General features: G+C 38.9%; 3 protein-coding genes across 3 annotated transcripts; 2 read left to right on the top strand and 1 right to left on the bottom strand.

Moving 5' to 3' along the window:
- Nucleotides 1–7565: 7565 nt before the first annotated feature.
- LOC121944238 (thrombospondin type-1 domain-containing protein 4-like) lies at nucleotides 7566–14765 on the top strand. The gene is made up of 6 exons (XM_042487971.1): nucleotides 7566–7700; nucleotides 8044–8366; nucleotides 9833–10268; nucleotides 12084–12186; nucleotides 14479–14615; nucleotides 14739–14765. The coding sequence occupies exons 1-6, from the start codon at nucleotides 7566–7568 to the stop codon at nucleotides 14763–14765; spliced, it is 1161 nt and encodes a 386-aa protein (XP_042343905.1).
- A 13864-nt stretch (nucleotides 14766–28629) lies between these two features.
- LOC121943332 (thrombospondin type-1 domain-containing protein 4-like) lies at nucleotides 28630–56940 on the top strand. The gene is made up of 12 exons (XM_042486856.1): nucleotides 28630–28779; nucleotides 44409–44613; nucleotides 48209–48384; nucleotides 48606–48702; nucleotides 49093–49287; nucleotides 49416–49545; nucleotides 49970–50174; nucleotides 52339–52512; nucleotides 52776–52949; nucleotides 53106–53285; nucleotides 54843–54987; nucleotides 55309–56940. Exons 1-12 carry the CDS (start codon nucleotides 28708–28710, stop codon nucleotides 55449–55451), a joined length of 1896 nt encoding a protein of 631 aa, XP_042342790.1. The 5' UTR covers nucleotides 28630–28707; the 3' UTR covers nucleotides 55452–56940.
- A 12271-nt stretch (nucleotides 56941–69211) lies between these two features.
- Nucleotides 69212–86296, bottom strand: pepd (peptidase D). Its single transcript, XM_042483676.1, has 15 exons — nucleotides 86260–86296; nucleotides 84073–84256; nucleotides 83406–83533; nucleotides 81973–82036; nucleotides 79170–79217; nucleotides 78553–78614; nucleotides 77501–77545; nucleotides 76566–76641; nucleotides 75489–75535; nucleotides 73927–73995; nucleotides 72768–72845; nucleotides 72266–72414; nucleotides 71595–71776; nucleotides 70516–70707; nucleotides 69212–69785 (listed from the first exon to the last, which is right to left on the bottom strand). The coding sequence occupies exons 1-15, from the start codon at nucleotides 86274–86276 to the stop codon at nucleotides 69642–69644; spliced, it is 1485 nt and encodes a 494-aa protein (XP_042339610.1). The 5' UTR covers nucleotides 86277–86296; the 3' UTR covers nucleotides 69212–69641.
- Nucleotides 86297–114012: the final 27716 nt, after the last annotated feature.

Here is a 114012-nt window from a genome sequence, read left to right as displayed (position 1 = left end):
ATGGCCTTAAACTTGAAGGACAGCATTAAGAGCACCTCATGGACCATCAGCCTCCTGTCAGGCAGACACTCTCAGTGTGTTTTTGTCTGTATGTGTGTGTATGTGTGTGATAGCAGGTCCAGTACCCATGAAGGTTCCTCTGGGTAGTGTGAACTTAGACTGGAATGTCCCTGAAGGCGAGAGGCTGCACCAGTTTCTCACCACCTGTTCCTGCTCCCCTCACTCAAACCATCCCACAAAGAATTTTTAACCCTTATTTAATCAGGTATGTCGGCAAGTATACCCCACCGACCTGGAGGAGCAACTGCAGGGGTATGGAGTGTCAAACAACATCACACACACCGTGGGGCTGCTGTCTAATGTCATCCACTCCACTGGACATCAGTGCGTTGCTTACGGCTGTTTGACTTGAAGAAGACAAGAACATCAGGTTGTATGTTGCGTGAGTTTTTCTCTTCTCGGTGCTAAGTTGTTTCCTGGTTTTCAATGGCTCTTAAAGATGTTTTCTTTTTCTATCTGGGAATGTTCATAGGAATCATTCAGGTGGTACACTGTCTCAAGAAAGCTGAATCCACACGTGACTGTCAGGCGAGTGTGTAAAAGGCTTCTTTAGTTGAGTACCCTCAGAAATTTACAGTAAGCACATATACCTTTTCATTTTTTGCTCCTGCTGAATAACAGTTTTTGACACGTTGTGATTGCATAACCACAATGACTGCGGGATGTGTTGTTTTTTAAGTTACCTGTCCCATTAAGTTCTCATATGAACATGAAAAATAAATGCAACATTTTATTTTTTCTTCTATGACATGCGGTGCAAATGTCAGCTATCAAAAAGCTACAGCAAGTTTATTTTGAGCAACTTTGATAAACCACATTGCTTTGTGCTGACACATTGTATCATTTTATGGGCCTAAGACTGTCGACACTGTGAGTAGTCTTGTCCCAAAGGACTGACTGAACTCCATGACTTGTGACAACATACAGATGCACAGATAGAGAGAGAGAACGATGTCTCATCGCTGGAAAGCACTTAAGAAATTCAGACAGTGTAGTAACTCCTGAGGCCCACACAGTTCAGAAGCCCCCAACGCATGAAGCATCTATATCTTGGTAAGTAATAACCCAACAGTTGTTGCTCATATTACAAGTAATATTTGTTCTTAACAGACCCTTACATTAGCATTCATGTCAAACATTGATTATTCGATACCCATGCTGGGGGGAAAATACTTAGGATGTGAATGAACAGAAGGTCTCACTCATTTGACTGTAAATTGGCAGTGTATTTTTTGTTCTTTCAACTTTTTGTGGGTTGTTATGAACATTTAAGCTTCTAGTAGCTGAAATACAGTGATACTGTGTACCCAATAAGGTGTCCTAATACTATGGTGGACTCATTATGATTGAATGACAGTTAGATTATAAAATACAATGGACTAATATGTGCACCAACGGATGTCAACTTTACTTTTGACAATTTTTCTTTATTTATTTATGAATTTATTTATACATTTTTTACGAGTTTCAGATTCTGGTTTTCTCTGCTGTTGTAAACTAAGTAGCTCATAACTTTTTTACATCCCTTGCATTAAATGTCAGTCCCTACTACTTTCTAAAATCAAGCCATTTTAGTATGGATGCTGGCATACACCTATAGAATATACTTATAGCAGATATATGGCAACTCTTTTGATAATTCTCTCAATTTTTCACAGTTTTAAGTTAAAGATCTTAAGACTTAAGACTTTTTTATGCACTCAATAGATATATAGCACTCAGATTGATTTGGTCACAAATTTATTGAAATCCATGTTGGTTAGCACTTCTTTTCCAAGATAGTTCATCCACATAACAGCTGTGGCATATCAAGATGCTGTTTAAACAGCGTCATTACTACACAGGTATGCCTTAGGATGGTCACAACAAGATGCCACAGATGAACCAAGTTTGGAGGGAACGTGCCATTGGCATGCTGACTACATGAATGTCCCACAGAGCTGTTGCCTGTGAACTGTATATTCATTTACTACCATAAAATGTCCACAATGTCATTTTCATGAAGTTGGCAGCACATCCAGCTGGCCTCACAACCACACAAGTCTCCTGCGATGACAAACCACTGTCAGGTCAAGACCCTGATGAGAACGACAAACATGCAGATGAGCTTTCCTGAAATGGTTGTACAACAATTGTTGCATCAGCTGTCTGGGTGAGGATCTTGCAGGTGAAAATGCTGGATGTGGAGGTCTTGAGCTGGTGTGGTTAAACATGGTCTGCGGTTGTGAAGCTGGTTGGACTGACTGCCAAATTCTCAGAAATGGCACTGGAGATGTTATATGGTATAAAATAAACATTCAGTTCAAGGGTAGCAGCTCAGTATATATTTATATATGCAATATGCTACACAACTGGGACACAGGAGGGACATAATATGAACACTTAGAGAAACTGACATTTAGTGAGGAGGCAGGTATGAATGTCTTCTGGCTGTTGCAGTAATTGAACTGGCAACGTCTGGTTACAACATCCCAGCTGTGATATATTTTAATAGTATTTTTCCTTGTGAATTTTGTGGGTAAAGGTGATGGTTCAGTCAGTCGATCAATTTTATTTGCTGATTATTTAATATTGTTTAATATTAATTTAGCATTTGTAAAGTTAATAAGTGAACCCCTTGGCCACAGATGAAAGCGACTTGGCTCTGTTCATATTGGAGATTAGCCAAGAAGGGCACAGGTATTATTATAAGTAATATACTCTATATGTAATTTCATATTTGTTGGATCCACCGTCTATCAGCCTGACTGGCGTACCTCTATTTTAGTCAAATTTCCCAGAATACCTTTTGATAACCCCTAGAGAACACGCCTTAACTTGTTTCATTTAACCATAAGGTTTATAGTTGTACCTTTTATGTTATGTAATCATTTTGTACACATAGAGGAGATTAGAGTAATAGCAAAAGACAAAAAAAAAGTGGAGTGACAGCAGCATTATTGCACCATTAATGACTTACCAAAAGACTACAGTCATGCAATATTATTTTCACAATTTGTGTTTGGGTGAATGAGGAGCAATAAACCTAAGCACTGGTTTGGAGGCTGCAGTGTTGATGTGCTCAACTCTCTGATAGACTTTTGTCTAGTCTGGAGACACGGCTGCCAATTCGTTCCACCTCACAGGACCAACTATTAGTTTCTCCTGGAATGAACCAAGTACATTGTTTATTGTTAGTCATGCACTGCAAAAAAGAACCATCTGAAAGTGTAATTTCAATTTGTTTGGAGGTTTTACGTCACCTTTTTACTTGGGGCAACATAAAATCCTCTAAATTAGAAGAGCAGCATATTTTGCTCATGTCTAAATTTAATAATATTGTCAATCAGATTATATTATTTTCATAACCAGGGCAGTTATCTGGCTGGCAGTTATATTGTTCAAATATTTAAAAATATATATTTTTTTAAATAAATAAACCATCAAGTCAAACAAGTTAAGTAGTATTAACCAATTCATTTATTTTTGCAAATCCTAAAACCTTGAACAAAATATTAAATTTGTTCAATGGATTCTTTTTTTCAGTGTAGCATGGCAAGTCAATGCATATTTTGTCCAGTGTCAGACAACAGTGACTCCCTTCTCAAAATCTTGTCTGGAGAGGCCTTCAATGGGTCATCCGGAACGGTAGTTCATTAGCAATGCTTTAATTGGCGGCTTGTTTTCTTGTCAGGGGTTTGGAAACATTGGGGTTAAAGGCAAAATTCCTGAGCAGCATCGACATCTACACACTAGTGGGGCACCAACGGGACCAGCTCCCCTGCAGATACCTACACAGCCATATGCTTACATACGGTGCAGGAGCACAGGGGTGAGTGGATGAATTTGTAAGTACAGACTTACATTTGTAGACATTACAGACAATGGCTGCAATAAGATGCATATTGTACAGTATGTCATCCAGTGTGGTGTCAACCACTGAACCATGAAGAACTCTGTTTTGTTCCGTCAAATGAAACAACAACTTTTCAGGTTGTGAAGGTAAAGTGTTTCATCAGTGATTTTGTCATATATTTATTTGGAGACAGTTTATGTAGATAGTCCCCCTACATTTTGTATTTTTTATACTTCTGTGTTGGCCAGAGGCATTATGTTTTTGGGTTGTCCGTCCGGCTGTCCAATTTGTGTGAATCTGATATCTCAAGAACGCCTGGAGGGAATTTCTTCAAATTTGGCACAAATGTTAACTTGGACTCAAAGATGAACAGATCAGATTTTGGTGGTCAATGATCAAGGTGACTGTGACCTCGTCTGTCTCATTCCTGTGTGTCTCATTCTCTTGAACACTTTGATGGAATTTCTTCAAATTTGACATGTTATGTTTTTGGGTTGTCTGTCCGGCTGTCCAATTTGTGTGATTCTGATATCTCAAGAACGCCTGGAGGGAATTTCTTCAAATTTGACACAAACGTCCACTTGTACTTGAATTAATTAGAATTTTATGGTCAAAGGTCAAGGTTACTGTGACCTCACAAAATATGTTGTTGGCCCTAACTCAAGAATTCATACACTAATTATGACAAAATTTCATGTTTGAAGATGTATGCAGATTATATAGTGTATGTAACAATTCTTGAACATACATAGATATTCTCTGAATAATTTAGCTTGACTTTAACTATTCACTCAATTTATGCAGCGTAGGTTGAGTGAATGGCTGGAATTGAATCTCAGCTAATAAGCTGTTGATTTATTAAAAATCTCTTTAAACTATCTGTAGGTGGACTATCATAATAAAGTGTTATCATTTAGTTGTGACCATTTAATCCTTCTGTATTTTAACTGTGTGTAATGCACCATACAGTTTTTTGTGTGACAGCTGAAATTCTACTTCTTGCTAACAACGTTAACAGCGTTGTAGAGCTTACTCATTAACTTTCACATTTACATGGCATTACCTTGTAAATATGAAAGTTAGGGCTTAACATAAGGGAAATAAATTCCTTGGCCTAATTTCTCTGGTGTTCAATAATCACAGAACAGCCAGATTGATAAACATGGTCACACTGAAGACGGTTGACTATTTTGGGGTTGAAAAAGTCACCAAAAGAGGAAGCAGGTTTAGCTTTGAGCTTTGGCTTTTCTTCAGTTGATAAACGAGATGACTGACTCCACTAGTGGCACCAATAGTCTTCGGATATTTCAGCGTCAGAGACGCGCTGTGTGGAGGAATAATGTGTGTGGAAGAATTACGCGCTGCCTTTCTCGCACACACAAACACATCCGAGCGCGCCACTCAAGGAGAGGGAAAAGGAGGAGGCATACACACTTTCATACTTACATGACACACACATACACACACACGGTGGTTGCTGCGGCAGAGGGCGCAGCAGAGGTTGTTTTCTGTCTGCCGTGACGGTTTCCAGCTTTCTGTCTGTCATTCTGTCTTTGTGCGTAAAAACAGAACCACCGGAATCACCATGATGACCGAGGTCCGGAGTTTCTGCCGCGCCGGGATTTGATTCACAACTCTGGATACGGATTTGCTGATTTAAATGGCTTAGCACAAAGTCCCTGGAGGGAAACCCTGAATTTCCACCTGGATTAATGTTCCGAACATGAGGATTACCTGCGCTTTGAAATGAATCTGTGAACGCTGCTGTATAAGGTTAGAAAGTACAGTGAAGTAGTAAATACTTCACCATACCATCAGTAACCTACAGGTACGTCAACGTGATGATATTTGGACTGTTAATATTTACCTATAATTATTGTATCAATAATTTGAACCTCCTGAGGAGTTTCCTCACTTTCTAAATCATTGCATATGTGTATTCTGTGTTTTTTCCCTCTGGTTTGGAGGCTTATAAAGTGTGCAGAACTTTTCTTTTACTATCTTGTCCATTTCAATGAACTTTATTTAGACAAGGTGCTTAACAGGGCTGAGTTATATGGTCTGGGGTGAGGGGTGAAAGTCCTTCCCTAACTGGACCTCAGACCTTCTGTCTAATGGGGTGGCAGCCTTTCAGCAGGGGGTGCTCCCTCATTAGGAGCCAAAGGGTCAGAGGGGTCAACTAACATGGTCAAGTGGGTAGAAGTCGTTTATTTTTTCCCTGAGTCAGTTTCTTGAGGGGGCTGTCAGGCACAGTGATGCAGTGGCAGATGAGAAAAAGAAGTGGTGAGATGTTGACATTCGTGCCAAGAACAGCTATCAGTTAAGACATGTAATTTATATTTAAATACTCGTCACAGATTGTTGCTCCAGGAATTAACAGATTAAAAAGATGATATTCAGTAGGTGGAAAGTGATTAAGCAGAATTCCTTTGGGTTTTGACCCTCCAGTGCTGCTGCACTGCAGCCGCACAGGCAGCACTTGTGTTGTAAATGTCAGTACCACTCAGGTGTGTGTTAATGTAAACCTCTCTATTTTCACTTAAGGGCCAACTTAAAGAATCAAGGAGCTATGCAGACAGCCTGTGTCTGGATTGCCAGGTAATGTCAGTTTGATTGTTTCAAAGTTTTTGTATTCATTTGTATTTATCTGCAGAGGAATGTCTGCGTTTCTGTTTTTATTTCTCATTCTGTGATTATCATTTATATCTCAATTTAGCGTTATGTTATTAGCATCACAATGCTATTTATATTATTGATTTTAATCCAAGTAATGTAAGTAAAACTACCAGTTAACCCCAGCAATAACTTTTGTTTTCTGTAGAGCTTCTGTCCTCCAGCTGTTGCTTTGGTCAGACCTCCTGCACTGCCAACACACAACAGACCACAGGAAGGTGAGCAGCAGTTACAAGGGTTGCTACGGGAATGACATTAATTTAGCATATATAATCTCTTCAATACCCTCATGCACATGATGGCAGACCTCCCATGAATATTTCCAGGAATTTTTCTTTCCGTTGTTTTATCTATCATTCTAATCGCATGGCTGGCACAAGCTAGTAGAGCGCTCTGCTCGTGTAAGATGGCATGCATGATCGTGTCTTGTTGGCATAGCGAAATGCCACCCAAAGTTACAGACTTTCATTTGTGCTTCTTCTGTCCCACCATGTGTTAAGAATGAGAGTGTTCCCAAGGGGAACCTGACCGGGGTGCTAATCTGTTAACTTGTAATGAGAGCAGAGTGAAAAGTTCTGTTGATTGCGGTGAAACAGAGAGGGCTTATGTCAGCTGTCAGCAGACCACCTCTTGAACTCCCAAGCCACAGGAACCACATAGAGTTGGATGCACCTTGTAGATGAAGCTGACTGACAGATCAACTATCAGGTCAGATCAGAGGGGGTCAGTTCCAGCCGGCTCCATGTGTTTTCACCGGGAGTCCAGCTGCGTGACCTATGGCCGACTCGGGAGATGACAGTGGCGTTGAGTTACAAAGGCTGAAGCAGGGTGAAGGAGGTGGGGGATGGGGGGGGGGGTGGTGGTGGTGGTGGTGGTGAGGTCTCTCTGAATAGCTGCACAGGCTGATTGACAGGAGAGGAACTTCCTGCCAACTCTCTCCGGTGCTTCTGTATTCTCTTTCCATTCGCCAAAAGTCAAAGGCAGCTGAGCTTTTACTATGGCCATGTGTTTGCCCAGAGAGGTTGCTGTGAATGGAGACAAAGTGCTCCTTAAAGAGCAGGATTTCCACGCGGCTCCACGGATAAAGCCGACTTGGCAAAGGGCTTCTCCTGGCAGGCTACTCAAACAGAGAGTGCAGTGATCACTGCTAATACATCGCTGGCAAAGTTGCACAGAGGGATAGAGTCAACAGTGAGAAATGCAGGTAGCCAATAGGGGATAGGCCACTAACAGACACCCACTAATCATCCAAATCAGGGCTTTATAACCGTGAACAGAGGTCTTTTTCATGGACAGTGGTGGGAGGCAGAGGGGCAGGATAGTCATGTTGATGAGATGAGGTCACTGACTTGAGCATTTATACAAGGCCATGATCTGGGGAGATTAAAGTCTCGTTGATAGAGGCTCAATCCTTGGCATTCAGCTTTTTTGCGCTCTCTGGTGTCGCTAATCTTAGTTGTTTCATCTCCATACAGGTTACTGAGAGGGCAGAGCCCCAACAGGAGTTCAGGGCAGAGCATGGAGAAATTACGGGCTCCTGGGGTGCCTGGGGGCCTTGGTCAGCCTGTTCCCGGACTTGTGGAAAAGGGGTACAAGAGCAAAGCAGACCCTGTTTGCCTGCTTACACTCCATCCCAATACCCCTCCAGAAGAGCTGGTGTTCATCCCCAGCAACCAGGCCACGTCATTTCAGCCCTGCGACCAACAGTTCCACTGCACCGCAATGCAGGAAGGTTGTCCAACAGCAGCAGTCGTGGATATCTGAGGGAAGAGAAGGAGGCCCGGCCTGGTGCACGGAGGTACTGTATCATCCTGCACAAGGAGATGAAATTGATTTTGAGCTACAAAACAAGTTGAAGTGTTAAGATCACTGTGCTTACAACTGGAATTGTCCAATGCTGTGTTTTTAAGGTATTTAGAGGAAGTAGTAGATATAGAAGTAAACATTCACTAAAATGAATAAAGAAAGAGAATGATTGCAGATACTTCTATACAGCATGCAAGGGGTCAAAACATGGTTTCATGAGTATAAAAATAAGGTTCATGATTCTCTTTATCCTCACTTGATCCAAAACTAGTTGACCCCCAATAGGAGATTTGGAGCTGTGTTTTGACAACACGCTCCACCACCATCATCAATAAATGAGGGAAAATCGTTAAGAAGCATGGTGTTTATCCTTCCAGCTGAGTTCATTCAGAAATATATGACTTGGATGGTAGCTCAATACCATAGACTGTCTAAATAATGGACCCAGCCACAGTGACTTTACCTATTGGTTTGTGGACTGCTGTTTTGAAACCTCTAGTTTTGCATTTTGGCCATCGCCATCTTGATATTTTGGAGTATTTCGCACTTCTGCATTCTGCTTCATTTTCCAGCCTCGGAGGTTGCTGCTTTTTTAATAGTCACTTTATGTTGGTTCTTCTTTTCATTGTCACTTATCGTTAGCTGTTAACACAAGCTGCTCTGCAAATAGGCCCAAAAGAGTTAATTATTATCTATTACTTTATATATTTGATTGTAATTCATATTACTTTATTTAACCTGAGCTCTAAAGAAGTACGGTGAAAAAAACTTCTCAAACATGTCAACATCTATTTGAAGTATTTTTACTATCATGACGGTCAATTAAAAACATTTTTCAGTTATGCGGCTCTTGTCTTTGTTGAGATCTGCCAGTCCTCAGACAGCCCATACGGCTGTGGTGCATGCTGAGCAGCCTGGTCTGAAAGTGACTCTTTGGAGCCATCACTGTGGGTCATCTGACTGTCCTTCAGTGGGAAGTTACTCTTTTATGGATGTAGTCAAAGGCTCGGCTTGTGCTTGGCAGCTTTGTGACCTCCTTCCTGTTGTGCTTGCCTTTAAACAAATAGCACTGACAGCTGAGTAATGGGGGGTTGTTTGAGTTGGAATCTAAATAGCCAAATAACGACAAAAGCTCCCAGAATTCTGCTACTGGGATCTGGACACCTCTCAAAGGTCCTGGTTTGGATGAAGAACCATGACAGTTTCCAAAGAAATTTAGCTAAAAGATCAGATAAAAGAAAGTGTGGATCCAAATATGTTGGATACCCTCTGTTGTACATTATTTAATTGGTTTTAGGAGCGTGAGTAGATTATATTTTCTGTAGTTTGAGAGGCGATAGGAAACTTGATTTAATTCTGAGCTTGTCAGTAGGGATGTACGTAGGTCTAGAGATGGTGGTGACAAGCAGTACACAGTCATCAGCTCAGTTGTTGATCCACTCATTTTTGTGTCTTCAGGAGGGGCAGTCACATCATCCCTGGGAGGTATGGCTACGGTAGAGCTCCGTATGTTACCCCATTGCAGACGGACACAGGCCAGGCCTCTAGGACAGCCCGACCACACAGACAGAGACGCTCTCCTGCAGCTGATGCCCGCCACTATACAACAAGAGGCCATGGTGGCCACAGGTCAAACAACTTGGACCCCTCTAGCAACCTCCATCCCTACAGCAGACCCTACGTGCAGCCCAGGCTACAGCAGCCCAGAAATAACCAGGTCTGGGCCCCCCTCTATCAGCCTGGCTCAACCACCAATCAGGCTCAGGTCCAGCAGGAGCCACAGTCAAGCAGCCAGACGTCTGGACCCCAGCACCACCAAGAACGACCCTACAACCCCCTGCCTAGTTCCTTCTGCACAGGAGAGCATGCTCACTACAGGATCTGCAACAGTAATGTACGCAAATCTTCACCTTCTTAATTCTTAGCATGTTGGCTACTGTAGGCATGGAAATTTAATGGGTAAAACACATTATGATTTTGCTTATTCTGATCTTTCATTAATTTCTTTACTATTTTATGTCAGCAATAGCAATGGCCAGAGCAATTATGTTTTAAGGTTAGCCATCTGTCTGTAGGTGCATCCGTCTGTCCATCCCATTCTTGTGAATGCAATATCTTAAGAATACGTTGAGGGAGTTTCTTCAAATGTGGCACAAACATCCACTTGGACTCAAGGATGAACTGATTAGATTTTGGTGGTCAAAGGTCAAGATCACCTTGCGTCCGTCTCATTCTTGGGAAAACAATATCTCAAGAACATCAAGAGGATTTTTTTTTTCATATTTGGCACAAACATCCACTTTGACTCAAAAATGAATTGGTTCGATTTTGGTGGTCATAGATCAAAGGTCAAGGCCACGGTGACTTTGCATCCGTATCATTTTTGTGAATGCGATATCTCAAAAACACCATGAGGAATTTTTAAAAAATTTCACACAAACATCCACTTGGACTCAGGATGAACTGATTGAATATTGTTGATGAAATGTCAAGGTCACTGGGACCTTGCATGCATCTCATTCTCATGAATGTGATATCTCAAGAATAGCTAGAGGGAATTTCTTCAAATTTGGCTCAAGCGTCCACTTGGACTCACTGATGAACTGAGTAGATTTTGGTAGTCAAAGGTGCAACAGTGAATAGGCCAGGTGAAGCTTACAGTAAAGACCCCCTGCAAGTGGCATGACAGCGCTTTGTAAGGCATTGTGGGGTCCCAGGTGATGCAGAACTGACTAGCAATCCAAAAAAAGGGATGGGACAAAGTTTCAAAATTTTCCTCTTTGTGCTGATTAGTGTGAAAGCAGTATTTTGCAGAAAAACTGACAGCAAAAAGCAGTGTTGGTTCAGGAAATGAATGTTACTTGTTGTAAAGACATGGCTGTCGGGGGAGAAGATCACTATTGTACTCTCTGGGATCCCCTTTGTCCCCAGAAACAATACAAAAATAAAAGTACTGCTTTGCACATTATGTATATTATGGAAGAATATGCAGGTTGTGTATTTACACATTGCCAATGAGCAAGCCAGTTGCCAGCTTGCAAGTGTTCACACGCCCACCATGACAAGCAGGGAGGTGGCAAAGGTGACTTTTTAGCCTCCAGTCGATCTTCGCTATTATTACTTTGCAGCATAGAACTCAATTTTTGTCCAAAACAAAACATTTGTTTATATTTAATGCTATTCAATGCTTACACAACACATTTTCTAGGGGTATACAAATATTGGTAAAGTTACTGGCTTAGCAAACCTTATCAGTTAAACCCTGGCTGTAAAGTGAGTGGATGGGCTTTGCTTATTTGATCCGAGGTTATGGAATTCATCCTGTGCATTAAAATAAATTCAGTGTCAGGATCTGTATATTGTCTCTGGTGTGCGATGACACAGATATTCAAGCAAAGTGAAGCAGACCAGGAGCTTTGTTTAAACAAAGGAGATATGGGGGGATGTCAGTGAGGTTGAGTTACACTGGCAAGTCTTTATAAATACTGGAATCTAAACTAGCCTACTTCTGGTAAGAAAGACCGGCACAGGGTTAAACTGTTAAAACAGAGGTCATCTTAGCAGTCAATCAATGGATACCAAGCGTGACAATGAGAAATATGAGCTTGCTGAAGTTACAAAAGAATTTACCTGTTGGCTCTGAGTCTTTGTTGAAAATAAATCTGTGTGTGTGTGTGTTAATGTGTGTGTATGTCTGGTCCATCCACAGGCCTGTCCTCAATCCAGCAGACACATCAGGGCTGTTCAGTGTTCTTCATACAACAACCAACCTTTCATGGGCAGATTGTACGAGTGGGAACCTTTCAATGAAGGTAAATTGTATGCATATATCTATGTTTGTACAGTATGTGCATGTGTATATTTTTGTTACATTATTTTGGCTTTTGTTCCCAACCCAAGTCCCATAATTACATACTATTGCTTTAGTAGTTCTTTTTCTTTGTAGGAGTTTCAGATAATAGGAATTCAAACGATTTAAGGTGTTTATGACAGTGTTTAACAGTGTTTAAGATTGAGGGGGATTCAGTGGCATCTACTGGTGAGAATTGCAGATTACAACCAGCTGAAACTTCTGCTGGTTAGAATTCCTTCAATGTTAGTTGTCTGGGAGGTTTTTACCAAGAGCAGACTTATCTGAAGAGGTCTCCTCCTCTCCAAAGCAAACCGACCACATGATTAAAACAATGAAAAAATAATAATGTGTGCTCACCAGTTTTCTCTGAGGAATGTAAAATCCAGGAGATTTTTACTGAAAGCTGAATTTTTACAGAATTCCCAGTCTCTCAAGAACAAATGGATGACGTGATTTAAACTGGTATAAACGTTACATAAAGTAGTTGCATGAGACCACGAAAACAGCGCGAGAGTGAGTGCTCGAAGGTCAGACATGGAAGCGAAGACAATCTGGAAAAGAGTGAGCGGCTTGATTGGAGATGAAGAGCAGCTGGGAGCACCAGGTGGAGGTGATGAGGCTGATGAGGGGGAATGGCCAGGTGGAGAGAGAGGTAGAGGTGGAGTAAGTGGAAAAAATCCCACAGCAGCAGGAGAGAGGCAAAGCAGGCTGTGACAGCAAAAAGTAGGGCTGGGTATCATGCTGGTGTTCTAACCCCGGACCATCACATCTCCCCGCTGTATTCAGATGACTTTTATTTCAGTCATCTCCAGAGCCCCTATACTCCTGGGAAAAAAGTCTGTTTAACGTCTGCTCGGTAGGCATGAGCTACACAGCTCATCCAACACCATGCTGTTAAACGGTCCTAACAAACTCACATCAAAAAACAAAATATAGTCTGTCTATGAAAATTTGCAGCGACATGACTCCTACTTAGTTCTCTGAGATTTTCCAGCCCTCTCTTAAAAGGCAACATACTCTTGAGGTCACACACATTTTACAATTAATCACGCTTTGCCTGTCAGTTACATCTTCAGCTGCCTGACCTGTGACCTATATGAGCTAAGGTGTGTTGTGATGTAAGCACTGCAGTATGTCACCTGTCTGTAGGCTCACTGATGAATGTTCACCCATTCAAACTCTCTAACCTTACTCACCTGAAGTATCCAGGCAACAGTCAAAACACGTCCTGAAATGTAATTTCTCTGACAACACTAATGGAAACAACAGGCTCCAGATTAATATCCTGTCAAATATGTGTATTTTGTGATCTTGTCTTTGTGCTGCAGCCTTGACTGGCAGCTAATGCAGATGTAAAGATTAAATAACCTCAGGTAAATGTATGAGGTTGAATCTGGATTATTTGACACCCATCTTGAACAGTGCTTAAACAAACTCTTGTCCATCTGTTTAACAAATCCCTTGCTTGTAGGCTTATAGGATATCTGATTGAGAAAGCACCTGAAAATGCAAAGAAGAGGGATCAGGATCCTTTGTAGTCACTCACTGCTGTTTTTGTATCATCAAATGAAACAGAATCAATCAATGATATCTGCTGATTTCAAATAGTTTTGAGCATTTTAGAAATACATTTTTTGTTCTATTTAACTTTAATGACAGAGTTTGACGCTCAGTCAAATAGAATATTATAAATTAGAACTTTAAAGTAATTCAGACACTTTCCTATCTGCTACTTTAGAATACATAAACACATTATTTATAAACTCTTGTTATGTTCACTGCAGTTTTAAGCAGTAAAATGTTGTTCATTTTGGACTAAAATGTTGTTTTAGTGCTTTGAGTGAATAATATGAATGTTAATTAAAGCCCCATTATAAGGTAGCAGACCTGTGTATTGGTTATATTAGTAACATGTTGACATAATGTTGCTCTATGCCCTGCATTGTGTGATTTTTCACTGACCTCGAATCTGATTCAGAATAAAATATTTTAGAGTCTGGGAGTCTTTCCTTTAACTTTGCTCTTCAAATCCATATTTTCTTATTATTTAATTTAATGTTCATGCATGAAGTTGTATTTATTGAGACACATGAAGAAAGTATTCTGTTTACACACAAGATGTAACTGTGTAGATCAATCTGTATTATGTGCTGTTTATTATGTGTTTCAGTTGTCCTTTATCCACTTTTATCTTAAATATTATGATATCAAAATTTATGGATTTGTCACAATCTCCTAAATCTCCTTTCAGTTCCTGGAGATCAGCATTGTGAACTCAACTGCCGGGCCATAGGCTTCAGGTTTTATGTGCGACAGTCAGAGAGGGTGATTGATGGGACACCATGTGGACAGAACGATTCATCTCTCTGCGTGGCTGGAAAATGTGCGGTAGGCCGTTTCTTCTTTTATTTTTAGTTAAAAAAATATATTTGGCTGAGAAATAAGTAACCTTTTAGTTATAAGCCAGGGTCTTTGCTTCCTTTATCCCACAACTGTGCCTTCTTCTATCAGATTCATGGTGTTTGTGAAGATGCATGATGGGAAATAACAGTCATGTGTTTTGCAGAAAACACAAACATGAGCTTCCTCAAGCTTGGTTATCCCAACATTCTTTATGTTTTAACATCTGCCAATCTTGAAAGGAATCTTGAAAAGGCAAAAAAAAGGCAGAATGTTTGAGTTTGAGTCATGGCAGCAACAGAAAAAATTACTGATCTGGCAGAGATTGGGAATAAAGTTTGTGCTGGCTTTGGATGCTGGTTGTTGCGGCTGCTGACTGGGAGTCAGTCTCAAGAGTTATTGCCCACTCGCTAGTGTTAGCTACATGTGAACATGAAGCTGTAGCTGTGAGCCTTCGCCCAGTTACCAGGAGGCTAGACTATCAGCAACATTTTCTGTCCATCTCCGGAATGCTGAGCTGATATTGATATATTAAATGTGTTTTGTTTATCAGACTCACTTTTAAAACTCTTTTTGATAAGTTCATCTTGATTATTTGGGTCACTTTGCAGTGCAGGAGGTTGTTGCTAATGCTAGAATTGCAACTTTCTCTGCAGGATTCTCTCCCATTGAATTGGGCTTTCAGCAAAGGGACATGCACAGGCATCTTAATTTGTAGAACAGCCATTAGGAATGCCCTCTCTCTGGGGCTAGATATTCCCAGCTTTACCACAGCTTTAATAAGAGGATATGAAGGATTAATGAAAAAAAAACCTCTGCTTTACTTACCAGCCAAGGTTATATTGGATGGACATAACTAAAATGTCAAAAGTCATAGTGGATCATTTACAGTATATCACCCAAATTGGCATATGAATAAGCAGCTGGTACAAATATTAGGTCAATACTTTATTTGGATATTCCGTTCTGCAATCTTGGAATTTTGTTTATGTTTGACAATAAGTAATTTGTCTGCAAGATAAGATATATATTTGTTGACTACTAGCATGCCATGACCATACCCCAACAATAAACCAACTTAATCCTAACTCAACCATTGCAAGTAAACTCAGAACACATTCAAGTAACAAGTTATTGTCACTTCATGATAAAAGTTGTAGAAGAACTGGACAATTAATCTGTAGGATGATGAAAATGTGTGACACAGCAGGCAGTAGTTTTGTAGTATTGGCTGTGACCAGCAGAGGACAGCATGGCATCATCTTGATGAGGAGGAGTGAAGCGGAGGCCAAAGGGAGGTTTCTACCCCCTTGGGCCAAAGCGGGAGACCTGGGATCTCAGTGTTGGACATATTTGTACCTCTGACCCTGCACTTAATACACACCATGCAAACATACCTGTGAGCACAGAGTTGGAGAGACATAAGTTGCTTTGTGGGCCTGCTTATAGCGGGCTATGTATTCAGTGTGCTGGACTTACTTTATTGGTTTGTAGATCACAGTTTAACTACAAGAAATATGTTGGAGAAAGAGCTCATTTCCAGTTGGTTATGCTGACCCAGCTCTGTTAACCCTGCGAATTTCCCATGCATGGTAATCCAGTGACAATCTTTGCAACATTAAGATTTAATCAAGATAGAAAGCCCTTTGATCTCTCATTTTGGCCTTGATCACATTTCCACTGTTAACACACACGATATGGTGAACCTTGCGTGGGAAAGGTTGTGGAATTGTTATTAACGGAAACAAAATTGTGATTATCAGTGTAAATCAAGTAATTGCACAAAAAGTATTGATCTGCAAGGGTTAATCATCTAATTTCCTGCCTCAGACTGACGGCTGATTATTTATGGGCAGAGATTTTTTTTCCTCACTTTGCTTACTGGGGTTTTCTCAGCTGCTAAAGCCGTTTAAACAGGAGCTCCCCCTCAGCTACAAGCCAAGGGATAATGTAATAACATCTAGATAATTTAATTTAAATCAGAACTGCTCTCATCATTGAAATTACATATTATATTGGGAGTTGATAAAGTTTTGTAGTTGCCGCTACAAGCTATGCTCCCCCCTACAGGGTTAAGACCACCCAACACATACGTATCATGCCATGTGGAATGTGCACAGTACATGAAGCTCATAGTAAGAGATGTCATTGCCAGCTATATTGACTGAAAAACACCTTAAGCTGCACATCTATTCATCAGCAACAGCAGCATGAAGCAGGAAAGAACCACGGGGAAGAAAGAGGAGTTGGCCACTCGAGCAGATTGTTTGAAGTGTCAGTCTTCATTGGTGCTTGTTTGGATCAGCTGACGGTCAGCTGGTTTGGTGCACTCTGGTTGACCTAACATGATACCCCACAACTTGTCAAAATACCGTATTAGGTGCTACATCAAAATGTAACAAATCCTTTATATGTAATAAACTCTAAATAAATGTCAGTAACATGGGAATTTTCACATTACAGCTACATAAGAAGTGTCACAGATTTTTAGCCATGCTAAAATCATGGCTCTTTGGACGGCGTTATCTGTCAGTCCACCACTTAAGCTCCAACTGAAATACCTTAGCGACTATAGGGATTGCTGTGCAGATATTCTTTATGCCCAGAGGATGAATCCTACTAACATCTGTGATCCCGAGTTTACCTCTAGCATCAATACGAAGTTGATCTTTGTGTTTAAAGAGAGATATGTCTTGACACCTTTTCGATTGAATGTTATAAAATTTGCTTAAGATATTTAAGGTCCCTGGACGATGAATTCTGAAACTTAAATTTTCCCCTCACACCACCAATAGGTCAAAATACCAAGTTCTCAAATTCTTTGGTTTATGACCAGATATCTGTGAGATGAGCCATTCCCATCAGCCTCAGCTGTATGTGGTGGCTGAGTGGGTTGTCCTCTAATCAGAAGGTTGGTGGTTTGATCCTCTGCTCCTTAAGTCAAAATATCGAAGTATCCTCAGGCAAGACACTAAACCCAAAATTGCTCCTGATGGCATTTCCATCAGTGTGTGTGAATGTCCAAAAAAACTGAGTAGCAGGTTGCACCTTGTACTGTAGCCTCAGCCACCAGTGTATGAATGTGTGTGTGAATGGGTGAGTGTTTATGTAAATGTGTCTGGTAGTGTGATGAGGCTGGCGGACAGCAGTCCTGTATGTGTGTTAGCTGCTTGATGGTGTTTTGTGATAAAATAGCCGGAATATCATGTCAGCAGTATTTTGAAATGTGTATTTAATGCAGCACATTTGCTGAATTATCTGGCTTTGTCAAGCTGCATGGGTGAATTTTAAAAGTGGGCCACTTTGCAAATGAAAGGTTGCATTTACGAAAATGTTTCACACATTCACATCCTAAGACTGTTGTTTTCAGTTGTTTCTCTATTCTAAGCCCAGTTGTAGTGGAAACTAGACTATTTAATGCTTTTCTGACCTGAGGAGCATCAAAGACAGGCCAAGATGGATATTATATTTAAGTTCATATGGGAAAGCGGTCATGGAAATGTCATAAAGTTTGATTCCTGTTTGTCTGGTTGTTATGGCAATACCCCCCCTGTACAGCTCTGGTTTTTAGTAGTCCAGTTTTCACTGGTCTCATGCTACAAAAACTGTATGTGTTCTTTTGCTTTAAACTACTTTTATTGGCTGTCATCCAAACCAGTAACAGCTACAAGGTTAAAACTACAGTGGTGTTAAACTAAAGTGCAACCATCACTTGTCTATTTAAGTCCAAACTAACCAAATTAAAACATTTCTACACTATATAGTTCAGCAGGTATCTCACACACACCTATAGTACAAGCTGGTGCACTGTCCCCAAGGCACTGAGTTGTGCCTCTGATTCAGATCAGAGCCAAGCCATATAATCATTTCTGTTTAATTATTCAAACCAAGAGGATCCAGCAGGTCGGAGCCTGTCCTTGCATAGCATAGTGATACTGAATTACATATTTCATTACAATATCAAGAAACAGCCGTCCGACTGTAAGCATTTTCTTGGAAGAAAAAAATCATTATGTTGAAAGTTTGACATTTGTACAAACAGGTAGGAGACTGCATACATTTTATTCAAATCAATTTTGGAAAGGAGCCAGTTCTCTTCTTGGGAGCTGTTGAACAAACTCCTCAGGATGCTGCATGATGTGGCAGTCCCATCATTGTGATATCATGTCTGCGGTGGAGCAAAAACGGGGGGAAAATAACGTCTTATTGTTATTACCCTTAATGTAGACAGGATCTAGTGTACCTAAAAAGATACTGACATTAAGTTTTACATTTCAATTGCCACATAGTTTCACATGTTGTATATTTTAGGTCCTCAATTTGTGGAATATTACAGTGCAGAAGAGAGATTAGATGATTACTTGAACATGGTGTGACAGTGTTCCTGCACTTTTATACAGATGCATGCATGCTCACGCATTATATCTGCAACTTCTTTTTATTGGTGACTGTTGGAAAATTAGAGAAAGAAAGATGTCAAATAGTGCCATGAGCAGAGGTTGAAGCTATACAGCAACTCACTGTTTCCTTTGTTAGTTTTGTTACTTTGCAGGAGTGTCTGGAGGTAATTTCAGTTTTGGCTTTCATATTGGTCCCATTGCGGTTTGCTGCTGCAGATTGTGGCAATGAACTGGTTTTTAGATACTTAATCATGATAATGAAAAATTAATTCAAAACATTTGGACTGTACTCTTGTTGTAGAGGGAAATGTAGCACTATTATGTTGTTATTTTAACTTTCCATACAAACCAAACCACAGGGGTTGTGTGCTTGTTGTGGTGACGCACTGCTGCTGATTACAGAGAAAACACTCTCCTACCACACAGCACACAGTTTGTGTGGTCCCTGATTTTTCTCCCTGACACCTCTCATGCTGCATGAATAACAACCAGGCTCTGTCCATTTGACCTTTGGCTCCTGGTTCCACTGCAGGTGTCCATCTCAGATTTCTGAATCTGACACAGTGGCACCCTCAAATTGGCCTCTTAGCGAGACTCATGTCTCTCTCACTAATAAGGCAAGTCTTCAGTGTTCGTTCTCTGGTTTTGGACCATAGCACTGCTACAGCTTTTGTTCAATAGACTGATGGTATTTCAGCTTCGTCTCACTGCCTGGGTTGTTGCCCAGCCTAAATTGTTCACTGTATTGGCCCCTCAATACTAGCTCTGTATTGCCTGAAGTCGAAAAGACTGTTTGATGACGTGGTTGCTAGCAGTTTGACCAGCCTATGACAAAGGTTTCAGTGCTCTTTCCCATAAAAAGTTCTGAAAAGTTCAGCAAAAAGCAGATACAAGGTTTTTCTGTCAGCGCACAGAATGCACACACAGTTTTCAATGACCTTCCAAGGGTTTTCACTCATTTTAGTGCCTGTGCTTACTCACAGACAGTCTACATCCTGAATGTAGACAAGCCAAACAGTTGCTCACTGTTAAGGACACTCAGCTCTTTTTGTGTGTGCTGCCGGGGCCTTCATGATTTGTCCTGCATCAGATGGCTCCAAGGAGCTCCTTCAAAACTGCTGAGTAGCAATGCACTCTTGATTAGATGGCTCAGTCAGCACACAGCTGATAGAATAAATGGGTTTGGACAGTCTGTACACTGCCTTTACCTCAAAAGTTGAAGTTCGAAAAAAAAAAAAACTTAAAAAGTATCTGATGTGCAGCCAGGATTAACAGAAAACACAAAAACGCTTAACTCTGATAAACAACAACAAACAAAAGGACATATTTTACAGAGTTGTTCAGGTGAGGTTCAAAGCTGATTGAGGTCAAAGTACAAATGAACAAGCCAAGAAATCTGTGCAAATGAACATTCTGCAGACAGCAGTTAAATATTATTAACCGTTTAATATGTTAATGGCAGCAGGTTTACTTTGCCTCCTTGAGTGACATTGTGCACACAACCAGCATTAGCGATATGTGCATACTAATGACCGTTATCTCTAATGAATAGCCAGAATAATATCAGTAACTTTGCACAGGGACCATTATGAGATTTTGCAAACTTAGCATACCATATGGGACTCACTATTGTCATGCATGTGTCCAGTGGCTGTTAAGGTGGGGTGTAAGGTCCAATAAGGTCAAAGAAGGAGTGAGAGATACCAATTTAAGTGAGTCCCATCACTATACATGTACAACTCGTATAAAAAAAAACAGAAGCGCTCCCCAGTGCTTAAAAAAAATTTGACGTCATCACCCATTTCCTAATAACCAACAGTCCCTTAGGCATAATATTGCTTAAATCTAAACACTGAAATGCTCACAATGATATTGCTAACATGCTGAAGTTATGCCAGTATAATGTTAGCTATATTAAGCATCTTAGTTTAGCACATTAGCATGCAAACATTTGCTTATTATCACAACACACAAAGTGGAGGGTGATAGGTCATGAAGCATTGGTTAGGTATAAGACAATTGAAATTTTACACCAAAGTGATGACATATCATCCTGATAGGGATATTAATATTATGTTATGCCAATGCCTAACTATAATATGACATATCAGTGAACTGTAAATATTATTATAATGTTATTATGTATTTGTATGTGCAATATCCTGTGACGTACAATGTTGACTATGTGCAATTCATTATGTTTGTTTTATCACACTGTGGAGGCATGTTGTGCGCAGCATACAAGTCCAAAACAAATTTCCCCATGGGGACAATAAAGTATATCGTATCGTATCGTATATATAATATGATTTGCAATGTTATTTTTTGCTAAACTGTATTATGTGTTACATATGAACTAAGAAGGAAAACGCTACATCATTATAGAGAAACCATGACTTTTGAGAGTTTTATTGAGTATATTATGTTGATATCTGCATATCCTTTGATCAACTTCTGTAGGATCACTGTTTGTCTTTTAAAGGTGAAAACACTGACACTGATTCACCCCCCTGAATGTGGTAACTCATTTCAGATGAACACTAAAAGAAAGATCCCTTTATGGTGGGAATGCCATTAAGCTCAGACTTGTCTCTCTTTATTCCAAGGAAGGGCATTTGAGAAGGGTGTGTGTATTTTTAAAGGCCAATTACCGACCACACTTCTCTGCTGGCGATGGTGGGCTCAGCTGAGGGTTGAAATCCAAGTAGCTTGCAATAGACTCCAGTAGTGGGTTTGCACCACTTTTTTTCTGCTCCTCACTGTTAGGTAATGATGAAAGAGCAGAAAAAACAGTAATGATAGGATACGTTATGATACAATATGATGTGATGCGATAGGATGCGATGCAATACAATACGACACGATACGACACGATACGACACGATACGATGCAATACGATGCAATACGATGCAATACGATGCAATACGATGCAATACGATGCAATACGATGCAATACAATGCAATCAGATACAATATGTTACATATGATGCGAAACAATACAATATGATAAGATAAGATATGATACGATATGCTTTAATGTCTCCTTTATTACTTAGTATTGTTATACTTTATTATGAAAGGTGAAGTGGAATTCTGGTTGATACATGTGGATGATAAAGCATGAGCCCAAATGTTTTAATTCAAGTTTTGTTCGTATCTGTGCTTACTGGTAAGCAGTGCAACATTTAACAGACAGATATTTGCATTGACTTTGACGTGTTGTTCTTAATAAAGATGACAGATAAAATCAAGTCCACGTCTGACCCAGTGCAGTGTCGAGGTCTCAGCCACAGTCCTCCTCTCTGACTGGCATGTTTCCCAGCACCCAGAGCACGGCTCAGGCCCAAACTCATCAAACAACATCCTAGGCCACTCCTCACTTCTCTGCTCTGACAGCTCCATCTGTTTTATGCATTCCCACTGTGGTGGATGGACATCTTATTCTTGTGAGCACAATATCTCAATAACACCTTAAAGGAATTACTTGAAATTTGGCACAGACAACGGCTTAAAATCAAGGATAAACATATTAGATTTTGGTGATCAAAGGTCACTGTGGCCTCACTGTGCATGTTTTTTTGGCTATAACACAGGAATTCACAACATTTTACACAAATGCCTAAAAGGATAAGATAATGAACTGATGACATTTTATATCCAAAAATATAGCCATCAATGATAGATGGTAAGAAAACAAGACATAAAATGAACAAAATATAGATTTGTGATGCATATTTAATCCCTCAAGCAGAGATACTGTTTGTTCTAGCTCCACTCCACAGGGAGTCAAAGTTAAGGTTCAGCTACAGGGCAGCAGCCCTGGAGCTAGTAGTTGAGACACAGTATCCTGCTTAAGAATACTTGTTATAGCACTTGTCGCTGTCAAGAGGGCTTGAATATGAGAATTCCAGTTGGTTGACAGATACGACAAATGGTGTTTGAGAAGTTAAGATATGACAGAGATGACAGATTGATGTCTTACTTTGGCTTAAACTTCCTGGATCTTCATGGGCCCTGCTGTCCCCCCCATTGGCTCTCACTGGCCCATGTCGGCCCTCGCCAGCTCTGCGTGACCTGTGGAACTCCAGTAGGCTTGAGCGCTCTGGGTTCGGGGGTCAGACACTTGTTCTGCACCGACACACCTCTGCTGGGCTCTGCTACAGCTCATAAAGTCTTTCTCCAGGAGACAGGGGAGTGTTTAACCTTGTGAGTGGGGCCTCTTTTCAAGCTGTGAAAAAGCAAAGTGTCTGCATTGGATGGGATCTCAATTTGATGTGTTTCCAACACACAGGTGGCTCCACTGTTTATATCCTGTCGTTTGCATTTGGTCCGATAATTTCCTCTGAGTCCTTTTCTTCTCAGTCCTGCCTTAATTCACTCTAAGCCCTGTTGGCCAATACACAAAAAAATAAACTAGTTTAAGTGAATTTTTGTATGAGGGTATATCATCACTTTCAGTTTTTTTCGGTACATTTGCTGGATTATATTTTCATGGTATCACATGGGACTGTGTGGGACTACAGGAAGAGTAAAAGACAGCCAGTTCTCTTAGCTCTGTGTTGAACTTCCATTTCCTGGTTGCATTCTGACAGTTCAGCACAACAACAGCTGGCCTTCAAATATTGGTGTCAGCAGAAATAAAGAAAGTATCATCAGAAACACACACTTCTCCTATTGTTCTTAGTCTAAATGACCATTAAAATACCTTTACTAAATTATTTGCAGATGTAAAAAGTTAAGTTGGCGCAAAAAATGGAAACATTGCAAAGTGGTTTCAGTGTTGAGGATAAAATAGAGACAATAAGATGTATGGGTGATTTGGAGACAGTTCATGTATTGTGAGCTACCTACGTTACTAACACTCAACAGGTTGAAGTCTGGAGTGTTTTTCAAGGGCAGAGAGCAGCAAGTCCCAGTGTCTGCTCTCTGAGACAGATTTATGGGGGTATACTATACGACACAAGGTTGTATTTTTAGCACTCAGTGGTCAAACAGGTCTTCCTCAGACAGACGGCTGTTGACAGTGATTGGCTGCTATCTGGGTGGCTGTCAATTGGGGGGACAGTTTAGCAGGTTGTATGCCTCATCGGTTTGTTTGGAATGTCAGAGATCTGGAGCGCTCAATGTGTGGTCAGCGCATGGGATTTAGGGTCGTTTGAGAGTAAGATAAGAAACATAGGTGAGAGTTTGTGTCAGCGGATGTGTCATTTATAGCACAAGTGTGTTTGAGAATATTTTTGGACGCTCTATCTGTGTTTGTCTGCACAGTCTGAAATTAATCACAAATGCCTATTTATAAATGCATGTATTTGTGTGCTTGTGGATGTGTAAATCTGTTACTGAGAGAGTGTTCCTGTGCTGTAGGTTCTTTGCTGCCCAGGGTCAAACCCCATTGTAAATAAATCTCTTATCTAATGGTGTCTGACGGCTTTATTAACAAAAGGCGCTCCAGCAGGTGTATAAAGACATAAAACACTGGAACAATTGAGTTAACTCTGAACTTATCTGGTCTATTTGTTCATTGTCTGGTCAGTCATTCAAGAGTTTTGTGCTTTGCCATAGCATGTTGTTAAAGGGCAAGATTTTAACTATTTTAACAAAAAGGAAAAAACTAAGCTGTCACTGAATTTTCAAGCATTTATTCCATTATGATGAAAGCATAATAAAGTCTGTTTGGGAAGTACTGTTGTTAAAAGTAATTGCTTTTAACCTCATTTCATCAAAAAAAAATTCCATGTTTGTATTCTTTGTTCACTCGTTGCATGTAAGAAAAAATATTTTCTTAATCTCTTAATCTCATTCATCATAAAACGGGTGAGGTGTTGATTGAATCTTCAGACTGACCAACATGATCAACAGATTGCCTTAACTTCCAGTCACTTACCATAAAGCTACAGCGTAAGACTTTGTCAGAGATCTGTAAATGGTCCACAAGTTTGCCATTGGCTTTGAGTAGCAATTTATGATCTTACATCACACATATTTATGACTTTGTGTTGTAATTCATAAAATGACCTGGCAAGTGCAAAATTAACAAGTGGTTCACCTCTGCTGGAAAGTTCCAGGAACTATTTCATATCTCCTGAAGACTGTGACATTCACTGTTGGATGTTTTTTTTTTTTTTTTTCTGATAGAAGCAGGAGAGAAATAGAAACAGCGGCTTCCCTCAACCACACCTTGCCCTTCCCAGCCCAAATCCCCTCTCAACCTGCTTTATTCATTAACCCGCCTCCCTTCACTGTGCTCCTGCCTTTTTCAGTCAAATATCACTCAAAGGAAACAATCATGGGACCTACATGCCTGGCTTTGCTGACTAATTTGTATCCCAGATCCACAAAATTCATGTGTTTTCTCTTCCTGCTTTCTGCCTTTTCTTAACTTTTACTGTCAACTGTTTAGAAGAAGTGGATAAAAAGATAGGAGATTATGAAATATTATTGAAAAGCTATAGATTTTTTTCTGAATATAGCTTTTGGCAAGCGAGGGTATGTTTGAATTTCTGTGAACAACTCACAGGCTTTGCATCCTCTTTTTTCATCCTCAGGGTAACCATTTATGAAGCATGATATAAGCTAGATTAATGACAGAGGCTTTATAGCTGCCAGGTAAAGGGTTTCCCTCTGAGGCCACACCTGCTAAAAATGTTTGCAGTCCTGGTTCTACTAATGAGCTTTGGATTGAATCATCCTCCGAAAAGCTAATGCCAGGAAAACCTGGAAACGTGACAAACAATAAGAACAGGAGCTGAGTAAAGCTATTGTATGAGCGCATGTCTGCCGTACACTGACAGTGTACTGTGATGTTGAGCCCACCTGCTGTAGAGCATGACTCTGACGTGTGTGTGTTGGAGACTGGAGGAATCAGGCGCCTGGAGCCAAGGTTGCTTCAGGGCTGACCCTCTTGTTGAAGGAAACAAAGACCCCAGGGTGTACTGGGGAGTCAGTCTGGCCCCGCCCGACCTCTGGGCGCTATGCCGCCATAATGAGATCTGTCCAGATCAGAGGCAGATGAGGGGAGCAGGAGACGATGTTTGTTGGGTCATCCTGACGGAAGGGCTGCTGAAAAGAGCCGTTCCACTTCTACATGTCTGCAGCTGCGTTGTTTTGACAGCTTAGTGCATACTGTACATACTGCTACATGGTGTGTGTGTGTGTGTGTGTGAGAGAGACAGAGAGAGAGAGGTGATGGGGCTGAAAGGATATAACTATGAAAACAAATCTGATTTAGTGAGCCCCTCGCAATGTCAGTGTAGCACTGTATTGTTTTGAGAAAGACATGCTACTGGCAGGATAAACTCAGCCAGAGAAGACGGTGTGTGTGTGTGTGTGTGTGTGTGTGTGTGTGTGTTTTAGTGCGTTTCTCAGTTGAGACTGTGGAGATTTTTATTTCTTGCTATGCTGTCTTTCACTCAGTGCCTCTGCTTGCACTGTGAAACAGCTTAACAGAATATTAAGAAAGATGAGAGGGTGTGATTTATTAAGCATAGTGCCAACATGACTATCATAACCAAGCAAATATTTGGTAATCTTTTCAGCTGACTTGATACACATGTGAGTGCACACATACATCTATAAGGCTACATAGAAGCTGTTCATTATAATGGGGGCAGATTACTGTAAGCTAAACACTACACATTTGGGGGCTCCTGGTGGCTCAGTGGATAGAGCAGCACCACATGTGCAGAGACAGTGTCCTCACCGCAGCGGCCGTGGGTTTGAGTCCAGCCTTCGTCCTTTGCTGCATGTCTCCCCCTCTCTCTCTACCCCTTTCACGCTCACATTGTCCTGTCATTTAAAGGCAAATAAAACGCCCCAAAAAATAATCTTAAAAGAAAACACTACACATTTGCATCCTCGCCCTGCGATGGTCTGGCGAACTGTCCAGGGTGTACCCTGCCTTCCGCCCAATGACAGCTGGGATTGGCTCCATGCTTTTGCATATTTGAATAAGAATATTTATTTTACTAGCATATGCACATATGCACTAGTATGACTAGAATTATGCATAAAATGAAGATACGTTTTTTTTTTTTGCTAATTTTTTATGCACAGTTACTACACAGTTAATTGCAATTTATACTGTATGTGAATGAAAGATACCTTACAGGACTTGGACAAAAAGCAACTGCATTACTGTATGTAATGTTGAAACAGGGTACATTTGTGATTATGCTACGATAACAACATCTTTCTCAACCAAGTAAGCCACAAACACATTCATTGAGATTAATTTCAAATAATCCCAATCAATATTGTGATATTAGATAGAAAATGTCAAAATATTCAGCCCTGTTAACATCCTTGTTGAAAACTTGGTATGTCAGTAACTCATAAAATCTTATTTATAATCCACTGGATATCAAATGCATTCCACTGTTTACAGTTGCAATAACTGCATCAGTTTTGCCAAAGTGTCAGATGATGTACAGATGAGTAAAGAAATTATCTTCCAAACCTGAAGAGATTTGATATCAATGTGTACATTTAAATGTGCTCTGGTAGAGTAACATCCATTTTAAGAAAAGAAAATAGCCATCATCTTGTCAGTCCATCAGTCTTTTCTCTCCTCTCCTTGTACTCCCACCATGTGCGCCCTGATGCTCGGCCATCTGATGCACAGCCTTTCAGAGCATACAATAGACTCTGCAGCAGCCTGTTGTGGTTTCCGTGTGCCACTTCAAAACAGGAACATTTTCAATTATCTCATTCCAGAAGTCTTTTTGTGTAGAAACAGGTCCAGCCACAAGATCCCTGATGTGCTCGGTTTGCCCAAATGATTTATAAAAAGAAAAAGACTAGAAAAACTAGAGAGATAGAAGGATGAAGTACCCCTTACCTCAATATGTCCTGGTCAATTAGGGTTTAATGTCGTGGAAACAATGGTGCCGCAATAGGAAAACCATATGATGAGTCGGGTCTTTTGGGCCGGGAGCAGTTGTGCTTCCAGCGTTGCAACGTGGCTTGTAATTAAGTATTTGTTGGGGGTGTCACTCAAAGAGGACAAAAGGATGTTGTCGTTTTGTTGTTTCTGTGTCTTGACAGTGAGCAGAGACCACGAAAATATGTTTTTTATTTGGTGTTATTTCCCTCTTAGGATGTTTATAGGACCTTGGAACTTTATTATTATTTTTCCCATTGTTCTGTTTTAGTAGTTGTAGTATTAAAAATGAGCATGAATTCGATGTCTTACTTAAATGTGTTCTTCTGTAATTCCTATTTGTTGGCATCCCTTGTAGATGGCATGCTGACCTGCCAATTATTTCCACACAATTTCAACCACAGTGGTTTTGCTTACACATTAAATTCAGCCCCGCAAGAATTTCCTTCCTCTCTTACTTTTCTGTCACTTTGAAAATATTCCCAAAAGCTTCCTCTCTGGGTTCCAATTTACTGTCAGCAGGAGCTGCCACACTCTCCTCTCTGCCTCCTTTCTCTCCCGCCTCTCTCGCTCCCTCCTATTCATTTTCTACCTCCTCTAAAAAGCCCCTGCCTCCCCCAGCTGCACCTCCCCCAGCTCAGTTTACAAGGGGAGCTCGGAGAGATCAGCCCTGTAGTGAGAGGGTTTTTTTGGCATTCTCTGAGCTACAGAGGCGAGGAAGAGGCTGACGGGAGCAGCAGCCACTGGATTCGTGTGGAAGCCTGTGTGACTGGTCGGACGTGTCTGTGGCCACATGACAGAATGCTGTCAGGACTGGCTCTTCTGCTGCTTGTCTGCCTCCACATGCGTGTGCAGGGGAAGCCGCAGTCACAGGTAGGACCCGCTTCACCTATGTTGGGTCCTGGAGAAACCTGGGGATTGAGGAGTGGGGATTCCCATTGATGCTAACACTGGTTATAAGAGTTGCATTGCACAATAAATTGCACAGTGAGTTTCTTTTGGACTTTTTTCAGATTCAGTTTTGGAAGCAGTTGATATGCTGCTGCATGCATGTCATAGAGAGAAAATCTGTGAAATTACTGGATTTAGCGATTAAATTGTTAACCACTTTTTCATACTTGTAAGCAGCGCTGGACAGTGTCACTCCATAACTTGGACAGTCAGTGCGGCCCCATGATCCTGTGGTCCATCTACTGACTCGAAGTATTTACAGTATGGCTGTTTTCACTGTGGCTCTGCTTGCTCTCTGAGCGATTTATTTTTCCACAGCACATTCACAGGCTACTTGTGGGATTAGATTTCCCTCCTAGTGGAAGACTTGGTGAGTCAGGCCTGTCTTGGGACTATAAAGATGTACTTGGAACTCTATTAGGGATAGACAGCAAGCCTGAATTAGCCTGTCGCTGCCTGTGGCTCAGCTCAGCTGGTTTTAGCTCACTTGTGTTTGCTGATGATTAATGAGGCTGGTGTGAGGTGCCTGAGGTCTTTAATGCAACCTTGTGTGAAGTGCCAAGGTCTTGATGATGATGTCTGTGCCAGCTTTGTATGACCCTAAACTATATAGCTATCAGTTTCGGTGTTGGAATCTGCCAGTGCGTAAAATGTGTGTTGAGTTAATCTTGTGGTATTTTATGTGAACTTGGATGTTAGAAAAAAATGCAGATTAAATAAGAATGGTTGGAGATATTAAGTTGACAGAAGTCAGACTGAAAGTTTGATTGATTGTCCAAGTTAATGTTAGCATCAGAGGTCACATTCACCCTCTGCTAAGAACAACATAATAATGTAATGTCTCTCATCTTACCCGTGTCTTATCTCACCATCAGTCTCAACAACTACAGACTAAAGACAGCAGATGTCACCTTGTGTTACATCATATTTTATGTCATTTATGAAGATGTTGGACCTGTCCTTCTTTAGAGATCAAGCAGGTGTTGTTGTTTTGATATTGGCAGTATCTTCATTAAATGAGGTTACACAGACCCTACTGCTGTATAAGGAGAAATGATAACAATGCTTTCAAAATCAATTTACCTTAAATATATAGTCTTTTGTTATCTTATAAAATCCCAGTATGGAGACTGGTACTGAAGTGAAAACCCTTTCCTCGCTACAATGGGTTTGCAGATTTGATGCCGATGACAAAATGCAGAAATCAGCAAAAACTATTTTTACCCTGCATAAGGACATATATTATGTTTTTTTTAATCTTATGCATGAAGACATACTGTACGTTCATTTTATTTGCCAGAGTCTTTAAAAGACTTCTGTTTGGGGCCAATTAGACCTCACTGTTCAACCTGTTTTAAGCAAGCTGCTATAAAACTCCAAAAACAGACATTAGGGCCGGGCAATATATTGATATTATATCAATTTCGCTAAATGAGATGAAATATCATCTTAGATTAAGTAAATTTTGGTTTTCACTGGTTTTAAAGGCTACATTACAGTAAAGTGATGTCATTTTTTGAACTTACAAGACAGTTCTAGCTTTTCTTTTATTCACCTTTACCCACTCTGACATTATAGTCACATTACTGATCTAACAAATATCTCATTGTGTAAATATTTTGTGATGGCACCAGCAGTCAACCCAGTGTTGTTGCAATATCAATGTCGAGGTGTTTTGTCAAAAATATTGTGATATTTGATTGTCTTGGTATTATAAGGTATCATCAACACCAGTCACAGATATCGAGCATGTAAAAATCCACGCAGCTGTTTTACAGCTTGGGTCTAACAAACCCTATATAGAAGTAATTACTCATTTGCTGTAGTGGACATGTCACCAGCTCATGTTTGTAAGCAAATTCATATTAAAGTAGAAAAACTCGATACTTGATACAATCAGCCTAAATTCAATGTGATTTTTGATCTCTTTAATAATGGCCTGAGATAACTCATGTGAGAACATTGCATAACATTGTATCACTTGCACATTCAAAAATATACAAAAATTCTGTCAGGACCACAATTAGCGCTTGTGAAAAAAAAATCATAGGTATAATTTGACACTTATATAAATTACATATGGTGAAAGTCCTGCTTTCACCATTTCATCAGTCTGTGTCTTGTTGAGGATGTTCCCAGCAGGGATCAAGCTAATTACCCAGCAGCGTTAATTCCCAGCAGAGACCATTCAGTCTTTCTGTTCCTAAAACAGTGCATCCATATCAGAGGAGTGATGTCAGGAGAAACCCCATGTGTTTTTATGGCCATAGATTCAACATGCCCAATGCTATTTCTGAGTGTTTTACAAGCATGGGTGCCTTTAACGAAGGCGCTCTCCCCTTCTCCCCATGCTGTGAAAGGCAGTTTGCGATGTGGATGAGGCCTCTTTTTACTGTTGGGATCAAAGGTCTTGCCACTCATGCCTACATCTCTTTTCACCACTTGGTGACAAATGCTCATGCCTGCAGTTTGTAGTACAACCTGCAGATATGATTACCTGATAGGAATTTTAAGACGTTTAGTGCTAAAAAATGATTTGTGTTGCTTGAACTTGGCCTATTCACATGTTTTTTCTAAACAGCTATAATGCAATTTGTTAATTTGTTGGAACAACAACCCTCACTTGTTTTGTCCCCAGCCCATCTTGTCCTCTGTCACAGTAAATTGTCCTAGCTTGTCTGTGTTCCCATTTTGGTTTGACACATGTTGCTCTTGGTTTCATAAAATGCTACGTTGTGGAGAGTGAAAAGCTGAGTGATTACTATCCAAAACACCAGAACTTGTGTTTCTATTTGCGGTTACAAACCACAGTTAGTCTTCTAGTTAGTGTTCCCATTATAGCAGAGCCAGAAGTAAAATCTGAGGGAGAGGATCAAATTAAATAAATCTGCAGGATTTTAGCTATCGATGAAGTCACATCTTCCATGTGGTACATGCATAACCCGGCTAGAGTCTGAGCTTGATTCCTCCCGTTTTCAGCTCATTTGTTTGTTGTGAAGGGGCTTTGATGCACTTGATGGATACATACATGATATTGTGGTAGAAGACTGCAACCAGATGCTGCATGTTGCAGGCAAAAATCTGCATCCTCACCAGTTCATAAAGAACCAGCAGTGTTCTTGTATAGCAGCATAGAGCTATGGTGTTCATAGTATTGTTATATAAAAGATCAGACTGTTTGCCTAATTGTCTTTAGCTCAGGTAATGTGGCTGGGGTTAAATCTTCCAGCAGCTTCCGCACAGAGGGGACATACTCAAGAGTGTGTGTGGTAGTCATGAGTGGGCTTTTTTTAACGTAACCTGTAGCCCCATAAATGAATGCAGTAAATGAGGTGCTCCTCGAGGGTGGAGCCTGATGCACTAAACATTTGGGGCTCAGTCCAAACCTAAAATGGTCTGGGGACATACTCCACAGAGGAGATTTTCTTTCCCATTTACAGCAGCTTTATGTACAATATTCAAACTATTTGAAATACAAATTGCCCCTTGGGGAGGAATAAAGTGTTTTTAAATTGAATTGGATAATATAATGCTTAAAAAATAGTTTAATGTAATTGTTCTCCAGTTGTCTTCATCATTCTGAAACCAACAAATGTTTACTCTTATCCTTAAACCTTTTTTAATTTTTTTTTTTTTTATGCCTCACCTCCAGAGGCTGGAAGCATAATATTTTCACATTGTCCATCTTTCCCATTCTCCTGAAAACAGTATCTTAAGTACGCCTTGAAGGAAGAACGCCTTGAGGAATTTTCTTCAAATTTGGCACAAACATCCACTCAATAATAAACTTATGAGATTTTGTTGGTCATAGGTCAAAGGTCGCCGTGACCTGGTCCATTTCATTCTCATGAACCTAACATCCCAAGAGCACCTTATAGGAATGTCTTTAGACTCTAGATTTAGCACAAATGAAGGATGAACCAATTAGAATTTGGTGGTCAGAGGTCAAGGTTGCTGTGACTTAATTCGTATGAGAACAATATCTCAAGAAGGCCTTAAAGAAAATTTCCTAGAATTTGGCACAAACCTGAACGAACTGATGAGAATATAGTGGTCAGAGGTCAAGGTCACTGTGACGTCACAAAATGTTTTTTTCTGCCATAACTCTTACACTAATAACAACAGCTTTTCACATAAATGTCTGATAGGATAGAATGAAGTGATGACATTTTCTATCCAAAAGATCAAAGGCCATGCCATAATAATCTTGGTGGCTCTAAAATTGGTCTTTAATTCTTTGAAATGAAAACAAGGCCCACAGAATAACATTTTCTCCCTTATATTATTTCTTTAGGGAATAGTATAGACTCAGAGCTTTTGAGAAAACATTTGGCTTCTTGAGCCCCAGAAATAACCCCTGCCTGCCATGCCCAGATGCTCCTTGCCATTTGAATTAACGCTCGGTTATTACTGAAGGTAGTAAGCTAACAATTGCTGCTTGCAGCAAAGCAGATAAACTCTTTAACCCATTCCTTACATGTTTGCTTGTGTAAATTTTTTTTTCGAATGACTAAAAAATACAACTGCCCAGTCTTTTTTAAAGCTTAGTGTCTCTCTTACTGCAGCCCCATGCTTACTACTTTGGCATGTGGAAAAATCCAAGCTTGAAAGATCTTAGCAACCATTACAGTTGCTAAGCTGTGGCAGACAGAGACTTTGTGGGAGGGGTTTAGCGAATTGACAGTCACAAATCATAATAACCATGATACCCATAGTAATCATTACCCTAACCCAAATCAAACCCCAAACCCCAAATTTAAATTGTATTACAGCTAGGAAATCCCCGCAAATTTTTTGGGTCATATGATACATTTTTTTCTTTAATATTGGCATTCTACATTTTAAAAAATCAGTACAATGGATGTGCTCTAAATAACATCCATTGTAATCCTGTAATATTTTGTACTAAACGGTGTACTGTATATCTCACACAGGATGTATCAGTAAATCAGGTAAGATGTTCAGTCAGTTTATTAGTGAGAATGTCACATGTGAACCTGATGACAGTGTGGCTTCCACAGATACAGATGTGTTTGAAGTGCTGACTGAAGTAAAAGCAGTGTTGCCTTCACCCGCTCGTTAAAACCAGTTAAAGATCCACAGCATCCCAGCATGTGGGAGGCAGATGTCAGTAGCCGTGGCAACCACAATGTGCACTTCATATGAAAGAGAGGCGGTGTATTATCATACCATAACCTTATTTCATCCCACCCTAAACTTAATTTTAAAACCATATTTCAGTCTAATCTTATTTTGATTTTGATGTTTATAAGATGTGTGTTAGATCTCAGTAATGTCATTTCCAGACTCAGCATTGAGTCTTGAGGTCACTTCCACTATAAATTCTTTGTCGTTCGTTGGGATGATGTTGCGTCTGTATTCTCAACCTGGAAGCCAAGTTAAGGCTGTATTGCATTTCCAGATGAACTTGTGTGTCACAGCTGACCAAGTCATGATAACTTTATTGGCCGTTTGCCAAAGAAAATTATGACTGTCCTACGTGTGAAGAGCTGCAGAAATCCCCAACATGTTTGCCAAACAGCCTATGCTCATAAATATGTTTTAAGGTACTGCACTGCCTGCATCGTGGGATGCATTTTTACAGTAGGAGTACAGATTATAGCATGCCTTTATTCCCCGAGGTTTACCACGAGGAGCTGAGCAAATATCCCACTACCTTTGCCAGGCAGGAAGTACACTGTCTGTTGACATGAATTTGATAAAATACTTCATACTTGTAATGGAACGCAATTCATTTTCTTTACAGATGTGCAATTGGTATGGTACATTTCAAGGTAGTGAAAATATTAGTGAAAATTATTATATGATTTCAAGTTTGATGTGATTATATGCTATTAATTGCCATTTTTCTCCGTAAGACTGAAGCTTGCTATAATAGATTTTAAAAATTAAAATCATGGAATGAATGTAGAATCAACACAAAGGCAGTATTTTGAAATTCAAATTATTTTGTTTAATAGCATCTCATTCGGTTTGTAGTGGCTAGAATCAGAGTCAGTACCTCCAAATCTGATACCATGGTTCTCTGCCATAAAAAATGATGGATTTGGTATGGAGAGAGTTACTGCCCCAAGCAAATAAGTCCAAGTATCTCTGAGTATAATTCATGAGTGAGGGTAAGATGGAGCATGAGATGGTCAGATGGCTTGGTGTAATGTCATCAAAGATGTGGGTGTTGTGCTGGACTGTTGTAATTGGTAAAGAGGGAGCTGTGCGGCAAGGAAAAGCTCTGATTTACCGGTCCATATGTTCCAAACCTCACCTATGGTCATAAGCTTTGGGTATTGACCAAAAGAATAAAACTGCAGATTACATCCTTTTTCAGTGAAGTGTGCTGTGATGTGATGCTCAAGAAGCTGGCATTTCTTTACAGAAGTCAAATGATCATTTGTGAGACTGCTGTCCTTTGCTTGCTCAAGCATGTTCATCCTTTGCTCCCTCAAACAAAGTCTGTATTCTTGACAAAATGGTTCTTCTCGAGGGTAGATTATAAGAGGTGCAATTCAAGGTATTTTTATCAGTTCATCATCTCTTTACTGTATTGATTGGATGGCAGTTTTTAGCTATCCATACAGACAAAGTGTTACTGACCTTTTCACTTATTGGTTTCAATTTTCGCCTCATGAGTGCCTCATTGCTGTATTGTAGATTGGTGAAATCTTGTAGTTTCTGTAGGGAATTTTACTTTGTGGTGATATGTCAAAGACGAATAACTGTTGTAAATAATTTGGATTTGCAAACTGAGTACATTACTTGTGTTTTTTCCAAGGATCCATTAAGCAACATTTCAAAGAGAAACTTTATGCCTAAAACTTTGTTTTAGTCATCTTTCACCAGAATGTTTAAGTTTTGCAGCACACATCATAACAAAGGTGAGATGGCTGTGGCTCAGAGAAGAAGTGGGTCTCTTTATCGGAAGATCACTGGTTTGATCCCTTACTGTAGACCGCATGTTGAAGTATCCTTGGGCAAGATACTGAACCCCAAATTGATCTGCCATTGGTGCATGAATGTGTATAATGTTTAACTGAGTAGCAGGTGACACCTTGTGTGGTAGGCTCACCCATCATTGTGTGAATGGGTGAATGTGGTGAAAGTGCTTTGAGTGGTTTGGTTAGAGGTGCTATACAAGAAAGAAAGTTGCTACACAAGTACCATTTACCATTTAGGTCAGTTGCCACAAGTAGTAAACAAATGCAGCTGCACTATGATGTTATCTTTTTAAAAGAAGACAGCAGTTGATGCCTCACAGTATTGTTTTTTCTGCTTTCTGTTTTGCTTTTTGTGGTCAGTAAGAGAGCTGAGAGGGAAACTGCTAAGGCACAGGTCAGAGGGTTCTGGTGGGATCTGAGCCTCAGCCAACATGGATTTATGTGCATTCATACTTGGGGGGAGCTTAACCACTGCACCATCTCCTGACTAAGAAAACATCCTTTTATTCATAACCTCCTCTGTTTCATTGCCTTTTTGCACAGTTGTTCTGGGCAACTCTGTCAGGCCTGAGAATCATCTTTTTTGTAACTGAAACTACTAAAGGGGAAATATCCAAGTAATGTTTCAGTGCTTGAGACTCCTTACATGTGTGTGATGTTAAAATCCTTTAATGCCCAGTGTGTCCCTGGTAATCTACAGTAACCTATTGTGAAAGGACAGAGTAAAGCCTCACACACTGACATGGGAAAGAGGCAGCAAGTTACATAAACTTTGTATTTGCGCTGAGCTGTCTTTCAGAGCCCCTATAAACAACCTGACATTGTATGTTGACTTACTGCCTCACTCATGCTGATTTACCATGAATTACTGTCTTGGGACTATTACTACTAAACCAGAAATAATTTAGTGTTTTATATTTTGAGACTGAAAAAATCAAATGTTTGAAATGTTTGTTTTGCATATTTATCACATAGTCAATTTAAGTTATGTTGAGCCTTAACACACAGACATTTTTAAGGTAGAGGACAAAGGTGACAGAGATATACATGTTTAGCCTTGTCAGTGTTTCCCCTAGTTTTTTTCAGGCCCAGTGGTACACACCGAAAAAAGCCTTAACATATGTGAAGCCTGGGATGACTTATTGGCATGGTTGGCTTCAGTCTGATGGCAGAGGGGATCAGTAATTTTATTATTTGCATTCAAATTTTTGTTCGCTCTGTATATTGAAAACTTAAAACAAAGTGATCATAACAAGGAGAGGGTGTCTGATCAAGCTGTATATATTTACAAAATAGTAGTTCATCATTAGCAAAGTATGCATAATTCACTGCTGCACTTCATCTTTCTTGACACTGAGAAAAATTTCACCACAGCATAATTCTCCTTTCCCATTTGTTCCTTGGCTCAGTTGAGAAAAAAGGTGATTGCATTAAGTTGCATGTTACACTTTCTTTTTCTTGTGGATGGTGGTACTATGGTCATTTAGCTAACCTATGACCTTGTTTGCCTTTTCCCCGCTGGAATAATTGAAACCTGCAATCCCTTACTCTTGCAGCAAGAATTAAAATCAACAACACTGTCGATATGCGCACACGTCCATACATAATAGCTCGCCGTAGTTGATTTAGTAAAGCAAAATGATGTGCATGGAATGTTTTATTTTGAAAATTTACAGGATTCACTGCAGTTGTGTTTTTGACTTCCTTCATGACTTGCTTTGCAGTTACAGCCTCTCTCCCTGCACCTTCAGTCAATGATTACTGAAACAAAAAACGGTGTACCAGGCCATGACATTGTAGGGGAAACACTGGTTAAATGCAGAGTAGGAAATTTTGTCAAATATCTATGAGCATAGACTACTACCTGTATGAATGTAGTTAAATGAAAAGCAGGTAATTTTATCAGGTTAATATATCTATCAGAGTGGACTACTACCTGTGTAAATATGGTTAAATGTTGAGTAGTTCATTTTGTCAGGTACAAATGGACTAACACCTTTTTAAATGAGGAAATATTGACCACAATGGACTACTACCTGTAAAAATGTAAAGTAGGTCATTCTTTCAGGTACAAATATCTATCAGAATGCACTACTACCTGTTTGAATGTAGTTTAATGTGGAGTATGTCTTTTTGACAGGTACAGATATCTATCAAAATGGACTACTACCTTTATGAATGTAGAATAGGTAATTCTGTCAGGGACAAATAACTATCAGAATGGAATACTGTCTGTATAAACTTAGTTTAATGTGGAGTAAGTCATTCTTTCAGGTACACATATTAGAATCTATTGCTGCCTGTATTAAATCATAGACTGTAGATAAAGATGGACGATGTGTCCCCACTAACCCCTAAGATACATAAGTGAAGGTAAAATATCCTTGATACAGCTGCTGCCGTCTTGCGTTGTTGATATCATTCAGAAGGGGAGTCTGCATTGCAGCGATCTCTGCAATCACGAGCAGCTCTATTGAATACGAGGGCACAGATTGGCTGAAACGACTTTCAGTCATGGCGGACAATCACCTTTTTGTAGGACAGAATAACTTCTTAAAACCAAACTTATTATAAACACAATCACTTGAACAAACATAAGCGTGAACTACCTACAATGACTGAAACCATCTTTTCAGTTTGGCCCATGCCTCAATTACTAATATGGAGGGGGGGGCTTTTTGCCCTATGCTGCAGCCAGACACGAGGGAGACGGAAAAGTTACACTTTAGGGGAACGTTGTCCATCTTTATATACAGTCCATGGTATAAATGCTCACTGTAGATGATTTAGTATAGCATTAGTAATGCTCCGTATACTATGATGCATTCACTCTTATCGCCTGCTTGCACGCTTTAGTTCAACCACTTCCGCCACTTTTGTAGCACAATCTAACCAATGAAGGCACAAAGTACTAGCCAATCCGAAGCAGAATAGGGCGGGTCTTGACTTCTACCTCCTAAGGGGAAAAAGTACAGTATATTTCACTGTCCTACGCAAACCTTGCAAACACCAGGCCTGTAATATTACGGGGGCAACACTGAGCCTTGTGATCATTTAATGTTCATTGGTTCTTGTGGCTGTAGTTTCTGTGTATGGCCCAAAACAACTGCCAACATTTGGATGCTGCTGAAGCAATGGATGTAGTGCAACTCTGTGGTCCGGTGTGAGTATCTGCTGGTGTCAGTCTGTCAGCCTTTGACTTGAAGTGTCTGTCAGTCACAGATTATTCTGTCTGAGCAACCTAAACACTGGCTGACAACCCTCACCTGTTAGACACAGAAACTGGTGCCTTCACTTTCCAAACTCTACTCCATGCTTTGTCATTTTAAAATATATTTTTCATCAAATCCTGTAACTCAGTTCTCAGATACAGTCTCCTCAGCAGCCGTGTTTTAGGAATATGTAAGCCCACTGCTGTTTAATTTTAGTCTGTTACCAAAGAGCCCTAATGCAACTTGAGCAGACAAAATCATGTTAATAAGGCTGTAAGAATAACTTGTATCATTTTGGTCACAGTTTATACTTAGTCAAATATCTTGACTGACACTTCAGGCCAGTGAGACAAAACTGTGATGATATCGCACCTTAGCCGGTTAAGAGACAAATAACTTCCTAAATAGTCGCTAAATAGTTTTAAAAGAAAACTAAAAACGTGTCTTTTAATTTAGCCTTTAACTAGCTCTAACTTAGCTGCTTTGCACTCTTCTTTGCACTTGCGGACTGCTGCACATCTTTAAGATGTTATATTTTCCTTAATTGTATGCATTTTATATACTCTATTTTTATGCTTATTTTTGTTAATAATATCTGTGGGTTTTATTTTTTTTATTTTCCATCGTATGTTATGCATTCTGTGCATTCAGTTTTAATCCTTATTTTATCTTACTTTTACTAGTATTATCAAGTGGGTTTTATCCATTTAAAGTTGCATTCTATGTATTCTATTCTGATCTTATTTTATTTTTACAAGCAGGTTTTATTTGGCCTTTTGTCCTCTATGTGTTTTAATGTGAAGCACTTGGTGCATGTAATTTCTTTCTTGTAAAGCACATTGGACTGCATTTCTTGTATAAAAGATGTTATACAAATAAAGTTTTTTATTATTATTATTATTATTAAATAACTTTGTCAGAGAAAACCTCACAAAATATTTGACCTGATGCAAAATCAGCAGAATTAATCTAAGGTACACAAACAATCTCTTCTGCTTGACATTCCAGCACCAAGCCTGTTATCCTCCACATCTCAAACTTAATTTACCATGGCAGAGAGGAGTCAGAAGCCTGCATGTTGTGTCTACCACTGCTGTTAATTTAAACATGATATCATTCTAAGCATTAGTGCTTTATTCAGATTTGCACTCCTAGTTTAGAGCCACAAACCAGGCCTCCTACATGGATAAAAGCACTAGTATTGCAAGGCAACTGTAACATTATGCCAGAGCTGTCAGGAAGAGATTTAGTGACTGTTCCAGCGTATTTCTTGACTTTGTGCATGTTTAGTGTTGAGGAATGATACAAATGTCTGATATTTGCCCCAACTCTCTGATAGTGGTTGAAACAGTTATTCTCTGCCTCTAAATCCTGATTTCGGAAAAGACACTCCTCTGCACTCATGCAAGTGAAACAGCAAATTTTGAATCATTTTTACAATTATGATCTAACAGACAGATTAATGGGCCTGTGGAACTCAATACTGTGGCCTATACAAGAAACTAATTGCTAGAAATAAATAAATAAAGATTTTTTTAAATGCTTAAACGCAACACATTTATTGTGCTTGTCAGTTTACCCCCTTAAAAGCTGCACCAATCAATATTTTTAGGCCTTGATGCCGATGACAGTAATGGCCAAAGACATTATGTTTTCTGGTTGTCTCTGTTTGTCTATCTGTCTATCCAACCATCTGTCCATCCCATTCTCATGAAAATTATATCTTAGGAACACCTTGAACCCATTATGCAATGTCATAGATCTTCTGTGTTGCTTGGGTTAAGATGTATGTGAAGCACCCATGTATTCCCCTCAGGAGTAGATGGAGACAAAAACAGAGCTAAAAGAAGAGCAAGCATTGCATTTATATTCCGTACTCCAAATGAATCCTGATGTTGCTCAGTATCTACTGAATATGAGAATAGGCAACTGTTTGCAGGTGTTGATATTGTGTTTATAGTTTGTTTCCTAAGTGGCTTAAAACTATTTGATATGTTTTAAAATACTATCTTTATTTTATCATGAGTAGCCTAACCTGGCCTGAAAATTCCCAGAGACATGTAGTAGCTAAGCCATAAGCCTTAAAATACAGGAAGTGAAAGAGAGCCTTGAGTTTAAGAGGTTAAATGAAACATAAGTGAAAGCCTCATCCTTCTATTTTAAAGGTCCCCAAATTCACATGACCCCATAAATTAGTTGAAATCTCGTTTTATTAATTTCAGGACTCAGCACACTTAAAGCATGTGTTAATATTTATCCTACAGCTCACAGTTCACTTTTTGGCTAATATCCATACTGCTGACCACTGTAAGCCCACAGTTTAGAGTCCCTGCCCTAGTTTATGTCCAGTATTCAAACATTAAAGCTGCAAAGTGAGTGGAGATGCTGCTATAACTGACGTATAGGCCCGTGAGGGTTAACTTTTAGTTCAGTTAGAAAGAGACTAAAACTCACCTCTCAAGGCGTGTGTTTCCAATTGTGAAAAATGGTGTTTTTTGTTTTCTGGGAGAAGAAGAAATCTCTGTTGACATGTGCCCTTGGCTGTGTGTGAGCTCACTTTGTTATAAAAACTCTGCAGTGTGATGAGTTTAACCCAGCTGCATCTTGTGGGACAATACCATCAGGATTTACTTTAACATGTTGTTTTCAGAGTTGTGAGTTGACTGGGAGTCAACTCTCCCAACCTGACACATGTAACCATTTCCAGATGAAGGTGGGCTTAAGCGACGTTTAAAAATCCTTTAATAATTCCACTGAAAAACATGGCAATTTCCCTCAGCAGCAGATGGCACAAGCCACCCACAGAGAGAAGGTGAGAGAAGCATTAATGTGGTCCGTGAGTGAAGAAACTAGACCGAGCCTCTAAAGCTGCCTCCTCGTTCATCAACCGCAACGAGAATTCTGTTTCAGTTCTTCTAGGAAGAGTTGGCGAGGCTTTGTGCCGAGCCGTGACTGCGTTCATTTGTCCTGACAACCACCGACACCTCATTTTGATGGGTTCACTGTCAAGGTTACATTTATCATAGGCAGCCTGCAGGGCAGATGTTACAATTTGTGGGATTATTTAGGGACAGATTAGGATGTTAGTGTTGTGTGCACAGTTTGTCTTGACAGTTTATTGATTTTCATGGTGCAACTATCCAAATCACTAAATATCAAATAGTCTGTTTACTCTCTCACGTGTTGTCGGCTCTTCTCTTAAAAAACGTAAACTCTGTGTATGATATGTATGTGTATGATATTACATTGACAAATAAGATTTGGGGTCAATAAAATTCACTGCTTATCCTCCACTCCTACGTTACTATGTTTTAATTCAGACATGTTCTCATCCAAATGGCCACAGATAACCTCTCACCATGTCAGCGTCTTTTTTTATGAGAGGAACATTTTTCCCTTTCTCAGGCAAAGGCTGCCTAGCTGCTATAATTGTGTTGTTGTAGTTTGAAGGGATTTATGGTGAAAATCGAGACGCGGAGGAGATATTCATTGGTAGTCATGTCACTAACAGTCCTCCTTGTCTGCATTTTTATTTGTTTTTCCACGATGGACTTATTGTAGCTTGTCAAAATGTCCCAAAATGTGTTTTACCGTGCATAATGCACTCTTTTATTGCTGTTCTGTAGTATTCTTAGTTGCTTTATATTCACTGATCTGTAAAGTGAGATTATGAAAACGCAGCACTTTTTCTCTGGATGTTAACATGTTATGTTTAGTGATTTTTATCCCGGCTTTATTCAGCCCCATGCTGCACTGCAACATCATTCCACACTGACCACAGAGGCGCTTGGCAGTTTTATTTCATTTTTTTCCTCCCTGTGAGCTCTCTCTCTTAGTTTGCTGTTCTTTTCTCTCATCACTTATTTCCTGTGTGGAAGGAGGCACTTCATGTTTGTTTTGGCCCAGGTGGTGTTTTGGCCCAGGACACAGTAAGCTGCTACGGGTGGGAGAGTGCCAGACTCTCAACTTGAGTTCACCTCAACTGCCACAGTCCACCTCCATCCCTCCTGTTCTACCTCTCTTTACCCCGATCCATCTCTTTACTCCATCCTTTTACGTTAACTTTTTCTGCCTCTTTACCCTCTCCTTGCTCTCTGTCCTTCCTTCTGCAGACTTGTAATACGACTGCTCTTGTGCAGCTAAACCCGCAAGGAGATGACCGCAATTTTTATGACTTATTTTATATTTCCTGTAAATTTGTTCATGTCATTCATCTTAAGTTACCTCATCGTCACTGGATGTATAGCTCAGCAGCTCTGCGATGGTCTTCTTGCTGAGAAAATGCCATATTTAAAATGTTTTAAAACATTGAAAGCTCTGAGGAAAATATGTTGCATGACAAAACAGAGCAAGAAGAATATGTCAGCTTCAATCAGGGAATACACATGGAAGCCATACGAGAGATGCAAAATGACTCGAAGGCCCCCGGAATTGGGTGCTGTCCAATCCCAGAAAGTCTTTGTGTGATTACGCTACAATGGCCACTCCGTTGGTTTCCGTACTGGCAACTATGGTCTGTTTGGGACTTGCCGTAGCCCCAGCCGAGTGTTTTTAAGTATATGGTAGCTTACAGGGGCCAGTTTTGGCTGCTCCACCACCTGTTTGCACAGCATAGTTGCTTTTACTGCTGGTTTGAGCGAATTTATGGACTGCTGATGTTAAGCAGTCTATTTTTACTATGCCCAGGTTTCCTTTTTTTTTTTTCTTGCTACCACCAATGTGGCATAGTGAACTCACACCACAGAGATTTAGGAAGAGAATTCTGGAATCAGTTCAAAGACAGTCACGCCAAAATGATGCCTTCTGGGAAGTAACAAGATCCCTAATAAGTTTGTCTGTTATTGGTGTGAGTTTATGGTGTTCATTTTGCAGGTGCAGCTTTGTAAATGTAATCTTTTATCCCTAATTAGCTCTTTTTATTTGACCAAGAATATCTCATGTATGTGACCACATCCCGTTAAGGGCAACACCACCTAGCTGAAAAAGCTAGAAACCACAGAAGTAAGTCTCAAACTTGTGATGTCATCAGGTAAAGTCTGGAGCTGCCCCATAGACGATGAATGGGGGTCATTCTTCACTTCATTCATCTAGAACATCTTTCCCAATTCAATGTCTATGGAGCAGCTCCAGACCCAATACTCTATGACATCACAAATTTGAGTTTTAGCACTCTAGTTTTTGGATTTGGGAGAGAGTTGTTAATGTTTACTGATAATTTTGGACTGTCTTAGACCATAGGAATAACATGTATGAATTTTGGAAATGGGCATTGTTCCCTTTTAAACAGCTGTTTAATGAAACACTTTAATGCATCAGCTGTTCCACTCAATAATGCTCGTCACTCAACATTTCTTCATTTAAACTGCTTTTCCTCTTTGTCTCACAGAGTCTAGGCTGTGATGATTATCTCGGATCAGGAAAGGTGATGGACAAGTGTGGCGTGTGTGGAGGCGACAACACAACCTGCAGGCTTGTCTCTGGAGTGTTTAAACACAGTTTATCCAAGATTGGCTACCACAAGATAGTAGAGATCCCAGAGGGAGCCACCAAGATCAATGTCACAGAAATGGTGAAGAGCAGAAACTACCTAGGTAGGAAAAAAAACACTTGTAACATTGATACTGCAACATGTATCTAACACAACTGTTACTCATTTTGATAGATTTGAGATGTCATTGCTTAACTTACTCTTCCACATCACTCACCTGAAATGCTATGTCAGCTCCATTCATGTAGTATTTCAAAAGCCCCACCTCCACCCCAGCGCCCACCTTAAGACTAGCAATCACCCCCCACTCTTGACTGTGCCAACATAATAATAATAATAATAATAATGATAATATAATAATGACCAATTATACGTGATTTGATTGAGTGAAATTCATTTGGGCAGAAAACCAACAGAGATAGATTCTTAGCAGCATTTCAGGGAGTTAAAATCAGCCTATAACAATACTGTTTTGGCATGTAATATTTTGTCTGAAAACAATGTTTTTAGGCCTCTGATGTGAAATGGTCTGAGCAGTAAGTTGTGCATCAGAATGGAAGGAGAGTCGTAATCATTGAAGTGTTAGTATTGACTTATATCCGACTTCTGTTTTCTGCTCTGAACTGATAAATCATAAAATATTTTTATACCAGCAACAGCTGTGGCCAGAGGTATTATGTTTTTTCAGGAAGGCCGTCCATTCATAACATTATTGTTAACACGACATTTCAAGAAAGCCTTATGGAAATTCTTCAAATTTGGCAGAAACATCTACATATACTCAACAAAGAACTGATTAGATTTTAGTCTTCAGAGGTCAAGGTTACTGTGACCTTTCTATCACTCTTGTGAACATGTTATCTCAAGAAACGCTGAAGGGAGTTTTTTCAAACTTGGCATGACATCCACTTGAACGCAAGGATGAACCAATTAGAATCTGGTGAGCAAAGGTCAAGGTCACTCGGCCATCACCCAAGAACTCATATCCTAATTATGACAACATTTCATGAATAAAATGTCTTAGAGGATATGATGATGAAGTTCTGAAAATTTATATCCAAAAGGTCAAAGGTCAAATTCACTGTGACATCATTATGTTCTGCAGAAACACTTTTCTGGTCATCACTCAGTGTCGTAGCTAAAGAACAGAAAGGGAGACATTTGGTCAGATACTGAATAGGTGAAACTTACTTTAGGTGCCCACCTTGAAAATGCACTGATTGTACAGATCATCTGTGCTACCAGAGGAAAGAAATGTGTGAAGAATTAATGTTTTCACAGAAATGGATGTAAAGTATAACTGTAATTTGACTGAGTCGCAGAGGCATATGACCGCAAGGCTGTAATGCTACTTTAAATATGAGGCCTTGCAGTGTTTTCTGCAGTGCTTGTGCTCTGTCGCAGCTGCCTCTCTGCAAATAGAGTTCCAGTTGCCCATTCAGATTTACAGTTTTATCAGTTGCAGAGCTCTGTCCTAATTCCACCTTAAAACACATGTAAAAGGAATGGAAATCATCCACCCACCACATGAAGTATTATGTTTATGATCATCATTATGGCGCCATTGAATAAACAGTCAACGGAAGGCCATGGTAGAAATACTCAGATAATAAATATATGTGAGAAATTGACATTTTGAGAATTCTATTAGTTCCAGCTGTGAAAGCAGCAGCAGGCAGTGGCAGCAGCTTGTAAAATTAATTACACTTGTCTGATTAAAAGGCAGATCAAACAGGGGGCGGTGTCACTTTTTCGGGATATCTCCAGCATGCTGCAGCCTACCACCTACGACTGTGGTATAAGCCTTTTACTGGAGCCCCTGAGTGAAACACACTACGCAGATAATTGCCGTCTTTATAGAGGTGCGACAGTGGGACATGCTAGAAGTGAGTTATTTTCAGAAGTGACTGTTGGAATGTCAGACATTGTTTAATGAGAGCCATGCCCCAACTCAGCAGGAGGTTTGCAGGAAGCGGGGAATGGCCCCTCCAAGGCCACTTCGCTCAAGGAAAATGCATAAACACGCTTTCATTAGAGGATCTTACCCCTCAAGCATCGGCATCCTTTTTAATTAATGTGTGGAATTTCACCACTCAAAAAAAAAGGAGGAGAAACATTCCAAGGATGGATTCAGTGGCCATGTTTCAAATCCAAACTGCTTGGATGCCAGGTGCGCTGTGCTTTATTTAATTTGAGCACACAATTTATACAAGTACACAGAGTTATGTTCCTTTCACTTTTACAATTTAGAGAAGGACTTCATCCCCCAAATGAGTGTGTCAATTACTCACCCTGTTAAAATTCTAAATAAAACTTAAAAAAAATGATTATTTGTCTTACATGCCTCCACAGTGAATGATGAATCCAAAACCTGAGAAAATCCTTGTTTTATCAAAATAAAAGGGTCTGCATTTGACAAAAATGACACCAAAACATCTGTTTACAAACTCTCACACAACTCATGCAGATAATCCAAGTCTCATTTATCCAGTCGAAACTTATTCATACTCTTTTCAGAGCTAGACTCCATTAACAAAAAACAGTCATTTTACCTCACTGAACATGTGAGCTGCTGATCTACTGCGGCCAAGATGAATTTATTTGTTATTTGTTTGGTGAATCCAAACAAACCCTTTAACACACTTAAGTCACATAACAATGCAAACTAACTAACTGATCGAGTCAGAACAGCAGCTCCCGTGTTCAGTGAGGTCAAATTTCTGTTTTTGTCAATGGACTCTTGCTTTTAAGAGTATAAATAAGTTTAATTTTTAAGAATAGTTCTCCACTGGAAAGGGTTGTCTTTGAGAAGTACTGAGTATATGACTGGATAAATGAGACTTAAATTCTGCTGCATAAGTTGTATGAAAGTTTGTAAATAAATGTTTTAATATAGGTTTGTTCAATCCCTATGACTGCTATTGTCTCAGTTTTTGGATTCTTTGTTCACTGGAGATGCAAGAAAAAATGTTTTCTTTAAAAATTCAACATCACACAGGTGACTAATTGGTATACAAGTGTTCATTTGGGGGATGAAGTATTACGTGTAGAAAGTGGGAAAAGTCCTTGTGGATAAAATTCACAGGAACCACCTTAAAATGTTTATTTAATCGATGACCACGGTACAAAATTCGAGCCAGCAGCATTTTCCCAACCTGTATATGTGGGTTTTAAAATGCAAACAAGAATATGAGACAAGGGCAGGAATCTAGTAGGAGCCACCCACTGTAACCTCACCATGTCCCCGATTTTCCCTCAATAGGCCTCTGTTCTACACCGTGCATCTCCAATGTGCTTTTAGTTGTCCAAACACTCTTTTACAAGCCTGTCTACTGTTACACCTCTAATGCTTTTCTAATGGCCTCTTGTGCTTAATCCATGAAATCAGTGGAAAACATTTTGGGAGATCCTGTTTCAGGATTTGCATGAAAGATTTGCCAGCACAAACAGATTGTCACGTTTATCAAGGATTTTTCTTAAAAAGTGCACGTGAGAGCATTTATTCCATTGGCTATAATTACTTTTTTGGGTGGAGAAAGTCAGTGTTACAGCTTTTTTTAACTATAGTTCACATAATGCCTAAATGGTTTTACATTAAACAATAATTATGTGGAAGTGGTTGTGGCAATATTTTCCTTTTCATTTGCGCTCAGGGCTGTCAGTGGTGATTGTGTGGCTTTTCCCTCTGTCTCGTCCAGCTCTCCGAAGCCGATCGGGGCGATCTATCATTAATGGAAACTGGGCTATTGACCGACCAGGGAAGTATGAGGGAGGGGGGACCATGTTCACCTACCGCCGACCCAACGAAATCAGAAGCACAGCTGGGGAGTCTTTTCTCGCTGAAGGACCCACCAATGAGATCTTGGACGTTTATGTAAGTAATAAATCATCGCAGACCTCCAGGTACTTTCAGTGGTGCCTCTCTCCTCTTTCATTCATACTGACAAGCTGAAGTTTGACCTGAGAAAATGAAGTTTGTCATTGTATGATCACTTTTCAGAGCAGATATTACTTCAGGAGGACAACTCTTCTGATATTTGAAGGTAAAGAGTATTATTTCATGGTTATTAAAGAGTCTCATCTACTTTACCTCAGATGATCTTCCAGCAGCCAAACCCCGGTGTCCATTATGAGTACATCATCCCCTCTGAGAAACCAGCGGGCCCTCAGCAACCAGACCACAGACCAGGGGGTAAATTAGCCCTTCACATACCCATCTACTTAACCACCTACCCATCTAACCAAGCATTTATTCATCCTCGTATATCTAATGTTACTTTAACCACCCATTAACCATGGTGAATTTATTTCTCTTAATAGAGTGAAATCCTAATGATACTATTTCTCTCAGCAAGGAGAAATAACTGCATTCCTCTCAACCTTTCTAGCAAGTAATAGGAAAAGAAAAGAAAATCTTTTCGCACTTCAGCCTGTAGATGTCCTCACGTCGTCTCAGTTTCACTCGAGCAAATCAATTAAAAACGTTTTTTAAAAAACACCTAGAATTCCGAATTAATTCAGAAAAATCACCTCCCTGATTGCTCTTTCTTAGTGTGTCATAACTCTTGTGACTTTGTCTTAGGGAACACTGTGAATGGACAGGGTGGATACGACCACAGCAACACTCACCAAGAAAACCTCAATCCAGCAGGTGGAGGGTGGCACCCTCCTCGTCGCCCCGACAACCAAGTTCCTGTTGTACAGCCACCCAGACGCGAGAGAGAGTACAACTGGAAACTGGCTGGTACTACAGAGTGTAGCGCCTCCTGTGGTAAAGGTCAGTCCAACTATTTATATCTTAGGTTTTTAATTGTACACATTTATTTATCATTTAAGAATATTTTCTTCTAATTCACATGTAGAATTTAGAGCTATAATTAAATATCTGCTTTGTATGCATTTTAGGATTCAGATACTCCGTCTTTCACTGTGTCTCCCGGCTGAACCATGTTCAGGCATCAGATGCTTTGTGTGACAGCAGCAGCAGACCAACTCCGCAGGAGGAGGCCTGTAACACGCAGCCCTGCCCAGCCTTGTGAGAGACCACACTTTTCTTTTCTCACACTTGTGCACACTGCTGAATTGCAAAGACTCTCCACTCAGAAAGCAAGCTCAATACATAAAATACACACTACTGCTGTTTAATGATACCTAAACATTTTTGAAAGTGGTTAAAATTGTCTGTGATTGGCTGAGAGGACTAAGTTGCTGCTGCTAAGTCCAAGAAGTTGCTGTCATAGTGTACCTGTTAGAATACCTTACAGAGCCAGTGTAACATGTCCTTAGAGGTTTTGTAAAAAAAAAAAAAAAGTTTTTCAGATGGATCCTTTTATAGCCTTGTCTTCAAATCTCAGTATGAACAATACATTTGCTTTGTATGTATCTATAAATGTACATGACATACAATACTGAGAATACCCTCCTAACACCAAGCTCTTGTATGATTTTTACCTGAGCAGCTGGGACATTGGAGAGTGGTCAGAGTGCAGTAAGACCTGCGGCCTGGGCATGCAACACCGGCAGGTCCTGTGTCGCCAGATTTACGCCAACCGCACCCTAAATGTCCACACCAGCCGCTGTCGACACTTGGAGCGGCCCGAAATCGCCAGTACCTGCCAGCTGAAGATCTGCAGTGAGTGGCAGATCCGCTCTGAGTGGACCGCTGTGAGTGGCAGCTGTCAGTCAATATGTGACGGCAGTGCATTTTTTACTTTTACTCTCTGTTTTATACCTCATTATATCACTATATTTATGTAGTATTTCTCTTTGTACTTCCTCATTTACTAAATCCTGTTTACATTGCAGTTTATTCATGTTGCAATTACTGTCTACCAAAATATTTATTATTTAATTCAATATTTAATATATGTTGTGTTCTTTACAATTTTACTTTTGCACTGTTGTCCTTATGTACGTCCTCTTCTCCTGAACATGATATCTCAGGACTGCCTCAATAGAATTTCATCAAATTTGGCACAAACATCCACTTGGACTCAATGAACTGATTAGAATTCAGTGATCAAAGGTGTTTTTGGCCATAATTCAAGAATCAATATGCTAATTATGACACCATTTCACAAACATGTTAATAGAATAAAATGATGAAGAGATGACATTATATATCCAAAAGGTCAAAGGTCAGCATCTTGAATCCCACTCACCTGACATGTCTCTACAGTGGACTTATGGCATCATGTTTAATGACATACAGCTTTAAAAACAAAACAAAAAAAAACAGATTAGCTTTAACAGAAAGTTCTTTCATGTTCAAGTTCTTTTCAAGCATGTTTGAGATTTTAATCCTGACATCAGAACCGTTTTTAAAACTGTTTTTCTTCAGTTTGTTTTACTTTGACACTTGTATCAAATTTGTATTTCAACATTTTGGAAAATACGCTTATTTCACACTGTATCTGACAATAATTATGTAGCTGGAGCCAGGACACGGTCAACTTAGAGTCTAAGTGTAAAATTGACCTGATGTAGTTTTAAGGGGGAGGTTACATGTTGAACTATTTCTTGGCCTTGCGTGGGGACTGTGGGAGTCTTAGCTGGTTTCCTGAAAACCTACACCATGACAACTCAAGGGAACCACTGTGCTTAGTCAGGAAATATTCTCGCACATAACCCCCTTAAAACCACAACTTGTCATTTTTACACTTTGGTGTTTGTGTAGATTAACATGGCTAAGACTTATATTTTTATAATAACAATGTATTAAATGACAAGGTGAACAATGTGGCCGCTTATAGTGATGAACCGACTGAAGATTATCACCTGATTATCATCTGCAGCTCACCTTGGTTTAAGAGAGCTCTATGGTGAGTTTCAGCTCTTTGTTCAGCTGTCTGGCACAAAACTTAACTGTTGCTGTTCACTCTCACAGCTCATAAGTATATCTCCCAAAATACAAACCTACTCATTTAACCCTTTAAAACCTGGGCAAATTGGCCTGATTTCTTTCAAAAACAAAATCCCTGAACAAACAAAAAACAAAACAAAACAAAGGGGAAAGAGTAAAAAATCAAATAAAAGGAATAAAACAAGTAAATGACCTGAGAAACTGCTTAAAAACCATAATAATTCTGTAAAATAATTCAAAATATGTGAATGTGATAATTATAAATATAAAGTTTCCAGGACCTTCTCCATAGCTTTTTATTGAAATAATTTTCTAAATCTACATTTGTTTTTAGAAATATGCAGGACATTTCTTTCCAAGTTGCTCTTTGCCTTTTTCCCCCTTTTTTGAGAAATTGCACAAATTTGGAGCTCAAAGGTTTAAATACATGTGAAAGGCATCTGAAAGCAGCACAAGAAAAGTGATGACACTCTAGGTTTCAAAGGGTTAAAGTTATTTGAGTATATTCACAATGCGAGCATTCAGGCATTGAGTACACTGTTAAAAGAAAGTATTTGTTTTCACTTATAAAATTAGTGACCCCGCTGCCTTAACATTTTAAGTTGAATGAATCTGACAAGACAAGTTGAGGTAATTTTCTTTTCTTCTGTCTTCTCAAATACAGTCAAAGTAAATTTCTAAGGCACGCCGAACACTAACTTTTTCAGTTAAAACAAATACTTTCTTCATACAACGTCCATGGGTATGTAGGAGTGCACACTATATTGCCTGTGTAGACTCTGCAGGACATAAAAAAGTGTGTACAGTAATCCTTCAAAACAATGTCCACTGGAAAAGAGCAGCCCACCTGAAAACCACAAACAGACGTACATTGTTGCACTCACTAAAGCTGAAGAGTAATCTAGTCTTTCCTGCAGTACTTACCTTCACAGTACAGTGTAAACCATGCCTTCTGTGTCTCCACAGTGTTCAGTGCCATGTGGGCTGGGTCAAAGGTCACGAGAGGTCCGCTGTGTCAGCAACGTGGGCGACTTTGTTCCTGACGAGGAGTGCAACATGAATCTGCGGCCCATCGATGTAGAGAACTGTGACATGGGACCCTGTGCCAAGAGCTGGTTCTATACTGAATGGGGCAACAGGGTAGGTGTTAGAGTCAATGGGAGACAGATTAACTGTTATTCATTTTAACAACAGTGGTAGTTATTGTATGCATCTGTTTCTATGCATCCATCAGCTGTTTGGAAATGCAGATGATATATTGATGTTTTAATATAGATTCTGATGGTGACAAAAGGAAGCAACAGAAGATTAACCTTCACTGAGTAGAGTGATTTATGAGTAGGAGTTCAAGAGTCAGAGCCATAGTTGAGAACATGATTGTAAAACTAGTGTTTACTTCACAGTGCTCAGCTGAATGTGGGATGGGTGTACGAACCCGAGGAGTCCTCTGCCTGACCAACCAAATCAGCAGCCTTCCTCTGGAGGGGTGCGGCAACGAACGTCCCGCAGACTCTCAGGTCTGCAACAATGGCCTCTGTGAGAATCGCATCGAGTGGTTCACAGGCCCCTGGAGCCAGGTATGATGATGACAGAGGGACACCCTGGACTCAAGGGGAAGTTATCTGGAGTAGCTCAATAAATAGGATATTACAATGATCTTGACATGTTTCCTGTCTCAGGTTTTTCAGCATGTAATTGAATCCATATGATCTTTGCTGTTGTATGTGACCCAGTGCACTGCAGAGTGTGGTCCAGGCAGCCAGCAGAGGTCAGTAGTGTGTCTGATAAGGTCAGATGAAGGATTCTCCGTCATGCCGCCCTATGAGTGTTCCTCTCTGGATCGACCCCTCAGTCAGCAGAGCTGCAACCTTAAGACCTGTGGAGCAAAGTGGTACCACACTGACTGGAGTGCTGTGAGTAAGATATGAACTCCCTCTCTCCTTCTACTACTTTGATTCCCGAAGGCAAGACATTTATTCCCTACTACTCTTATTAATTGATTTACAGCCAAGGCTGACAATCGGGGTAATTCCCATCAAAGAAATCACTCAAATTTATCCAAATTGGATATATTTTAGAATAAATTGAGCTTAGATACACCAAAGGTGAGTTAATCACAGTTAATCTGATTCATACTGTGAATCTTTTCATAGCCATCATACTCTGGTGAATGGTAATACAACCTTTTTATTCATTTAAACTCTCTAAAAATAAAAAAAAGTATTTTTTCTTTAACATTAAATATTTTTCATTAAGTCAGCATCATTTAGACCTAATAAATAATACGGAACTATTAACCTGCATCACCAGGACTGTGTTGGTTGAATAGATTTGATCGATGGTGGCCAAACACCTCACCAGCTCTCATCAGGTTGTGATTCAGATGTTTCTAAACTATGATTGGTGCAACAAAGCATATAACCATTTCCTTTTTTCAACTGAGCCCTGCCCAGTTTAAACCACTGAGAAGAGCAAAGAAAATTAAGAACATCTCTTGTGAAATATCTAAAACCAACTTTATAATACTGTGTTTGAGTCTGATCTCCTCACTTTGTTTTTCTCTCATGCCCCTGTGGTGAATGAAAATACTCCAATCCATCTCTGATCCATCTTGAAAAGTTCTTTACGAACTGAAGTCATTGGGGGCCAATTATCCATGCGAGAGTCCATTGATGTATACAGTAATTTTCTTGCTGAACACGAGAGCTGTTGGTGTACTGCTGCCTCAGTCAGCTACGTTTTTGATGTTATTGTGTAACTTTGGTAAATCTGAGCGAATCCTTTAAAATAGACAAGCAGCTCCAGTGTTCAGCAAAGTAAAATTACAGTTCTTGTCAAGGAACTTTGGCTTTGAAGGGAACATAGAGTTGGGTATATGTTTGGAGAGTACTGAGCATAAGTATGGATAAATGAGAAATGGACTGTACTACACGAGTTGCATGAGAGTTTGTAAACGATTATTTGATATAGTTTTGCTGTTGTTACACAGACCCCTATGACTTCAGTACATCAATAATTTTCTTAGGTGTTTGATTATTTGTTCACTGATAAGGCAAATGAAAAAAAAAGGAATTCTATGTAACAGGGTGACTAATACCAATACAAATGGTCTTTTTGGGTTGGGGTGAAGTGCTCCTTTAAGCTGATATGATGGAATGTTACAGACATTCAGCAGCGTCTGAAATTAACCTTTTGGCTGAAGATTAATTTAAAAAATGTACCTGCCATAAAATATACAGCTAGTTGAAATATTTAAGAAACACTGGGCCTCGTGCAGGAACATTTTCAGATTCTTGCGTTAAACCAGGAACGGTTCATTCAGGAAAATGTTAGCAAAGAGTAAAAACTTTCACACTCGTTGGAAATGAGCTAACACATTTATCTGTCAGTAAGGTGTATTTAGTAGATCAGTAGTAGATCAAATGTAGGGTAGAGTTTCTTTAACCTGGCTCTTACCCCTGCCTTTTCAGTGTTCAAAAACATGTGAGGGAGGTTATCGTGTGCGGGAAGTGCGCTGCCTGTCTGACGACATGCTGTCCAGCGAGGGCTGCGACGAGCAGCTAAGACCAGCAGAGAGGGAGGACTGCAACCCAGAGCCCTGCATACCTACTATAGGTCAGTCATCCTCTAACATGGTATCTGGAATATGACTGAGTTCTCCTAATGGTTTTAGCATCCAGGAACACATGGGTCATTATTATGACAGTAATGTCCAGCTGGTATTAGAAGTAGATGAGTAACTTTCTGTTCCATCTCTGAATGCTTAAAATGGAAACTGCACTTTGAGTAAGGCATTGAACGCAGCATTTGGGAGCTGTTAATGTTGGTAACTCTCCCATCCTCCTGCTAAACTGTACCCAGGATCAATTTTCATGTGTTCTTAATCAGCTCTTAAATACAGATCGTATATAAGCTCAACTCTTCTTTTTGTTTCAGATGAGAACTGCAGAGACAAATACTTTAACTGCAACGTGGTGGTCCAGGCTCGCCTCTGCGTGTATGATTACTACAAAATGACGTGTTGTGCCTCGTGTTCACGAGTGGCCCACAGACATTCGATTCATCAGGGCCATAGTTAGCACTCTCTTCCAGGGTCCCTCAACTCCAATGTTGGGCCAGACTCATTACCTGCTGCAGGCACTCTGTTCCTGGGGCCAGCAAGGGGAGTGAACCAGCTGGACCTTGGCTTAAATGGACACTTGTTTTGACTGCCAAGGATGGAAACTGTAGAAAAAGCATTTCTGTTGGTTCACGTGGAGGCAGCTGGTGGGAAAGAGGAATACCTAAGAATAGTGGAGGACAGGGATCCACTCACTGGACAAACAGAGCCCTGGAGGGGTGACAGAGATCAGTAGCAAACTGAGGAAGCTACAAAACACTTTATGGATTTAAACCACCAAGTCTGATGTAACGAATCCATCTATTTTTGTTTCAAGCCAAGCAGCTGTCTTTTATCATCATCTGGCTGTTGTGGATTACATGATATGAAGAGGAGAGCACAGGTAAACTGTTTAAGGCAGACTCTATATAGAAAGTATATGTGCTCATATGGTTTATTACACTTCAATGCTCAGATTTATGGCATTATGTCATATGAAGTCCAGTCTCTCACCTATTATCAACTATTTACCACCCACTTTGTTGACCAAAGACATGTAACCTCAATTCTCTGGCACAGATGAGGTTTTTCTGATTGCCTAAGCAGTGGCAAACCACCTTTCTTCCTTTCTGCACAACCATGAGGTGTAAATGCAGCCTGTGTAATACATGTGTATATATTTATGTATGACAAAATGAATGATAACAGTCATTTTTAATGGTTCTCAGACAGTCCTCCCAGCAACTGAAGAGAAAAGGGCCCTCTCTTTATTTATTCGAGTGGCTCCCCAAGGAGGTTCCTGGTTTATCGGCCACCGGTGGCCCCTTTTTGGCTGTGGGGTTGCCTCTCCACCAATCACAGCCTCTGAACTGAATGTAGGCATTCCACAGCCTGCTGGATGGTAGAAGCAGATGGTCAAAAAAAAGCCCAACATATTTTTTGGAGAGGTGAAACAAACTGCATATATGTTTTTTTTTTCTGTGGGAGATGATCATTCCACATTTGTGCAATTCCTGATAATTCGCTGATCATTAAATTATCCTTGCATTATTATTATCATTATTTGATTGTAAAAATAAATCATGACAGTATTAACTATCAATCTGGCATATATGCAGTTTAAACTAATAGTACATCCTTATTTATGAGCTAACCTTTCCTGCCAAATCCACTTTTTTCAGTTTCATATACAATCTGCACACAATGCCTCTCAAGTTTTCAATTATTTTTGTATTATATGTTATCCTTTCCCTCCATGCATCTTACCTCTGATCTATAAGTACTGTATCTGTGTAAGGTTTTTAAGTATGCGATTAATTTGATCTATAAGGGTGAAAACACATCCTGAATGCCAGCATGATGGTATGATTCAATCAAACAATCAAACAGAGTGGAACTAAAATACAGCAATTTTTCAGTATTCAACTAATGAAACACCTGTTTTTGCCATATTTTACATTTCTAATGTTCAGGAGTACAAGAACTGTTGTTGAGATTTTCTGAAATAAATGAAATTACTAATTATTTGTACACTTTACAGCAGACTTTCACTGTGTGATTTCTGAGTTGATTGATTTTTGTATCAGAGGACCAGAATAAAGTCTCTGATTTAAGTCATCCATCTAGAGGAAAAAGGTCCTATTACAGCAAAAAGATGTACAGAGATACACCTCTCGTAATAATATGCACTGCTCTATCCTGAGCACAGTCTGTTTGAAAATTGTCTTCTGTCAAAGGACATGATTTTTTTTGTGGGCCAATGTACTGATTTGGAATTGGGTCATTTTTATTTCATAGCATAGTATGTCATCCAAAACATGCCAAAAAAGTCATAGTAAAGTCATTATTTAAATATATGCCAAAAAAGAAGTCAGAGTATAGCATGGTGTCCACAATCATGGAAAAAAGACATACAATAGCACGGCATCCAAAATCATCAAAAACCAACATACAATAGCATTGCGTCCAAAATCATGAAAAATACAACATTGTGGTGGAGCCGCAGGTCTCTTCTTTAAGAGTCTGTGTCTCCCCTTTACTCAGATACTAAATAACCAAACGCCACTTCAGTCCTGCGAGAGTGTGGCTTATTAGAGAGCTAAGGTGTCTTTTCTTTTTTGAGTGATGCATACTCAACAGTGTTTACTTTTCAGTTGACCAGACCAGGAGAAAAACCCTCTACCACTCGGTCCGTTCCCTCTGGGGGGTCCAGGGCACCTCTGGTACTACCTCTGGTACTACCTCTGGTACTGCCTCTGGTACTACCCTCCCTTTTATATTTGTGAGTTTATTTACTTTTGGTCAAAACCAGGCAGCGAACAGAAAGTTCACTTTGTCCAGAAACCTGTTTCCTTTCTGTCTTGTTTTATCCTTAAGCCACTAATCAATATTTTAGAAGAATGAAAAGCAAACACCAAAGGATGGTAAAAAAGTTCAAAACTGCTCGAAGCAGGCTTTATTCAAGGATAAAAATGTCAAAGCATTAAGCAAAGACAACAGTTACCTCACTCCCTTTTACAGGAGCTACATATACTGTCTAACACAATGTCTAGGCAAGAGAAGGCAAAAAGCACACAGTGATTTGTTGTTCCTCTTCTATCTGGAGATCCGTTACGTCATCCCTCCACTCTCTGCACTCTCCTCTCCTCAATGGCTAGGCCTGGGTTGGCATGTTCAAGTAGAAACCTCCTCCTCCTGCTTGGGGTGGCGTGTTCGAGTAGAAACTTCCTCCTCGTGCTAGGGAATTTCCAATCCTCTGCATGTGGTTTCCTGTTAATGGTTGCTAAAACGGCTGCTGCTGCTGATTCATGAACATGTCAAACATGCTAATGAGCCAGGGTGCGGCCTTGCATCTTTATGAAGGGGTTCATCTCCCTCATGGGGAATGAGCTGCTGGGTTATGATCTGTGTGCTTGTTTCCATACCTGGCTGATCTCCCAACACTCATACAATAGTATGGGGTCCATGTTCATGCAAAAACGATATTCTGTACCATGTGGTTTGCAGCAGTTTGTTGTTCATGACATATTTTGATATTTTTCGCTGTATGGCATTTTCAGTCATTTTTTCATGGTGTTTTTGGCCACTTTGCAACATTCTATGTTATGACGTGTCAGCACGCTATTTTATGTGGTTTCCAGCTGGTTTTTGGACACATCATATTTTGACATTTTTCCGACATACTGTATTATGACATTTTGGGACCGTTTTTCAGCATGCTGAATTCTGATGTTTTTTGCTGTTTTTTGCAACATCCTATGCTATGGTGTGTCTCTGTACGCTATTTTAGGCGGTTTTCAGCTGTTTTTCGGTCATGTCATTTGATGATATTTTTCTATACTATGGCATTGCATTTTCTGTCATTTTTTGGACATCATAATTTATGGTGTTTTGGGCCATTTTTGCAACATTCTATGCTATGGTGTGTCTTGGCATGCTATTTTATGCTGTTTACAGCTGTTTTTTGGACATGTCATATTTTGACATTTTTAGCTATACGGTAGCCTTGCCTTTTCGGTTATTTTTTCAGCATGCTATATCATGGTGATTTTGCCAGTTTTTTAAAACATACTATGCTATGGCGTGTCTGGGCACGCTATTTTATGCTTTCTTCAGCTGTTTTGAGGACATATTATGATTTGACATTTTTTGCCATACTATAGCCTTGACTTTTTGGTCATTTTTTGAAATGCGTTAGTATGGTGTTTTTGGCTGTTTTGAGGTGTTTTCAGCTGTTTTTTGGGACATGTTCTATTTTGAATATTTTAACCACACTATAGCCTTGCCTTGTGGGTCATGTTTTCGACATGCATTATCATGTTGTTTATGGCTGTTTTTGCAACATACATCGATATGGCGTGTCTCGGCACGCTATTTTATGCTGTTTTGAGGTGTTTTCAGCTGTTTTTGGGACATGTCATATGTTACGGCCACACACACACACACAACAAGGCTCAGAGAGTACACACATAAAAGAAAGCCACACAGATTCAAGGAACAAAACGACCAGTGGTTGTCAAAAATGTTATATTTTGACATTTTTAGCCATACTAAAGCCTTGCCTTTTTGATCATTTCTCCACATGCAAAATTACTGTGTTTTGGGCCGTTTTTGTAGCATTCTATGCTATGGCGTTTCTCGGCATGCTATGTAATGCATTTTTGAAGTGTGTTTAGCTGTTTTGGGGACATGTCGTATGTTGATAATTTTAGCCATACTATAGCCTTGCCTTTTCGGTCATTTGACATGAATTTTTGTGGTGTTTTCGACTGCTTTTGCAACATTCTATGCTATGGCATGCCTTGGCATGCTATTTATGTTATTTAGGTGTTTTTAGCTGTTTATCGGAGGTGTCATATTTTGACATTTTTAGCCTTTTTAGCCATTTCTAGCCTTTAGCCTTTTGGGTCATTTTTTCGACATGTATTATTATGATGTTTTTGGCTTTTTTTTGCAACATACTATTCTATGGTGTGTCTTGGTACGCTAATTTGTGCTGTTTTGAGGTGTTTTCAGCTGTTTTTGGGACATGCCATATTTTGACAACTTTAGCCATACTATAGCTTTGCCTTTTTGGTCATGTTTTCGCCATGCATTATTATGGAATTTCTGACCAGTCTCGCAACACTCTATGCTATAGCGTGTTTCGGCATGCTATTTAATGCTGTTTTCAGCTAAATTGGGGACATGTCATATTTTGACATCTTTAGCCATACTATATCCTTGCCTTTTTGTTATTTTATGCATTATTGTGTTACTTTTGGCTGTTTTTGCAATATTCTGTGCAATGGCATGTCTCAGCTCTCTATTTAATGTTGTTTTGAGTAGCTTTTAGCTGTTTTGGGACATATCATATTTTGACATTTTGAGCCATGCTGTAGCCTTGCCTTTTGGGTCATTTTCTCGACCTGCATTATTATTATTTTATACCATTTGTGCAACAATCTATGCTATGGCATGTTTGGGCACACTATTTTATGTGTTTTTGAGGTGTTTTCAGCTGTTTCAGGGACATGTCATATATTGACATCTTTAGCCATACTTGCCTTTTCTTTCATTTTTTCGACATGCATTATTATGGTATTTTTCTCTTTTCTAGGCTATGGCATGTCTCTGCATGCTATTTTATGTTGTTTTGAGATGTTTTTAGCTGTTCTTAGGAGGTGTGATTTTTTGACATTTTAAACCATACTATAGCCTCGCCTTTTCGGTCATTATGCATTAATGCATTATTTTTTTCCATTTTGACCATTTTTGCAACATTCTATGCTATGGTGTGTTTCGGCACGCTATTTTGTGTGTTTTATAGGTGTTTTCAGCTATTTTAGGGACATGTCATATTTTGAAATCCGTAGCCATTCTATAGCCTTGCCTTTTCGGTCATGTTTTCGACATGCATTATCATGTTGTTTTTGGCCGTTTTTCAACATTCTATGCTATGGCATGTCCAGGCACACTATTTTATGTTGTTTTGAGGTGTTTTTAGCTGTTTTTGGGACATGTCATATTTTGACATTTTTTAATCCGACTATAACCTTGCCTTTTGGGTCATTTTCTCAGCGTACATTATAATGGCATTTTCTACCATTTTTGGAACATTCTATGCTATGGCGTGTTTCGGCACGCGATTTTATGCATTTTTGAGGTGTTTTTAGCTGTTTTTGGGACATGTCATATTTTGACATTTTTAACCATACTATAGCCTTGCCTTTTCGGTCATTTGTTCGACATGCGTTATTATGGTAATTTTGGCCGTTTTTGCAACATTCTTTGCTATGGTGTGTCTCTGCACAATAGTTTTTGCTGTTTTGGGGTGTTTTTAGCTGTTTTTTCAGAGGTGTCATATTTTGACATTTTTAGCCATACTATAGTCTTGCCTTTTGGGTCATTTTTTCGACATGCATTTGTTTTTGTTGTTTTTGGCCGTTTTTTCAAAATTCTATGCTATGGCATGTCTCTGCATACTATTTTCTTTTGTTTTAGGTGTTTTCATCTGTTTTTGGAGCATGTCATATTTTGACATTTTTTAATCCGACTATAGCCTTGCCTTTTGGGTCCTTTTTCGACATGCATTATTATGGTAATTTTGACCATTTTTGCAACATTCTATGCTATGACGTGTTTCGGAACACTATTTTATGCAGTTTTGAGGTGATTTCAGCTGCTTTTGCGACAGGTCATATTTTGACATCTTTAGCCATACTATAGCCTTACCTTTTGGGTCATTTTCTCAGTGTACATTATAATGGTATTTTCTACCATTTTTGGAACATTCTATGCTATGGCATGTCTCGGTATGCTATTCTATGTTATGTTGAGGTGTTTTTAGCTGTTTTTTCAGAGGTGTCATATTTTGACATTTTTAGCCTTACTATAGCCTTGGCTTTTTGGTCATGTTTTCGACATGCCTTATCATGTTGTTTTTGGCCGTTTTTCAACATTCTATACTATGGCGTGTTTCGGCACGCTATTTTATGCATTTTTTGAGGTGTTTTCAGCTGTTTTTGGGACATTTCATGTTTTCACATCTTTAGACATACTATAGCCTTGCCTTTTCGGTCATTTTTTCGACATGCATTATTATGGTAATTTTGGCTGTTTTTGCAACATTCTTTGCTATGGTGTGTCTCTGCACAATAGTTTTTGCTGTTTTGGGGTGTTTTTTTTCTAAATTCTATGCTATGGCATGTCTGGGCGCAGTTTTCATGCTGTTTTCAGCTTTTTTTGGACATGTCATATTTTGACATTTTTTGCCTTACCTTTTGGGTCATTTTTTCGACATGTGTTATTATGGATTTTTTTTTACCATTTTTGCAACATTCTATTCTATGGCGTGTTTCGGCATGCTATTTTATGCATTTTTGAGGTGCTATCAGCTGTTTTTGGGACATGTCATATTTTGACATCTTAAGCCATACTATTGCCTTGCCTTTTTGGTCATTTCTCAACGTACATTATTTTGTTGTTTTTGGCTGTTTCTGCAACATTCTATGCTATGGCATGTCTCGGTACGCTATTCTATGTCGTGTTGAGGTGTTTTTAGCTGTTTTTGGGACATGTCATATTTGACATTTTAAGTCATACTATGGCCTTGCCTTTTGGGTCATGTTTTCGACATGCATTTTTTGTTGTTGTTTTTGGTCGTTTTTGCAAAATTCTATGCTATGGCATGTCTCTGCATGCTATTGTATTTTGTTTTTAGGTGTTTTCAGCTGCTTTTGGGACATGTCATATTTTTCCTTTTTTCACCATACTACAGTATTGCATGTTTGGTTATTTTTTTGACAAGCTATATTATGATGTTTATGGAGGTTTTTTGTTTTTTTTTTTAATTTTTGACATGCCACGCTATGACGTGTCTCAACTTGCAATAGTATATGGTTTTCGGCATTTATTTGGACATGCCATATTTTGTCATTTTTTGACAAACTATGATATTTTCAGTCATGTTCTTTTTATCTCTTGTGCAGCTGAATATCAGTGGGTTGGGTTATTGATCTGTTGGTCAATTTGTCGTCGTTGGGTCTAGGTGGAGGGCAGGTTGAGCCACTAGGAGGTAAATTGTAATTATGTTAAAGTAAAACTGGACATTTTTACCTCATATACTCCTATATCAAAGCAAGCCAAATTCAAGACCTATTTAAGGTTTTATTTAAAGATAAAGATTGCAATGTTGAGCACCAAGTATCCTAGCAAGTCCCATTTCCAAACCAGAGCCAAATCAATCCTGTTCAATGTTGCATGGGGTTCGGGTATGGTTCCTGTGGAGTGGCACAACAGGGGTGGTTCCCATTTTCAAAAAAGGGGACCAGAGGGTGTGCCCTAATTATTGTGGTATCACACTACTCAGCTTCCCAGGGAAGGTCTACTCTAGGGTGCTAGAAAGGAGGTTCTGATAGATTGTCAAACTTCAGATTCAGGATGAACAGTGCGGGTTCCGTCCTGGTCGTCTTCATGTACTTTGTGGATTTGGAGAAGGCTTATGACCGCATTCCTCCAGGAGTCCTGTGGGGGATACTGTGGGAATGCAGGGTGCAGGGGTCGCTTCTGCGAGCCATTCTGTCCCTGTATAACCAAAGTGAGAGCTGTGTCCGCATACATGTTATATCTAAATAATCACAATATTAATATTTTTTATCATTATCGTAAAAACATCATACCATTATGTGTCGTCCAAAGTAACATAAAAAAGTCATATGACAGTATGTTGTCAAACGTAGCATGAAAAGAGTCATAGTATAGTATGTCTTCCAAAATAGCATAAAAAAGTCATACTATATTATGTCGTCCAAAATAGCAAAAAAAGTCAATATCATCCAAGGTATGAAATAATGTCATACTGTAGTATGTCATCCAAAATATGCCAAAAATGTCATGCTACACTATGCTGTCCAAAATATGACAAAAAAGTCGTAGTGTAGTGTCATGTCAAGGAAATTATGTTAAGTTGTTTTTTGTCTTGTGCCTATGTTGTCTTGTGATTTCCTGTTTTATTTTGAAATCCTAACTCTCCTCTCGTTTCAGGTCACCTACTTCCTCCCTTTGTGTGTTTTCCAGCCAGTGTAATTGTCGCCCCGCCCTGATTGTCTCCACCTGTTTCCCCTTACCTTGTGTCTATATAGTCTGCGTCTCCCTTTGTCCTGTGCCAGTTAGTTTTGTCTTGTCTGCCAGTCAACCAGTGCCTTATTTATGCCCAAGTCAAGTTTTTGGTCTTCCTCACCTTTTTGCATTGTTCAGGTTTGAAAACCTATTTTCATTTGATACTTTGCTGAACTCTAGTTTTATCATGCACCTCATTTGAGTGATTTTTTGTTGATACTTTGTTTCCTCTTCTGAGAGATTTTTGTTGTTACTTTTCCACTTCAGAGTGATTTTGATTTTTTTGTTTCTGCCTTTGTAAAGACTTTACTGCTGCCTTTATAAATAAAGTGTTTTTTGACTTTTGATACCTGGTGTCGTGCATTTGGGTTCAATTCCAGTTCCGTCTTGTCAGTGTAGTATGTCGTCCACTACAGTGGGTATGGAAAGTATTCAGACCCCCTTAAATTTTTCACTCTTTGTTATATTGCAGCCATTTGCTAAAATCATTTAAGTTCATTTTTTCCTCATTAATGTACACACAGCACTCCATATTGACAGAAAAACACAGAGTTGTTGCCTCCTTGCAGATCCTCTCCAGTTCTGTCAGGTTGGATGGTGAACGTTGGTGGACAGCCATTTTCAGGTTTCTCCAGAGATGCTCAATTGGGTTTAAGTCAGGGCTCTGGCTGAGTCATTCAAGAACAGTCACGGAGTTGTTGTGAAGCCAATCCTTTGTTATTTTAGCTGTGTGCTTAGGGTCATTGTCCTGTTGGAAGGTGAACCTTCGGCCCAGTCTGAGGTCCTGAGCACTCTGGAGAAGGTTTTCGTCCAGGATATCCCTGTACTTGGCCACATTCATCTTTCCTTCGATTGCAACCAGTCGTCCTGTCCCTGCAGCTGAAAAACACCCCCACACAAGTTCATTTCTTTTCCTCATTAATGTACACACAGCACTCCATATTGACAGAAAAACACAGAATTGTTGACATTTTTGCAGATTTATTAAAAAAGAAACACTGAAATATCACATGGTCATAAGTATCCAGACCCTTTGCTGTGACACTCATATATTTAACTCAGGTGCTGAACATTTCCTCTGATCATCCTTGAGATGGTTCTACACCAGGCATGTCAAACTGGTCCACAGGGGGGCCGGTGTGGCTGCAGGTTTTTGTGCCAACCAACCAAGAGCACACAGTTTGACCAATCAACTGTCTGAAGACAGAGATCAGTTGATTAAATGAGTCAAGTCTGGTGTGCTGCTACTTGGTTGGAAACAAAACCTGCAGCCACACCGGCCCCCCTGTGGACCGGTTTGACATGCCTGTTCTACACCTTCACTGGAGTCCAGCTGTGTTTTATTATACTGATTGGACTTGATTAGGAAAGCCACACACCTGTCTATATAAGACCTTACAGCTCACAGTGCATGTCAGAGCAAATGAGAAGACAGAATTGTGGCAAGGCACAGATCTGGCCAAGGTCACAAAAAAATTTCTGCTGCATTTAAGGTTCCTAAGAGCACAGTGGCCTCCATAATCCTTAAATGGAAGACGTTTGGGTGGCCCGACAGAAGCCTCTCCTCAGTGCAAGACACACAAAAGCCCGCATGGAGTTTGCTAAAAAACACCTGAAGGACTCCAAGATAGTGAGAAAAAAGATTCTCTGGTCTGATGAGACCAAGATAGAACTTTTTGGCCGTAATTCTAAGCGGTATGTGTGGAGAACACCAGGCACTGCTCATCACCTGTCCAACACAGTCCCAACAGTGAAGCATGGTGGTGGCAGCATCATGCTGTGGGGGTGTTTTTCAGCTGCAGGGACAGGACGACTGGTTGCAATCGAAGGAAAGATGAATGCGGCCAAGTACAGGGATCTGAAAAATGGCTGTCCACCAACGTTCACCATCCAACCTGACAGAACTGGAGAGGATTTGCAAGGAGGCAACAATTCTGTGTTTTTCTGTCAATATGGGGTGCTGTGTGTACATTAATGAGGAAAAAAATGAACTTAAATGATTTTAGCAAATGGCTGCAATATAACAAAAAGTGAAAAATTTAAGGGGGTCTGAATACTTTCCGTACCCACTGTATATGCCAAAAAGGTCATTTTATAGTATGTTGTCTAAAATAGCCAAAAAAGTCAATATCATCCAAGGTATGAAATAATGTCATACTGTAGTATGTCATCCAAAATATGCAAAAATGTCATGCTACACTATGCTGTCCAAAATATGACAAAAAAAGCTGTAGTGTAGTGTCATGTCAAGGAAATTATGTTAAGTTGTGAAAAAAAAAGTTATAGTATGTCGTCCAAAACATGACAAAAAAGTCTTTGTGTAGTGTATCGTCCAAATTATGAAAAATAAGTCAAAGAACAGTAGGTAGTCCAAATATGACAAAGAATGTCATAGTATAGAATGTTGGTCCAAATATGATCCAAAAGTATGTAAAAAAATCATACTATAATATGTTGTCTGTGTTGTACTATGATATATAGTCTATATGGCTTACTATACAATGACATTTTTACGGCCCTTTTTATTAGATACTATACGGCATAATACTGCTCATTGTGTAGATGGGTGTGTATATATATTTCTGTATTTATAAGGGTACTTGCCAAATTTTATATATTTTTATTACATTTTAGGTATGCTATTGTGTATAATTAACATATTTTATATGTATTATGTGTGTATTATATTCTTATTATAATGTTAGAGAAGCCACCTTGCACACTGTATTAAATTACCTTTTATATTAAATATGGTTATCATTTGTAAATTATGAATGTGTATTGACATTGTTTTCATCATAGCTTTATACAACTTCAAAAGTACTCCACTTTTTCAAAGTTTTATGTATTTTTCTTAACTTTATCTTTTGAATAGTAACCCATTTATAGTGACTCTATTTTGACCAGTAGTAATCAGATAAAACACCAATTAGCTGAGGTACTTTCATTGCCCTTTTCCTAACTTCATGCCTTTTTAAGAATTCATTTAGGACTCATTCTTTAATCATCACACATTCAAGTACAGCAAACATTTAGCATGTTTCCTAGTTCCTCTCACACAGTTAACAGAATATGTGTGTATACACTTTGTTAATGAAGAGAAAACTATTATTGGGAGCGTCATTTAAGTACTTCTACTACAACTGGGCCAAATAGTTACTGACTCAATAAGCACTAAACTCTTGAAATCTTTTGTCACCTTTGTAAGAATATGTATATAATTATAATATCTTTCAAATTCTAGTCTTTGTTTGTAGAAATTTTTTTTTAAAAAAATCAGCGAGAATTGGTGTACTCTGTTGCTTAGCAGCATACTTTTTGTTTCCTGCCACCTGCCCTTTTTTTGTACTACCACATGATGGTGCTGTAGTAATAACATAAAAATCCTATATGCTTAAAATGCATATGACATATTGAAATGCAACAAGCATTTCTGTGGTTGAGTGAGTCCCATATCTCATGTAGTTAAATTCATTTCCAGCATTTTAGATGATAAAACATTTTGAGAGAAACAATGAGACTACATACATAACAGTTGCTATGCAATCTTTTGACATATCCTTCCTGCTGTTTTTCCTTTCTTATTAGCTTTCATCCTCTTGGTTTCCCATATCACAATCTTAACATCAAAACAGGAGGGACATGGTGTTCATAAAGGCTTGAAAAAGTCAGTCAGAGAGCCCTCAAGCACTTGCTGATTTTCTGTTTAGATTGGACACTTCTAAAAAATTGTCATAATAGAAAAACTGTGTGACGATAAAATATTGCTTTGAAGTTAGAGCTTATTGGTCAAAGGCTATCTGTGGTAACTGCTGGCCTCGGAGCTACTGGGAGAAGTTAAAATCAATAGCATTTAAACAAGTTTACAGCCATAGAGGGTCCTGACATCTTGAATCCTTTGGGCAAGTTTTAAACTCAATAAACTGTGTGATACTTCCATAATCTTGGTGTTTAATTTCATGCTATCTACGATTCTTTTGTTTCTTTTTTTTCATATTTACTATGATGAAAATTTGAAACATATCAAAGTGAGCAAGCAATTTAAAACCTGAAAACAGTGTCTGGAGAGTGTAACAAGCATAGGGACTTTCTTACTGAAGTTAAAACCATCAGTAAGACGAGGAAGACAATGCCTTTTGTTTGCAGTAAGTCTCTGTAGCTGGCAGAAGTGATAATCATTTCTCATTGAAGAATGACAGTGGCCTCTGGTGGCCAATACTTGTAAATGTGTCTTTTATATTTAAGTCCTCTTACTCATTTTTTTGTAGCCTTTGTTTTTTACTTTACCACCCCTGTTTTGTTACAACTCAAGATATCTGTAAAATTTTAACAATGTAGACATAGTTGTACAAACACAAAGCACAATGCCAACCTTGGCTGCTGCAACTGCCATAAAGGCGAGGGGAAATTATAGATTTTGCCATTTCAGCTTTTGCAATATCATCATTCCCTGTAACTGTTAAACAGGGCAGTGTTCAAGAAAAGTGCTTAGCACAGTTTAATTCAATGCCCCATTTAAACCAAAATTGTTACTCATTCCCGTGCCTCTTCTCCTTCACGCACATATTTTTTCAGGTAAAGGTATCCACCTCTTAAATGTTCAGCTGTTCTTGTATTGCATTATCAGTTCTTACAAAACCAGTGCTGAGTTTATCAATATTTAAGTTCACTACAGCTCAACTGTGCTATTGATTCAATTTGAGAATACCAGACAAATACCAAAATGCAGCACTTTAACAATACATTTTGAATTAACGTGTTCAAAGACTTTGAAATACAACACATTACTAATTTCTACATTGTCCAGAAAACATTCTGAGTGGAATTCCTGAATGGATTCAGTTTTATTTCACACATATGATGAAAAAATTATGTTTCTGACTTTAGTCTTCCTCTGAGAGGCCGATGGGGTCTTTACATCAAAGATTTTGATGTTCTACCTCTTTTAATAATATACTGTACAAGTTGATTTAAAGCTCCTTCATTTTTAGTCAGGAATTTTTCTCCTTCTATTAGAGGACAAGAAGACGCCTCTGGTTACTGTGTGGTCCCTATACTGATTTGTATGAAAGAACTCTTTCAGTACTGAAAGAATACTAATGCAAAGTACCGACTAAATAAACAAAACTCCTCTGAACATAGTTGCAAATTAAAAATGTTTATTTATATAATAACTTCACAGTATTTTGTGAATCATTGTTTACAAAAAGGGAACATAGAAGAATAGGTTTTTCTTAAAAAAATGAATTTCTTTGTCCAAGAGGCACAAAAATGAACACTTTTAATGTTTTAAGGTGGAGTTTGTTCCCTCAAGTGAGTGCAAACATCATCATTTTTAAAATAATTTGAAAGCTTTATAAGCTTCAAAATTCTGTATGAAACTGGTTGTGTTTTTCTGGTTTATCATGTGTTAATTCTACAGCTTAATAATAATCTTGATTGTGTATCTGTTCTGTTAGTGAGATATGAGAGTGAAAGTGATAACTTGAGTTTCACGGCAGAATATTATTTGTTGTTTAACTGCAGTAATTAATGACATTGCAGCATACAGCTTTTTACCGTAAGACATTATTCAGAATTTCTCACTGTTGACAACAGGGCTGAAGGATTTCGCAGAGTCGGTCATGAAAGCCTCGATCTCCTCCACAGTGCGAGGGACGCAGGTAAGCAGCTCGATGCCGTCAGCTGTCACTGCGATGTCATCTTCAATGCGAACCTGCAACAAGTGTTGACACAGTAGTAACTTTTTCCTTGAATACCATTTGGTTAAGTTTGAATGTATCATAGACCTTGGAGAATATTCAGCTTTGTCCTATACAATTTCAGAATATTGTTTCTTATTTTTTATAATATTTTGCCAACTTAGTGGCTGAGATCAGACACAGTAACTCCAACAAGGGAAGATATATGAGCGATTAGACAAACATACAGACAAATCCCTACTTTTACCATTTTATCTAAACTACTTATTTAAAATTGTCAAAGTGGACATTAAAGTTATGACCCAAACTATACATGTTAAATGTCTATTATAGATCTCAGGTATTGATACCTATTCATTTTCCTAATATTTGAAATGGTTTCAATACTCATCTTCTGCAGTATCAATGCACTGGTGCCAACTGCTTTCTTTTGTACTGTTAATGTTTACTACAGTCATTCTGTTGTTCTCTAATGCTAACCAAGAAAGAGTAACAATTGTTGCTGCCATTTTTTAACCTTGTTATATATTTGTCTTTTTATTAAAGATTTAAATTTTATGCCCTCACAGTCAAATTTTCCTTACTGTATCAAAAATGGTACTAAATATTGATTTTTTTTTTAAGGTACTTTATCAAAGTTAGGAGTTACAGTATTGTGACTACACTATCCTGTAGACAACTTAATTCATTTCACTGTGATTTCAATCCTACAAACACCAAACAAAACTGTGCAAGCAGACTGACCCCTCCAGAGCCGCGGAAGCGAGCCAGCACTTGGTTGTTGATGAAGCAGCTCTGGGCCGGGTTGGCCAGGGCTTGGTCCAGCAGGTGGTTGATGAAGTATATGCCAGGCTCCACGGTGAGAACCATCCTCTCCTGCACCAGGCGGCCCATCCGGAGACTCCTCAGTCCAGGCTCGTTGACACGCTCCACCCCCTTGACAACAGTACAGTTCGTGAAACCGCAGCTGCACTGTTAAAAAGACTCTGAAGCGGCATCCTTTAATTATAGTATTGAGCTAGGATTTATATTTTGGATGAAATATATGGTAGGATGTCTGCAGCCCAGACCAAACAGAGGTTGCTCCTGTTAGCACAGACACACTGCCACAGGAAACAGTTTTTCCAAGTGTTGAATATTTTTTGTGAATCAGTTCTTCAAGCCATAAAATATGCCAGAGTTTCTCTGGCAGCTCACATTAAAGAATTTCATTTGATGGTGTTTCAGCTGAGTCTTCAGGTTCACTGCTCAAAACTTTTCTACCCAGATAGGAAGAAAAAAAATTCTGTCATTAAAGATGAACGATGTCCGTTCATTAAGTCGTCTCCAACAAGTCTGACTGTAATTGAAAGTAGCCCACAGTATTGTTTGTCTTGTACCCACAGACTGACTGAGCACTGCATTCACATTTGGTGAGCCCTGCCTCAGAAGTGTACTTCTCTCACTGACACTTTATGCTGCTGAACACTCAGTGGTTCAACCAGGGCTTCTGTGGGTTAACCGTCTTCTCTATTTAGTTGTCAGAAGTGCATAACTGTGCAAAATCATCCAGCGCAACCTGGAACCGTCTGTGTTCAGAGTTCAGACAACATTTTACCTTCCCTCCTCTCCTGTCCTCATCCTGAACTTGTTCCTGCAGCTTGGCCTCTTTTTGTTTCGCTCTCACTCCTGCACCAAGCGTCTCTCTATTATTGATGACACATCAGTTTTGGAGGAACAGGAATGCATTTTCTTCTCCTGTCTAAAGACTTTGACTGTTACAGCACTAACCAATGGCTGGTTGTGATGGGAGCAATCTCAGAGTTTAAGTCCTATTCTCTTACCTCAGGGTATCCTCCCACGTCGTGTACGTCGATGCCCAGCAGGTGTCCCAGGCCGTGGGGCATGAAGACGGAGCCCAGGTGGACCTTCATCATGTCCTCCACATTACCATTCAGGCCAGTCTTCACAAGCTCCTCCAGGTGAACCTTGTCAGCCATGCGGTGCATGTCGGTCCACTTCACACCTTCAACAGAAGCAGTTGATATTAAAGAGCTCAAGTTTCTTTGACCTTAACTTTACATTTAAGTTTACATGTATATATATGTGTGTGTGTATATATATATAAATATATATATATATATATATATATATATATATATATATATATATATATATATATATATATATATATATATATATATATATATATATATATATAAATAAATATATATAATATATTACCTGACAGCCTCTCAAAATGCAGGCATTAAACTAAAGACCATGTTTACATTTTGCTTAGAAGTGCAGTTTAAGATATATTATTTGTAAGACCCCAGGGACTGCAATTAAAATGTTTAACTACAGAAAACCACAACAACAAAGGTGCCTATAAAATGCAACGAAAGAATCAGAAGAAGAATTTGAAGTTCAAGGACAGGAGATTACATTTTCAGTGCTCTTCTTCACTTTACTTTTTGTAGGTCAACAGCTAAACCGACTTAAAGATAATAACCTGGTTTGATGGCTGCCATGACAGCTCGGGAGGATTTGAGGACAGCCTCGTAGATGGCCCTTTGGTCTGGGGTGAACTTGCCGTTGGCTGGGAAGGAGCAGGTGATGTCTGAGGAGTAGCAGTAGTACTCTCCACCCATGTCGAACAGACTGCAGGGGAAAAAACGTTTTCACTTTGAAATGAGGATATTGGACTGCTGAACACTGAACTGATTTATAGGTCCAGATCAGTGTATCATTACACCTACAAGACACGAGATCTGATTAAAATGCATTCCCAAAGAGTTTTTGAGTTATTTACAGTGTAACAAACACAGATGGCAAAACACCAGAGCAGTAATATTTCCTCTTGGATGCACTTTAGCAAAGAGCATTACAACAGGGGTGCACCAGCTGCCCCCTTAAAATAATCTGTAGAGTTTCTGAGTGAGTTATCAGACAGTTTCAGGAGTTGACTGAATCCAGAAAATAGCTGAATGTTAAAACTACTGCAAGCTACTCACCACATGTCTCCATCCAGGATTGTCTTTTCATTTGGAGCACCAGCATGGCCGTAGTGGAGAACCGAAGCATTATTGCCCCTGTTGATAAAAAATAACACAATATGGGACTGAAAACAGGTCTACATAATATAGCTATGATTAAGTACTTAAGTACTCAAGTAGATTTTATTTACATAGCTCTAAATCATAGCAAAAGTTCTCCCAGGACACTTTTCATATAAAGCAGGTTTGGACCATACCTTACTATGGTACAAGGTGGTAACTGCACTGAATGTGACGTATAAAAAGCTACCATGAAAACAATTTGGAATTGAATAATGCACCCCACTACAGCATCAAAGGCATGTTTCATCAGTTTCATCATTTCACTGTAACCCCAGTGCCTCTTTAACCCTTTGAAACCTAAGCACATTGGATAATTTTTTTTTGGCTTACAAACATTGGAAGGCAGCAAATGAGCAACAGAAGAAGAAATAACCCCAAAATTTGACTAACAAAACAAACAAATGTACTTATGATAAATATATAGTTTTTCCCTTGTTTCATTTCTTTATTCCTTTGACGATTTTCCTTAGCTTTTTAAAAAATAATTTAGTAAATCTATTCATTTCTTGCAATTTTTGAAGTTGCTCATTGCCTTGTTTCCCATGTTTTTGAAAGAAATCGCACCAATTTGCTCATGATTCAAAGATTTAAATACTTGTGAAAGGCATCTGAAAGCAGCATCAGAAAAGTTACATCGCTCCAGGTTTCAAAGGGTTTTAGGAATCACTGTGAGGATCAGTACTCATTTTTCAAGCACTTAATTTGAACAGGAAAACAGCTTTCATCCTCTAACCACTAATCCCCAGGAAGAACTCATTACACATGGCCTTTAATACAAAGGCCAAAGCATGATCAGCCACAGTGTCTCAAAATAATTCATCCATAATGACGCTGCTAGCTGACAGTAACCCTACAAAAAAGAGGAAGTTGATGTTGTACTGTTTCAGCAGGCATGGTATGGTTAAGCTAATAAGACTCAATGATAACACGTGGTCACAGAGTTCAACTTCCTTGACATCCTAATCTCTGCATTGTTAACATGTATCTAAGGGGAAATATAATATCAGCTTCATTTTAAAACAAAACAGAAAATAAATCATTAACAAAGCCTTACGTTCCACAGATGCAGGTGTATGAGGTGTGACGCATTCCTCCCTTAGTGTAGCAGTAGTGCTGGAACAGGCTGCAAAGAAGAAAATGTAAAAAAAAACCCCAAAAAAAAACAGTCCTTCAGAGAAAAAACCCAGTGAGTAAAAGGAAACTAAAACATTTCAGCACAGCAGAGATCACAGAAAACAGCAATTAACTGAAGGACTTTCGCTGCCCTCTTCCCGACTCCACGTCTTTTTAGTATTCATTCAGCACTCCTTCTTTAATCATCACACGTTCGAGCACATCAAACACGTCTATGGATCTGGACAGATTTGCAAAGCTTTGTATAATGATGACTCCATGTCTAATGGTGCTTCTTACACAACTGACAGCTGACATATACGAAGAAAAAAATGTATTAAATTGCAATTCAAATTATTATTTTTTCCTGTTTTGCTTGCAGCTTGACTTTAAAAGCTACAAGCAGCCAATTATGGGTTAGTTGTGTTCCTCTAAAGAAGTGTGTTTTTGGTAAATCAGAAACTCTCGTTTCACTTTGACACAATGTCCCACATAACGAAAACTAAATCTGAATAGATCTTCCATTTCATTATAACACTGCTCCTGTAATAATCTGCCTAATGTTTCATCCTATATTTCATAGAGCATGTTTCACAGGAGAAAGCCATGTAAACCTCACAGTGACAGGTTTAACGGTGTAAAGCAGAACTGGGACCAAGTCGCTGTTTTGCAAATCAAATCAAAGTCTCAAGTCTTTGCACTTAAGTCCCCAGTCAAGACAGGCTAGTCCCAACTTAAGTCCTAAACTTGGAGTTTAGAGTCCTAAACAAGTAATATTGTGCTCTTCACTAAATTTCATGCAATTTTAGCATCTCAGTAATAGCAAATGAAATTTACAAAAAATCATGAATGCTTTTTGAAATGTGTACTTATTTGCTGAAACAGATCTGTTGGAAGTTGTTGGAAGTTGTTGTTGCTCCATCTCAAATATCTGATCCACATACTTAGTTTATGTACGCAAACAAAATCAACTTTGATAAAAAAAAAAAATTTCCATCTGGTGCTCAGAAATGCTAATGTTTAATTCTTAATGGTTCTGTCCTGCAACTTGATTGGATGCTGTCATGTGACAGCTTTAATGTTAGATGATTCAGGAAATTAAGATAAATGAATCGATCCTTGACACACATTTTATATGACACTTTTTAATCTTGGTCTTGGGGGAAGGTATGAAGTATTTTCAAGTCAAAAGACTCAACTACAGTTGAAGTCATGAGTCATTGGCTTTTTGAATCTAAGTCATGTGACTTAAGTCCACACCTCTGGCATTAAGTACGAGACATAATGTAGAAAAATTCAAAACAGGCAAAAACCCCAAAGTACTCGCTTCATTGCACCTATACTAACGGTCATACAGTTAATGGAGTGTCAACATGCATTCTGATGTATCTTTTGATTCTTCCCCCTGACTCAGACATGTAGTGTAGATGTAAACATAGCTATAATAAAGTAGACCTACATGGGCATGAAAATAAAGGATTATTAAAAAAATGCACCACTTACCTCTCCATTTCATATTCTTTCTGTCCAGGTTTCACATGCTTCATGACCTACAGAGAATAAGTGGGATTACATGTGATTTAGTCTGACCTGTTATTGACTCTTTCATCTGATTGTTCACCCAAAGCACAAAGCCTCATAATCATTTTCTGCGTGTAAATTGGGTTGACCCCCTGTGCAAATCACACTCGAAGCTCCTCTCTGACATAACATATAACACTTTATAATGTAGATTCACTCATTATTTGCGGTTCACTTAAAGTTTATATGCAAAATGGCAATCGTAAGTAGGTAAAAACATTTCTGCTGAGCTACTGTATTACTTTCTGGAGCTTGGAGTTTCTTTTTTTTCCCTTTTTGTTTATGTGATGCTTGTGGGCGTCCCCACTTTTAACACAACACCACAATGAACAGAATGAATTGTGTATTATTCCCACAGTCTGCAGGATTTATGCAAAGTAGGCATACAGAGTTCAAAAGTCAGCGAGTGTGAGCACCCTCAAGCACAAACTAATTTGGGAAAACATTTTCTGTTCACACCTTCAGGAAGGTTATACCTGAATATCTACCGGAGGGGGGGGGGGGGGGGTTAAGACACCTGGGTCTGAAAACGTCTTATGATCACACTCGTAACAATGCAGGAACAACAGGAAGAAAACAATACGGAGCGCTCACGATGAGTGACTTCAGACAAGAGATAACACTGAGAGGTTAAACTGCTCCTCAACCCCTGAAGAGGTTATTCATGGTATTAAAAGTAAAATCCCGTTCAGAAGTAAAATATTGCTTTAATGTTACAGCTTATTGGTCAAAGGCTATCTCCGTTAACTGCTGGCCTCCGAGCTACCGGGAGAAGTTTAAATCGATAGCATTTAAACTGTTTAGAGCCTTAGAGGGTCCTGACATCTTGAATCCTTTGGGCAAGTTTTAAACTCAATAAGCTGCTTGATACTTCCCTACTTTAGGCGTTTAATTTCATGCTCTGAATGATTCTTTTCTTTCGGTTTCTTTCTTTTATTGTTTGAAAATTTAAAAAATACCACTGTGAGCACCCTCTTATCTATCCAAGAGAGATCTTACCATTTTATGGGCTTCACTGGAAATCCTGTTGGTGTAGCGGAGGACCTCCAGCTCCATATCGGTCTTAAGCAGACGGCTGCAAATGCAGACAGAAACAAGACGTGAGAGAGCAGCTCTTTCCTTCAGATTGCTACACTGTCAGTTCATCAAATGTTCGGCCACAGAGTATAGAGAATTCATAATACTCTCACATAGAGCTAAAGAAATAAAGTTTATCTTTCTAATATGATAATACTGTAGCTGACACAGAAAACAAATGTCTAGCAGATGGTCCTCCATCTTTTCCAAGATCATTGTATATAAGTCCTGTAGTTTCTTAAAATTCTAGTGGGAAACTCATAATGTAGTGTTGCAGGGCTGTGTGTTTTAAATCTAAGCTTTAAGGCCATATTAAAACTTTGCTTTCTGTTGCCTGGTGATCTCACCATTTCACATTCATTTGTTAGAAAAGCTACACCTTGGGTAGCTTGATAGAGGAGTGTATTAATAATTTCCACAATAACAGAGCCAAATAACACAAAGCATTGGTAACCAATAGTAACGCTAATGAAAGTCCAGCCCATTATAAAGAGAGCCATGTGAGCTCCATAGAGAAGAGGGGGCAGAGGGGTTCAATCAAGTCTTTCTCCCCAGGAGGTGTGCCTGAAAAGCATTCCTCCTTATTTCAGAAAATGTCAATTCATCTGGAGGGTGCAAACTCTAATGCCAAGGACAACCAGGCAAGCACGAAGTCCATTACATCTTTGCGGACTGGCTTCTCACTCTGCAAGGGAAAATAACAAGCCAAAGAAAAGCTCCTGTTTCTGATTGCAGACACACAATTACCTAACTGGGTAGCTGTAATTGTTAAGGGTTTGTGAGTTAAAAATGGCAACATTTTTCTGAAGAACTTTTAGGGTAATTAAGAGAGAGACTACAGTACAGTCTTTGCTTACCATTCCACAATGACCGGGTGTAAAAGAGTGTTGTTCACTTGGAAGCTGATTAAAAAAAAGGAACAGGAAACGGTCAAATTAAAAACAGAAATGAGGCTTTGGTAAAAGTTCAATAAGGAAGATGTCTTCCCCCACATTCTGGCGTTATTCCCCCATAACTTGATGTCTGCTGTTTCCTGCAGTTCTGTTTTTCTCTGTAACTTCCTTTTTCCCATACTGTTAGAATCCCTGCATTAACAGTTTCAACATCACTATACTTTACCACTGATCTTCAGTCCCCACTGGAGACTTGGAATGGTTTGTTTTATAGTAATAACATTATTGTTTATCTAAATGCAGTCAGGTCGGTTGTTCTCATTAGTCACTTGGACACAAAATTGTGGGAAAATAGGGTTCAAATTGAAGAATTCTGAGGCTAACCTTGAAATATTATTGTCTTTTAGACCTTACCTATCTTATCTTACTCACCTTACCCATTTCCTCTCAATCACCACTATTACCACTAAGACATCCATGGAGACTAAATTGAAAGGTGCCTTCAACCACATGTTGGTTATACTACACTAACATCAGTGGCAAAGCATTGCATCCTGTTCTATGTGCCATCTTTATATGGGCTTCTGGTTAATGAAGGTGCTTTAAACTGATGGAGTTTCATGGGAACAACATCAATGATTATTTTTTAGTTCAAATTGATCCAAATGGATAGTTTAGCTTTGAAATACGAATACAAGACTTCTTCTTCAAAGCAACTGGGGTCAGAGTCTTGAACAGATAAAATGGTGTCACATAAAAAAAGAACAAGGTGTCATAAAAAAAGAACAAGGACCAGTGATAAGAACAACAGAAACACTGCCATTAATTGATAATTAACAAGCAAAAGCAAGATTGCTTGCTTTAATAAATTATATTTTAGAATTAGAATTAGGTTAATCAGCCACATTCAGTATGCATGAGAGTCTGTTGTATCCTTGGTTATAGAACAAAAAAACAATAACCTCCCCAAACAAAATATAATTATGTAAATGCAAAGTGGCGCCAATTAAATATACCGACTAATTCCTTCAAAGGAGGCTTCACGGCAGATGCTCCCGCTATCTGTATTCTGACCTCGCTGCATAGAGAAAAACACACACAGAAACAACAGAAATCACCACCAAGTGCATTCAAATGTCAATACAGTTCATTAAAGTGGTTTATATCCAGACTGATGATCTATTCCATAATGACAGATGGACAAGCTGTTGAATGTTGTAGAACTGGTACAAGGAGTGTAAATTTAATTTCAAAGCATTGTTTTTAGAGGTTGAATATAATAATCTGGTATTTGAGAGCTGACAATTTTGAGGATTCAGGTATTCAACAGCTGATATTTTGTGTCAATAATTAACAGTGTACACACAAACACAATGAGAAGAACTCTGTTTTCATTCTTAAAATGATGAGGGCGCTGCCACAGCTAACGTAAGACAAGGTGAAGAAGGGCGAGGCAGATCTGATCGGACATTTTACAGACTACCAGCTTTAAAGTTGATCCAGTTAAATACTCCCACACCACAAGAACTGGTCCTTTGATCAGTCATTTGATATCAAATAAATCTCTCACTGTGACCAGTTAGAAATGAGCACTGTTGTAACTACACTCTACGCAACGAAACCATCAGCATACCAGTGTTAGCAGCACTGCTGGTCTCAGGTTGGACAGGACATCAACAATCTGTGAGGAAGCAGACAGGGATTAATTAGAAGACTGAGACAGGCAGTAGAGCAGCAGACACAACACACACCAGTTTCCTTCTGCTCTCAGTCGGAAGAGTAAAGGTCACTCTGGCAGACGCTGTTGTGACTACGTGGTCTCTCTGGTATTCAGCAGCACAGTGAACGACAAACCTCAAGCGACTTTATTACTCCTCTGCCAACAGCCTAAATGCCAGATAACAGATCCTGACTCAGTGCTCACAGACACGGCTGATATTTGAGAAGTTATTATTAATATTACCTCTAAAATTGACTTCCTAAAACATTTACTGCAGACAAAGCCCTTGCTAACACCTAAAATTTTAATCGTAGTTTTATCTTGAGAAGTAATTGTTCTTCTGCTTAAACGTTTTAAATGCTGTTGTGAGGATATCATTCTCAGCTTAATAGTGATTCAGTGATCCAATGATTACCTGCTACAATAAGTTCAACCTGAAAAAATAAGAGGCTGTCTCAAACATTTCATCATAAATCTGACTTTTTTTTTTTTTAATCTCTCATAAGAAGACATCTGAGTTTTAAAAATATTTCATGCATGAATAAGATTTGTTCTGGTGCGCTGCAGTTGCAAACCACTTGAGTAAAACCTGGCTGCCAATAAAATAAGGCCGGACAGAGGGACTCAAACCGCAAACCCATCAAGTTGCATTTACAGTTTACACCCATGGCTGTTAAAACATGGATGCTTCACACACATCTACAACCTGGCAGCACAGAGGATCTATACAATCAGCACAGTTTCAAGGTGGGCACCCAAGACTAGTGTCACAAATTCAGTATCTGACCGAATGTCACCACTTCTGTTCCTGATTTATGACTTTGGGTAATTGCCAAAAACAGAATTTTGCAGAGCATTATGATGCTCTGTTAAGTTAAACTTTGACCTTTAGGATATAAAATGTCGTCACTTCATCACTTTATCCTATTGGACATTTGTGTGAAATTTGTGTGAGAACTTGCATATAAATTACTAGGTTACTGCCAAAAATATGTTTTGTGAAATCACAGTGACCTTGACCTTTGACAACCAAATTCTTATCGGTTCATCCTTGAATCCAAGTGGACATTTGTGCAAACCTCTAGAGAGTCCCTCTAGAGGTTTCTGAGATATCGCAAAATGACACAGATGCAAGATCACCGTGACCTTGTACAAACAAAATAGAATCAATTCATTGTTAAGTCCTAGTGGACATTTGTGCCAAATTTGAATAAATGCCCTCAAGTCGTTCTTGAGATATTGTGTTCACAAGAATGGGATGGACAGACAGATGTAGATACGAATGGACTTACACATCACCTGCCCAGAGGCATAACAATGTGAACACTAATGTGGTTTTCTAAAATAAAGAGCATACTTGCAGCAGAACAAGATAGGTTTGAAGAGGTTAATGTGACTCACTGCACATACTTAAAAAACATCACAAAATATGGATATTAAAAAACTCATGAATGCAAACACCTGCCTGATACTTAAAAAGGATGAAAAACACATTATTCACATTTTTCTCCATAACCTGCTGAATTCAACAATCGGAAAGGGAACTGTTTGCATGTTAAGCAGGGCAGCACTGATAAAACAGTGTGTCTGCAACAACACCTTCCATGTCTGAATGTTTGAAAAATAGAAAACTGTTCAAATATTCATGCACTGGTTCTGATGATAAAAACAAAACACAAAAAAATCTTATCTTTGACTTTTTTTCTGTAGGCAGCACTGCCAACTGAATGCTGAGCACCAGCAACTGATTTCTTTAACTAGCTGACAGTATTAGTTAAACAAATGCAGGGGCCATTATTATTTGATTCAGTTTTTTTTTTTTATAATATACGTCTGTGTTGCTATTGCTTCATGAAAGAATTGCCTGTTGATTGAGGTGATGATTTCTATCTTACCCTGTGACTAATAAGGAATCTAACACCTCAGGCAGGTGCAGAGGTTTAAAAATACTGGAAATATCAGCAGGATGAGTCATCAAACAGTCACAGCATAAATATAGAAATGTATGTACAATTCTATGTGATCATTTCAAACACAAACTTCTAAGTGATTTGTTGGCAAGTGAAAGCTGTTATATTATAGTCTGATTGTTTTGATTTGTCAACATGCACACCTCCGAAATAGCTCTGGAGCTGTCAACTCTCCAATACAGCTCCGCTGGGAATCTGCTGTCAACACTGATATACATGACCGTTTTCCCAAACTCTCAAAATAAGCAAATACAGACTGTCTGAACTGAAGGTATTTTTTATACCAGACTAAAATGAAAAGAATGTATTTGCATGTAACACATTTAAAATGAAATTCAAATTAAAAATCCCTAAAGAATACTGGTGGTTGATATCTTTCAGAAGTAAACACACTGATGAAATAATCTGCCAAATTAATTCTCAGTGTGATGCTCCGTATGCTCTGTTTGAAACCAACTTCTGTCCACTTTTTCTCAGTCAATAGGCATGGGCGGCATGATCAGTACTAAAAAACGCTGGCGAGGACATGTTTTCCCCGTAAAAGGTCCTCGTACAAAATGACTAATGGTGCTACTATCTACTAAGGCACTCGTGTCCTTTGCTGTAACTTCATGAAGGTGACTGAACATCAAGGTTCGGTTACTGCACAGAAAAAGGTCACTCTCTCTCTCTCTCTCTCTCTCTCTCACACACACACACACACACACACACACAGTTAAGACAAGCAGCAGCACGGGCAGACTTACATCACAGGTGTATTGCACCTCATCCACAGCATACTTCTCCTTGAAGTGTTCTTTCGAATAGATCCTGTCAACAGATGGAAAAATCCGACTGGTAAAGAAACAACAAAGACTCACTCAGCATTTTAACCCTCATCCTATCTAATGGGGTACCTGCAGACCCCAAAGGAACAGTTTTTGTTATATCTCACATGAGTTTTATTCTGTCTTTCCAAATTTTCAGGACTTCCTCAATCAATTTGTTAATTAAAAAAACAACCATTAATAATGAAAAGAATAAAAAGAAGATGAAGAATGCTTTTATTTTATCATGTTTCATTAAAATCACTGAGAACAAAATGATATTAGAATAAAAAAAACAATAAATAAACTTTTAGGAACTACTGTGAACAGTACTTGGGATAAAAGCTGCACTTTGTATTTAAATATATATTTTTGTTTTACACAAGTGCTGTATAATCCTTCTGTTTTTGTTATTGCCAGTTGACATTTATTACATAACTAATAATGTTTTGAAAAGAAACAAGTTAACATTTTGCTATGATGGTTTTTTCTTCAAGTAGTTTAATCTTGGGGGTTGGCAGTCTTTGTATGTTAAATACGTTGGAAGTATGATGGTCAGTCTCTGAAAACATAAGCGCTGGGTTATGCTACAGTTCAGGTAGACACCAGCAGAACTGAAGTATTCAGGACAGAGATCAAAAGGGAGTAGCAAAACTAATAAAGGAGGCAGTATTTTTAAGTGCTGATCAAGTAACTCTTGATCGGAAAGGACCTTGTATACGTGCCAGATAGCAAAATTCTTTGGAGGTTTATAGCAAACATGTGACATGGTCAAGAGTCTGCAGATTATTTCCAGATCATTATGTCCAGTGAATGTATCACTGTATGCACCACTCCTTTAAAGCCACAACCTGTCATCATGAAATAAGCCTAGTGTAGCAATTAGCACACTGTCAGGCTTTTAAAAAAAACTGCAAAATATGTAGAATAGTTTGTTTAATTCGTAAGTTCATGTCATTTTAAAGTTGTATTTTTGACCATTTGCAAGAGTATTACGATTTTTTTTTTTTTAAATACAATTTTAAAAAGTAATAAATACAACTTATTTGGGTAATTTACTCTTTTTACAGATATGTAGCATGGGGACTGCGAATAGTGCAGCAAGCTTTGGTGTCAGTATAGTCTAACGTGCCTGAGGTGGTTTTGGTGATGAAAAAAATCTTTTAAAGTCTTAAACGGTTCTCGGTGGCATTTACACTAAATTCTTAAAAAGAGACATAAACAGTTTGTATTGAGAAAATATAGTTCATACTGGGTGTAAAAGATGTAACTGTATCACACATGACTTTGTCAACCCTTTCTTCAAGTTACAGCCCACGGCTATAACGACTGTTGGCCATGCACACAGCTCTTTGAAGATTAGTGTGACTCACTCTCCCATCCAAGTAGCATAGCTTTCAGGCAGTTTGGGAACAAAAAGGATGGATTTCCCAGAGTCCACATCAATGGCTCCATAACAGTCAGGCTCGGTTACTCCAAAAGCCCAGTGGAAGAAAGACTCCTGCAGAATTGAAAGAATCAGCCAAAGCATTAGTGAGGGAGATTATAACAGTTGGCCAGAGAAAAAAGTGACGTCGGGTCAGACTATTACATAAGAAAAAACCAAGATGTCCTTGCTTGGGCCAGTTCACAGAGGTGAACACAGAGCTCAACAACCAAATAAACTTTCAATGTGCTCTTTGATTTTTGTTCAAAAACAATCATAGTCACAAGCTTAGACGAGAGTCTTAAAAGAAGTTATATTATGGACACAAGTGATTTCTCTGTAAAGTGGCTAGCCTCCATATTTTTGACAGAGCTTGAAGATTAGCATTGACAGAGAAGCCAAGAACTGAATTTTACTTTCACAGAAGCCAGGTGAGGTTTTGGTGGCACCTGGGTAGAATGGCTTTAGCAACTGAGCACAACATACTGAGAGGCAACTGAAACAGACAGGCTGCCTGGATTTAAACTCACTGGACTGATAAATAAATGCAAGACTCTGCCCCTACCTTAGCCTCAGTTTTGCACTAATTCCAAAGTCAACTAAGGACTACCCACCTGTCTGAAAAGGAGGTCTGTGTCCGTGCAGTACCTCTGCTTCTGCTCTCCACCCTGCAGCACCACCACTGACTGCGGCACCACTCCGTCTTTGTCTTTTAGCCCTCTGCAAAGTCGTTGACGATTCTCTGCAAACAGAGCAGCAGACACCCTCAGGGTCTCGTTACCCAGCCAGTAGGTAGGTCTGAAAGGACAGGGAGACAGAAGAAGACAGGGTGGCTTATTGGTTGGAGAGACAGACTTTCAACTGAAGGACTCTAAGTCAAAATTGGGATTACCCTGTAATTAACTCCACATGCCTAAAATAAATTCTTTTTTTTTTCACCAGATCCCTTCTATCATTCAACTATTCTCTGATATTGTAGTGCTGATATCAAATCCATTTCAATAATTTGACATTTTGACCCCTCTCTCTGAAATCTGATAATCAAAGCTTTGGTAGCAAATTCTGTAAGCAAATTCAGGAAAACTGTCCGTCTTCTGAGCAAAGACAGAGGACCCATATGTTTTCAGTACTCTCTGGAGGTAGTCCTAAGGATTTGGTCAGTACATTTCGGCCTAAAGAGGTAGGTGAACCGCCACTCAGCCTGCCCTCAGAAAGAGTCTAGATAGAGATATAGACAGAAGGACCTCCTTGTAACTGATAGGTCTTGGTTATAAATCTCTGCTCTCTGGCCATGGCTTTGCTGATAAGATAACACAAATGACATATCTGATTCAGCCTGGACTGTACCAAAGGTTAATCCATAACCTCATAGTATTTTATGGCTCAAGGATTTCGGGATCATTCACTGCTGGCTGAGTATACAGGTGTAAGTGGGTATCTGTGAGGACGGATCAGCCCCAGTGAGGTGGTAAATTATGTCTTTTATTGAAGGAGGTAGACACAATCATGTACTGCAATCCAAACACACCACAGGATAATAGCCCAGGGATAAAAAAAAAGAAGAAAAAGCTTGGTAAATGTATCATGTTTCACAGTTTCTCATCACAGTTTCTGGTGTTGTAACAGATTACATAATGTCATAAGATGTGCCCGATGTTTGTGCCAACCTCTGGCAGAGATCACCTTATATCTGCTGACTGCTGACAACTTAATGATTACCACAGCAGATTCTTGTAAGGTTTTATCAAATGATCATAAGCAGTCTGTCTGGATTGCGTCGTTATCACAAGAGAATTAATCTTGTTCTATTGCAATAAGATAATTATTTTCATGACTTTAATGCACATTTACCCCTTGGTCTGGCAGATACTCCATGCATATAAACTGCTACATTACCATTTACCTACAATACTGCAATTTTAGTTTTTTGTGGGTCCCCTTATTGTAGTTACATCTTCAATTAGTTGTCTAACCTCTGAATTATTTACCTTATTGGATACTGCACTTACAAAAAACAACCTCATCACATAAAAGTAACCACATGGGAATGAATCAACTACAGTGAAGCTGCATTGTTAATGCTGTCAGACACCTACCAACTTTAAATACATAAAAACACAACACAAGGATGGTGGTGCAGTTTTTGAGGATAAGTTTTGTAAGTTAGTAATTAACCCATAGTTAAGACCAGTGAATCCCAAACTGGGGTTAGAATCCAAAGATAAATTGAGAAGCAATACTGCATACTTTCACTTCTTGAAATAAAAAAATAGACACCTATGTTGCGAGAGGTCACAAGCCAAAAATGGTAAGGAACTCACTGTGTTTACTATAGGATATTATAAGGTTTTCAAAGCAGCTACGCATGCTTAATTCAGTTTTAAACATTAACAGTCTGAAAGTTAGCTTAATTTCAGAGCAGTTAAACTTTTTACTGAGTGCAGCTGAAATTGACTAGCTCCAGCTTTTGATGTAGCCTGTTTTGAGGAAGTCCTGACTGGATAAAGTGTTATAACATATCTCCTCAGAAATCAATAGTGTAAAAAATTCACTCCATCCATACGATATTGAACTCCAAAACATTGGTTGACAGTGAAACAGTCAGTGACAGCTGATCTGCCTGGCAACAGCTACATTATCACAGGAGCTCGCGAGCTTAGTGAAGTAACATTAACGCGTCTGTGTTTAGTAACACTTTCAGGAAATGCAAAAAGCGAAAAACGACTCTGACTCTGTCAACCTGTAATAAAAACATTTCTAGTCAGTCGTGGCAGTGTCATAAATTAGGAAACTCAACTCACTGTGGTGCTGCAGCCATGTTGATGTACTGGTCCAGAGTGTCACGTGCTGTCAGTCACGTGAGTTTTGTTCGACTCAGGCGCCAATCAGCTGACGTGGCGATGTGCTGCATTCATGGTTATAGGAAATACTACTTTCAAGCAAAGAGTTACGTTGAGGGGCTCTTATAATGTTATTTTTTCAACTTCGACTGTCGTTCACAAGGTGCTGCAGTCAATAAGATAAAAACGCCATCAAATACGTTAAAAAAACAATTTCAAATGAAAATCAATAAAAAGAAGTGGGTCCAAACCATGACCCCCGTGCTGCTAACGAATATGTCGGTGAAAGTTATTCACCCCCTAAATGTCACATCATTGCAGTACCCTAGTAAGTTGCAAATAATGCCCACAGTAATGCAGCTGCGGTGGTATCTCCCACAACAACAATATACAATACAATACATTGCACTACAATACAAAAGGCTACAAAACAACACAATACAATACAAAAGGTTACAATACAATGCAATAGAAAGCAGCAAGTAGGCCCACACAAACAGGTGCAGGGAATAGTCTTATACAGGACACATGATTTATTTTATGGCCACCCTATAATTTATTTTATTTATTTTTGTTATATATTTTATTCATGGAGTAAATAGCTGTGCTTGTGTAAAGTATGAAATCCAGTGAGGACTATATTAATGCCTTTATGAGGCCTATAAACATTGTTGCTTTGAGATGTTATTAATATAGATGCAGCTGAAAAAAAAAAAAACTTTCAAAGGTTAATCTTTTATGTAGGCCTGGCTTTTAAAAGGCCTATAATATACAGAGTAGTCTCATAGGCCTACAGACATCATCCAGCTGTCGGATCCTTGTTTATTTCTTTATTATTTTAAGCTACATCAGCAGTTATAGCCTACATTTTTTTCTAATTTGAAAGAGAAATAGCACATAAAATAATTAAAGACATGTGACCTTGTAGAGTCACACAGGAGATCTGTTTTGTTTTTTTTTTTTTTTGTTTTTTTTTAGTCATGTGCTGAAGAAGTGAAATTATCCATGGTCATGAATATAAATGAGTCCACACTAACACAATTAGAACATATTATATAATCTACAGGGAACACCCAAATACTTACACATGCATGTGCACCAGATGCTATAAATTAATTATTTATACAAATAAATTGTTTCTGGTGCTTAGTAAGGCTTTTTTTCTTCTTTTTTTAAGCTGTGCCCTCAAAACTACTGTTAAATACTCTCATTTATCTCTGCTGAATTTCCATTTCACCACAAGGCAAAGGTATTCAGTTACCATGCTGAAGCTCTTGTACATATTAAACCCTCAATATTCTGAAAACAAAGTATTTTAAGAGACCTTCAGAGAAGTGCATCAAAAAATAACAGTGGACAGTGTACTGTCTCTCTTGGTTTGATTCTTCAGTGGTGATTTTACAGTAAAAACAGTAGGGGGAGATGCAACTCTCTTTTGTCACAATGGAGGGAGACTTTGAGAAATAATTAATTATTTTGTGTGACTGCAGATACATGATGCAGGTAACTTTACACAATGTGTCATAAAAGACAGCATCCAAGCTGAGATGACAGACTGTCAAGAGGCTCGGCATACTTACAATGAAACATGAGCAGCGTTCACTGTGATGACAGGGAGATATGGTTATAAGACATTTTGACGCCTACTTGTTTTTCTGCAGAAATAAAGTTTTTAATAGTTTCATAAACACTAATCGTTGGAGATGCAAGTTATCTTTGATGGTTTTTTTTTTAAAAATCTCATTGGAGGAAGATGGGGGATTTACCATAGGCTAAACTGTTGGAATTTATGGACTAAAGGATAGTTAAGTGCTCTATAACGATAAGATTCAAGTTTTTGCAAACGCCATTTGTCCCTATATAAACCCCTTTAAAGTTTGTACTCTTTATTTGGACTTAATGTTTTGCTGAAAAATGAACAGTGCAGACTTATTTAGATTTCCAGATATTGTTAATAAGACTCCTAACCTTTCCATCACCCTTCCTGCCAGCGTGGTCTCAGTTAAATGAGGCCATTGCTCTCAGTAAGTTTCGCCTAATTTAAACTAGAGGCAGTTTTTTCACTGCTCATTATATTCATGTGCATATATTGGACACCTTTGAAAAGGCCAAAGTACAATCCAATTATAGTCATCCTTGTTTTTCTTGCAAAATACAATAAACTTACAGAAAAGTCAAATGAGTTCACTGACAAATCAGTGGCTTGATTCACACTCTGTCCTGACACGCCACATGAATATATCCTAACGTTACACAGTCATAACTTTGTTGTTCCCCCTCAGTGGCCCCCTGGCAGAGAGGAAGTGTTTCTGCTGGGAGTACAAAGGGAAGACTCTGGGACACCAGGCGTCACGCCACCACTGTCACTGTAGACTGAGTGCCAATTCCCCTGCATCCTAAATTTTATCTTTATTGCCAGCTGTACATTGTGCTGATACAGTTGTGCCGCTCAGCTTTGAACTCTTTACTTTCCTCCTTGTGGGCGTTGGATGTTGAAGTGGGAGGAGGAGCATCATCAAAGACACTAGGACCTTCATGACAAAGAAGGGCCAAAATGAATACACGTGTGGGCCAGCAAGAAAGTAGGGTAGCTGGAGATACATGGGCATACAATTTCTGGTAGAAGACATTGAAAAGAGTGTTTTTAGAGATAATAAGTTAAGCAGTGATGGCTTATGACTAAAGAGTTTCTAGTTTTTCTGCTTAACAAACAAGATGTAGCCCTTAAGCAGGACTGATACCCATTTTCCAACAAATTGGCCCTGGTTCTCAAATTGGTTTCCATCAGGTTTGACTGGAGCCATTGTAATCAAGAGTGTGTCCTCAAAGGAATGTGTTTCACAATGCACAATGGAAGTAAACAGTGTAGCAAGATGGCAAATTGCATTGATTACATTTTTTTGTTTGGTTATTACAGATTTGTATTGTTCCCCAAAAAATAAGCATAAACCAAAATAAGTAAGACCACTGCAAACTCTTTTTTTGGCCGATGATTTCTCAATTAACTTTTTTTCATTATTTGTTTCTCTGTCTTTCCAAATGTAAAAATACAACACACCCACTGATATTGTCACAGTTCGCACTTTAGGTCAAGGAAAGCCTGTTACTTTTTGGTTCCAGCTGAGAACCAACTTTCTGGCAAGAAAACAATTTATTTTAGGTCAAAATTTATTTTAGGTCTATTTTAGGTTATTTTAGGTCAAAATGCTCCGACAAGTTCAAAATAATTGGTGTGGGAACCACAACAGAAATGGTTTCAGGTTGGTGGAGAAAAAAAAAATGTTTTAAGAAATTATTAGCAAGTAGCATTTATTCTGTGAGGCAAGTTATGCTCCAGTGATTACAATGCTTCCTTGTTAACCAGTGGAAGGAGAGTAATAGTGCAATGCAGTAGATGAAGGAAGAGCAGTTTTCACCAATCATGTGAAGAGTGAGACAAAGGGACTGTCCATCCATCCATCCATCCATCAATCCATCCATCCTTCCAGGGCCGGGTTGTGGGGGCAGCAAGACTAGCAACATACTCCAGAAGTCCCTCCCTCCAGCGATGCCTTTCAGCTCCTCCAGGTGAATCCCAAAGTGTTCTCAGGACAGATAAAATATATAATCCCTCCAGCATGTTCTGGGTCGTCCCCCCGGCCCTGGATGGAAAAACAGTTTGGATTCTTATGCAGGAGTTACCTGAAAAGGTTCATGTGAACATTTTGATACCTCTGATCAATGCCTTACTGGAATCAATTACAACCATTATGAATGACAAGGCTACAGACATTCAAGCAAACGGGGGATGAGACTGTCATACTAAAAAGATAGCTCAGGTGACATTAACATTCCTTCAGAAACTAACCCAATTCCTCTCCTGCAAAAATGCTTCAGTCAATTAAGCAGATAGTGGAGTGTGGCGAGAAGCACTATTGACTCTGATTATTTACTCTCTTCAGATGACCAGAAGAGGGTTTAATTAAAACACAAAAAGCTGCCTGCAGGCAAATGGATTCTGCTGAGTGGGGTCTTACTGTAATACCTTGTGGTGAGTGTGTCTCAGACACATGTGTCCGTGACAGAAATGGGCAAAGCATGACTTTCTGCCTTAAGGCACAAAAAAACAAAAAATCATTATTCAAATATATTTTATTTCTTTAAATGCAGATACTTTTCATGCAACTGATGTCACTAAGTACAACAATTTGCAGATTAGAGAATATGTGGGAGGAGTTCATAACAAAGCTATGGATCTTTCTGCAGGCGTATTCTCACCTTTGTTTTACCAGTGTGCTGTAAGCAAGTTTCATATTCATTCATAAATTTAGTCACACTCTCAATCTCTCAGACTGCATGAACATCAGCCAATCAAGAATATGAATCCCAGGGCAGAATGCACTTTCCAAGCTGCTCGATGCAAGTGTAAAGCTGTACTTTTACCTGAGAGCTCAGGTGTGAAGGAAAGCAAGAATATAAATGTGAATGAAGGGTGAGTGCTGAAAAGAAACAGACACACAAAAACTTAAAAAAACTGACCACACCACTGTGCTATTGAATTCAATTAAAAAAAAACAACCTGTTTGTACTGATTAGATTAAGCTATAACTTCATCAGATGAAAAATTAAGAGTTTTCTTTCACGAGAAGATAAACTCTGTAAACCGAAACATCTGAAATTTGGTCTGTAATGTGAGAAACAGGGCATACATTAAACGACAAATGATGACAGCAGTCACAGATCAGAGAAAATGCTAATCATCTCCAAGCTGTCTTACATGTCAACATCATCAGAGACATTCCCTTCCTTACCCCACTTTTCTTGGTCTGCAGCTTTATGATGTTACAAAGTGGTCTCTAATCATCACACAAGCATGCACATCAAACACCTCTGCTGCTCTGACCACTCGAAATTAGAATGTCTTCTACAAGATGTGAATGAGTGAGTGTTATCCACTGTCCCCTTGCACTACGTGTCTGGTCCTGCATGTTGGTATGACCTTGGAACGTTTTTCATTTGAAGTTATTCTGATAGTAATCTATAAAATGGCATAATGGCAAACCAAGGGAAAATCTGACTTTGGTTACAAAATGAGACATAGCGGGTTGTAAGCTAAGCTGAGCTAATTATTAAAATTAATTATTCTGATAAGCCTGTCCATACGCGCTAACAGTGTCAATGTTCACTGATACCAGAACAACCATCCCCATACAGTAGGAACAAAAGCAGTGTCGATTGAATATTGTGCTATATAATGCATAGAACTCCACCTGCATGGAAACACTGATTATTATCTGAACAACCACACAAAGAGGTGAGTTAACAGAGGAATGGAAATTGTAGCTAAAGCTCCCTCAGTCGGGGGTCTGTTTGAGGTAGAGTTACGCTGATTAGTAGCTCCTGAAGCAGATGAGTAGTAGGCTAATTACAACAATACCTCTCCACTCTAGTAGGAAAAGAAAGTTGTTTTGACAAACTCATACATATCAAAACATTGCAAGAAAAATTATACCTTTCCCCACAATGAAGCGTTTTTATTAATTAATTAATTATTTTTGTTTTTTTTACAATGTTTGTGGAACTTAAAAGAATACTTAACCCGCAAAATGATAATTTGAATATAAATTATTCATTGCGTATTACACTGAGTTATGGTAAGAAAATGTTTTCTTTTCATGCCTCCACACTGAAATATACAAAGGGTTGAGAGGAAGAATCCAAAAATAGAGAAAAATTCTTGATGAACTGAAGGGGAACTATGTTAAACAACAGCAAACTATACCAAAACATCTATTTACAAATAGGGCTGCAATTTAAAAATTATTTTCACATATCGATTATTCTATAGATTATTTTCTTGATTAATTGATTAGTGTTTGGTTTATAAAATGTAAAACAAAAAAAGAAAAAAGAAATTAATTGATTTTCAAATTAGGTGGCAATTTATTTCAACGTTGACAACTAATCAAATCCATTTTTAAAAGCACTTTCGAATAGCAGTAATGCATCTAAGCAAGCACAAAGGCACACACTTGCCCAGTTGTGTTACTCATTCATGCATTAAACTGGTAATCGGGGAAGTGCTTTAAGGTTTTTAAGGAAAATGGCTGAGTTTGGGAAGTCCTGAGTAGATAAATGAGGCTTGAATTAAACTGTATGAGTTGTGTGAGGATTTGCAAATGGATGTTTTAATATGTTTTGCGATTGTCAAAAACAAACCCCTATAACTTTAATTCATAAAGAATTTTCTCCAATTTTGGATTCTTCATTTATCATGGAGGAATGGGAAAAAACACAGGGTTTTCATCACAAATCTAACTTAACATGGGGTGAGTTTGATACACAAATGGTCATTTGGAGGGTGAAGTATTCCTTTAATGCTGCTCTCCCTAAATGATTTCACTGCATCTGTAGGAGGAGAAACATTATGTGTGGCCACATGTGTGACGGTTCAAATCAATCTTGCTTTGGCAGGTAGAATTGATCTATTGAGGCCACATGCACACTGCTCCAAGGTCAGTGTACTTTCATCGTCATGCACCTGCACAGACTATTCACTCGTCTATGATATGTCCAGACAGGACAAATCTTCTGATTGATTTACTTGCATATAATGATAAAATGGGTTGATATGTTTTTAAAAGCCTATGGGACATAATCTTTCCCAACACACAAACGACCATTTATTTAGACACTTTCACAGCTATTCAAAGGGTGACCTTGGGGATTGGCAGCTGGAATACACGCATAAAGAAAAAAACATCCACACACCATCAGTCATTCATACATAGTTTCCTAGAATGTAAATATCAATACTTAAAAAGTCTTGTATTTGGCACAAACAGTGTGCTGTCATCTTTACTTTACTGTAAGACTTCTATCCTTCAAAGTTTGACAGTCACTACGTTTGCATCCCCATGGGTGCAATGCTGGTGGCACAAGTATGATGTGCCAATTCCTTTCCATCTGCCGAGATGCCAGAGCGGGAGATGAATGGTCTACTAGAGTCGGCTCTGCTTGTTTCCATCTTGTTAATATGCCTCTGAGAGGCCCGCTGTAGTCAGGAGACCCACTAGAGGCTGATCTCCAGAGAGCTGAACAAGATAAACACGACTATAGGAGGCAGTGGAGACCTTCAGAACAGCGTGAAATAACCCTGTACAGAGTAGAGGACAAGTTATTGTGCTCGGCCTTTATTGCACAGATGGAAGTAGTTAGAGATGCATTAAGCTGCAAGTCAACAAGGAGTTTAATGTGAGCCAATCAAGTTCTTATGGCTGACTTGTTAGCAAACACTTGCCAACTTGAGGATCCATCAGGAAAAGAGCAATACTGCACGAGAAGTCCTATCTTGGGCCATCTGGCTGAATTTTCATTGCTGTTTGACTCCTGGTTTAGTTAACCTGGCCATTTTATGCTCAACATGTAGCTAAAAATTGGTTTGTGTGTGAGGGCAGCTCCCCACCATTTCCTGTGAGTCAGCATTTGTAGTTTATCAGATCATGAGCTGAAAGAGGCTAAAAAGCTGCACAGTGTTGCATACTGGATTTTGTGTTTCTCAGTTGGATCAGCAGTCATTTTGTTCATGATTAATAAAAATATTGCTCAATGCAGCTTTAATAGAAACTGATTTATCAGCTGCATAACGTACAGTATATTGTGTGCAGGAAAATTAATTGCATTGGGAGGCAGGTTTCACACCTGAGAGGTGCCCAGTAGCAAAGTCTTTGTGTAGCCAGATTTGTCTGATCGTTCTCCACTTAGGTCCCTGTGCTGTGGTACAGCCTGTTCGATGAGTTTATTAAATCACTAGTCTATAATATAATCTCTTACATTCTGTTTTACAGCATTTGGTGGCGTCTATTAGACCCCATGTCAGTAACAGACCACTCTTAACTTAGAAGAAATATTGACTGGTGTCCTCGTTAGATTTTCACGTCTAACCTTTGTACCCGATCCTCTTATTAAACGTTGTAATTTATTGCATCGGTGAAATAAAAAAAACAGTTTATCAGGTTGTAACTTAATTCATCCTAACCTCAGTCTCAACACCGATAATAAATTAGCATTTTGCAAATAAATGGACTGCTGCAAAAAGCCCATCACAATGATTAACTAGCTCTGTACTGGACTGAGCCAGTAACATTCTTACTGTCTTTGTTTTTAACATGCTCACAAATGTAAGACACTGCTGATGTGTTAGCTCGTGCTAACCGGGCACACCTTCACTCCTCGCCCCAACTGGCAACAACGAAGACTTTTGATCACTTACTCCACCGAAGTAGCATGTGATACCAACGCCATTCTTTAATTGGCTCACAAGCTTTGTTAGAAGTGGTAACCAAACATCAGACATCTAACGCTCTAACTTTCATCTCACTCATAAAGATGCTATTGTTTTTCCAATAATGCAGAGTGGGATGCAGTGTGGAATCAGTACATGGTTTTCTCTCTGTTTAGCTTAAAGCTAAACTGGCCAGACTGCTGCATATTTGCTCAAAGATCATGGGTCAAGGTCTTGAGTCTAGTTTCCAAACTGCATATACTAACAGAATATCATCTCTGGCTGGTAATATAGCGCCTTCTCATACATTATATGAAAAGTTTTCAGCTTTTGCCATCACACAGAAGATTTAGAGACCCACAGGCTATTTAACAGACTGAGGAACTCATTTGTCCCTCAGTCTGTCAAAATACTGAATCAGAGTATGGTTTACAATAGCTTGGCTGAAGCTGAATGTAATAGGTATTGAGCAATAGGTTGCACTGCATCCACTTTTCGTGATTTTTGCTGTGATTTGTAGTATTTGTTGTATTGTTTTTGTTAATTCTGTTTTGTTAATTTTTTGCACTAACGTGTATTTATGTGAAACTGTTGATGTCTTGGAATGCAAGACAAATTAATCAAAATCACATTTTTAAAAACTCCATTGTAATAAAGCATTATTTATATCAATTCAGGAGAATAATATATTATTATATTAATATATTAATATTAGCAACTCTTCACTATTTAAAGAAGAAGGGGGGTTGTTTTTCACCCATTTTTTGTCACTCCTATTTTCCCTTGTTGGGTTAGGGTATCATCCTCTAGACAGTAACTTGTTGACTGGAATGCTAATGTTGTGCTGCAGCCCATCCTATGAAGCAAGGATGACAAAACAGTAAACCCATGCCATAAAAATTGGTTTATACCCTTTTCAGTACCTGGTGAAGAAGGCTTCTATTCTCTTCTTTTTCTCTCAGCAGCTGAGAGCTGAGAGTTCAGTGCTCCAATCAAGCTGTTTAGGGAGGAATCGTAGTTTTTATTCAGTGTAGTTCACAAAATTACTTTGAAGTGACATAGTAAAAGTAAATATGACAGGAACTGGATTTAAACAGAAAAACTTTAAGCTAGTTTTAGTTGATAAGTTGCCACGTAATATGACTGTGATTCAAGCCCTCTAAACTACTATCAGCATTAACCTTAGCGTGTAGAAGGTATGAGAGCGCATTTTACCGGTGTAAATAACTTCAATATTTTATTCAAGAACTTAAAAATGATGCAGTTACATTTTTCTAAAAAATATTGCTGATCTTTTAAACCGTAGTTGTTATCCACAGGTTACTGGTAATAAATCTGTAAGTGAAACTCTACCATATCTGAATACAGCATCTTATATTTATGAGCACTGTCAAAATGGCACAAGAGACAATGTGGGAACACAAAACATAGTCCTTTGGGAAAATCGCATAGTTCCAGTGAGAAGCTTTTAGTTTAATAGCAGAATTATGTGAGCTGAATGCAGACCAGTGGGAAACCGACAGCAGAATGCATTATGAGAAATTTGTTGCTGCCTGAGAAGGGAACAAATACAGCAAGATAATGCTCATATTCTTTACATCCTCTGCATCTAAAATTCACACCAGAGTGGTCTTCAGGGTAAATTTCAGCCCTGACCTTCACACATGTAAACACTGTCTCATGCCAGCATAATTAGCTCAAACAGCATAACTATTTCCCAGCGGACTGTAAAAGTTGGCATACATTACAGCATTCTGTAGCTGACTTAAAGAAGGTGATGACTGCGGTTGCACTCAGCAGATGCCAGTAGGGGTTAGTGAGAACACAACAACCAGGACATAATTTTGCTCAGTGAAGCGTGCTTAAAACAAAGTTGAAAAAACAACAAATTTAGGCTCATAAAGCAATGAAACCTCCTTTGGATGCTGCTTTCCAAATGTACTTTAAAAACAGGAGTGATGAAAGTATGACAGATGGTCAAAAAAGGGATCAGGTTATTGGGGGCACAGCCAAATCCAGATCAAAGGATGCTGCTCTCTCGGCAGGTTAAGCAACAGTCACATCCATAACCCAGGACAGCTGTTTATGATTGAAAAGGATTAGGGACAGCACACAAATTTCATCAGGATTTATCCTCGCCATATTCCGAAACTGGATTGCTCCAAAGCCTCTCACTTTAGACAGTGAATAATTTCAATTATTATGCAACTTCTTTCCAGTGGAGGTCAGCTGTGCCAGTGTCCCTGACATTTGGCAGATCAGTCATTGTTACCCTCAGATGTCCTTCAGGTTTATCGGTGCAGAGGTGCAAAGAATGGAAACCATCTGTTTTCATTTTAAAATGACACAAATGCTCCTCTCAGACATACAGTCAATCAAAATCAACATACAAGGACTTAAAGAGGGAAGCGGTAGAAAATAATGTGACCCTGAGTCTGTTGTGGATTTAACTACAGTTGTCCACAGCTGTCAGAGTTTTCTGTTAGAGACATTTCATTAGGCTGATAGAGACAACCAGAGGAAAGAGGTTTGTTTAAGGAAGCTTTTATCATCTGATATCACTATGCCACAGTGGGTAATGGCAGATAATCTAACCCATAATGGAGATTTAAATTCGTCTTCAATCTGTTAATCAGGTCCAAATCAAATACTGAAGAGAAAAATTAAATAGATAAAACATCAGAAGTTCAGAATTAAGCTAACCTTGAACTTGAAAAAGGCAGTCTCCAGGTGTTGTTCCATAAAATAATAATAATAATAATTTTAAAAAACAAAAATATAGTGTTCTAGATTTTGGATTCAAATTTGACAAACATGTCAAAAGGATTACAAAGAAAGTTAAAAAATGTCTCAATGCTTAAAACTAATTAGACATTATGTGCAAATCAAAACAGCACAACTGTACATGCGTGCACGGATTTGCGCACATATTTATTAATGTGTTACAGTGTGCAGTCAAGCCCCTTTGACTGATTCAGCCTGTTGCATCTTTGTATAACCAAGCCTTAAAAACAATGGATAAAAAACTCCATGATATGGCAATTTGCTCAATTTTGATAATTTTCTAAAATTCTTTACTCTTTACTTAAAACCTAATTAGGAACCAGAGTTGGAAACTAGCAATAGCTACAATCTCTATATGTGAAACATTACTTACTATAGCTTGTTTGTAACAGGCTGAGGTTGTGCTATATTCATTTTCATTGTCATATCAATAAACTATATATATATATATTTTAAATGACATGCACATCATGTAGTGGCACTTCGAAAACAAAGGTAAAATTGCAGTCCCTTTTATTACATTTTTTATGTTTGACATTGACAAAAGCAGAGGTCTCTCAACTCAACATATTTCCTAACACAATGCACAAGTCTTAATTTAGATCAGCTTTAATGGAATAACCTGTTAGCTCAGTAGCTAATTAAACACTTGAGTGTATACGTGCAGCTGTTATTGAAGCAGAACACCAACACCTACCTACCTCACACCATCTGTGTCCCATTGTTCTTGCAATACCCACAACACCTTCATTGGGGCCGCTTGTTCCCTCTAGTTGATTCATATTACTGTCTTACTCCAAACAAACCTCACCAGAGTTAATTCGGCAGGTGGTTTTTACAAGGCTGTTATCACAAGAAAAACAGCGTAAGTTATTAATTCAAGTGCCTACAACAACCTACAACAAGAGTCTCTCATGACCATATTGTTTACATCCTGTTTCCTGTCGTCATGGTATCTTTTCTGTTGTCATAAGACAGTGTTAGCATTGTGTGTTTCTACAGACCTTAGACACATCACTTAGACACATGTATCATGCATATCATATCACCATTTTATAGGTAATGAAGTAAGCCTATACAAGCTGATTTTGTCATCAGAGGGAGGGCAGATGGTGGAAAGCATGACAGCAAGGTAAAATGTCTCAAAATGCAAACCACTGTGTAAGACCAACAAACAACAACAAAGAAACACAACTGTTTCTTAGGGACTCATCAGTGAGTTTCCAGCAGATCCTTAAGCCACCAAAAGTGGGTGTTTTTAGCAACCCATCACTGTGTTTCCAGCAGCCTTTTAGCTACTAAAGCAGTTGTGGCACTGTGCATGTCCTGAAGGGAAAGTGCCATGAAAAGCTTTTTTTGTTGTTGTTGTCTGGGTTTTTTTAACTGAGACATCGCACATTTCTTGCCAGTATATGAATAGTAGTAGTTTCTAACCATTACGATGCACATTTCCTGCCGGTATAGTACCACAGAAATAGGTTGTTTTTATAACACCATATAAACATCACATAAAGTTTTAATGTATTGCTACATAATGTATAAATTTAACATATCTGTGGTTTATAGAAACATACAATGCCAACTTTAATTCTGGCAGTTGGGTTTCTTTAAGGGCACTGAAAATCAATGAGATCTCGCTAATAGGAGCATCATATCAAAAAAGCACCCAATTTGGACACAATTTAATATGGCTACTCTTATAACTTGAACAGAATCCATCCTGTATGCTCCTATGCACACTATTCAAAATTTACAGCTTTATCTGGATCAAGTAGCCATGCAGAGTTATGTTCTTGTATTATCTGACCTTAAAAAGTGTTGAAAAGACTGCTGCAGACCAACTGCAGCTCCTCCTGTGTTGGTTTCATCAGGCTGGAAAGGCCAGGTGTTCTGTCTGAATGAACTACATGGGCGAACAGCTCCAGGAGTCCTTGAGCAGCTCATGAGCAAAACACACACAGAGAGAGTCTTTCTGTCTCTCTCCCCTTTCTTTTTACTCTCCCTGTGATTTTAAAAAGAAAAAAATGGAGGCCATGCAGGACTTTAATCTGCACTTATCCTCGCTCTAAATACTATACATGCAAATATGTAAACACTCTGAAGGTCAGTTATGTTTTCATTGACCTAAAAAAGGGAGCGTATGACATAAAAGAGGCAGTGCTGATAATCTTTGCTAATATAACATAGTTGGTTTGGTTGAGAACAGCTGTCAGAGTGTGTAAGATACACTGCAGACAAAATTATACTAATTTAGATTAAGTCAGTATAGTGAACATAGTGCCAAAACTGCAATGAAAACTGAAAAACCTAAGAGAGAAACTCTCCTCGCTGCCTTGCTCATTAGGAGGGATGCTGTCTGTAGACTAACAGAGAAGGTGAGATGGCTGGGTAGGGAAAAGCTACAAATGAATCATGATAGGCTGATACATCATAATTTTGGACACCCCGATGTGTGGTGAGGCAAAGAGGTTTAGTGTTGTTTTTGCATTAGGCATATACTGGCTTCTGTACTTTTTTAAAAAAATCAACATCAGGGAAAAAGGCCCTAAATATCAAATGTAATGTAGTTTCTTATATCACAGCAGATAGTCCTGGGTCATAAATACTCATTAGATTCAGATACTGAGAGTTGGGGGAGATGGGCAGAGTAATGAGAATAAAGGAGCCTGTGTGTGTGCCAGTGTAATGAGTTGATAATACATCTAACCCTGCAGAACAAGCTCAACTGATAGACAGCGTGCAACATAAATGTTATTTACGCTGTGGAGGGGAACTGGAGGGTAGAAGTTAATTGTGGATATATTGGGCTTTATATTCACACAGTGATGCCCCCTGTCCTCAGCCATGTGCTGTGACAACTGGTTATTCATTTAGCTGTGACACTCCATCACCACAAAATAATTGCCTCTCCTGCCAGGGATATTATGAGATTAAAATATTAATATAATTGAGCCAGATAATGCATGCAAACTTTTTTTTTATCATGATGAAGTGTCCATAGAGAGATATTTTTAGCTGTGCAACCTGCAGTCAAATCTAGTTACCCCCCCCCACCACCATGTAAAATAAATTACAGAAGTTGGCTTTGGTTTGAACTTTAGGATGTTGTCTGTTGTGTGACACCACAAATGATTAGCAATCTTCCACTATTTGATTTATGTAAACTGGGACACTGAGTGGCAGAATGTGATCAGCTTGATATGTATTTCAGTAGATGCTAAATGTGCAAAGCTTTTTTTCATATGTAATACATTCAATGGTTCCCTGCTCCAGCCCAGTCACCAGGAGAAAATGTTGGCACATTTCTGACATGTGCACGTTTCATTTGTATTATTTCAGTTTTTCCAAAGTGATATGTGCTGACTGTGGGGGAGGAGTGGATGGTGCGGTGTGACACCCAAGTGAGATGCCTGCCAAGATGCACACATCTACAGACCACAGTGTGAGACCAACAAACAACAAAACCAGTTGTGATTCAGTGAGTCGTTGTTGTGTTTCAGGTGGCTGCTTTGGCACCAAACATGGGTGTTTTGTAGTGACCAGTTGCTATTTTACACCAGGGATAGTGGCAGGAAAAATGATTATTTTTTACTAGGACATTACTGTGTTTCCTGCTGTATTTGTGCCATAAAAAGCATTTAATTTTTAGCGAGACATCGCTGCTTTTCCAGCACAGTTTGTGCCACCAAAACCAGATGTTTTGAGCCAAAACATGATCTTTTCCTAACCATAACCAAGTCGTTTTTATGCCTAAACTTTAGCCAAGTTTCAACATTCACCACATTGTTATATCATAACATGGAAATGTAACTTATCCATGGTTTTCAAAAATGTACAATGCCAACATTTTCAGTTGGGTTGCCAGCCCACATCAGTTTGATACATAGGAAATGTTCTGATATTTAATTGATTAAAAGATTCATTGGAGAAATATTTTGCAAGTTAACTGAAAGTGAAATGATTAGTACACAGAGTACATATAATTCAAAACATAGTATATCACATATATACCAAACACCTTACTTTAATTTAACAAATCGCAATACTTTTTCCTGTAGAAGTCATTACACAAACAAACAAACTGAGCAAAAATCAAACCAGGTGAGTTGAAACATTGGGAACCTCTGGGGTTGAAAAATTAAGCCAATGCATGTGTCAGAAACTGCAGTTCCCAAAATGATCACTTGAGGCTGGTTCCAGAAGTGAGTCAATCCTCATACACGCCTATGTTAAAATGTCCAACTATACAGCAGAAATAAACATGGATTACATACCAAGATGTTAAGTTAACCAAGATGGTGACGGCTGAAATACTGAACTGAAGGCTCCAAAACAGGGAGTCCACAAACCAATGAGTGCCGTCACGGTAGCAGCATCCATTATTATTCACTAGTCTATGTGTCAGATGGTCTGGTAGGGTGGCCCTAAAGCTAGATGTTCAGCAGACATTTTCAAGAAAAGTTTTACTCAAAGATCTGATGCACTGGACAGTAGAATATAAAATGCATTTAATTCTCAGCCTCAAACAAATCACACAGGTGTCACTTCCAGTCCTCCTCTGGCATTCAGTGAAGACATCCAGTTTTCACAGCCAAACACAGGATGCCAGAGAACACAAATAGACTTATCCAGTTAAGTGTAACATGTTGCTCTGCATATTAAATGGGCTCAGTTTACACAGTATGCATTACATATATTACTATGTGCATGTAGAAGTAGTTTCATATCAATATATGTTTTAAAAAGATTGGAAGGGGAAAAAAACCAAAGCAATTTCTCCTGCAGAGCCTAATTTCTATGAGTATTTCTGCTGGAAGATGAGAACTAGCTATTAGGCATAAAACATATAGTATGAGTTTGCAAATCATCTTGATCTTTACACAATGAAATAGTGATAATCCAAATGTCCCTTGCACAATGCATCTACTTTAATTGTTAGTTGTTTAACGTGACTGAAGATTTAGACAGCTGAGCACTAAAGTTTGTGTGCAGGATCCTCAAAGGGGTCTGGAATATAAAACGTCTCCTTAAGTCCTGGTTTGAGCGAACAATAGAAAAAGAAAGTAAACTGAGAAAGTCTACCTCAACTTTTCATTCTTTGAACTTAATCATGTCGGATAGAGAATAATTCCATGTTTGAAGATGTAGTATCTTATTTAAACAGACTTTTGCCTTCAAAGTTTTTTAAAACCCCAAGTGGTCTTTCTTTGGTGACAGGGGGAATCTGGGGGACTGGTGGGAAAGATAATGAATGTGTTACTTATACTATTTTGAAAACCGTGAAATAGTGAGGAAATAATTCGCTTTTTTGTTCTTAATTTGAGATTTAGGACGCATATTTGTAATCAGATCTAGGGATTTAAAATGTAATCTTTAATCCTTTCCCAAAATGCTTTAAAGTCAGTGTGTATACAAGTGTAGCGTTTACACCCTATGGAAAGATCTTATATAACAGCTTTAAAAGGGAATTATAAAACAGTTTAATGCAATTTGAGGGCATCTCAAAGTGAAAAAGAAAGTATCTTATCAGCAGGATGAAGTCGGAGGAGTATACTATAGTTAATATGAAATGAATGTGGGGGCGGAAACCCTTCAGCAATGCAGCTGAGGACATTATCTACTTCATTAATCCTCACAGACCAGCCGCACAATACCATGTACTGTGTGATTAACATTGCACTTAACCGACACTTACCTACCTTAAGAGCAAATAGTTATGGGTAAAGCCTAAAAATGTCATTAATATTCATTCAGACATTGCAAATGTCATTGAACCTTTCCTGAGGAGCAACAGTTTTCTGTAGTCAAAGAGAAAATGACTTTGAAACACATCCTCCTGCTTTAAGCCTTTTGGGTTGATCACAAAGCCAGCTCCAGAGTTTGTTTCTTGAGGCCAGTGCACCAGATGATTGGGAGTGATCCTGCCAGTTACTGACTGGGAATCAGCAGGAGGAAGCCCATCTTATCTAGCCTCCCACTCGCGTCATTACTGGGCTCTATTGCTGATGATACTCATCGCCCAGTAGCGCAATGCCACACTGATCACCCATTTGCATGCCCTCACTGGCTGCAGACCTATATAGTGAAAGTGCCCTGGCATGCCACAAATCAAAAGAAAGCCATGACTTGTTATCTCGTTGCAGCTTTTCCCCGGCCTTTGCCGAGGAGCCATATCTCCGGCTTTGAAGTCGGAGCCACTGGCAATGTCTCAAGCGCTGCTGCCATCAAGTGAGCGCCTCTTCATTAAATCCTTGAGCTGCTTCTAATTACGGACTATATCAGGAGGCCCTCGGTGCTGGGCACTGGGGCAGAGAACAATGTGCATGACACAAATGCCAAAAATCACAAGGGAGGCTGGGGACACAAACCTCAACAGACAAGAGAGAGCATTCGTATCTTACTGTGATTCCATGTCAGGACTGAACCTTGAACTGCAGTGTCACAGCAGTCATTAACACAGTTCTTGCCATGGATCACAATCAGCAATAGGAAATAAAACATTTTCAGGTGAGCTTATGCGCATACTTTAATTGATGCAGCACACGTTTCTTTTTCTCGGCTGATGTTTCTGCTCCTGCTTGCATTGATGTTTTCTTGTAAGTTAGCAGATCTGCAGCAAGGGATTGTGGGGTGGATTTCATCTGTGTCTTTCATCCTGAAACTCTCAGTTCCCTTGTCACCTACACTCCTAGCTGCTCTATTTATAACTTGTAACCATAACAACTGGTCTTTTCTGGTCTTTTCCTGTCACTAGGTGTCTTTGTGCCTCAGATAAAAAAGAATATCATAGGTCGCCAAAACTTTCATCGTCGAAAAAGCTGACGTTAACTCTCACAACATGTTAATAGTGATAACTGCAGCTATTAGCTGAGATTTACATTATTATCTTATAGAGAGAGAGAGCATCTGGGTAAAATCATTGCCTTTTGAATCCCAGACACAGTGGAGCACTTTGTTCTTGCGTGATGAATAAATTGGCAGTGCTGAAGGGTGACTGGCAGAGATGAATGAGACTTTGAAGAAGAGCATCGGAAGCATTGTTTTCTAAAAAAGTTTCATCTACTTTGCATCAGTTTTTAAGAGCTTGCAGATAGTTTTCGAGCTCAGATCTGATGTGCCTCCTTTCGTCAAGGTTTTGATGGAAAGAAAAAAGAAAACAAGTCAGATGCTATTTTCAGATCTTTATTCAAAAACACCTTGCAGTTTATGGGTGACTGGATTGTTAAAGGGATCCTTTGCCAATTTTCAACCAGCTTTGTATCTAAAAAAATGTGGGTGGCATGTGTAGATTAATTGTGGTAAACCTTTGTGTGTCATGCTATGTATGTAAGTGTAATAACACTGCGACCAGTTCTGTCCGGCTATGTTCTCAGCTGACACCTTCCAGTTGCATATCATTTAGACACGAAAGGTGGCTTTTGGCATCAGGATCTTATGCCAAAAACACAGACAAAGCTGGGGCATTTTACGACTTTGAGATGAGAACAGACTGGAACAAACCATAAAACTGAGCAGCACTGATTAAAGATAAACTAAGATTCTGTAATATGTGATTGTTTCTTGCTGGTCTGCCACCATTATTTCATACATACAAGCTCGCATTATGTCACCCACCAGCAGGAGCATTTATTAGTCTAGTGCAGCACAGTGCATTCTGGTAGTTGTAGGTTTTCTACCTCTTGAGCAAAAGTGTCCTTTTTCTGTTTTCTCCGGTCAGGTTTCTCCAATTTTAAAACAATGTGTGTCTTTCTACTTCAGAGACAGCCACGTTTTGATAAAAGGCCATCTCTACAGCAGTGAAATACTTCTTCAAACAACACAATAGATATATCAACTGCACTTAAGCAGCTCAGTCACATATGTGCTTAGACACACACACACACACACACACACAGCTCCTCCCATCATGGCATTACACAGTGATGCAGGTTATGTTGAACAGAGTCTGAAATCACTCTGAGCCACAGTGTATGCAGCTGGGGAGTAGTCACGCAGAAACACAACACGCTGGCAGTTCACCCTCTCAGGAGCCAAGGGTAACAGGCGTTTAGCTGACGAGGGGTGAAGCCATTGTTTGACATCTCGCTGCTCCCACCATCCCAGATCCTTTAGTGAAAACTAATTGCTCCCGGAGGGACCAATCCCGTGGTCACACCTAAATGAACCTGACCCATGTGCATTGTGGGGTATGGGGTGAGATTGTCTCCACTGTCTAACGTTGCAATCTCACAGGCAGACAGAATTGTGATCAACTCAACAACATGGGCGTCGGGTGGCAGTGGAGGGGGCGAAGCTTTAATCCCCACACTGAGGGGAGAAAGAAAAAGTGTTTATATGCAACAGCACTGATGGAAAATAAATAAACAGCGCAATTTGTTTCATGGTGTAACAGCGGGGGGGATTAAAAATGATTATCGAAATCTTATTATTTCTGAATGTGCTCTGACCTTGTTTGTAATGTAATTTGGAGCGCCTTAAAAGATTATGATGAGATGAGTCACATTCTAGTTTTCAAATGAAGGGAAAGAGTGGTCTGCAGAGGGGCTATAGTGGACGTTGTGCTAAAAATTATGATTCAATCCACTTCAATGCCGGCACAAGGTTAAGCAGTTAAAAGCATAATGTATCATTCCTAACTTAATGGGACATTGGAAATATTTAGATACTGAGATAAATGCAGCCAGTTTCTTTATTTGAGGTGAGGCAATGTTGCAACATCTTATAACAAAGAAAATGTAACCAAACTCTCATCTACAGTATATCAGGATAAAGGTGTAATCTGTTAGACTAATGCTTCAATACTAGCCTGATTAAGTGGATTGGTATTGGGCATCAGTGTTGTGCATGTACATTCTCCAACAGTGTGTTCACTGAATGTACCCATCTTTTTGATGAAAAGATAAGCACCTGAGGATTTACGGCATTCCACATGCTGGTTTTGTGTTTAAGACTGTTTCCTTCTTGATAGGTGTTTCCCCCTATTTGAGCTAAATCTTTCCTCTACCCAACCATGGACAGAGGTGCAATGCATTTCAACTGAGATAATACACAATTTGCGTGGCTAGTTCAGCTGGCAGTTCCGATAATGCAGCTACTGGTACCACTGAGGTCCATTCATATGAATATTTGAAGAAGATTTCGGAACAAATCTGTGCAGATTCCAATGGGAAAAAAATCACATTTTTAAGCCAGTTGTGCCAACTGGCTCTGAGTAAAAACATGTCCAAACAAAGCCACATCGGCAACAAATTTGAGACAACACACTGAGTTGAAGCATCTGACCACTTTTGGGAAATATCTGAGTGAATGATGATCACAAGACTTTATTTAATAAAGGAAAACAAAATGAAAAAAAAACATACTTGTAATTTTTGGGGAACTGTGAACTTTAAGATAAGATGAACCTTTATTAGTCCCAAAACTGGGAAATTTCCAAATTTAACTAATTCATTCTAAGCAGCTAACTCTCGTGAAACATGAATGTGCACAATGGTGGCCATGTTATTTGATCCACATAGTGTATTCATTGTGAATAATTTCAATTTTTCTCATATAGTTTCTTAGTCATTGTCAATGACTAAATTGTAGAAATTAAGTTTTTCTTCTATTAGTTACAGTCAGTTTCTGAGGGCTACAGACTCAGTTTAATTAATGCCTGGCCTCACATTACTTAAGATAAAAATGTTTTCACGCAGTAAGGTTTACCAATAAAAACATTTTGACAAAGACAGCAGTCATTTTAGATAAGTACTTGGCAACAGCTGATATGTTGACTCATCGAGTAAGAAACAGTCAGAGCAGTGCATCTAATGGTGTACAGAGTAATGTTTTTGTCACAAGACACCTATAAATGAAAGTTATCCGAATCTTTGGCCACATTTAGATGAGAACAGCCCTACTAAAAAAAATGCAAAGTGTTTTCTTTGCATTTTTAAAAAAGTCAGTGTTCATGTACTCGCAAAAACAACCAAAACATTGTAGTTTGCATGCCAGGCCAGTTGTTGGCAATATAACTCTGTAATGACACACCTCAGAAGAACACCATGTGCAAAGTGTGGCCGTGACGTCACTGTTGCGTTTTCAAAAGATTACACTCTGGAACCTGGTTTCAAAACTTTGCACTAAACCGCAACAAAAGTTTAACGTTTCATCCAAGAACCATTGCAGTATAATTAGCCCCTTAGTCTCCCAACACTGTATTGACCATAAAATTACCTTTTAAGTGACAATTATCCCAACTTTACTGTTATCTGTAACACTGGTGGCACAAATGTCACCAGTGTTACAGTATTCTAGATATATTCATGTAGTTTTTAATAGAAACCAATTGGGAAATTGTTTGACTTGATTTTATAACCTGGACCTTTTATACTGGACAAATAACATATTAGAAATATGGCTGTGCCCTCAAGAACAGAATCAGTTGTTTCAGCAAGTGCCTCAAAACAACATGTGTTTATGTTCAGGTGACAAATCCCTCTAGTGGGAATTATGACTTCAGGCCAAAAGAATAAATCAAGTGACATATTAAAGAGCAACAAAGGCTGCAGAGGGAGGTGGTCGGGGTGTGCAGATCAACGAAAAGATGGACAAACATGGGAGACAGCTATTCATTTTGTGTTTGCTACCAAAAGTAAATCCTGGTTTCTCATAACAAGGAGTGGACCATGATTGTTTCCTCGCCGTTACCACATAGTTGTTTTTGTAAGCCTGAGTACGGAGGGTCCCTCATTATATCAAAGTATGGATGTTCCCTTAAGAAGTACTTTTTTTCAAATCATTATCTCTGTCTAGCCATAACTAAATTGTTTTCGTAAGCAAACCTTAACCATACTGTATTTAAGCTTTTACCGTTCCCAAAATTAATAGTGTTAGAAAACACATGCAACGTGTACAATGAAATTCATTATTTTATCAAAATCATCAGGGGAATAGTGCAGACATTTAATAAAGGACGTAATCAATGTAGGGAATAAAAGCATTATTGCAGGTGCACACACACAATCAGCTACTTCAATCACATCCTCACCTCCACAAAAAGGTGATGATGTGACTACTCTCCTGCTGCTTTTAAGGAAAAAGGAAAGGAAAGGAAAACACAAAGTGAGAGCAGACCTCTCCCTTGTTCTTTAATGCCAGTGATTTGCAAAAACTCTGTCGGGAGACAGCCTTGATAGCTCCATTGTTTACACAGAATAAAAGCCAGGTAATATTAAAACAGACATGTTCTTGATAGGGGAGATGAGATTTGAGAACTAATGCATTTTGTGTTTAATTATGTTTTTCAAGGGCATGCTGGGTATGTTATTTTTCTGGAGATGCTGGACTGCGAGAGTGTAGCCGAGGCATCTGCTCTCTCCTGCTCCCTAAGAGCTCTTTGTTTGCCTGCTGCAGGTAAATAATCTCCACTCTAAATTGTATCAGCTTAAAACTGAGCGGCCTCCAAAAATCTCCCCTTTCCTTTTTCATTTCAGTCCTCTCAATGCGCTAAGAATCACTCCAGCAATAAGCACATGAGGATGTACAAACAGGATTACTTAGTGTGGGCATGGTGAAAATCATTTTAATACTGTTTCAGCTGCAGGAGCCAGTAAACGTGATTTATTTTCTCTGAGAGCCATGCATACTGTAAGTAAGCCTCTAAAAAACATTTTAGTCAATTGTAAAGCTGAAACATCCCTCCATGTAACATAAGGTAAGTGCATCAATTTATGGTAAGCACATATAAGCCGCAATGTGTTTATCTACGTTCACTGAGCATGTTGTTTAGTTTTACAAATTGGAGGGGGTGAGTATCAATGTGCTATTATTATTAGTTTAACATTAAAATGAGTCTGGTAAAAGTTTCTGGTACTGACACCCTCAAAAAGCAACAATAACTTAACAGTAATTCCATATTTCTCTCCCTGACACCAAAAAAATCTATACATTTACTGCTTCAAGGTCATAATCATTGTGTATAATTGGCATTCTATATTTAGCATAGCATATACATTGTGGATAATATTCTTCCCATAATTTGGTACATGTCAATTGTTTACACTGTGTGGGAAAAGCTCATATTCTTTCTATAAAAATCTCTAATAAGACACCTGGGACATGGCAATATTTGCTGGGTTACTGAAGCATGTGTGGTACCCTCTCATGCCAGAGGTTTTACAAACAGGGAAAGTGCAGTTTCCATAGTAATACCCTGACACCAATGCTATTCATTAATTCTTAAAACTTTACAAAACAACACAAAACAGAAGGAGAACTGCGTGGTGCAACACTCGTGTGTGGTTGTGTTTACCATGTCCACAAGAGTCATTATGAATAACCTGCTGTTGTGTTCACAGTGGTACCACCCGGTCTGTTGCGTTGCACAATCTTTTAGACCCCAGCACTTACTATAGGGATGAAGGAATGACAATTTTATATTAGACTGCGTTGCATAATCTTACTATAAATGCATTTAACCATATGGATATAACCCCAAAAAGTGCAAGAGTACATCAGCTCCGTCAAATCTGATGACGTATTTCTGGCAAAGTCCAGCAGCTTTTGGGTCTGTAGGACAGGCATATACACTTTAATCGGTCTTGTCATTAATCAACATAAATGATTAAAGGTGACTGAAAATGCTTATTTAATTCAGACTAGTGAATGTATTACAAGTGCAGTGGAGAAATAGATGCTCAATTGCTACAGCTTTTATCAACTGAGTTCAAATCTATAAAATCAAGATGAGTCCATAGTTACTCTTGTTTTCAAGCTCATTTTGTTTCCATAGCCCCTAATTATGCATTTGATGCAAAGCACAACTGCACTCCTGCATACTTGTTTCTTTTATTATATTATCTGCAACTAAATTTGTTATATTATCTGCAACTAAATAAGTTTGGTGCTTCACTTGTTTAGGGACTATATGCAGAAAAAATACATCAGATTGGCAATAGCAAAAGCAACAAATGTGTTCTGACTTTTGGTAGCAATCTGATGTACAATTTTTACATAAATAGCCAAAAGGCAAAAAGAGAATCTACATTTTGGACACTTTAGTCTCTTACCAACTTCACTTTGGAGTTCTGTAACCTCACCAATATTTACCCAGAAACATTGTTCAAAGTTTTGATGACACATGCAGCATGGACCAATATTGGAACTGAATATCTTGATATTTTGTATAGTTTTTCCACAAACGCTTTTTTAGTGTTTACTGTTCAGTTTCAGTCACACATAAAATTTTGGCCACAGCTGTTGGCATTTACAACGAGACTTGTAGACTTACTCATTGGTGAAATTTTAGTCTGATTATACAGATGGGTACCTGGAGCACTTTACCTTCAATATGCTGCCTAATGGTGACTGAGTGCTTTTTTTTTTTTCAGAATAAGAGTTTGTTGGATGGGGCTCATGCCCTAGGAGAGTCACAATGTAAAAAACATTTTAATACAGTCAGTTATGCAATGTATTTTGGATGTTGCTCAGTTGATATCTTCCCAAAACAGAATGAATTACTTTAATTAAAATTAATTAAAATGTTCCTCTTTTTATTATTTCTTTTAATGAGTTCTCCTTAGAGTTATATTAAAAGTTATGTATTTCTTAACGCACACATCCATATGTATCTTCACATGTAACATGTTAACTATGGTTGTTCCAAGTCACGGTCATTAGAGGGCACTCCCAACACTGTAGCTGGTCTCACACACTCTTCCTCTCTATATGCAACTCAGTAATTGTCTCCATTCTTAAATATACTGTTATTTTAATTTAACATTGTTTGAGGTTTCCAAGGCAGTGTTATCTCTCAAGAATAACTCAATAATTTCCATAATTTAATTTAATACACTTGAATGAATTAAGCAAAACCATTCAGTAGGAGAGTGACAGATAAAAAGGGTCCTTATGTTGGCAAAACTATATACTACAGTGTTAATGACATATATTCTCTCTTGTGTGGGGGTTTATGTTTTTGTGAGTCTGAATTAATTTCTGAGACAATGTGAAATGAGATTCAGCAGGCTACGACCCCCATCCATCCCAGAAGAGTGGGAGTGAGTGTCCAGGCTATGTTGTTGTCACACCTGAAGAGCAGCTTTGTTTGTGGAACAGATAAGCTGCAGCAAACTTACCCAGCACCTGGGTGCCATAGCATAATGCAACATGCATTCACGCATCAGGTAATAAACAACAGAGCTTCCCTTTAAAGGTGGATTGTGACTGTGCATTAATAGAAGACTGAACTGCGGACTGTGGTGTGACTAAAATGAATAAGGAGCTGCATATTACTGCCCTGAGGGGAATATTGTTGCTAATAAGCTCTTCTTGATTAAATTGTTTATGTGTTTGTCTTAGAAATTTCAGTTAACAGTTGCAAATAGTCTGTTCACTTAACCAAAATCCAAATGTGAATACAAAAATGAATTACCAATGGGAATGAGTATGGAATAATGACAACATAATACAGCAGAAATCAAAGCCTCACAGATTACTGCAACATAACCAGCGTGGACTCACATTCCAAGTACAGTTCATGAGATGGAACAGATTCAGGCCCCGATGCCAAAAGATTCCTTGGAGCGCAGTCTGAGGCTTCAGTCCATGTACTCCACATGCCCAGCTGGTAATCCTTACATGAGCACAGCAACAGAGAGATGCAGGGAAGAGAAGGAGGGCAGGATTTTGGCACTGAGAGGCTGGGGCAAGCACTTTTGTTGCTCTGTGTATGATGTTTATCAGACACCAATCCAACACAACAAGTAGTATGATGATGCAGGATGGAGAGGAATGACAAACTTGGATGTTGAGCAAAGCAGACATGCAGAGACTTGGTGCTCCCTAACCGTCCTGGAAAGAAAGCACCAGCTGAACACGCTGTGTGATGCTTTAGTGACGGTCAAAACATAGAACTTTGCTTGCTTCTTGCTTCACTGCACTGGCATTGACACTTTCTCTTTTTCAATGTACCCCTGATTCATCTTGCTCAGGTGCCAACATGTACAGTATCTGCAATATAAAGATGCTGTTAAGCCAGGGAACCTGATAAAAAGAATGACCATTAATTTAGAAACTTTTCATTTTTGACATGTAAATCTTGTCAAGTGTCTTTAGTAATGTAATAGCCCATGAGCACAATCACATTTTAGTGTACTGTTTAGCTGTAAAATGAGAAAGTTTTTGACCCTGCAAGCATGCTGGAAAATAGTTGGGCCAACGTCAAGTGACGCACACCTGATGGACTATTCATTGTCCATCCATAACTGCTCATCCTGTTAAGGGTTATCCCAGCTGGCAGGACCAACTTTTTCATTTTACAGCTAAACAGTAGACTAAAATACGTTTCTGATAATATTTGAGGCGAGAAATAGGAAATGCAGTGACAGAATCTTGATCAGCACCTCCTAGTTTGACCAACTGATTGCAGTTAACAAGCAATGTTGGACATGACTGAAAGCTGCATTAATGATTCCTCTGCTCTGATTAGTTGTTCTCATTCAGCTTTGGTAGATTCTAGCAAATTCCATTAGGAACACTTGGAGGCAGAGGAAAAAAGTTTTAAAATATATTTCAATAATAAAATGAATTGCAAGACTCAGTGTGTAGACTTAATTCAATTTAACAAATATAACTCAGTTATGAAATTCAAAACCAGACTGAAATTAAAATTATTTTTTTTCTAGGAGATCAGTTTATCCTTGTTTACATCTTTTCTCAAGATTGTAACTACCAAAAGAGTAAATTCAAGTTTCAAGTATTTATTTTCTTGCCCTAACAGCACCCCGTATACATAAGTGGTCTCCACATGAACTTTTAGTTTCATATGACAATGACAGTGCTGTATTTGTATTTTAATATTTATGTGCGCCGGCATTAATATTGTTCATAATAGAGCTACAGTTCCAACAGCCGACCAGACAACCAGTGGCACATCACAATATCTAATAACTTGTCTCCAGGGAAACACTCCTCCAGACTCATGAAACTTAAATGCTGTTTACAGAAATGTGTCCAAAAACAACTCTGTCTTCTAAATTTTAGTTAATACTTCCTTTAACAAAAAGTGAGGTGAAATAAAATTTTATTTGGACCATGTTTTCTTTCATAATTTATGCAAGCAGTCCTTTCTAATCTCAACAGACATTTGGAAATGCATTCAAAAAAAAAGCAACTCTCTGCTGTTTACTTAGTGAGCCACACTGAACTACACTTTTGCTCCAGCCCCGAGAGAAATTCCTGTTAAAATCAATTTTGGCTTCTCTCTCTGTCAAGAAGAAATACAAACTGGCTGATTAAAATTATACAACATTTAACTTCAAAAACTTACCAGAGAAAATCTGTACTTTCTGTGCTAATGCAGAATCAATGCTGTAGACCTGTCCGTGGGCGAGCCCTTCTAGGATCAGCTAACACTAGTGTCAAAACTTGAGGCAAGGGCATAAACCACCATCAGCCAGCCACCATGTTTTCAAAGTCATCCTTCGAGCAAAGCTCGAATGAATAATTACTTTCAGAGTAATTACATTTTCCACCATTGTTGACTGTGGAGACCCTCTGACTGCGATCACTCAATGCAACAAAACTCATTAATGAAATCACCAAACGCTTTCTAATCTTGACAGATTGAATCCCCATGGTTAATAAATATCCTACCCCTGTCCTTTCCTCATTCTCACAACAGAATC

Source organism: Plectropomus leopardus, chromosome 1, assembly GCF_008729295.1.
Source record: "Plectropomus leopardus isolate mb chromosome 1, YSFRI_Pleo_2.0, whole genome shotgun sequence".
NCBI lineage: Eukaryota > Metazoa > Chordata > Actinopteri > Perciformes > Serranidae > Plectropomus > Plectropomus leopardus.
Note: the sequence above shows the minus strand (reverse complement) of the source record. Positions and strands in the feature narration are given on the sequence as shown.

Coding starts and splice junctions, on each gene's coding strand:
- LOC121943332 (XM_042486856.1), top strand. CDS start 28,708: ATGCTGTCAGGACTGGCTCTTCTGCTGCTTGTCTGCCTCCACATGCGT. Junction 49,546..49,969: donor ACGCAGCCCTGCCCAGCCTT/GTGAGAGACCAC, acceptor TTACCTGAGCAG/CTGGGACATTGGAGAGTGGT. Junction 52,513..52,775: donor ATACTGAATGGGGCAACAGG/GTAGGTGTTAGA, acceptor TTTACTTCACAG/TGCTCAGCTGAATGTGGGAT.
- LOC121944238 (XM_042487971.1), top strand. CDS start 7,566: ATGGCCATGTGTTTGCCCAGAGAGGTTGCTGTGAATGGAGACAAAGTG. Junction 7,701..8,043: donor GCAGGCTACTCAAACAGAGA/GTGCAGTGATCA, acceptor ATCTCCATACAG/GTTACTGAGAGGGCAGAGCC. Junction 14,616..14,738: donor GCGTGGCTGGAAAATGTGCG/GTAGGCCGTTTC, acceptor TTCTTCTATCAG/ATTCATGGTGTTTGTGAAGA.
- pepd (XM_042483676.1), bottom strand. Junction 75,536..76,565: donor CCAGTGAAGCCCATAAAATG/GTAAGATCTCTC, acceptor TATTCTCTGTAG/GTCATGAAGCATGTGAAACC. Junction 72,415..72,767: donor ATCCTGGATGGAGACATGTG/GTGAGTAGCTTG, acceptor TTTCCCCTGCAG/TCTGTTCGACATGGGTGGAG.